Here is a 138,663-nt window from a genome sequence, read left to right on the forward strand (position 1 = left end):
TCGAATAATTTGTACACATTGATTGAGTTAAGGGCATCCCCTTGAGCCCCTGGACTGATGAGGAAGATTCAGCCTACTCTTAGCCTTCTGTAACAATGTGTTCAGCGTTTCGCCTTGGGTCATATAAGATTGATTCGACGCCCATTTAAGTGCGGTAAGCATCTCAGCCCGTGTAGGCTCTTCAATCTCTGGTGCAATGTTGCAGATGAGAGCCAAGGCGCGAATTTGAATAATCCGTCTCTCAAAATACAAAAGCTGGATTAATTGCATAGCCCCTCCAACACGTACTATTTGCTTGGAAAAATCATGGGGAAAATAGTCGTTTGGACGTAAGAATTTTGTGAGGGCAATGCAAGCCTCGAACATCTCATCTTCTGTTTCTTGTGGAAATCCGACCAATGCGTCCATCATCCTTGTTTCTGTTGCCACAAAGGCCCATGCCAAACTCCCAACAGCTTTGATGCATATGATTACGAGCTCTGGATCTGCCTTATCGGTGATCTTTATTAGTAATTGATCACCGACATATTTCCAAGCCGGAGAATTTGAACTCAAGGCTGATCTCCTCAACTCGGCATTATTCTCTGCCGCTGCGGCGATCTCCATTAATGCCTTGGCAGAGTAGAATCAAACATCTTCAGAACCCGTTTCCAATAGCATTGCGAAATATAATAGCGCTCCTGAGTTCGAGAGGCTATGGCAAATGACTGAGTTCCCCGTGGCTAGTTTCCAAAGTGCTGTTGCTGCCATTGCTTTCATTTCTGCCATGGTGGCATGGTCGTCATTGGCATTGACGTCACTATCAGTTTCAGGTGCGTGATGGCTAACGAGCAAGGGGACAGCATCGTGCTGCGCAAAACCATGTTGGCATTCGGGGTGTTCATCCGCGAGCATAGACACGGCCCAGGCCACAACAACCTGAACTTTCATGGGGGCTTCTCTAAGGATTTTTGCAAACACTTTAAACACGCCCGCATGTATCATGCGTTCGACACCTTGCCGAACAAGTGCCAGCAGCCCAAGGGTCCTGGCAGCATTCTCTTGTTCTTCCATTGTACCCTCTTGGACTAACTTCAATAAGGGTTCGACTCCACCTTCCTCAACAATGAACTCCGCAATTCGACAGTCGTCCCGGACAAAAGATCTGAGAGCAGATGCTGCATCAGATCGACATTCAAGTGAAACAGGCTAGCGGCGAAGAATAGCAATCTGCTCCCAAATAATGAACAGAATCAACTCGTTAGATGCGATTGGAGGCAGCGTCGAGTACTCGTACCCACAGTTCCAAATGAGATGTAGAATCCACGAGACATCTTGGATTGAATTGTCGAGTAACCTAGAGATAATGCGGAAGTCAGATAAGGGGGTGGTGGTGGTGAAGCAAAGCTTGATCTTGTCAATGACAGTGCAACTGACAGGACAACGCTTGAGCAGCTTGGACAGAAACCGGCTGAGGATTTGTTCGACGCCGTTGAGTACGAGCCGTTGTAGGCGACCGTAGGAACCGAGGACGGAGAGGTCACGGCTGAGGAACTGGCGGAGCAGCCCCGCCAACATTCGAGTCTTGGATTTGAGCTTGGTCGGCAAGTTCGAGCGTCTTGGCCAATATTTGCTTCACCAGTATTCTTGCTCTGCAATGTCAATCAAATGAATTCAGATTCAACACTAAAAAGAAAGAAAAGAAATGGGAATCACAAAGAGCAGAAATGTGGGGAATTTTTCTTCACAAAGCCGCGAATATAAAGCCAAACGGTTTTAATCTGTTAGGCTTTGACCGGGCTTTTTCCTGCGTTTAGTATCATCCACTTTGTTATGGACACGTCTCAATTTCGTACTTTAGAGTAGGAATTTTTAAGAGTTGAATTTTAATTTTTGTATATTTAATACCGATATTGCGACAAGTCTCGATTCTGATATTCCCCGAATACCAAGGTAGGTACATGCTAACCGAAATCCAAAGGTGACGAAGCCATATTATAATGCATGAGAAGAAGAAATAAATAAGACTTGTAAATTTAAATATAAATTAATATGCGTGTTCAGAGCATACAACTAATTCTATACACTAGAAAAGAAATAATATAAAATTGAATGAGCAAAGGAATGAGTCCTACACCGAGAGGACTTGAAGATGCCGATGCGAAAGTGCCTTGACGCATGGATTGTATGCCTCGAATTTAAATCCTGAGAGGGCGCAAAACAAATATGAGTGGACCAAATTGATATATATATATATACTAAAATAATTATCAACATACTAACCTCCAGAGTTTATAAAAACATCAATAGCATAATACGTAATAGATATTCCGAAAACTCTAGCATGCCATAGAACCTTCATGGAATATATCTCGTATATAGTGTGCTAACTAGTGCTATCAGTGTCGCCCAAAGGCATACAGAACTCTTCCTTCAGAACACTTCCGTCATAAGTATCAATCGCTCGTAGGCTCCTACAACACCTAACCCAAAGGTCAATATATAGTATCATCGCCCGTAGGCTTCAATAGCACCCGACCTGAAGGTCAATATATAGTATCATCGCCTGTAGGCTCCTACAGCACCCAACCCGAAGCTCAATAATAATGATCACTAGGTACACACAAAACATTGAACATAGTCTTTCCAAACATAGGTACATATATCTCAAAATTCATAATATAAAGTTATCCATCATTTATACTATAAAGAAGTGTGTAAAAGCATATTCATAAGCAGTATAAAGGCATCCATCATCTATACTACAAAGAACTTGAGTTCGATAAAATATGGTATTCCAAAATATTCTTAGTAAGCAACCTAGTTGTTAGAATGAAACCTTATTTGTTTAAATAGTTTGATCAATGTCCCTAGCATCATTTAAGTGAATAACTATTGATATATTTTAAAACATAAAATAAACATATATAATTAGCATGGGTACGTATAAAAAAAAAATATTGGTACAAATTAAATTAAAAATATGGGTACATATTAAAATTCCAAACCACGGGTACAAATTAAATTGAAAATATGGGTACATATTAAAATTCAAAATTATGGGTACAAATTAAAATTAAAAATAATATTAGTATAAATTAAAATTAAAAACAATATTAGTATAAATTAAAAAAAAAGATACAAATTATAAATAGAAATATATGGAAAAAAAAATACTAAAAAAACTATATTTGAAAATGATTAATAATTTTTTTATTTTTAAATTGACATATAATGACTTGTAAATAATTTAATATTCAAATAATGAGATGAAGAAAAGTCAAGGGACCTTGATCAAAAATGAAAAAATAATAAGGTTTTAATTAATGAGAATGAGAAATGAGGGATGAGAACCTAATTTATCATTATATATAACTATTTTTGGATTAGTTTCTTACGAAAATTAATGAAAAGTTCAAAAAAAACTTCCCTTTTAATGAAAAATCTTTTTTAAAGGTATAGTGAATTGCACCAGGAAAAGATATAAATGTGATTTTTTGTTAAAAGTGAATAGTGCTGGGAATGTTTTGTTAAACCTCCCTAGTTTCTTTCAAATATTAATAAAAAATAAAAGGTCACACGCATGACGCAACAAAACCAACTGTGGTCTTTTTTGGTTCACTACACAACCTGTGATGGATGCTCAGAATTAGGCCTGATAATTCCTGATACTACCCGATAACCTGACACGAAATTAACAAATGTTCGGATCGACACAATAACGAATCAAGTCGTTATCGGATAACTCGATAAGCACATATTAAGATAACGGGTTGGTTCGGGTATACACGTGGGTAACACAATACGCGATAAGCAAAATATTAATTTTATAATTTTATAACCCTGAAAAAATACTATAATAATTATATATATTAATTTAACAATTTTATACCCCTAAAAACTATAATAATTATATATATATAGGGGTGTGATATTCACACACCATTTTTTACTTCTCCCACACCTGTTTAGTTTTCAACCATCAGATCAAATGAATTGAAGAATATTAACGGACATAAACTAACAAAAAGTGTGTGAGAAGTAAAAATGGGTGTGTGGATAGCACACCCCTATATATTAAATTAAATTTAAAAAATTAGTGACCATTGGATCGGCTGAGATTTAATCTCAGTTGTCCATTGTCCATTAGATTGGAGGATATCCTTTTCTTCTCTTTCATTCACTCTGATATCTCTAGTTCATACTTACTCCCACGCCGTCTCCTTAATCCGCATCTTTTTCGCATCCTCCTCTGTTGGCAAGGTTTAAATTTTTTAGAAATGTTTCACAACTTTGAAAACAAAAATTCTTTCATTTTGCATATCCTTGCTAGGGATAGACAACGGTTATGGTAGACGGGTAACTGTGGTTATTTACCCATAACCATTTAAGTTTTTACCAACATAATCGTTTACACGTTGGGCTTTTACATAAACGGGTATACCCATACCCATAACCGTTTATAAACGGTTAACCATACTCATAACCGCATACCCATTTACCCATAACCGCGTACCCTTTTACTTTTTTTTTACCTGTCTACCTATTTTTTTAACTTGAAAATTAAAAAGAAATTTGTCATAATTTTCTTTTTTTTCTAACTATTAAATACCGTTATAAGTACATTTAACATGTATTTTTATATTAACGGCAATATTATTTATGAATATATGCGATGTCTCCCAATTATTTGACGGCCAATCTATTACAAGAATCATGCATGGTTGTAGGTTAATTAATATTCTTGTATACATACATACATATATATATATATATATATATGTAAGTACGCATCAGTATGCTAATAGGCTAATTTGATAAATATTTGGATTTTTATTTAGAAACATATGTTCATCGATCCAAGCCATTTAATCGATTTCTAATTTTGGGGTCAAATATTTACTGAAAACTCGAGACCAATTAAATATATATATATATAGGTACACATCATCTAATAATAACATGTTTCTAAATGCTCAAGGTAATCATTATCTTGAATTGGTCAAAACTCCAAAACACTCCAAAACAAAACTGTCGAACACTAATACTTTAGCTCATTCAATCACATATATTAAACATTAACCCATTCTATCAACTATATTTTTCTCTCAAGTGAGGCATATATATATATATATATATATATTATATGACCCTTTATAACCAAATATATCTCGGGATACTAAACTTAGTTAGAAACTAATTTTTTTTATTTTTAGTTTTACATATATTAAAATAAACGATTAAATGGATACCCATTTATAACAGCAGGTAGTATCCATAACCGTCCATTTAAATTTCACGGGTAAACGGTTACACCCATAACGATTTATTTATCTAAATGGTTACCCATAACCGTAACTGTCAAATTTAAATGAGCGGATAACCTCGGTTACCCATAACCAATGAGTATTTGCCCATCCCCAGTGAGGATCCTCCTGACCAAGCCCATCGGGCCGTTCAAATTTTATCCAACGGCTACAATTATTATAACTTTTAGAGGGGCCCCCTGTTTGTAGCCGTTGGATAAAATTTCAACGGCTCGATGGGCTTGGTTAGGAGGATCCTGATCCGCATGTTTTGATATGGGTCTAATGTATTTCATAGTCATAGGTAAGGTCTAATAAGTAGAGCAATTAAAGTGTCCATAATTTGAAAACAAAATTACACCTACTGTCGTTGAATGTTTTATCATGACTCTTCCAGAATTAACATGGAACTTTAAGTTACACATCAAATCTCATCATTTCATAAAAAAAACTCTCATATTTTTTAGTGTAAAATATATCGTTATATTAAAAAAAACAAAAAAAAAAGAAAAAAGGCTATTCATCAAATCTCGTCGTTTTATCAAAAACTCTATCCTACTCCTGTTTTGAATTTTCCTTGCAATGCCTATAGATTAGTATCCAAATTTGAATTTGAATTCGCATGAAGTTATGAGAACTACAAGAAATTTTACATGTTTTCGTTGAGTCGTTTACAATAGTAAGCTTCATTTTTGCTAGTATTTGTTACATGATTCGCAAGCATTATACATTGATTGTTTTATGTAAGTAATTGCTTAAGAGGCTTTTGACATTGATTATGTTAGCTTCGAGGGCTTTTAACATTACCAAGATGAAGGACTACATCTTACTGTTAAAATCATGTAAAATTACTTATTCCACCATGATAGGTAGTTACAATATGATAGGTAGTTTAGCTTGTACAAGTACTTATATGGCTGGTAGTTCAGACTGTAAAAGTACTTATATAATAGGTAGTTTAGATTATAAAAGATCAGTTGAAATCTAAGTTTATGCCGGACCCGCTTCCACCACCGTAGCACGATATTGTCCGCTTTGGGCTTACCATTCCCTCACGGTTTTGTTTTTGGGAACTCACGAGCAACTTCCCAGTGGGTCACCCATCATGGGATTGCTCTAGCCCCCTTCTCGCTTAACTTCGGAGTTCCTACGGAACCCGAAGCCAGTGAGCTTCCAAAAGGCCTCGTGCTAGGTAGGAATGAGAATATACATATAAGGATCAGTCCCCTGGGCGATGTGGGATATCACATAGTTTAGCTTGTACAAGTACTTATATGACATGTAGTTTAGACTGTAAAAATACTTATATGATAGGTAGTTTAGATTGTAAAAGATTAGCTGAAATCTGGGTTTATGTCGACTACTAGGGTACCTGAGTTGAAAAAAAAAAAATAAAATAATATAGGTGTCCGAAATTTTGGAAATGTCCTAAATTAATTTTAGGAAATATGTGGTGCGAATAGAATGACTCTAACTTTGGCTTATAGCACACAGTTTTTTGTGAAAAAAAAAATTTGTAATTTTTAGCTTTAACAAATATTTTGCGCTAGAGTTAAGGAAAATATTGCAAAACCTTTGTATGTGATCCTACCGATTATTAGATCCTGAAACTATTTTTTATTGATTCTTAAAGTGAGAAAATAGAAAAATATCTTTAAATTTAGGTTTTAAATCATTGATTACAAGTGTTTAAAAATAAATTATAATATATTTTGCATGGAAAAAATATATTTTGAAAAACACGAATATGATAATTTGTTGTTATGGTAAGAGAAATAAAAGAAACATTAACAAAATAAAAAATAAAAATAAAACACTGAAAAAAAAAATTGAAAAGGGATGGATCGGTATGAAAATAGCGACTTTTTTGGGAATCAGTCGCTAACTTTATAGCGATTATCCTCAAAGAGAATACATAGTAAAGTACCGATCGTATCATTTTCTATATATATATATATATATATATATATCTAATTTCAACACGCAATGTTATTCAATGATTGGTCGTTCAATTTCAAGTCATTAAACAAAAGGTCAAATTTGCAAAAAAAAAAAAAAAGAAAAAAACCAAATAAAAAGTTCTCTAGTCATTTGTTCAACACCGTGATAATTTTAGTGACAAACTCAATATTCATTCATTTATTTGATAAACTAGCCGTTTAATCATTTTCTAATCTTTACCTAAAAAACGATTAAATAAAAAATAGATGATTTTGATAATCAAATTAGATAGCAGAACAAACGAAACAAAATGAAGAAGGTAGATTGCATTCTTTAAAATTACGATGTCCATTTGTACAAAGTACTTATGGTGTGTAGTAATACACTTGTATGGTATGTGACCAAAGTCACAATCATCTTTTGACAGGGGTCTCAGCCTATACAGCAAAACTTGGGTGTTGCACTGTTTGTGAATCAAAAAAATCAAAGAAAAATTAACGAAAAATTCATAAAAAACTTCATTTTTAATGAAAAGTTATTTTTAAAAGTACAGTGAATAGTATCAAAAAAATGTATAAATATGATTTTTCGTTAAAAGTAAACAGTACCGGGCTGTTTTGTTAAACCTCCCAAAAATCAAAGGTTGGGTGAGAGTCATACATTACACAAAAGACTTATCCTCTCATCTGCCACTGCATTGGCCTTCAAATCTCTACCACCAATCTTTAATCCAAAACCCACCAAAAAGATCCCCCATTTCTTCAACAAATTTTCTCATCAATCATCAAACTTTTGCTTCTCTTTCATTTCTTCTCCCTCTTCTGCTTCCTCAGCATTCTAACTCCACAACCATGGCTGCAGCTGTAACTGCTGCTGTCTCCTTCCCCTCCTCCAAGTCTTCCTCCCTCCCCACCAGGACCTCCTTAATCTCACCTGACAGAATCACCCTCAAGAAGGTAAAAAATTTCACGTCCTGGTAAATCAATCACTTGGGGACCAAGTTCGAGTTCCGCTTCGTCTAATTTCGATGAAATTAGTGTAGAATACCGCTTGTACGAAACAAAATTATGTGACATGGGTTGTTGTTGGTTTCTTCAGGTTCCTTTGTACAACAGCAATGCTGGTGGGAGAGTGGTGTCCATCAGAGCCCAGGTGACCACCACCGAGACTGCGCCACCTGCCAAGGTTGTGAAGGAATCCAAGAAGCAAGATGAAGGGGTGGTTGTCAACAAGTACAAGCCCAAGAATCCGTACATTGCCAGAGTCCTCCTCAACACTAAGATCACTGGTGATGATGCGCCTGGTGAGACCTGGCACATGGTCTTCAGCACAGAGGGTATGTTCCAAGCCTAATAATTTCTTTTGGTAATATGCACAAATACCCCTTACAAATTTTTAATAAATAATAGAACTCAAGGGACACTAAAGTGGTTTATATTATCATGACCGCTTAAGTGCTTGTTGTGTGTTTATTATGTTTATTGTATCCCGGTTCTAATGTGCGGAAAAATGTGTAACCGGTTCTATTTGTGCATATTTCCCAATTCGTTTTCGTCTTGAACTAGTGACTTACAACAACTACCCTTACTTGTATTTGCTTGTAGGAGAGGTGCCCTACAGAGAAGGGCAGTCCATTGGAGTTATTCCAGAAGGTGTTGACAAAAATGGGAAGCCTCACAAGCTGAGGTTGTACTCAATTGCCAGCAGTGCTCTCGGTGACTTTGGAGACTCCAAGACTGTGAGTGTTTACATTTTTTCCTATCATATGTACAATCCATTGGATTTTCTGCTCATGTTGTTTACCAAAGTGATGTGAATATGCTGCCATTTTAACACGAAATGTTGCAACTTTAGGCAATTAGTAAACACGTTTCATTGATCCGAAATTTTCGATTGATACTTAAAATCTGATTGCCTCCGTCCAGGTTTCTCTGTGTGTGAAACGTCTCGTGTACACCAATGACGCAGGCGAAATTGTTAAAGGAGTGTGTTCAAACTTTTTGTGTGAGCACACAGATCTCTACTTCTACGAAGTTATTATTCCATTGAGGCACTAAGAAAAACCAATTTGTTCTTTACCACAAAATCAGAACATCTTGTTATAAATTTTCCTGTTTCAGGTGACTTGAAGCCCGCAAGTGAAGTGACGATCACCGGGCCAGTTGGAAAAGAAATGCTTATGCCAAAAGACCCTAATGCAACCGTCATCATGGTATAAGTACTTGCCATATTACGTATTTAGGAAGACAACTCCATCATCAAATGTTTTACCCCGTGTAAGTAGTGTTGGTTTTCTGAAATTTCTTTACTAATGCAGCTTGCAACTGGAACTGGAATTGCTCCTTTTAGAGCATTCTTGTGGAAAATGTTCTTCGAGAAGCACGAAGACTACAAGGTAAGCATTACCGCTAGGTTTTTTCCTTTAGACACTTTCGGACATAGAACACTCCAGCCCGCTGCACATGAAAATTACACACTCATAAAACGTTACTCAAGTGCATACATGACCAATGAATTCTCATTTGTTCTTTGATTGGCTCTTCGTCTAACGAACGATCAAATTTTGACATTGCGTGTAGTTCAATGGTTTGGCATGGCTCTTCTTGGGTGTTCCTACAAGTAGCTCACTGCTCTACAAGGAGGTAAGATATGCCAAGACACAAGATTTTCTTAATTCCAAGTCAATCCTTTTCAATTCGCCGAAAATTTGACTTAAAAGGAAATACTTGTGGGATACAGGAATTCGAGAAGATGAAGGAGAAGGCCCCCGAAAACTTCAGGCTTGACTTCGCCGTCAGCAGAGAGCAAACCAACGAGAAGGGTGAGAAGATGTACATCCAAACCAGAATGGCTCAGTATGCAGAAGAGCTATGGGAGTTGCTCAAGAAAGACAACACCTACGTCTACATGTGTGGTCTCAAGGGAATGGAGAAGGGTATCGATGATATCATGGTCTCGTTGGCTGCCAAAGACGGTAAGAACTATGGATTGCATTGCTCGCTTTTGTTGAAAAATGTAAAATCCCATGTCGAAAATTTGACAAAACAAAGTATAATATATAACGAATGGTTCTAATACCAATTGCACATAGGCGTTTTGTGATAAAAAGTTAAAAAACCTTACGTATGTTGTGCTAGTAAGTGATAATATGCAAGTTGGGGACATTATTAATGTGATCAGTGGTGGGGGTTGCCGGTCCGTCTCTCTGAAATCTTGACAAAATTTTGATAGAAGATTTTTGTGCTCTGATAAATTTTGCAGGCATTGACTGGATAGACTACAAGAAGCAGTTGAAGAAATCAGAGCAATGGAATGTGGAAGTCTACTAATTTCTGGTCATCTTGTACAAATCTCTCTATCTCTCTCTCTCTCTCTCTCTCTCTCTCTGCGCGATAAAACAAGGAAATCTTAAAAGATTACCACTGCAGTATGTAGATAGGTGAAAGTCTTTGCATCTCTATTTTTTTTTTTTTTTTTTTTGCCTTCTATTTTAATGAAGCTTTTGTATTATACTATTAAAAAATGGCGACAATAATTTTATTTATGAGGGTGCAAATTTAGTGGAAACCTTGTAGGCTCGATGTTCCTCTTCTCTCGTTTCAAGAAAGTGAACATGTTGTAAGTTTTTCTTGTTTTAAAATGTTAGTTTAATTGTCTACAAAAAACAGTGATTGCGTTAAATTCATAACATTGTTGATGTCGTTCTTTTGAAGTAAACATTCGGTAGGGTGGAGGCCTGATAAAACCAAAATGTAAAGAGTTCATATGTTTTTGTGAGAGGAATGCTAGCTACCTTGCCTTTTTCTATTTGTCTTTCTTACTTATTACTTGATTTCACTAACAAATTAAATTGCATAATTAATGCATTAGAATTATAAATTCTATATGATACAATGGTTTAAACATAATCATCATTAGTGAATTCTAATAATGAATTTAGTAGAATATCAACATTAGGGATTAATTGCACGAGAATAGTCTCTTTTTGTAGTTGAGAAGAGTTGCACACTTACGTCTGCGATCGATGTAGAACTTTAGGAGTTTTATTATGATGTTGACACGTGTTGCATTGTGATTGACCTCCTAGTTGGATAGAAACTGTTGTGCTTCAACACAAAGGTGCCTCAACACGAATCATTTAGTGAGGCCTTGAAGTTATGAAGTTAACAGGTGCTCGGTAGTTTCGGAATTGGTAAAGTATGGTGTAAACACTAATTTTCCACCTCAAAAGTATGAATTATGTAGTTTAATTTGTTAGTGAAATACACGTGTCAAGTGATAAATGAAAAAAGTAAATAAAAAAAGGCAATTGACGAGATAACTGGCATTCTTCCGATAGTATCTTACGAATGAGGTGACCAGAGCATCTTATAGACATTTTCCTTCGTCCTCCGACGGTTGATAGATCCACGTGTATCCATGTCCTGATTAAAGTACAACCATAATTTTGTTAAACTACAAAGTAGATTCCCATTGATTGTGTAAACGTGCTTATCCAACCTAAATTTCATTCCTATTCCAACATAAAATCTTGGCCGCAAATGATAGATCTTGAAAGGCAAATCGAATTTTTTATTTAATTAAATAATAATAAAACTAGAATATTTTACAGGAAATAATTAATTAGAGGTTGCAGGATTTGTTACAATACATCGAGAAGCAGGAGATCGAATCATTAGAAAAAGCGTAAAGTAAAAGAAGCCCAAAGGTAATTAAGAAGCGGGCCTCAGACGGATTAGGGCTGTCTTAGGGTTTTGCTTAAAGAAAATTTTTTATTTAAACCCATTAATTTTAAGAATTTTAACGAAAAACTTTTACTATTGTTTAGTTTAACGAAAAACTATATTTTTACAGTAGAAATTCAATTATGGTACTATTCACTTTACCCTTTATTTTATCCTTATTGTTAAAATTCAAAGTTTTCAAACTATTTTCATTAGTTTTCCTTTAATTCTATTTTCTAACCCAATTTTTTTTTTTTGAATAAACGATATTATCTATATTAAATGAGAGATATGAGTTTAGTCTCATAATGGCTTAGCAATAATATGGTTCAAACTCGCATTTGGCGAGAACCGAACGTAACGTCTCTCATTTGTAAATAAAGGAGAATATCACTAAATTGTAATAGTAAGTAGCAACCAAACTTAATTTTTTAATCGCATGAAGACACTGATTGGGTTTGAATAAAATTTATCATTAATAAAATACTAATCATCCTTAGATTTGCCTTTGCCCTGCAACTCTCCCTCTCTCATATATATAATCAGTCTCACTCTCTCTCTCTCGCCTTCAAACCCTGCGCATAAATCCATATCGGTAACCTTTTACGATGGCTGAGGAGAGATCGACCGGGAAGGTGCGGTGGTTCAACGACGTCAAGGGCTACGGCTTCATCACCCCCGACGCCGGAGGCGAGGACCTCTTCGTCCACCAGTCCTCGATCAGATCCGACGGATTCCGCACCGTCGCGGAGGGCGAGTCCGTCGAGTTCCTCATCGACTTCGGCGATGACGGCAAGACCAAGGCCGTCGATGTGACAGGGCCTGACGGTGCGCCGTTGATCGGTAACAAGAAAGAGAGCTTCGGTCGCTCTGGTGGCCGCGGCGGAGGTGGTGGTGGTTCTGGATTTGGCGGTGGATCGAGAGGCGGTGATCGGAGGAATGGAGGTGGTTCCGGTGGTGATGGGTGCTATAGTTGCGGCGAGCCTGGGCACATGGCTAGAGATTGCCGTCAGGGCAGTGGAGGTGGCGGAGCCGGTGGAGGTGGCGGAGCCGGTGGTGGTGGCTGTTTTACTTGCGGTGGGTATGGCCACGTAGCAAGGGCTTGCCCTAATGGGACAATGGGTGGTGGTGGAGGTGGAGGTGGCGGCGGCGGCGGTGGTGGCGGTGGCTGCTACAAGTGTGGTGCATTTGGGCATTTGGCTAGGGACTGTGCTACTGGTGGGGGCGGCGGCGGCGGCGGCGGCGGCGGCGGCGGCGCTGGAGCTTGCTATAGCTGTGGGGCATATGGCCACATGGCCAGGGATTGCAGCAGCGGTGGTGGCGATGGCGGTGCTCGTGGAGGAGGACGATATGGATTCAGCTCTGGATCAGGTTGTTATAACTGTGGGGAAGCAGGGCATTTTGCTAAGGAGTGTTCTAATCCTCCTAATGCCAAGGCTTGAAGATAATAAGAGAGAAGAGAGAGAGTAATAGTAAATATTCTCTTCAAGAATCCTTAATCTGTTTTTGCTAAAGCATTAGTCCTTTAGTAATTGGGTCTCTTAATTTTGCGTTTTGGTGGGATATACATATGATGGTTTTTGCAAAAGGGTTTTGATACCTCTGATGGATGATAAGTGTTGTCGTTTGGCGAACAAGTTTTCCCCTTTTACATACATATATGTGCCGGTTCGGCTATAGAACTAGGTGCCCTTTTCATATTAATCCTTGTTATCGATGACTCTCGGAGCTATTAAATTGAAAGCCTTATATTTCAAGTGTTAACCTTGGTCTCTACTTTCGATAATCGAACAATGTGTGTGGTTTGATGATGTTCTTTTTGTTGGAAGTTGAATTAGATATTTTCAACTGTTGTGGCAGTACACGGCTGCATGCACTTGATTTTCTTGTCAAGTGTGAATTTATGTTATCTCTAATGCATTGATGTGGTGGTTTGACTGTGTTCTATTATTTTTGGTTTGGCGGAAGTTGAATTGAACGTCTTCAATTGTCTTCAACTTTAGGCAATAGAGTTGATTATCATCTTGTTTGCAGCTAGGTATTGCCACTTGCTTTTGTCATTGTTGTTGATACTGCATTGCTTATCGGGATCCTGTTTAAATTTGCTATTGTTACATCTTGTTGATGTTGAGAGATCGAGATCATGTGCAGTCTAGAAAAACTTTGTGGTGTTTCGATCATTAGGAGAAAAGGAGATGAACCACTTGCTTTTGTGTTATTAGTTAATAAGGGATATGATTTGAGATTATGCTTGATTAGTGAACTTGTGATAATCTTTGTCATAATCGATTGTTGCATATAGTATGGCTGCTGCCCTGGTGCTGCATTCACTTGAAACCTACTGTTGTGTTTGCTCCACAAAGCCCTGAATTCACATTTACACTGTCTTGATTTGGGTTTAGGTTGTATTATAGCATAAGCTGGGGTTTTGATTGTCGTTTTTTGCGTTAGGTGGACATTGGATTTGAAGTTTTAAATGACATTTAGCATTAGGATTTGACGAACAGATTGTAATAGGGTATGTGTGTGTCAGTTCATATCTACTGTTGCTTAAGTGATGGTGGGTGGGGGTAGGGCTGCAAATGACTTAAGCAGCTTGTCACTCCCATCTGCGCCTGTTTGGTTCTACCCAAGAAAAGCCTTTTAAGCCTTCCCAGCAAAGTGTTAGTATATACCGAGCTCAGTTTTCAAACTAGCATAAGCTTTAATAGGACCTGTCAAACTTGTGAATCCTTTCACGTGGATTGTTTACCTTGGAATGTTGATGGATAGATTGGAGTGTTGGTTCTATAAATCTTTTGTTGATCCCTGTCTGCCTTTGTGTGGTTTCCTTCCTGTTTAGCCCTGTGTTTCAAAGGTTACGATATAACTTTCCTCGTAGCTGTAAGCCTTTTACTTAGCTCTGGACATTAAACGCTTGGAGTGAATCGTTGTCCTACTTCCCTGTCGGTCCCTGCTCATTGTGCTGTATGAATAGTTGATAGGTTAGGAAATAGGGATAGTTTCTAACTGAACAATAATCCATACTGTCTTACCTAATTTTATTTCAATTATTCACATTCATACTATAGCCATTTGGCCATCGGTTGGAGATGATTTTTTGTGACATGGCTAAAATGAGCCATCTGGCCCATTGGCCCTTGGTTGGAGATGATGGCTAATATGGTTTTGTACTATTTTTTAAAATATTAATATCTTAGAGGACCGAAGAATTAAAACGAACCTTCGGTTGGAGATGATCTAAGTGTGTCAAATAGTTGACGATGATACCACATATGATTGAACAAATATACATGCACAGAATTGAAAAGGTCATCCCAACTCTTTTATGGTTCCAAACTTCCAATCAACACCTGCATGTCCCAACTCTTCTGTGGTTCCAACCATAAATCAAAATCTCACATTTCTTTTGTGGTTCCCACCACAGCTCTTTTAGAATTTCAGTGAAAGCTCTGCTTATCTATTTATTAGGCGGACCAAGATTGTCTGCCCTCCTATTTTTCATCCCGTTCCATCCCTTCTATTTTTCTAGCTATTGATTTCATGTTGAGTGAATTTAATGTTTCAGATTTTGTCACCTCACACATTTTCACTCTCCTTTCTTCCTCCTTGCTTCTGCTGCTGCATTCACAAACCATGGCTTCTTGTCACCTCTCTCTCCCACTTGTCATAAGCCCCAGAAGCATCATTTCGAATGGGGTGGCTTTAGAATCTTTAAAATTGAAAGCTTTAGAAGTGTCACCTGACTCACCTCTCTGTGGGACAACCGGAAGCACGCGCATATCTACTCGCAGTGGAAGATGCCTTAGTGGGACCCGCTGGATGCACCCGGATAGCCATTGAATGACGTTTCTTGGTATGTCAGCAGAAGCGATAAGAAAGAAAAGAAAATGAAAATGTGTGAGGTGGTAAAATCTAAATCATTAAATTAACTTAATATAAAATCAATGATTATAAAAATAGAAGGGCAAACAATTGGTAGGAACTATGTCAGATCAATGATTATCAGGAAAGTCCGATGAAAAATACCTTTTTTTTTTTGTAAGTTTGGTCAAATTAAATATCCACCTTACACGTGTAATGTCGAAACTATGTCAGCTTGTCACATATCTTCCTATCACCGCCTTTGCCTCGCACATGATTATTACAATGCCGTCTCTGCACAAGTTCCACTATAAAGGGACGCAAAAAAACACGTACCAGAAGAAGCCACACGACTCCGAACTCCCAACTCTCTCGCCCCTTCCCTGTAGAACAGCCATCTCCCACACGATCTACTGAAACAAAAAAAAAAACATTTCCCAATGGCTTCCCATCAAGTTTTTTCATCCTTCCTCTTCCTTCTCTGTCTCCTTCAATCCATTCGAGTCGGCTACCCGGCGACGTTCACCATCGCAAACAAGTGCACCGCCACCATATGGCCGGCCATTCTATCTAATGCCGGGATTGACCAGCGACCGGCCACCACTGGATTCGCTTTGCCTCCTGGAGCGTCCAACACGTTTTCCGTCCCCACCTCGTGGTCCGGTAGGTTATGGGGGCGAACGCTCTGCTCCCGGGACTCAACCACGGGCAACTTCTCTTGCTTGACAGGCGACTGCGGATCTTCTGCAGTCGAATGTGCTGGCGGTGGGGCCGCGCCGCCGGCTACTCTGGCAAAGTTCACGCTGAACGGTACGGGCGGGCTTGATTTCTACAACGTGAGCTTGGTCGATGGGTATAACCTTCCCATGTTGGTGGTGGCCGAGGGCGGGACCGGAGGGAACTGCACGACCACCGGGTGCGTTGTGGACTTGAACAACGGGTGCCCCTCGGAGCTGAAGGTGACGGCGAGTGACGAGGGAGTGGCGTGTAAAAGCGCGTGCGAGGTGTTTGGGGAGCCTCAGTACTGCTGTAGCGGGCCCTACGCGACGCCGGACACATGCATGCCGAGTTCCTATTCGCAGTTTTTTTAAAATGCGTGCCCGAAAGCTTACAGTTATGCGTATGACGCCGGCACCGGCACCGGCACCTGTGTTTCCGCCAATTACATCATCACTTTCTGCCCTGCTCCTTTGATCAGGTAACCATTTTCACTATTGATGAATTTTAGACTAAAATCAGAGATTAAAATCTAATTTTAATTCCTTGATACATTAATCATCATGTTTATTAATTTTTTTTATTTTTATGTTTTAATTGTTTATCTTTTCTTCCTAGTTTTAATGTATTAATTTTATTCATTATAATTTTCATTTTCATTTCCTTCATTGTAATATATTTTGTTGTAAACATTTAGATAAATTAATTTTTGTTATATAATATTTTTTGATATACTTTGTTTTCTACATTTAGGTATATTAAATTCATTATAATACATTTTGGTGCATACAATTAGATACACATATTTCAGTACATTCATTTCGTTATATACATTTCGACACAAACAATAAACATTAGGTACACTAATTCACTATAATACATTTCGGTAAATAAAATTAAGTATATATATTACGGTGCATATATTTCGGTATATTTAGTGATTGCAGGCAACTGGCACAACATGTAACACTTTTCTAATTATTTAATTTCAGATTTTAATTTATTATATAGTTTTAAAAAATGTATTTCGGATTTTTGAGTGAAATATTGACAATGGGTTTTGCAGCGTGAAGTCGTCGAATGGGACAGTCCCTGGTGCAGTCGGTGTCTCAGCTAGTTTACGTACTACAACGCCCAACATCGTTGTTTTCGCCGTCACTGTTATGGCGGCGGCTTGGCGGGGCTGCCGCTATTTCGAATCTCTGTAGCAGATTTCACACTACAAATAGATTTGACTAGGGTTTGAATAACAGACAATTGGATGAATGATTTTCTGATTACTCTCATTACAAGGTGTATATTGACACCCGACTCGTTATACGTTTATATGCTCTTGATGTGAATTTATGGTATCTCTAATGCATTGATGTGGTGGTTTGAGTGTGTTTTATAATTTTCGGTTTGGCGGAAGTTGAATTGAATGTCTTCAATTGTCATCAACTTTAGGCAATAGAGTTGATTATCATCTTGTTTGCAGCTAGGTACTGCCACTTGCTTTTGTCATTGTTGTTGATACTGCTTGCTTATCGGGATCCTGTTTAAATTTGCTAATTGTTACATCTTGTTTAACTTTGAGGTGTCCCGATCATAGGAGAAAAGGAGATGAACCACTTGCTTTTGTGCTATTAGTTAATAAGGGATATGATTTGAGATTATGCTTGATTAGTGAACTTGTGATAATCTTTGTCATAATCGATTGTTACATATAGTATAGCTGCCGCCCTGGTGCTGCATTCACTTGAAACCTACCGTTGTGTTTGCTCCACAAAGCCCTGAATTCACATTTACACTGTCTTGATTTGGGTTTAGGTTGTATTATAGCATCAGCTTGGGTTTTGATTGTTGTTTTTTGTGTTAGTTGGACATTGGATTTGAAGTTTTAAATCACATTTAGCATTAGGATTTGACGAACAGATTGTAATAGGGTATGTGTGTGTCAGTTCATATCTGTTGTTGCTTAAGTGATGGTGGCTGGGGGTAGGGCTGCAAGTGACTTATGCAGCTTGTCACTCCCATCTGAGTCTGTTTTGTTCTACCCAAGAAAAGCTTCCCAGCAAAGTGTTAGTAGATCCCGAGCTCAGTTTTCAAACTGGCATAAGCTTTAATAGGACTTGTCAAGCTTGCGAATTCTTTCATGTGGATTGTTTACCTTCGAATGTTGATGGATAGATTGGAGGGTTGCTTCTATAAATCTTTTGTTGATCCCTGTCTGCCTTTGTGTTGTTTCCTTCCTGTTTAGCCCTGTGTTTCAAGGTTACGGTATAACTTTCCTCGTAGCTGTAAGCCTTTTACTTAGCTCTGGACATTAAACGCTTGGAATGAATCGTTCTCCTACTTCTCTGTCGGTCCCTGCTCTTTGTGCTGTATGGATGGTTGATCGGTTAGGCAATAGGGATAGTTTCTAACTGAACATTTGGAAATCTGTGATGGTCTTAAATGAAGAGAACCTTCAGGCGGATGTCATGTTCTTGTATATTTCGACATTGAAGGTGCTCTAATTCGGCTCGTGATAACATTGGTGGAAACCTATTGTATGCATTGCTTGGTTCTTATTTTTGGTAATGCATACAATAGGTTTCCACCGTTGTTATATGATATAAGATATAATCTGTATTTTGGCTCTGTGATAACAGTGGCGGGAACCTATTGTATGATATAAGATATAATTTCCTCTACAGTGCAGCTTTAATAGGTGACGGTAAAAACTCTTGTATCTACATTTATGACGAAAAATATAGATGCAAGAGTTTTTACTGTCACCTATTGAAGCTGCACTGTACAGTAAATTATATCTTATATCATATATACTAAAACTCAGTTTATTCCGGAACTGTTCATAAACAGTGAAAAAGCGAAATTGCCCTCGGTTTCTTCTCTGTTTCATGTTCCCTAGCCTCCTTGGTACAGCTAAATGACCATATTGTCCATCTTGGCCACGCGTCTATCATCGCTGAAATCTCTGCTTAGATGGTATCTTTTCAATTTTTCTTTCGATTTCCACTTCTGTCTCACAAATCTCTTCTTCTATCACTCTCGCTCTCAAATCCCGAGTTTTTTCTCTCACAAAATACCGATGAAGGAGACCCTGTTTTTGTATGTTGGGGATTTTGTTTGCAGCCACCATCTTCAGAGGAGGTGCCGATCCCTTGAAACCTAGCTTCCTCAACGTTTTCTCAAAACCTATAAAGTTGGTTTCGACCGTTCGATCCCGATCCCACAATCGTTGCCCCAAAACTTTTAGAATAGAGAAGTGTTATTGACACTTCAAAAATCTCATTTTACACCCCTCAGAAGTGTATTTTTCTTTCCAAATATAGAAAATTTGAAGTATAGAAATGCTAATAACAATTCCCTTAGAATGTTGCCTCTTTTATGCGTCTATCCTTTCCAAGGTACAACTTCAACAATCCCATGTTTTAAGGGGTGTATTTAATTGAGAATTTTGAGAGATTTTAAATGATTTATAAATCCATGTATTTTTATGGTTTTTAATTGATTTGGAGAGATTTCATATAAAATTTTGATTCAATTCTCTCGAAATTTCATGGGGAGAGGTGAGATTTATGGATACTTAAAATACACTAGGAAATCTCTCCAACTCCCTATAATTCCTCAACTTTCTCAAATTTTTTAAAATCAATATCTAATTGAATACACCTGAAATGTTATAAATTTCTTTATAATCTTAATTGAATACATTCAGATTTCTAAGAATTTTAATAATCTATTTTAAAATTTTAATTGAATACATCTTCAATTTAAGAGAATCACATAAAATCCTAATTGAATACCCTAGACTTATTAAAAGAATCAAAATCACTCAAAATCTCGATTGAATACATCCCGCTTAATTTGTTTCTAATTTTATTTTTTATTTTTGAAGTTTTGGATTTGTAATTTTTTGTTTGGTGCCTAACAATATCTGGTCCTATGTTTTAATTTGGATGTTTTTGTGATTTTGGGTTCGTAAGTTTAATTCACTCCCCTCAAGCCCACTTCTGCTCCTTGATTCGCTACCCAGAAGATCAAGTTCTCAAGGTTCGGTTGTAGACATCAAAATTTCGGTGAAATGAATGTTGACCAATAATTAAAATTTCAACGTTCACGTGTCACATAAATTTTACATGTAGCGTGTGATTCAACGAAAAATCGAAATAAATTGGAAAAGTCATCAAATATGACACGTGTCAATACCTGGCAGAAATGATTTATTTCATCTGATTATTTAAATCCAAAAATCAAGTTTTGGAATTCTATAAATAGGAGGCCAAGGCATTCATTTTGGAAGGAAGGAAGAAAGAAAAAAAGAAGGAAGGAAGAAAGAAAAAAAAGAAGGAAGAAAGGAAGAAGCCTTGAAACTCTAAAGCTCTCAAGCAAATCCCGAAGGATCAAGAAAGTACTCTTCGTTCATCGTTCATCATCCGTTCATCCTAAGATCAAGCCCCAATGGCCCTTTGGATCAACAACCTCAACAAATCCACACATCCAATCGTTCTTCAAGATTAAGCCCAAAAGCCCTTGAAGATCCGCTCATCCGTTCATCCTTCAAGATCAAGCCCCAACGGCCCTTGAAGAACTTCCACCAACTCAAGATCAAGCCCCGACGGCCCTTGAGGAAAGTGTTCATCATTCATCATCCGTTCATCCTAAGATCAAGCCCCAACGGCCCTTTGGATCAACAACCTCAACAAATCCACACATCCAATCGTTCTTCAAGATTAAGCCCAAAAGCCCTTGAAGATCCGCTCATCCGTTCATCCTTCAAGATCAAGCCCCAACGGCCCTTGAAGAACTTCCACCAACTCAAGATCAAGCCCCGACGGCCCTTGAGGAAAGTGTTCATCATTCATCATCCGTTCATCCTAAGATCAAGCCCCAACGGCCCTTTGGATCAACAACCTCAACAAATCCACACATCCATTCATCCTAAGATCAAGTCCAACGCCCCTTGAAGATCCATTCATCAACTGTTCATCCTTAGATCAAGCCCCGACGGCCCTTTGGATCAACAACTCATCCACAAACCTACACCCTACGAAGATAGAATCAGAGGATCAAATTACAAAGAGATTGTAACCCCAAAATCATTAATACAAAAATATATTTTGTACACGTATTCTTGTCTCTTGTTTCAGGAATTTTTCGTGTTTACATCGGTCTTTCCTCCTCAACTTCTTCCTTCCTGCTCGATTTAGATTGGAACGAAAAAGCTCCAACATGGGATCAATTTCTTCTCCCTCACTGATTATTTATTTCGGTATTTCATGCATATTGGTATTTTTTTTTTCATTAATTTTGGTTATGTGATTAGTGATTTTTGTTCTTCAATTTATATTGAGTTTTTCTTTCCGTTGTTTTTAGGGTTTTTTGCTCTGCAAATTTCGATCAAATTGCCTGCATTTGAGTTATTTTGTAATTATCGTAATTTAAATTGGGTGGAATTGACCTTTCCATTCTCCAAAATCTTTGTTAGGGATTACATTTTGCTTAAATTTTGTGAGTTTAAAAAAAGATTAGGACTTTTTCTGATTTTATATTATTTATACAGTTCCAAAGCACTGTGTGTTAAACAGTGGAATTTTGATTCAGATTGTAGTAATTGCCGTACAAGTTTACACTTATGTGTGGATTGGTGCAACTTTTGGGGTTTGTGCGACGTTATTTTGATCAGTTGTTGGCTAAAATTTGGTTAGTTTGATTTGGGTTTGTTGAAATTGTTTCAACGGTGGGCAGGATTGGTGCTTTTGATAGCGTTGTCTTAAATGGAGGATGTTAATGAAGTTAATGAACATGCTTATCTTTGTAGGCTTGACTTCTGAACATAAAACCTACTCTTTTCAATTGTTGGGAAGGGTTTCTTAATTTTTATTTCTACTTGTGTGTGTTGAATTTTGGGTTATTTTGTGGATGTTATTCAATTGAATGAAAAATTGATGTTTTTTGTACTTTTTGGTTTTGTAGGATTTTAGCTAAATAGGCAATTGGCTGCGAGGTAGGAGGAGAGGAAGGTGAGGTATACGGATGAGCTGGAGAGGAAGGTGCAGACGTTTCGGATCAAGGCAACCACCCTATCAGCACAGGTCACTCTATAATATGTATAATATCTGTTATTGATTGTTTTTCCTTCTTGGTTAATTGAATAAAATTGTTTTTTATGATATTCAATCAATGGAAAATGTGACTTTCACAAGCTCCAAGCCTTTCTCAATTATAGAGATCTCAACTTGTATCTAAAATTTGCTTAAGACACTGGTGGAAAAATGTATTTAACGTTTTACGTTCATATGCATAGGCTCGACTTCTAAAAATGTATCCTGCAAAGCTATGCTTCACAAGTTTACAATGCCTGTCAAGTGCAGCACATACATTTGTGTTCCATAATTGTATTCGATAAGGATAATACTATCACTGCACCTTATTCCTTGACTCTTTGGGCCTTTTTGAGTCTTCGTTGGAGCAGTGCAAATCAGTTTTCCGACTCAATATCCTGGTGTTCAGTAACTCGGCTGGTAATTTTTGACATAATCCATTTGAAAATTTTAGTTGTTTTTGTTGTTGGTTATATTTATTTGTCAAAGTAATGATTTTGGTTTAATGGTCAGGGCATTATGAGTATGATCATGATGCATGAAAAGCTAGGGAGCTTGACGTGCCAATTAGAATTAAAATGCTAATACATAGTAAGTGTTTGGGCTTATTTTTTTATTTTTTTATTTTTTTTAATTTCTGGAGCAAAGTTTTTGAATTTCTCATTTTTCATACACCAAATTCAATTTGAAAAGAGTAGGTAGCTTAAATACAAGTTTTTCATAGGAACTATAGAACTTATGTAGTATTGATGTAGGTATTTTTGTCTTATGTAATAGGAGTGAAGAAACCAGCTGGATTAATCATCATCTTATTTTTATCAAATTTTGCAGTATAAATCACAATTGCATATTTTTGTTCGTATAATTTGTTATTACTTACTAGATTTTTTTAATTGAAAACTACTCATTAGATTTAGAATAATCATCATGACATTGGAATTCAAGTTTTTGTTTGTATCAGTGCATGCTATTGCTAATCACCAACTTAAAATTACACTCACTTTACATGTAAAATTACACTCAACTCAGATAACTTTAGCAATCTTGCTGGTTTTGACCGTGCTATTTTATGGATCTGCAGAATAGCTTTCTTCTTTACACTTCTTCATTATCTCATGCCAAATGTCTAACACTGACTCTTTTCTCTGCAGAAAATTTTAGGGCATTGTGCACAGGTAATTGGAGCTACTGCAATAATTGGAGCTACTGCAACATTTTATCACTGACATGGTTGGAATGTGTAGAAATTTAACGGAGAGGGAGTAAATTGGCTAATTAAAATAGTTTGAGTGACAGTGATCATAAAGTTCAGTGGCAAATTGATAAAGTAGTCTTGAGCTAAATTAACCATCTACTTAGAGATACATTAACAAACATCTGCGTGCACATTTATTCCTAATATTGTGGACACTATGTAATGATTGCCTACGATATTATTGTTTACAAACTTGCATTCCAAATTTGAAAGATCATCTATTACCATATGGTGCACTTCTACTGAGAATGTAACGTTTATTGTGATTAATTGTTTAGTTTACATGTTTTTGTGGTGCACATATGGTGATGCAGAAGCTTGAGAGGTCCTCTGGATTTTGGTAGTTGCAAATTTGCAATGATCAAGAAACATGGGACATGATACTAGAAAATGTGTTTGTAGATTCAAAAGTTAACTGTTGTTAATGTTATTATAGTAGAATTTCATTTCATTTTGATGTTGGGATACGATGAATCATGATCGGGTTATGATTAATGCTAATTAATGATATGAATCAAATGCTTGCAATGTGTAATTATGATTGGATTAAAGGAGTTTGAGTTTTTTCTCTAATGAAAGTTATAAAACAAATTGTACTTTTAGGTACTTCACAAGTCAGAGGCCAAGTCTTAAAATATCTTTTGTAATGTTTTCAGAAAAACATTTTCAATTTTTGCAGTGGGATACTGAGATTTGAACCAGTCCAGGGTAAAAAAAGTTTGATAACATTGCACAAGATTGGAACTTGCATAGTAGTTTTATATTCAGTTTGTGGAGCGAGTAATTTGTTATCGGTACAATTGGTTTCTCTTTACATGCCTATACTCGCAGGAGATAAATTCAGGTATTACATGTTTGATTTTAGTTGTTTTTAAAGTTAATCATCCACTGCTTCTTTTTTTATTCATGTTTGTTTCTCTCAACCAAAAACCAGAACCAACCTTCTCCAACTCTCTAGCAGTAGAACCACATCTACCACCAGGCACCTCATGCGTGTCAAAAGCAGGCCCTTTGAGCTTCAGTCCGGGGGTAAGCTTCTCTCTTTTGATTGGATTCAAGCTCAAGTCCTCAGGTAAAACCCATCTTCCATTCTTCCTTGGTTTTTTTTCTTATCAGCATCTAACAGTACTATTCTCTTTATGTTTGGGTGAAATTCTGTAAATTTTGTATATTTTTTTTATGAAATTTGATTCTTAATTGTGGAAATGCATGGTATTAATTTTGCATACAAAGATTGAAGGGTTTGTTTTTATGCTTTCAAGCTTGGTTATTGAGAGGTTGTTGGTCAGGGAATTTATTTTAGTTCCTATCCCCTTGCTGTTTGCAAAGCAAAACACAGATGATTAATGTATTATTTAAGGTTTTATTTAGTTTTTGTGTTGGGTTCCGCATACTTTCGAAAATATAAGAATTTCTACGTTTGTGGATATGAAAATCAGGGCTGCAGACCCTCATCTTCACATTTTAGTTTCTCTTTTTGCTTCTCCCTTTTGGGATTTTGTGGAACCAAATTTGTAATTTTTGTGTATTATGAAAGTTGAATACGTGGGAATCAATCAGTTCTTCATTTTTCATGTATATGGAGAATGTTGTTTTCTGCTCTTTTATGGGTTTGGGTTTTTTTTATAGAACTTATGGTTTTTTTTCTCTTTCAGTTTTTATAACAGGTGTGAACTCTAAGGGTTAAAATTTTCAGAGTTGTGGTACTTTTTTGGTGAGGGGTTTCGAATTTCTGGGTTTAAAGCGGATCGATTTTTATATTTAGGTTTAATATCAGGAAGAATTGAAAACGAATTTTGCCTTTTTCGATTATTTCATAAGTGCTAGCTTGCTATATTTATTATTTTGTAGGTGTAAATATAGTTCCCAAAGCAAGCTCGCTTATTTTTCAACTCTTTAACTGATGTGTGACTTCCAACTGTAATTTTTTGTATTTCTTCTATCATGTTCTGATTATTGAATTTGAAATCACTTAATGAAATGAAATTGCCAAACCATGTTAGAGTGTAATTTTACGCGCTCCATTTGAGTTTACAAACAACATTTACATTCATATGTATCTTTTGTTCAGTGCCCATCACCTGTCTGATAAAATGTACCAGAGAAACATGCACGCCTGCACACACGGTTTTCTCGGTTTTTTGTTCTCTGTTTTTAGATGTTTATGGATTTAGAATTTTATGGGTGAAATGCCTCTGCGCATTGGGTCTAAATTGCAGGTGAGAAAAACAGAGAGCCAGCAAAGCTTTGTAGAGAGGAGGCATGAGTTTCCTGTGATGGTAAGTCTATTCCTTCATTTGGGTAAAGCATCTTCACTGTCTTGGACCAAGCATGAATTCCTAAGCACTGTATCACCACAACCTGAGCAAGCAGAAAATCATTCTAAAAATCCCATTTTGCAGAAGCATTTAACATCCATAATTGGAATCTTTATTTTAACATTTATTTTTTCCAAAACTGTGATGAGCAATATGTGTTTCTTTTTTTTTTTTTTAACAAATTTTTTCCTTCAGTTTTGCTGACGTAATAATTTGATTAACACCTACTTTTGAATATAGAATTTGGGTTATAATTATCTGCAATTGTGGTGTGTTCGGCAAAACTCAAGACCCTTTTATGCATCTTTTGTTGTGATTGGTTTGTCGGATGTCAACATGTGGTACACTTTTTGAGTTTGAGTACCTTTGTCTGTTCCTATATGATAATGAGATGTTAATTTAGGCTATAATGATGAATCTTTGTATTTAAGAATTTTTTTTATTTTTTCATGACAGATGTGTTTGGCATTAGCCATGATTTCATCTGGGTAATTACGAAATATCAAAATGTATGCTTTCTGCTAAGGATAACACACTCTTGCGGGAACTTGGACACCCCAATATTTTGCATTCTGATTACAAAGTATCTACCAAAAGTACATACCGCTATCAATTATATGATATTTTCAGATTGTTAGTGGCTTTGTTCTATTTTATATATTGACACACAACATTAAAATCCGATCATAGTCCACTAAAAAGTATTGAATGTGTTATGAATAGAAACGCATTCTAACATGGTTTTCTTTTTACAGTTGAATTATCTACAGAAAAGTTCTCTAAAGATGGTTACAGTGGAGACCAATATTCAGAACACAGTGGACAAGTCTTTACGAGCTAATCCTACTGGTAATAGAAACCACATCCTTTGTCTCTCTGCTTACATGCTTTTTAACATGGAGAGAAATTTAATCTGTATTTCAGAATTAGTGGTCTTCTTGATGTTCAATTGTACGAAAATGGTTCTTGAAATTGTATTTTTGGAATTAGTGATCTTGATTCAGAACAAAAGGACTGTGATTTCCTTCCTACATTCCACATGTATGGAAATAGTATCGCTATCATATATATATTTACAAATCCTACATGTTCTATATAGTTTTGAAACTCACAGCATAGGAGACCTCTGTTTTCTATATAGTTTTGAAACCCGCAGCATAGGAGACCTCTGTTTTGTATTAGTGATATATTTCGCTCAGGCATCAGTGCTAGCATATACAAGAAGAGAAAATTGCCTAAAACACTGTTCATTCGACAGGGTCATGCCGTTTTTACCCCTTCTTTGTTTCTGCGGTCACTGTTTATTCTACAGTGTGATTCCATTTTTAACCCTGTTTTAGTGAGGTGATGGTGGACGTGAGTTGCTGATGGTGGACGCGTGTTCTCTCTCAGATTTCTCGACCTCGCTCTCTTGAAGATTCCGGTGAACCTTTCCGTTTCTTTCCTGTGCAGACTTCTCGAGTTCTCTCTCTAAAATTTCATCTCTCTTCTCCTTTAAACCACTTTCTCTCTCTAGAACTCCCTGGCCGCTGCCTTTTCTCTAATGGTTGAATATGGGCCTGCATAAACCCTATGACGAGTAAGTACCTTCGATCTGTTATTTTCAGTGTTTTGAAAAAGGGTTAGCTGAAGCTCATTTGAGTAGAAAATATTGAGAATTTGAGAAATTCGAGTTTCGGATTACTGCTGTGATGTCGGAGTTCGTTACTGCAATGCAGGGTTGTGCATGATTTTTGGGATATATTTCTTGATTAGTGTATGTTTTATTAGCTATTGAGAATTGTAATAGAATCTTACCCTCATTTGTGGTTGAATTTGGTAGATGATTTCCTTGGCACAAGAACATGAACGAAGCCCAGACATCCTCAAAACTGCAGGCAAGAATGTGTTTTTGACTCTCTTTTATGTGTTTTTGACTATTAGTTAATTTAGTTTATCCCAGGTATCTTTTTCCCTCTGTTTTATGTGTTTTTGACTATTAGTTTATTTCCTCCGGCTTCAATGAAAGGATGCGAAATTTACACTGCTCGATAATCTATAAACATTGAAAACAATAGAAGGTTTGCTGGTGAGATGAAGTGGTTAGCATGATTTGCTCTCCCTTCCTTTTACATGCAATCAGCTTTTCAAAAGTATGTGATCTCACATCCATGATTACTTGTCTCCATCTATGCAGAGTGGAGAAAAAACATAATATTATATTCTAATTTATATTGTTACTGACAGAAAATTCAACTTTAAAATAGTCGGTTTCATTCATCCTTATCCTAACAACTTTCTCATAGCAAGTTCTCACATCATCTTTCATTGCATTTTAAAAGTTCCTTTTTTCTTCTTATGTGCAGGTGTTTTCATTTCTCTATTACAAATTGAAAAAAAAAAAAAAATACAAGTTGATCAAGGAGTTGTATAGCTATTTTTGCTGCATAGATGGAGATGAGCAACCATGGATGTGAGATCACATGCTTCAGTACTCAAACCAATCTTTAAAAAGTTAATTGGCCAACCGTATAAAGATTGTTAAAATATTTTGGAAAATAAGCAATTAATGATGTAGATGAGAAAATTTAGATGTTATTTGAACCTATTATTTCCTTCATTTATTCAAAGATTCAAATATACTTTGGTTGACTTTTAGATCGATGTGCAACATAACTCTTTTGTGGTTCCCAACACAAATCAAAATCTCACATTTCTTTTGTGGTTCCCACCGCAACTCTGTTGGAATGAACTCTTTTGTCGTCCCAACTTCCTTCATTTATTCAAAGGTTCACCTTGATATTGATGTTCCAGATTACGTTCGATTTATAATCGAACTATTAATTGGAGGATTTGATACTACAATTGTTATTCCCTCTGGTCGTACAGCATCGAATTCATTCGAGTTGGATAAGAATGTTCCTGTTAGTTATTATAATAATATTAGAGCTGGAGAGCGTTTTTATAAAACTTGTTTTGTTAATTATACTCCTAGTATAATTAATATTCCTATTAATTACTATGTTAATGTAAATTTTAAATATTATCTAAAATCAGATAATATTAATAGGATAGATTTTAGTTTATCTAATATTAATTGAGATATTTATTATCTCAATTATAATAAAAGTTTGTAAGTTTTTTAAATTTAATATCAATAAAATAAGCAATTTCACTTGCATACTCAAGTATTCTTCCATAACAGTATATCAATATAATAATAATATAAATAATTGACTTTAGAATTAAGAAGCCAACAAAGGCTATTTATGTATCTTCAGTTCACAGTGCCGTCTCTGCACAAGTTACCTCCACTACACTATAAATAGAAGAAGCCACTCACCCAACTCTCCCAACTCTCACTTCCAATGGCTTCCCATCAAGTTTTTTCATCCTTCCTCTTCCTTCTCTGTCTCCTTCAATCCATTAAAGTCGGCTACCCGGCGACGTTCACCATCGCAAACAAGTGCACCACCACCATATGGCCGGCCATTCTGTCTAATGGCGGGACCGACCAGCGACCGGCCACCACTGGATTCGCTTTGCCTCCTGGAGAGTCCAACACGTTTTCCGTCCCCACCTCGTGGTCCGGTAGGTTATGGGGGCGAACGCTCTGCTCCCAGGACTCAACCACAGGCAACTTCTCTTGCTTGACGGGAGACTGCGGGTCTTCTGCAGTCGAATGTGCAGGCCGTGGAGCCGCGCCGCCGGCTACTTTCGCAGAGTTCACGCTGAACGGTACGGGCGGGCTTGATTTCTACGACGTGAGCTTGGTCGATGGGTATAACCTTCCCATGTTGGTGGTGGCCGAGGGCGGGACCGGAGGGAACTGCACGACCACCGGGTGCGTTGTGGACTTGAACAACGGGTGCCCCTCGGAGCTGAAGGTGACGGCTAGTGGCGAGGGAGTGGCGTGTAAAAGCGCATGCGAGACGTTTGGGGAGCCCCAGTACTGCTGTAGCGGGCCCTACGCTACGCCGGACACATGCATGCCGAGTTCCTATTCGCAATTTTTTAAAACTGGGTGCCCGAAGGCTTACAGTTATGCGTATGACGACGGCACCGGCACCATCACCTGTGCTTCCGCCAATTACATCATCACCTTCTGCCCTGCTCCTTCGATCAGGTAACCATTTTCACTATTGATCATTTTTAGACTAAAATCACGACTAAGATCAAAATCTAATTTTAGTGTTTTATGCATTAATCATTTTATTTATTGTTATTATTATTCTTTATGTTTTAATTACTTCTCTTTTCTTCCTAAGTTTAATGTATTAATTTTATTTCATTGATTGTAATATATTTTGTTGAAAATATTTAGATAAATTAATTTTTGTTATACAATATATTTTGATATACTTTGTCTTCTACATTTAGGTATTAAATTTATTATAATACATTTCGGTGCATACAATTAGATATACACATTTCGGTACATACATTTTGATACAAACATTAAGTACACTAATTCACTATAATACATTTCGGTAAATAAATTTAAGTATATATATTTCGGTACACATATTTAGGTACATTAATTTATTATAATACTTTTTGATGCATAAATTTTAATATTAATATTTAGGTACATTAATTAAGTCTCTTAAGTTTGAAGAATATTAAATAAAATTAATAAATTAATAAAAAAAAATTAAAACGTGCATATTATAGGTTCGACCACTTTTGAATAGTCAAATAAATAAGACATGGCTGGCACGTTATTGTTTAACAATTGACATGTATCGCCATCCATGCATTTGTGATTGCAGGCTACTGGCACAACGTGTAACACTTTTCTAATTATTTAATTACATATTTTAATTTATTATATAGTTTTAAAAAATGTATTTCTGATTTTTGAGTGAAATATTGACGGTGGGTTTTGCACTTTGCAGCGTGAAGTCATCGAATGGGACGGTCGCTGGTACAGTCGGTGTCTCAGCTAGTTTACGTTCTACAACGCCCAACATCGTCGTTTTCGCCGTCACTATTATGGCGGCGGCTTGGCTGGGCTGCCGCGATTTTGAATCTATGTAGCAGATTTCACGCTAAAAATAGATTTGACTAATAATAGATAATTGGGTGAATGATTTTCTAATTACTCTCACCCAATTTGTTTTATTGTCATGATTTCCTTGTTCTTCGTTCACTGAACTATCATCTTGTTTCTTAAAAAACTTACTAAGAGATCCAACCTGAGATTTTATTAATGCTTCTTCATTTGTCTTATTTCTTCTTTTTAGAGATCTAGAGAGATATTTTTTGTTTCTGTTAGTGGGCTTACTATTTCTAATAGGAGACATGATAACCAACTGCTTTTCAATCAAGAAATCACAATCCCACAATCAACTCAATATTATGTAAACAACAAATTGACAGAGAAACAAACTAAAATTCAAATTTCATCCACTACCCAACACAAAAATTTGATACAGATAACACAACACAAAACAAGGTGCATAAAAAATACGGTAAAATTCAACATTGAAACTTTGAATTATCTTGAACCAAAACTAGTTAGGAAGCAAAAGTAACCAACCTTGTTAAGTGCATCCACAAGTTCGAATTTTATAATTGCAATATAGACACTTGACAAGTGAACAAAAAAAAACAATTGTAAATAGTGTATGATGAGATTTTTGGAGTGTCAATAACATTTTTCTATATATAATATATATATATATATATATATATATTTGGGGGCCCTCCGAAGTGTGGGCCCTAGGCGGGGCACCTACTCAGACTACTCTGTATATATACAAATACAACATTCAATTACACCTATTTCTAAGGCTAGGAATTCATGATCCACCTTTGATGAGATTTGATCAAGACTAAATCAGGAAAGTAAATATTACAAAGATAATTCTTAACATACAACTTTGCATGTGGGTGTTAAACGGCGCCGTAACAAAGCTATGGCTTCATGTATGCAATTTTGGTGATACATACAAACACAAACACATTGTGATCCATGTCGTCTGATTTCAAAAGGACAAATCAGGGGCGTTGCCTTTGCTGCCAAGCACAAAGGGTTTTCCATTTCTTTTTTCTTAATTATTGTCATTTTCGGATTTTAGATTGAGATGTAAATAATTATATATAGTAGAAAGCAGAAAGAATTAGTATCTGGAAATGTAATTCTTTTGCTGCTAGATGTATGTTTTGGTCAGCATCATGAAAGTCTGAATAAAATGTGGTCATGTCATTGTTTCACTTTGAATTGCTGATTAAAACATGCAACAATGTTTCCTAGAAAAGCACAATAGGCAGAAGAAAAGCGAGAGTAAGAAAGAGAATGAGAAAGGGGATATCGAGTACCTGAAGAACAAAGCATCGAGGCAAAATGATTAGCTTGGTTGGACATGTGGTAGTCGCTATGCCATGCTGGAGGGTGTTTGGGATGAAGTGACTGACGTGGAGGTGGTATAGAGTGTGTGGGTTGAAGTGAGGGCTCTGAAGAGGATGAGAGATTTTTCAGTGTGACTGGTACATAGGGTGGTACATCACGTGTCACTATACAAATGATATGATATGTGTGCTAAAAAGTTAATAACTTAAAAAATAAAATTTTCCATTATTTCTATTCAAACATGTGTTGTACCATTTGTATTCCCGTCACAATGAAAAATGTCCTGAAGAGGATGGATGGAGATGAGTTGGGTTGACCTAAGTGTGAGGTGACGTCAAATGGTGCAGAAGAAGTGGATTTGGGGGACACAGGTGAATCGTGATGGGTTAACGTAGTTATGTTGGGAATATTTGGTAAGGTAGGGGTAGGGGTGGTAAGTTGGACTTGATCGGTCACTCCCAAATTCCCAATTAACTTCTTTCCTCTCTCATGTTGCAGACAAAGTTATAGACCTCAAAATATATAGACTTTTTCAGCTGGATAAGTCAGTTATGATCTCAACTGTAAGAAATAAATCGAATCGAAAATTGTGATGCTGTAGTTGTTTCGGTACAAAGTACTCCGATGATCAAATTAGTAAAACAAGAACGTGCATGTTAATTATAGAGAAATGGCAAAAATAAAAACACGGAGGAAGAGAGAGGGAGTGACCGGTGGGAGGAGTGAAATGACTATTTAGCACGAAACAAATTGAACAAGAATATCACTTTGAATTACTTTTAGAGTTCATTTTATAAGCACCATTATGTACATATTTCTTTCACTTTCCCGTCTCATTTTTCTCATACAATTTTTTTTTCTCTCTAACAAAAAAAACTCCAACCAAAATTAAAATAAAATCATCACCAATCGAATTCTAAACATTATATATCTCAAAATACTATAAAGTATTGGCCGATACTGCATCGGTGTCATTCAGTGCAAGATTTTTCAATTGAAGTTGATTCAGTGCAAGTTTCAACTATTTTCTAGATAAAAAGACATCTTTACTGCGACAACTTAGATATTTTTTAGTCATTTCACAACGCTAACCTCAAGTCTCATTGGATCAACTTCTTACTATTAAAATTAAATTCAGACGAAAATTAAATTTATGCATTAAATTAGTGACCCATCGAATCCATTTAATGAACAAATTTAATACAAAAATTTGGGTGCCTATTAGAAATTAAAAAAAAATTCTTCCCGTGATAGTAAGTCGGTGATAGCTGACACTCACATTTTTGTGCAATAATTCCTTATAAATAGACTCTCAGTTGATCATTCAGATCCTCCCACCACTCCCTCTACCACCCACCCCCACCACCATCAGGGACGGAGGGAGGTAAGGCCCAGTGGGGCACCCCTCTCATCTTTATCTAGATAAATTCCAGATGATTCAATTAATCATTTCTATTTTTTTTTTGCTTTACAGATTATTCAATTAATCATACTAAAATAGTGAAAATTCATTTTTAATTTTTAAATGCCTCTTCATCTTATATATTTTTCTCACGCATTAATGTTTAAACTTTGTTGAGTTGTATGTATTTGGTTAATTAGTACAAATAAGCATTAGATTGTCAATAATTAAAGACAAAATTAGACAATAGAGTAATAAAATTAGGCATTTTGTAATTAATGCTCAAATTTTTTAAGATGCCCCCTTAGTTAAATTTCTGGCTTCACTGACCACCACCACCTCCTCCTCCTCCTCCTCCTCCTCCTCCAGCCTCGCTTCATTTTCTCACACAGCATATGCCATTTGCAGACTCTGTTTCTGTGTGAGAAAAAAAACCCAACATTCTGTGCCATTCAAGATTTAATCCAATTTCTTACCACTTCACCGTCATTCTTCTAATCATTACCAAAGGTAAAAAAGACACAAAATTTCAATAATTCGAGCAATTTTACCACCTGGGTTGTTCTTCCATTTTCACATTTCAATTTGAATTATCACTAATTTACACATTTTTCTCTGTTTTTTAGGGGTGTTAGGGGCCACATTCACGTTCACAAACAAGTGACCTTACAGTACGGCCGCGAATTCTAGCCAGCACCGCCAGCGACAAGCTCGACAGCACCGGCTTCGAGCTTCCCAAAGGCAGTTCCCGCGTTTTCCAAGCCCCGACCGGCTGGTCCGGTCGCTTCTGGGGCCGAACTGGCTGCAGCTTTGACGGTTCAGGTCGCGATTCTTGTTCGACCGGAGACTGCGCCTCGGGCGAGCTCGAGTGCAACGGTGCTGGAGCCGCACCACCGGCCACCTTAGCCGAGTTCACACTTGGCTCGGGTTCTCAAGACTTCTATGACGTTAGCCTCGTTGACGGTTATAACTTACCAATGATCGTTGAGGGGAGTGGGGGAACCGGTGCGTGCCCGTCCACCGGGTGCGTTACGGACCTCAACCGTAGGTGCCCTGCCGAGCTCAAGGACGATATGGAGTGTTCTAATCCTCCTAATGCCAGGGCTTGAAGAAAATAAAAGAGAAGAGAGCGAGTAATAGTAAATATTCTCTTCAAGAATCTTTAATCTTTTTTTGCTAAAGCATTAGTCTTTTGGTAATTTGGTCTCGTAATTTTGCGTTCTGGTGGGATATACATATGGTGGTTGTTGCAAGAGGGTTTTAATTTCTCTGATGGATGATTAAGTGTTGTCGTTTGGCGAACAAGTTTTCCCCTTTTACATACGTATATGTGGCGGTTCGGCTATAGAACTAGGTGCCCTTTTCATATTAATCCTTGTTATCGATGACTCTCGGAGCTATTAAATTGGAAGCCTTGTATTTCAAGTGTTAACCTTGGTCTCTACTTTCGATAATCGAACAATGTGTGTGGTTTGATGATGTTCTTTTTGTTGGAAGTTGAATTAGATATTTTCAACTGTTGTGGCAGTACACGGCTACATGCTCTTGATTTTCTTGTCAAGTGTGAATTTATGGTATCTCTAATGCATTGATGTGGTGGTTTGACCGTGTTCTATTATTTTCGGTTTGGCGGAAGTTGAATTGAATGTCTTCAATTGTCATCAACTTTAGGCAATAGAGTTGATTATCATCTTGTTTGCAGCTAGGTATTGCCACTTGCTTTTGTCATTGTTGTTGATACTGCATTGCTTATCGGGATCCTGTTTAAATTTGCTAATTGTTACATCTTGTTGATGTTGAGAGATCGAGATCATGTGTAGTCTAGAAAAAGTTTGAGGTGTTCGATCATTTGGAGAAAAGGAGATGAACCACTTGCTTTTGTGTTATTAGTTAACAAGGGATAGGATTTGTAAGCGTATTGTTCTGATTGTGCTTGATTAGTGAACTTGTGATAATCTTTGTCAAAATCGATTGTTACATATAGTATAGCTGCCGCCCTGGTGCTGCATTAACTTGAAACCTACTGTTGTGTTTGCTCCACAAAGCCCTGAATTCACATTTACACTGTCTTGATTTGGGTTTAGGTTGTATTATAGCATAAGCTTGGGTTTTGATTGTTGTTTTTTGTGTTAAGTGGACATTGGATTTGAAGTTTTAAATCACATTTAGCATTAGGATTTGACAAACAGATTGTAATAGGGTATATGTGTGTCAGTTCATATCTGCTGTTGCTTAAGAGATGGTGGGTGGGGGTAGGGGCTGCAAATGACTTAAGCAACTTGTCACTCCCATCTGGGTCTGTTTGGTTCTACCCAAGAAAAGCCTTTTAAGCCTTCCCGGCAAAGTGTTGGTATATCCCGAGCTCAGTTTTCAAACTAGCATAAGCTTTAATAGGACCTGTCAAGCTTGCGAATCCTTTCACGTGGATTGTTTACCTTCGAATGTTGATGGATAGATTGGAATGTTGCTTCTATAAATCTTTTGTTGATCCCTGTCTGCCTTTGTGTGGTTTCCTTCTTGTTTAGCCCCGTGTTTCAAGGTTATGGTATGACTTTCCTCCTAGCTGTAAGCCTTTTACTTAGCTCTGGACATTAAACGCTTGGAGTGAATCGTTATCCTACTTCCTTGTCAGTCCCTGCTCGTTGTGCTGTATGTTCCTGCTCATTGTGCTGTATGGATAGTTGATAGGTTAGGCAATAGGGATAGTTTCTAACTGAACATGTGGAAATCTGTGATGGTCTAAATGAACGGAACCTTCAGGCGGATGTCATGTTCTTCTATATTTCGACATTGAAGGTGCTCTAATTCCCGCATCCATAAACCGGTATATGACTTCGGCTCGTGATAACAGCGGCCGAAACCTATTATTGTATGCATTGCTTGCTTCTGTAGGTACAAGAGTTTTTACTGTCACCTGTTGAAGCTGCACTGTACAAGAAATTCTATATATACTAAAACGCGGTGAAAAACACTGTTTACGAGCAGTGTAATGGCTTAAATGCCCCTTGGTGTCTACTTTGTTTCCCGTGGTCTTACCTGCTTGGTACAGTGAGATGACGGTTTTGCCCATGTTTGCCACGCGTCGGTCATCGTTCAATCGTATCCTTTGCCTGGGTGTTCTAGATATTTTCTTCTGTTTGGGCTCCTTTCCTTCGCAGATGTATGCTTTTGCTGCTCTCCATCGTGGTCTCTCTTGCTCTCGAATCTTTTGTCCTTTTTTTCTCGCAAAATCCAACCTTTTGCTTTTTTTTATTTTTTTATTTTTTATTAGATGTTTGCACCCTCCATCTTGCTTTTCCTTTTGCTACCTCCCAGACAAAATGATCCATGTCCTCTCCTTGGTGGCTTCCACGTCTTGCACCGAAAGGTTGTGGCATCCTGTTGTTTCCAGCTCACCACGTTTTGTTCTTATCGGACTCTGAGTGGAATATTTGTAGTTGGTAAAATTTGTTGCAAAAATTGGGGGATCAATTTGCATTTGGGGGAGTGTTATGCTTCCTTATTGATATACTGCATTGAAAAAAAAAAAACCAATGTATTCAGTGTAAGTTTGGTTTTCTTTCCCTTTATTTCTGTACCATGAAAGTGTGTCTATTTTTTTTTTTGTTGCAGTCGGGGTGTGTTTAATATTGGTGAGTTGCTGGCTTCGGTGTTCAATTCACTGTAAGTGTAGAAATTAGATAAATAAGGAGAGAATATCATGTTAATCAAAGAAAATCATAACATAATTACATATATGATTATCTGTAATCCATGTCCCATACACACTCTAATTGATGTGCAAAGCACACAAATAGGAGTAATTAAATTACCTAAAACAGGATAATTAAAATATATAATTATTTAATACACCAGATTTGTAAAATAGAACAAAGGTAATAGTGTATTAAAAAAAAAAATAATTCAGAAAACAAAGGTTAGAGTAAGTTGTCTAAAATGGTTTTCTAAAATAGCCCAAGGGTGATAGTTTCCTAAAGTAGCCTAAGAGTAATAGGATTATTGTGTGTTTTCTCTATCTTATATGTTTTAAACTGCCAAGACCTTCAGCTCTTTTTTCTTTCGTCTAAAACAAAGGATTAAAATATTATGTTCCTCCTTTTTCTTCCTGTACCTTTGCTGGCCAAAAGGTTATTTATCTTTCAATTTTTCTTTTTTTTTTATTGTTAGTTGAGAGCAAAAGGAAAAGTGCCTAATAATTTTGTTAGAAAGTTTAATATTAGGTATTTGAAACTGGAATATTGTATAAAGAAGTGACTGAACAAGACAATTTTTGCAAGACAAAAATACTTATTGGGGTTAAGGGATTTTAATGATCGTGTTTCCAGACTTTTGGTTGTGGATATATTGCATTGTTATGGTTTAAGGAGAATTAAAATGGGTTAGGTTGTTTGTTTCTTGACTTATTAATTGTTCCTTATAGTATTATTATTACTTTGTATATCTTATTTATAACTATGTTTTTTTTTTTTTATTGCAGATAATTATCGCAGTAATTTTTATAAGCTATAAAGTGTTTTTGCTCGAATTGGAAAAAATAAAATAAAAAAGGGTAAGTCAAGCTGACAAGTAGTGTAAAATTTAGGATTTACAAATTTTTATTAATCATATCAATAATTATTTTTTAATATATGTGTGTGTGTGTGTGTGTGTGTGTTTTGGTGTTTGCATTATGCTTCAAATTCTTTGCTGTATCATTTGTCATCCTCTGTTAAAACAGTATTTGGATTTATGTCTTTTGTAGTATAGTTAAATTATTTTTCTTTTTGTGTTAGAAATTAGAGACAGGTTAAAACATGTTTCATGGTGGCTAGATAATTTCGTTGGTTCACAATTTAATAAATTTTTTGTTCAATAATATTTATATTGGTTTTATTAAATAAGGCCTCTTGCTCTTATATTTATAATAATGTTAAAGCCAATTTAATTTTCTAAACTGATAACAAGGAATAATATTTTTTGTTACAGAGTTTAAAGAAGCTTGGGGTTTTTGTATTTTGCACAGTTTGTTTCTAGGTTGCAAAGCATTTTATGCTCAAGGTAAGGAATTTAAATTTTAATAATTATTTAATTCAAAGTTTTGATTACTACAAATATAGTGTTTAAAGACATGCTCCAAAATTTAGAATCAAGTTGCTAGCATTGTTAATGAATGGCTAAATTTTTTTGTATTCGTTATATACAATTGAAATCATGTACAATAGAAAAAAAAATCCTGCTGTATTTCTCTCCTTCAACAATTTCTACAACTCATTCCTCAAAAAAAAAAAATTTCCTCTTGGTTGTTCTAAAAAATAACAATTGATTTCAATTTATGGTTCTTTCTTTTTTTAAGTTTAAGTATCATACTATTATTAAATATTGAATACTTTATGTGGAAATACTTACATAATACTTTTTGTATATACTTTTTCTGGTGTACATCAACATTTACAGTGTGTTTTTTTTGTGTGTATACAGAGTAAACAGTATGTTATCCGCTAAGGCAAAAGGGAGTTGCAGTTTCCTTCATATGGCAAACAGAGGTTAACTTGATTCTAACTGTTTTATTTTGTTACTTGGATTAGAAATTGATAAGTTTCAGTTCAATTTGATAATTTCTTGCAGATTCTTGAATCATTGATTTTCTTAATCCTGATGACACGCATCAATCCTATTTAATAATGAAATAACTGTGTTATTTTAGTTATACGAAAGACTAAAAACTATAATATCATTCGGCATTCATTTAATAATCAAATATTATACATAACTTTAAAAGTCAACATATATCTCCAGGCTCGGTTGCCTATTCTACTCTCTCACATGTTTAGTACGTTGCATAGCCTGAGATATCCCCATGTTCATAATTTGTTTTCAATCCATAATTCCTTCTTTTGCAAAATTTAAGCTCGATTCTGTTGCTGAATTCTTATACTTGATGTACACCAAAATATATAATACTGTGTATTTGCTATATTCAAAATCAACACTCCATTCTTTGCAAAGACAAAACGAGAAACATGATTTGTGTCGTATGACAAACATGTGACTTTCATTCTGATCATTCTTTTAATTCACTTAAATTAAAGATTGGTCAACTTAAGTATAATTCATTTCTTTACCTACAGAGTCTCAAATTACTAATTTTATTTAATACTATTAACAGAAATCAATCCAAGTTTATTTTAAAAAAAAATGATAATTCTGTTATATTCACGGTCTATTGCTTTACATTTAATTTCGTGTTAATGTCAATTCACAAATTTTACATTTCCTCTAAATTTATGTAAGTTTTATTCTTTGATTATCAATTTGTTGATCCTAGGAATAATTTTGAGTTATACACTGGTTACAACATTTTTCCTGTTTGACTTGCAACTTCAACGTCATTGTACACATTTCTAGAACTGTTTGTTCGATCATTGTTGTTTTCATGTTTAATTGTATGTTGCATTCTCAAGACTAGAAGAGGACTAACTGGGAATAAAAAGTCAATTTTTTTTTCCAATTTTCGGTATCTACTTTTTTGGAGTATAAATCATATTTATCATTTCAAAATACATATTCTTCATGATAATATGCAATATTGATAAAATACTTTATCTTAAAGTCTAATTTTTTTTTTTTTTTTCCCTTTCCATTCACTGCAGCCCCAGCAAAAAATTCTTCCAAACTTGCAACAGATACAAACTCTCCACATAAGTAAAACTTTCTACTATAAGGTCTTTCTTAGTTGCTAATTTTGATATACCTGATTAATCTCAATCCATTGTCTACTTTGTGCTCTTGGGTTTATGCTTAATGCAGTCTATTTTATGTATGTACAATTTTCTCCTTCAGTTTCTACTATTTTTTATTCAGCTTTTTTAAGTTATCTATACTGTTGATGTTGTTTTTTTAGCTTTAGAAGCTAAGGAATATCAAATGCCAAACTGAGTCCAGCTAAACTTCATCAAAAAAGGCTGGCTACAGGTATACCAAAAATTAGTATACTAATTTTCTACTAATAGTGTATCGTGTTCTGATATCAAATTTTCACTATTTTCATATAGTTAAGTGTAGGCAAGTGATGAAATAGACATATGCTCATGGATATTATTTACCAGAGTGAACATGCCAAGAAACAATCATTTCAGCACTTGCAAGGTATATCATTTTCTCACGCTTGAACAGTAACAATACATAATTCAATAAATTGATTGTTCATTTAGCTGTAAATTTGATCTCAAAAAATTTTCAAGTTGTTCTGGACTTTAATTTCAATGATTACCCAGTATCAGTTGGTTGTTGGTTAGCATTTGTTTTCTCAAATTTGGACTCTGAACGGTTAAATCTCTATTCAGTTTCTTTTGCTCAGCTCTTGCTCACTCTTGAGGTACCTGTCGTAGGATTCCTTTTGTTGTTGCTGATCTGCAGGTAAAGCTTCAATTTCAATATAAAGTTTCTATTTTTCTTCATTTCTGGGGTTTAGGTTTATATTTCAGTAATTCCATTTTTCTGCATCATCCGTACCCCCTCTCTCCCTTCGTTGTGAAGTAATTTAATTTCAGTGATTACTCAGTATTAACTGGTTGTTGATTACCATTTTTTTTTTTTTTTTTTAAATTTGAACTCAAAACAACTCAATCTGTATTCGATTTCTTTTGTTTTGTGTAAAAAGGGTTTGGACAATGTGGAAGAAAGAAATGTGTATTCAAGTCCTTCGATAATGAGTATAACCTTCTATTCCGTTGGATTTTGGTTATTTCAGATCCTCCAAGATGAAGGCTTTCAATATAAAAAGATGGTTCAGAAACACCAAAACATTGCAGATATCACCGGAGGTATCACAAAAAGTATCTTCTCTATTACACTCCCATTGTTCAATTTTTGTTTCAATTTCTTCACTTAATATCTGTTTCAGCTTCTTATTTTCCAACTCAAATATTGTAAATCTAAATTAGCTTAATAATCTTAACATGCATCTGAAACTCATTTGTGCAGAAAAAGAAACATCTCATTTCAACCAACTCAAGCCAACAAACTTTTACGGCACTTAAAAACATTATCCAAACTCCCAACTCAAGTAAGTCCTCACTTTCCATATGCTTCTTATTTCTTGATATCTAAGCAGCTCACATAGTTTTTAACCATTAGATCACATGATTTACCATCCACAATTACATAGTTTTTTTATTGTTTATATAAATTCCTTTTTGTTCCCAGCAACATGATCTCACTGAATGCTTCAGCGATGTTCTACAACGATACAAATTGCTTCTTTGATATACTTATTTTGTGGGATTTCAATGCCGAAAACCACTTACTTTCAATCTTTTCAAACAAGTTAACTTTGTAAACTAACAACAAACGAAAGAAGTTGTTTACTCTCTTGATGTCAATCTGTTTAGATTGATCAATGTTATCCTCCACTTTGAAACCTATGTTATGGCTCTATTAGTCTCAGCTTAAACGCTGCTAGAAACTTAGAGATGCATTCATTAATTCAAATTTATCTATTGCTCAAAGCTTAGAAGTTTTCTGGTTATACTGGATTTAACTTTGGCAATCTTTCACTGACCGAAACCCTCGCTGCCTTTTTGTTTCGTTCACAGCCATTGCAAAACCCTCTCCCTCAAAATGTCACACCAGCAAATTCGATTTCCCAAGTTCTCACACCTAATCTAAACCCTCACACCCACTGCCATCGCAAAACCCCCATCAAATCCTACAACCAACAAATTCAATTTCACAACCTTTCACGCCTAATCTAAACCCTCACACCTATCCCTCGCGACTTCACTATCAAGTGTTCAAGGTATGGATTGAACTCTGAATCTTCCTGCACCACCGGTCTCCGCAACGTTTTCCAAATTGAAGGTAAGCTTATTTGGTATTCTGGATTATAGTGGAATTGAAATAGGTTCGCTTTCGTTAACTTTTTGGGTTATTAAATTTGTATGCTCTGTTTATTTTGGAATTTTAGTTTGGATTCGAATTTGATTTTTATTAACAAATTTCTGATAAAACCCCAACAAGAAATTTAGGAACGTGTAATTTTTGTTTTTTTTTTTTTTTGGGTCTTCTTTCTTCTGATTTTTTGGGGTTTTCATCTGCGTTATTTTGTGAACATGCTCCATTTCTTTTACTCTTGGTTTCGTATACTTACAGCAGTCAAAGAAATAACCTTGCAGAACCAGAAGCCACTCGCCATTTGAGTGGCATATATGTTTATTTCTATGTTTTCGAATTTGGGTTTTAGATAATTTTCTTCGTTTTGGTTAATTATGGAATTTTGGCTCCCTTTTTCTGAAAACTTTTGAAATTTGTTTGCTATTTAGCGTGAGAATATGGGTCCGAGATGGGATTCTTCCAATTCCTGAGCAGGGAAAACAGGGAGGGATGGTGACAGTAGAGAACCAACTTCTTTGTGGTGGAAATCATAGCTTCATTTTAGATTTTCTTTTGGGTTTATGAAATGGGTTGGAATGATGTCTCATGATTATTGAACGTTTTTTAATATACTTGTGAACCAAATAATCTATTCATGTCTCATGATTATGTGAATATTGATAAATTTAGTTGTGAACCAGAATCTGGATATCAACCAAGGACTCACTGCGAGAGGGTTCATGTTTTTTTTGTAATTTGATTATTTTGAGCTCATATTTTTTATACTTCTGTTTTTGAAAGAATTAATTGTTAATTGTTATGTTGCATTTCAAGGCACGAAGCCAGGACAGAGTTTTCGTCTGCACCAATAAGTAAAAGATTCAATATTTTCACTCTGGAGACTCTGGATGGCCTATGTGTAGCCATTAAAGGGTTCATAAACGGGCAGAGAATTTTCGAAAATGGGATTCCGTCTGAGGTAGTACACTCGATTTTGCTAATATTGCTCTTCTTTACTGATTTCGGTTGACATTGTGAATGTAATTTGCTTTTGAATGTTTTTGGGTACAAATTTAGTTTCCAATTTTGGGTTTGCCTGGAAATTTTGATCGTTGGCCGACACCCGGACTGCAACATCATCTTGGCTTTGCAAATTCCACCTCCAAATCCTTTCTAACCCTTTTTTTCCCAAAAGCTTTCTCACCGATTTGTGATCAGGTAAGATTTTGGGGTTTTTATTTGGCATTTCATTCAAGTATTCTTTGCTTCAAATTAGAAAACAAACTCAAGCCCTCAAACCCTGAAAAAAAAAAAAAAAAAAAAAAAAAAAAAGCTTGATTCCTATGCATTCTATGTTGCTACTGAGGTATACAATTTTTTTAATTTTTGGTTTTTATTTTTCCTCCTCGGTTGTTATTTCCTTTTACTGTTTATTGTATCTTCTGTTTGGGAATGCCTCTGTTTTTTTACTTGCTGAGAATGCCTCTGTCAAATCCAATTATGAAGCATCTTTGGATTTTTATTGATACAAAGACCTTTTCTTTATCCAATTATGCCTGTGTCAACTCTTTTTAGTTTAAATGCACTCATTTAGTACTCACATTTATCTAATATATAGTTTTTTTTTTTTTTTTTTTTTTTTTTTGGCTATTTAGTGTGAGAAATTGGCTTCAAAATTGGATTTTCCAATGTCTGGGCAAAGGAAAACAGGAAGAGAACACCAATGGTGGTGACGATGGAGAATCCCTTCTTTGCGGTGGAAATTGACGGTCCATGTGCAGCATTCAGCCCACTTTATAAGGGCAGGGGTCAATATGAAGAACCAATGACACGGGGATTTGTTTAATTTTATTGTACTGAGGTAAAACTCTCCCCATTTAACATAGTTTTAAATGCTGATTAGTATATGTGTAAATAGTATTGTGAGTATGGTTGTATATATGTAGTAGTAGAATTGAAAACATTGTTTGTAATTATGTGTAACTAGAGTGTAAACCCGCGGGCTTTTTTGCTTGTAGTAATTAAACGTGCAAATCTGGTCTTAGTTTGGTTTTGTAAATCTGATGGAGCGGATGTTTCTCATCTTTTTGGACTTTCTGGGGTGACTTGAATTTGTGTTTTGAACTGACCCAATGAGCATGGGCTGCAGCAATACGCAAATGTTTTGGGTCTCTATCGGTCTGGCCCTTCAGGTTTTCACAGGACACTGCCCCTGTTCCCCTTCTGTTTTTGCACCAAACCCTTCCCCTGGGCTAGTTGTCAAGTTGCTTACTTGTAAGCAACGTTTGCGCACTCGTCTTCGTTGAAATTTAAGGTTGCCTTCCCTAGGTTGATGTCAAGTTGTTTGCTTGTAACAAAAGCAACGTCTGCGCACTCGTCATTGAAATTTAAGGTTGAATTTCATTCTCTAATTGATAAGCTCATGCTAGCCACTTTTTTTAATATTTGCTGAAGACCAATCCACCTCTCTCGCCTGCTAAAATTAAATATTAGAGAATCGTATTGGCACTTGAAAATGAGATGATTGTTGAATAACTATTTCGGAATGCTGGTAGAAACTCTATATTAGTATTACAAGTTTCCAAGTTGAGATTGGCTTTCCAAGTTGGTGTACGTACATATCAAAATACAACTGTGTTTGAGAGGGATTGTTTACCATTTTCCACAACTTGAAGCCTTTAACTTGTTCAATCTTGTTCTGCAAAAGAGTAAGTGAAAGCTAGGTTAGAATCTTGAGAGCAAGGCACTTGATCAGGTCACGTCAAATTTGTACTCGATCGAAATGTGTTTTGTGTACAGTTAGTTATTTAAGAGCGGTTTGGCTATACAATCGGAAGTATATCTTTATATTTTTTGTACATGTATAAAATTTATGTACATTAACACTAAATAATACATTACATATATTAACGGCTGACAATCACTTACAAACTTCAAGAGTATGATATTTGATTCCGATTACCTAACCGTGTTGCCTAGACCTAGGGAGGAAGACCATGTCAGGATTTATTAAATACGTGGCAGTTTCTTAATGCATGACTCATGTTGCTTCTGACACAATAGTGTTGAAATTCCACGTGTAAAGTGGATATTTGGTACCATCATTGACTGGTCTGATATTTTCAACTGACACGCTGAGAGTTCACGGGTCTGGCTTCTACAGGATCACTTCCGAAAATCAAATCCAAATCCAAATCCAAACATGTAAGTTTGGAGCCACACTTTCTGAGCTCTGGAATAAGCTCACGTTAATACAAGAAACTTTGGGCGTCCCGATAGCAAGCAAGTTTTATAAACTTCTCCAAACGCATAAGTCGTTTAGCAGAGAAACTTATCCACAACGGAAATATAATAGTGTTATTGTCTCAAATTAACCAACTTAATATAGTTGATTATTTAACTTTTGATGGTTTATAAATAGTTTCTAGTAATAATGCTACAACAATATTCACGTTGCTCGAAAGTTTTTCTAGTAAATCGGCCAAATTATTTAGAGTAATGCATCGTTATGTTCACTCAAATTCAAAACTAGTTTTCGAAGATTAGAATAATTTAAAACATCGCATTAGTCGAAAAAATTAGTCATCCTTCACAAGCTTCCAAAAGTTGTCTTCTCCCAAATGTTATTTTCTTTAAGAGCAATGTCAGAGAAACCAACTATTTAGATCAAATTTTATAAATTATATGACGTAATTGTTAATGATTGAATTGTTAATTAAATGTAAATTAATGTGCTTAATTATTATTAATGACACATCATATAATTTGTTTATTTAGTTTTAAAAATGAGAAATGCAAAGGTGACTTTCAAAATTTCTGAAACTTTATAATTTAACGTTAATTTCTATGTTAATATTATAAAATATCTTAAAAAAATAAAACGACGAAAAATCTATAAAAAATTTCACTTAAAAAAAAAAAATCTGTAGCTTTTATCAAAAAAATTAATTTCTCTGAAGTAACTCATAACTTTTCAAACATATTATTACAATGCCTTCTCTGCACACGTTGCCGCCACTTAAGATAGAGACACAAAACCCGTCACATGATCTCTGCCATGGTGACTCGTGAGCCCCCCACCCCATATTCTCCCACACGACTCCCAACTCTCTCCCCTTCCCTATAAAAACCCCATCTCTCCCACACGACCTACTGAAACAAAAAAGCACAGAAAAAAGAGTCATTTCACTTCCAATGGCTTCCCATCAAGTTTTTTCATCGTTCCTATTCCTTCTCTGTCTCCTTCAATCCATTAGAGTCGGCTACTCGGCGACGTTCACCATCGCAAACAAGTGCACCACCACCATATGGCCGGGCATTCTGTCGAATGCCGGGACTGACCAGCTACCCACCACTGGATTCGCTTTGGGTCCTGGAGAGTCCAACACGTTTTCCGTCCCTACCTCGTGGTCCGGTAGGTTATGGGGGCGGACGCTCTGCTCCCAGGACTCAACCACAGGCAAGTTCTCTTGCTTGACAGGCGACTGCGGATCCTCTGCAGTCGAATGTGCTGGCGGTGGAGCCGCGCCGCCTGCTACTCTCGCAGAGTTCACGCTGAACGGTGCGGGCGGGCTTGATTTCTACGACGTGAGCTTGGTCGATGGGTATAACCTTCCCATGTTGGTGGTGCCCGAGGGCGGGACCGGGGGGAACTGCACGACCACCGGGTGCGTGGTGGACTTGAACAGCGGGTGCCCCTCGGAGCTGAAGGTGACGGCGAGTGACGAGGGCGTGGCGTGTAAAAGCGCGTGCGAGGCGTTTGGGGAGCCGCAGTACTGCTGTAGCGGGGCCTACGCTACGCCGGACACATGCAAGCCGAGTTCTTATTCGCAGTTCTTTAAAAATGCGTGCCCGAAAGCTTACAGCTATGCGTATGACGATGGCACCAGCACCTTCACCTGTGCTTCCGCCAATTACATCATCACTGTCTGCCCTGCTCCTTCGACCAGGTAACCATTTTCACTAATTTTTTTAAGGATGATAGATGACCTGAAACTTAAAAAATAGACGATTCGAATTGAAGTAAATACAAAAAATAATTTATGTTTAAAAAAAAATGGAGATCCTTCCCTTCTTGGTTAACTAGTCTTGAATAACCCACTAAACGATTGTATCTCATGATCACGTTCGTTTGTCTGAGTTGCATTGTGTTTAGCTATAACGTTGCATGACATGTTAAGCATGAGTTGGTTCTATTACAGTATGATCATTGTCCAGGGTAACAGTGCTAGTCTTAGGTTCGAATCTGCTTGATAAAAAATTTGAAATATATTATTGAGGTCGCTTTAAACCTATTACGTGTGATTAAAGTCTTATCGAAGAACTACGAAAGTAAAACACAATTAAGATCCAATGTTGCGAAATTGTATGAGTATTTGGTGAAATTGTTGTTTTTACTTTACAAGATCGGTTGAGATTCGACCATTTTTGGATTGTCAAACATGTTAAGACATGGCTGTCACGTTTTTGTTTTAATAATTGACACGCATCGCCACAAGCACCGTCCATGCTTTATGATTGCAGGCAACTGGCACAACATGTAACATTTTTTGAATTATTTAATTACATTATTTTAATTTATTTATCGTTTTAAAAATTTATTTCTGATTTTTGAGTGAAATATTGACGGTGGGTTTTGCACTTTGCAGCGTGAAGTCGTCGAATGGGACTGTCCCTGGTGCGGCCGATGTCTCAGCTAGTTTACGTAATACAACGCCCAACATCGTCGTTTTCGCCATCACTGTTATGGCGGCGGCTTGGCGGTGGCCGCCGCTATTTTGAATCTCTGCAGCAGATTTCACACTAGAGATATCTCATCGGAGATCTGACGTAATAGGCTAACAGTTTGATTTCGAAATACGGTGGGGGCCCAAACATATTGACTTTTCTGAAAGCGGACGTAGGAGAAAATGGGGCCCACGATTCGATCGGAGGTTACAACTTTGCATGTGGGTGTGAAACGGAGCCGTAACAAAGCTATGGCCCCATGTATGCGACTTTGGTGACACATACAAACACATACACACTGTGATCCACGTCGTCTGATTTCAAAAGGACAAATCAGGAGCGTTGCCCTTGCTGCCATAAGCACATAGGGTTTTCCACTTCTTTTTTTTCTTAATTATTGTCAATTTTCGGATTTTAGATTGAGATGTAAATAATTATATATATTATAGTAGAAAGCAGATAGAATCAGTAGCTGGAAATGTAAATCTTTTGCTGCTAGATGTATGTTTTGGTCAGCATCATGAAAGTCCGAACAAAATGCGGACATATCGTTGTTTCACACTTCAAATTGTTGATTAAAACGTGCAACAACAAAGAGCATGTTATCGAATTAATTAACATTTCGTCTTTCTAATTAGTGTGATAATTGAATTGAATTTACCTTTTGACGAAGAACAACACAAAGTGAGTAGATACAACTGCTTTTTCAACAATTTCTTGTAGATAAAACGATCAGTTAAGTAGCTTTTACACCTAGACATTGCTACATGCATGTGCATGGAAAGCAATCCAAATTGGCTATGCACTTTTCCATTTCTCATTCATATTTTTTTATTTTTTTAGAAACTTTAATTCCACAAGTTGTACGTAGAATATAACCTGTAAAGCTTTACATTCTTTCTAGCTAATTTCCTAACTTTTTTTTCCTAATATAAAAGACCAATTATGACAAACCAAGCTAGATCCCATCTTAGTGCTAATTTGAAAGTGATTTTAAAATGACAGAAAACGTTTTTAGAAAGAAAAAAAAAATTTGGTTCCAAAAACACTTCCAAAATTCACCTGCATTTTTACTAAAAACTAGTTCCAAAAACATTTTCACCAAAAGCTATTTCAGTCATTTTGAAAGTATTTCCAAACCAACCCCCTTAATCAGTTTAAATGTTTGATAATTAAGTTAAGATTCTAAATATCGTAGTCACCTTAATTAATATAATCAAGATTTTGTTGAACAAGTTACAGAAGATTCTTTACTCGTGATCAAATAACGAAAATGTTTGCACTGACTTCCTGGCAGGACCATTCATACATATATACACTGTAGAGCAAGTAAAACGTGGAATTTTCATACAAACTATCCCTGGAGGAAGGTGAAAATTCATATCTAAGAGCCTGTTTTTAGTTTTTTATTTTTATATTTTGTGCTTGAAATATGAGGAAATTTATACGAAAGAAACGAGAGTGTGAAGAGGAATGGTGATGGGAGAGAGGAAATAAATAAGCAAAAATGAATGAAAACAAAGTTTCGAAAAGCGAAACAACTTAAAATAATTTTTGATTTTCATTTGCAGGAGAAAAAGTCAAATTTGCCTACGACTATATATATAATTATTAATTGTTTTCTAATGTGCATTTATGCTGAACTTAGCAACAGAAATTATCGTTTCACACTTAATTTTCTTAGCCTTTGCTAATATTTTTCCAACATAATCACTCTCAATCTGACTAAGAAATTTGCCTAATGGCATGCCACGAAAAACAAGTTGAAAATTCTGGTGGCTGTGAGAGTGTGAGTAGAAGAAATTCAAAAGCAAATTCTACCTTTGGAATGGTGATTGAGAAGATGATGGGGTTTTAGCATCCAATTTAGTGCGCTTGGTTGGAAAAAGTCCAATGCCACCTCAGAAGGATGCCTAAATTGTTGAAGAATCATACACGTTTTGCCAAAGTTGATGGAAAAAGTCCAATATGTTACCATCTCGAAATTCGAATTGGTATGCATGCATGCAAGTTCAATTAATGAAGCAGGAAACAGATGATTTATGTCTTAACTTTGAACTATATATGTTACAATATTGTCGGAAATAATTTTTTTCTCCTCCCAAGAAGGGGAGGTGCCCTCGCGATTAAACGAATATAAAGTAAGGAAAAATCACTATTGAATCGGCAAAATTGTAAATAACAAGATAGCATGGAAACCCTGTTTTGCATTAGTTTAGTTTTATGACTCTGGGAGCAGAGAAGAAAAAAAAACTCTATTTACCCAAACCATTTGAATCGGCATCTCAATTTGTGACTATAATGTACTTCAATATATGGCGAGAACGGAAAATTCTGAATTACTTGTTTATTGACGAAGAGCTAATCCCATCAAATCCTCTTCTATTTTCTCTAGAAAAACAAAATAAGACCATCAGGAAATCAACTAGTTTTCAACACAATCGTTTCACGATACTAGCAACCAAAGTATTGTTCTCGTGATTGGGCGACCTTACTTTTAAGTGCTTATACCTACAAATCCCTCATTCTAATATAGTTGTAACTCGCCAGTCATCCATGCACGACTCACACCTGTCGATTTAACTATAACAAAGTTATAAAGCATAGATAAAAAGCACTTTTGATTACCATATTTTGATAAGCAAAACTAATTAAAGCACCTCTTTTTATCATGACTTATTGCCTCCTCCATGTTCACTGCCCCTTCACACCCCCTCCCCTTCCATGCAACTTGTATCGTTCCTGTTAGGATATCAATTATTTTACTTTTCTTGTGTCAAAAGGCATCTAATTCTTCTTCGTATAGTTATCATGTTTAATTGTCTAATTAAGCCAACTTTACTGTGAACAACCTTTTTCCTTTTCACCATTAATCATAATAAAACCATGCATTTCTTTTCTTTTAAACAACAACTAAGCCTTATCCTAATAAGTAGGATTGGCTATGTGAATCATGGAACGCCATTGCGCTTGGTTTTTCATCAAGCATTCCGTTAGCTCCAAGTACTCCATATATTTTCTTATAGTTTCTTTTAGAGTCTTCATAGATCTTTCTCTATTCCTTTTGCTCTGACCTCTGTCTCATAGTCGTATCTTTTAATCGGAGCATTTGTAGGTCTTCAATTCACATATCCAAACAAACAATTTTATAGGTAAAGGGATGGAAATTAAGACTTAAAAAACAAAGGATTCCCGATTACATAAACCTTTTCAGAAGTGCCACGGTGGGTTGGGTGTCGTACTTCTCTTTACTAAAACAAAACATGGGGATGATCGATCGATCGGATCGATCGAATCGATCAATCCATGATGCTGATGAAAAGGAAAAAAGTTGAAATCTTATCCAGATATGTACTTTACACGGCATATTACCTATCACTTGGAGGCTTAAAGAAGTTGACAGAATCATCCGATTTAAATATCACATAACATTACATTTCTTCCCCCACAAGGAACGATATTCGATTCTATATAGCAAGCCCTAGAGTCGTTATGGATCCTGATCGGAATTCGGAGCTCAAATGCATGTTGGATTTATAGTTAGTATCAACTTAGTACAATCTTCTACAACAATTTTGTTACATAAACATTCAATAGAAGGTCGGGTGGGATCGTTTTAGGGATATATTGATCTTGGGGTAAATTACATAAAACTACTTTAATTATTGGGTTTGTTAAAGTTTCATACCTCGTTGTTAAAAAATTTCAATGTCATACCTTATCTACGAATTTTTTACAATTTCATACCTTCCGTTAAATTTCTGTTAATTCTTCCGTTAAATAGTGGCGTGGCATGAGACGAGACCTATTATCTATTAAAAAAATAATTAAATATTAAAAAAATAAAAAAATAAAAAAATAAAAAAAATAAAATCATTTTTATTATTATTTTTTGGCATGGGGACCCAACCCTTCCCTCACCCATTCTTCCCTCGCCCCCTTTACCCCATCCAAACCCAAATCCCGTCTGCTCCAAACAGCAGCACCCACCCATCCCGTCTTCCCCAAACCCAGATCCCACCTATCGCTCGACTCCCTCCCCCTCCCTCCGTCCACACCTCCATCGACCGACTCCCTCTCTGATTCCGACTCCGCCTTCACTAAATCGGGTCAACCAACCCTCTCTCTGCTCCAGTACCACTTCTACCCTCTTCCCCTGCCCCTCAAAACCCTCAAATCTCTTTGCTCCAGTACGACGCGAATGGACTCCACGACCGTGATTGCGCAAGTGGCTGGGTATAAGGAGAGCGAGGAAGCGTTTCAGAGGGTTTCCAGGGTAAGGGTTTTGGCGGATTTGCTAGATATGGCAGAGAGTGGTAGCGGGAAAGAAGGGGTGGAGTGGTATCTTGTTGGTTTTGGATTTGGGTGGGATAAGGGGGTGGGGGAAGGGGTGGGTCCCCATGCCAAAAAAAAATAATAAAAATGATTTTATTTTTTTAATAGATAATGGGGTCTCGTCTCATGCCATGTCACTATTTAATAGAATAATTGATAGAAATTTAACGGAATGTATGGAATTGTAAAAAATTTGTAGATGAGGTATGACATTGAATTTTTTTAAAGATGAGGTATGAAATTATGACTGACCCAATAATTAAGGTAGTTTTATGTAATTTACCCTTGATCTTGATTAGTACGCTAAGGTTCGTTTGACAACCATTTTGATTTTAGTTTTATCTTTTTGTGTAGAATATGAGGAAAGCATATTGAGAAAATATGTGATCATTAAGAAGGGCGACGAGAGGGAGAGGGAAAGAAATAAAGAAGAATGAAAAGAAAAATCTTGAAAGTGAAAATAACTTAGACATGTTTTTTGTTTTGGTTTCTATTTTTCATTTTGCATGCCTTTTTTTTGTACATTTTATCTACATCTCTTCCGCGCCATCGTTTCTCGAACTCTTTTAAACCTCTCAAGCATTATCTCTTATATATTTCTCCCACATCTAAAATATAAAAATGAAAACTAAACGAAATTGAATTGTTTTTATGAATTTATATATCTATAGTCAAAATGGAATATGAGAATTGAAAATTTGAAAGGGAAGAACCAAATTAGAGTAGCATTTAACTAACTCCTAACGTGTACCGAGAATATAGCCAAAAAGGATCAATCTCTAGTTTAGTGAGGAGTGATAAAATAATGATCACTATGTACTCCTGTCACATTCACATTTTTCACTTTTCTTCTTTCTTGAGCATTGTCACATTTGGCGTTTTGCACACATTAATCCTAATTACAGAGTCAGATAACAACTTAGGGCGACAACTTGCATGCATACTCCCATTTATTTAGGTCATCGAGTTTTAAAAAGCATGCATTCGCGTCACCAACAAAACCTAGATGTGGACTAACGAGAAAGTTTTATGTAGTGGTGTATTATTTTACGTATTATGATATAGGTGGATTGTAAGTTTGATTAAAAATTATTGGTCATTGTATATATGCTATCTACGTAGTTATTAAAATTTTGAAAATAAATTTACAATAACAGAAAATGTATCAATGGTTCTGGTCGTTTAATCTTTTTAATGACAACTTTTAAACGATTTTTTGTCTCTGATGAACCTTCTTATATCTTTAGTGATTGTTTCTAGGTAACTATTTTGTCACCAAAATTTTATTTTATTCGGTAGAAAAAAAGTGGAAGAGAGAGGAAAATGGGAGGAAAAATGGGGATAATTGATGTGGTTACCTGGCTGTGATGGGAGGGAAAAAAAACAGTAAAATTATTTTGTGTTTAATTTACTATATTGTCCATAACTTTTCTTTTGATTTTTTTTCTTTAGTTTTGTTGCTACAGTTAATTTGATCTTTTCATTCGTTATATGTTAACAAATGAATTTTGTTCCTAAATGATATATATATATATATATATATATCTATAAATATTAGTTTGAAAGGAATATTAATAATATGTGGTGGCGTTTCAAGTACACTAAAAAATCTATCCTAAGGACATCACCAGTGAGTAGCTCTATATGAGGCTGGAAAAGTGGTGGATATAGTCAATTTTAGAGCTCCGAAGAATCTTTCGGGCTTTGTAAAAGAATATTTCCCAATAAGGGGCTATATCTTTCGGGCTCTATGTGGGGCTATATATATTTATTTATCTAGTAATTTGATTAAGCGATGATTTTTTTTATTTTTTTTGTGTTAGCTTTTCTTAAGTTGATTTTTGGACGTGTTATCTTAAAAAAAATTTATGAACCCTTCAACCTAAAAAGTTCAAATTGTGACAAAGTTAGATTTGATCACTTATGAATTGTTCGTTGGATTAGATTCCCTTATCTTAATCTCTTCTGTTGAAAGAAACAAACTCCCACTTCGTCCTTTGAAATAATTTGATTTTCACGTATAACACAACAATTTACTTAGCACCAATTGATAAATTAGTATCATACAATTTTGAAAAAAAGTTATTTGAAAATTTCACCCATCAATGCCCATGGACGTGAAATCAATTTGAAATTTTAATCTTATGGAATTTAAAACAATAATTAATTAGTCAAATTGCAAGAAAAATAAGTAAGAAAAAAGAATTAAAAAATAATAAGAGTAGAGTATAAGTGTATTCGCAATTGTAGGGAGAATGATAGAATTTTGCTCACATGGGTTGCTATTTTTTTTGTGGGATCTACTGTTTTTTAGAGCTAGATGTAGCCTGATTTTATGCTATCCAATAAATTAAAGGAAGTTGCTAGCTCCAGTTATGGATATAGCCCCATTTTCCAACTTATTGGAGATGAAATTTCTCGCTAAGACTAGAATTATAGTAGTATCATGAAGGATAAAGCTCTCATTAGGATGCTCTAACTTAAAAAAGTGTAACATGGCATTGCTACACAGAAAGCTAGACAGATGCTGTCCCACTGAAAAAGCTAGAAAAGATTCAAGCATAAAGATTGGGTGAAACGACGAACGAACCTGGGCACAAGTTGTTATGTGACCCCTTTCATAAGGTTCTGAATTTGTGCATCATACATGTGAACTTGTTAGACTTGGTCGGTCACTCCCAAATTCCCAATTAACTTCTTTCCTCTCTCATGTTGCAGACAAAGTTACAGACCTCAAAATATATGTACTTTTTCAGCTGGATAAGTCAGTTATGATCTCAACTGTAAGAAATAAATTGAATATTGCGATGCCGTAGTTGTTTCGGTATAATTACTTTGATGATCAAGTCAGTAAAATAAGAACGCGTATGTTAATTATAGAGAAATGATATATATAAAAATACGGAGGAAGAGAGTGGGAGGAACCGGTGGGAGGAGTGAACTGGCTATTTAGCAAGAAACAAATTTAACAAGAATATCACTTCGAATTACTTTTGGTGTTCATTTTATAAGTACCATTATGTACATATTTCTTTCACTTTCACGTATTATTTTTCTCATACAATTTTCTCTCTCTCTAACCAAAATTAAAATAAAATCATCAACAAACGAATTCTAAACAGAATATATCTCAAAATACTCTGAAGTATTGGCCGACACCACATCGGTGTCATTCAGTGCAAGGATTTTCAATTGAAGTTGATTTAAAGCATCAATCCCATGAAACCAAGTACCTCATTTGGGTAGCAGAATAAAGCTCTTCCACAATAATACCAATTAAACCATGTGGCTTGCTTAAACCAAACCCCGCGATGTAACCAACTAATTAACTAACGCAACGGTGTTCTTTCTTTTGTTCTTCAGACAAAGGTCATTGTCCCTTTGAATTTTGCAATAGTGCATGTAATTCCTATTCTCTATTTGTACCAATATAATCAGGTGAAGGAGAACCTTATTAGCGAACAAATTAAATCCGCAATAATATGAGTGTACACATGGTGTCTCGTACTGCCTTTGACTCCACTAATATGCTTCTACATGGCAAGAAATTTTTTAGTGTGGCCGAGATATGGAACAGTACATCACATGTCATTTAACACTTGGAGAGAAATTCTTCTTTTTGGAGTATCCCTCTAATTGTGTAACAAAATATGGCATAATATCCCAAGTTACAGACACACTAAAAAATCTTTACTACATGGCCCTTTGCATGCCTTTGTCTTGTGATTTTCGTTTCTTTATAGGCAATGATATTGAGAGTTATAGGTAGGGCTGAGTCATACAGTAGGAAAATAATAATTTGACATTGATTTTGCAGTTCTTGAAAGTTGAGTCTAAGACTTTCCACTTACAACTGAATACAAGTGAAATGGAATTTCAATAAAATGTAGTGCTAATGTCATGATACGATTTGAGATTGTGGCTTATCAGTTCGGATGGATAACATACAATTGGACTCATTTGTCACTTAATAAGATAAGAGTGAAACCACAGGTACCCGTTAAATGTTAAAAATAAGAGAGGAAGGCTGGTGTTATAGCAGAAATCAAGCACTTTTATGGCCATTCTCACCCGAGTTCTGAGATTTGAGATTTGGAACATAATCACATTCTCAAATGTGCGAGAACATTTTGGTGCATTCCACCTTTGCAGTCATCTTCTCCTTCAAGAGGTTGATGTAAGGTTATTTTGTTTTGTAGTGTTTCCCCCCCCCCCCCCCCCCCCGATAATTAGGGGAAAAATCACCCGGCAATGATGAGATGAAATGACACTAAATTAACTAAATTGTGAGAAATTAGACAACTGCAAAAGAAAAATATGCGCCAATCATACGATGCCACTGGAGCAAAGTTCCAGCTATTTTCCTAATAAAAAGACATCTTTGCCGTGTTATGGACACACTAAAAAATCTTTACTGCATGGCCCTTTGCATACCTTTGTCTTGTGATTTTCGTTTTTTATATACAACGATATTGAGAGTTATATGCAGGATTGAGTCATACAATAGGTAAATAATAATTTGATATTGATTTTGCAGTTCATGGGAGTTGAGTAGAAGACTTTCCACTTATAACTGAATACAAGTGAAATGAAATTTCAATAAAATGTAGTGCTAGTGTCAAGATACGATTTGAGATTGTGGCTTATCAATTTGGATAAATAACGTACAATTTGACTCGTTCGCCACTTAATAAGATAAGAGGAAACCACAAGTACCTGTTAAATGTTAAGAATAAGAGAGGAAGGCTGGTGTTATAGCGGAAATCGAGCACTTTTATGGCTATTCTCACCTGAGTTCCGAGATTTGAGATTTGGGACATAATCACATTCTCAAACGTGCGAGAATGTTTTGGTGCATTCTAGCTTTGCAGTCATCTTCTCCTTCAAGAGGTTGATGTTAGGTTATTTTGTTTGTGGTGTTTTTTCCCCCGATAATTAGGGGAAAAACCATCCGGGGATGATGAGATGAAATGAAACTAAATTAACTGAAATTGTGAGAAATTTGACAACTGCAAAAGAAAAATGTGTGCCAATCATACGCTGCCACTGCAACAAAGTTCCAGCTATTTTCCAGATAAAAAGACATCTTTGCTCAACAACTTAGACATTTTTAGTCATTTCACAACACTAACCTCATATCTAATCGGATCAACTTCTCACTATTAAAATTAACTTAAGATTAATGTTACGGAAACTAAATTTATGCATTAAATTTGTGCTATAAATGATGTGATGCTTATTAACCAAATTCCATGTGAATCAAATTTAACTGACACATCAAATCCATTTGACGCACAGCTTTAATACAAAAATTTGGGTGCCTAATCTTATTCGTAAAATTAGAAATTAAAAAAAAAAAAATTTCTTCCCGTGATAGTGTGAGTCAGTGATAGCTGACGCTCACATTGCTTTGTCTCTTTTTTGTGCATGAATTCCTCATAAATAGACCCTCAGCTGATCATTTGGATCCTCCCACCTCTCCCTCCACCGCCACCACCACCACCTCCTCCACCCTCACTTCATTTTCTCACACAGCATTTGCCATTTGCAGACTCTGTTTCCGTGTGAGAAAAAAAAACCCAACATTCTCTGCCATTCAAGATTCAAAACCTTTTCAACAAAATCCTTATGGCTACTCCAATTTCTTACCACTTCACCTTCATTCTTCTAATCGTTACCGAAGGTAAAAAAAGACACAAACTTTTAATAAATCGAGCAATTTTACCACCTGGGTTGTTTTTCCATTTTCTCAATTCAATAGAATTATCACTAATCTATACATTTGTCTCTGTTTTTTTAGGGGTGTTAGGGGCCACATTCACGTTCACAAATAAGTGTGACTTCACAGTATGGCCGGGAATTCTAGCCAGCGCCGGCAGCAACAAGCTCGACAGCACCGGGTTCGAGCTTCCCAAAGGCAGTTCCCGCGTTTTCCAAGCCCCGACCGGCTGGTCCGGTCGCTTCTGGGGCCGAACCGGCTGCACCTTCGACGGTTCGGGTCAGGGTTCTTGTTCGACCGGGGACTGCGGCTCGGGAGAGCTCGAGTGCAACGGTGCCGGAGCCGTGCCACCGGCCACCTTAGCCGAGTTCACACTCGGCTCGGGTTCTCAAGACTTCTATGACGTCAGCCTCGTTGACGGTTATAACTTACCAATGACCGTTGAGGGGAGTGGGGGATCGGGTGCGTGCGCGTCCACCGGGTGCGTTACGGACCTCAACCGTAGGTGCCCTGCCGAGCTCAAAGTCAAGGGTGGCGGCGCGTGCAAGAGCGCGTGTGACGCATTTGGAAGTCCAGAGTATTGTTGCAACGGCGCGTACGGTTCACCGTCCACATGCAAGCCGTCCATGTACTCGCAGTTGTTTAAGTCAGCGTGTCCGAAATCATATAGCTACGCTTACGATGACGCTTCGAGTACATTTACGTGTATAGGTGCTGATTATACGATTACATTTTGTGATTCTCTTACGTCAAGGTAAGTACTTTAATTTTTTTTAACAATGTTACATGTTATGTTGTTCAATTATTAGTTTTCAATCCACAGTAATCAATTTTAACAATTTGCAAAATATGCTTGTAATTGACATTGATTTGATTCCGGAATATGTTTTTTGGCAGCCTAAAATCTTCAAGAGATTCGGGGTCGAGGTCGGGGTCGGATTCCGGGTCGAACCCAATAGGTTCTTCATTGCTAGCTGATTTGGCCAGCGGAGATTCAACCAAAACCCAACCTTCCATTTCCATAGCTCTTCAAAGTATGTTGATTTTGGTCATCACTTTGGCTCTCACATTTCGACAGTTACATTAGCCAATCATGCTCCAAATGGCCCAGTGGTTCGCATCCTCGAGAGAGAAACTTACATACAACCGAGAGACGCCAAGGTGGCGGTAGTCATGAAGAAAGTCGACATAATCAAGGATTGTAAACCACCCACATCCAAACCCCACAATATTGATGTTCGATACACATACACGTATTAATTTATAAAGCAAAAGCAAAAGCATTTGTTTAGAATTAAAAATGTGCTTCATTTCCTCTATGGAAAAAAATTCTTTACCACGACCGCCTTTCTTGTTGTAGGGGTCTACAAATATTTTTAGGTCCAAACGTTCTTTTTTGTGATAGTACGACGGTCACATAGAAGAATTACTCGTAACCTACCACCACATAACCCAATTACGCAAACACTTTTCAGTGTGAACATTTAGCACGACGAATAGGCGTGTGCGATGAGCATTGATGAATTGACAGCAAAAGAGGTGGGTGTAGGGGTCTACCATTCTGATCATCATACCTGAAGCCAAAAAGAAGATAATGTGATTTCAATCAGTAATGGCAATTCTGAATGATTCATCTTCTCTCTCGTTACGATTACCAACAAGATAAGCAAACAAGCCGAAAAATGCCAATGTAAGTAGGTTCCATATTGCCGCCCTATGACGGTGATTTCCTTCGAGTTTCACATCCTGGATGTATATGTATACAAAAAGATGATTCTTCAATAATTTCTGTGGGGAAACCCCCCAGAGCAAGCAATACAAAGACAGAAAAGAACCACTTTTTCCCTAAGATAAGACGATTGATACCTGATCATGACTGCGGTCCATTTTCAAAGATGATTCGTAATCCATCTTTTTCGACATTTCTCCAATTCAAAAAGTTGTGTGAACGAATACACTACAAAAGAACAGACATAAAAGGGAGCGAGGAGGGCAAATGGATAAAACGGGAATGCAAAAATCACCATCCGCAGAAATGCAAATTTGTTACTGGTGGGATGATGAAGCTAGCAATGAAATATATTTTACTCAAGTACCATATATTGGGATCACCATCTTAAGGGACACCCCTCCCAGTGACGCCTATACCTATTGAGAACAATATATATTTTGCCATCTAATGTATTTTATCAGTTCTTGCATTAATCAGTGTTGAAAGTTAAGGCAGTTAGGAACTAACAGAAGGAAAACATTAATTCGTTATAAAATTTAAGCGATCAAACTAACAAGAGGAAAACAGTTCAAGGTAGAGCAAGAGTATGAGAACCACGGTATTATTCAAAATAAAATGCTAATATATCGTTCCCAAAATTGCACCCTATTGCCGAATCATGCATTATAATCAATCAATGGCAATGCTCACGAATTTTTTATTACTTGTTCGGAGAAGTTGTGCACTGCAAACTTGAGTATACTTTTCGAGCTAACAAGTAAAATTTCAGATAAACAAGTGGCACTCGGAACCAACCAGCGTAAAGCAATAGTGAAAGGAGAATAGAGATAGACTTATCTTTAGAAAAGCTTTGGATTTGATCCAGGACATGTCATCTTTACACTCTTCAGACAAGCCTTCCTCCTTTCTGTGAGCCTGCAGTGACATATAACTTCAAAGCAAACAAGTAATCTCCCACACCTAATATATGTTAGTTTAACCGATCCAAAGAGCATATCGCTTTTGACATTGTTCAGCTGCGTCCCTTACTGTCCATGTCGTTGTTTAGCCATGGACGGCTATATTTTAAATCTGATAATGTGACTAGATGCTCAAATAAAGATAAGGAATCTTCAGACAAAAGTTTCGAACTTTCAGACCTTGAGAATGGGAAATCAACAATATATAATATGAATCATGAAAAGAAATCTCATTCTTCCATTACAATTGGTAAACTATAAATCTGGCAGGAAACATAGACTTTAAAAGGAAATCACAATTATTTTACATCAACCAACAACGGTAATGCTGTTCTTTCCATTCCAATTGGTAACTACAAGTCAGGGAGGATCAACACAATGATAAGGAAGGAATACGCCGTTTAAGTGCCTACGGATCTGTATCCACCACCATTTTCAGGGGCCAAACTTTGGCTGTACATTGCATTTCCCATTCCTAATGATAACAAAAACAATTCACACACGCAATCCACGCTGCCAGAAAAAACTGACACCCTACAGGCAAAATCTATATTGCCTGAAATATGTGCAGCTGGTGAAGGAATATGGGTTCAAAAGTTCATACTGTAATCCTGATCAATAAGGGATAGCAGTGATCCTTTTGATAGCTGGGCCAGGAACCATCGCCATCCAAAAACTCCTCATGATGCTTCCAAATTTCTGCATCATAATTCTCTGTTATGCTAAAGTGCAAACCACATTCTTTGATTGCTTCTAAGAACTTGTCTAAGGAGTCACCCCTTTTAGGACTGAAGAATATAGCTTCCGAGGATTTCACTTTTCCCAGCAGGAATTTGAGAATTTGAGCAAGTCCATTGTGGAATTCCTTAAAGAAAGTGCTGTGAATATGACATATCAAGTTAATGAATATAAACAAGATAGAGCATAAAGATTTAACAACGTGTTAGGGTGCATTTATGTTACATAATTATTACAAGTGCCTCTTGTCATTTAGTGAAGAAAACCAAGAGGTTAAGTTTCCCCAGGTCAACCAAAATTGCAACCAACAAACAACTTTTCCCCACCAATAACCTCCCAGACTCATTAAAAAGTATTACTTAAAAATAACCAAAGAGGAATCAACAATATCCATTCAAGAATAATGGGTGGTCTGCTGCAAAGTTGGGCCTATCATGACAACACCATAGCACCAAATCTAAATTTCATGTCTTTCAGATGGAAAGAAGAGATCCTTGGGCAGTGCATAGAACTTGGCACATAAGTTGAGGTAACTATGGCACATAATCTCCATCCAGATTCAATGATTCTCTCCCTTCATTTAATGAAAAGGGCAGAAAATGATGTGGGATTGCACATGTTAATGAAGAAACTTCAACGAAAGAGGAACATACCAGTCACTAGCAACAATGAGATCAAATTCGCTAGAGATGGTAGAAATTTCGTTCTGATTCCAATGCAACATCATGGACTTCACTTTTGTACCACCAAATGCTTTAGAGTTTGCATCAATATTGTGCTGAATATCTAAACATTAAGGAATCTGTACATAATGTTTACAATTGACCAAGAAATAATCTGGTTTCAAATTATCACAATAAGAGAAATAAAAAAGTACGTACTTCCAAATGTTCTTAAAAGAAGGAGGGGGGGGAGTCTATTTACAATTAATGGTTCTTTGATGACATAACACAAATACAGAACCAAAAACTAAAAATAAAGGACGTGTTCATGTTTGAAAACATTCCAAGACAGACCATGTTCATAGTTCAATGATGCAATTAGGATACAATTTACTACTTGTGGATTCCCATCTGAAATTACAACTTCTGATGCCTCAGTAACAGCTGCAATAACGAAGCCGCCTAAGCCATAGCCTGACCCGAGCTCAAGTACTCTTTTCGACCTAGAAAAATGCAAGGCAAATGCAAATATATCACACAGAAGAAAAATGAACACTGAAAGTTGCACCAAAATGTTGAAACAGCCAATACAGAAACTTCAAGACCAAACGAAAATTTCCAAAAGAGCAGTGCAAGGCATAATTTGTAAACCTGAACATGTCCGTGTGAGTCAAGCAAAAATAAGCAAGAACCTCTTCCGACGGCCACTGACCTGCACAACAACATGAACAACATATATTAAGCCAAAAGCTTGCTCAAAATTACAGAACCAATAAAATGTGCAGTCAAATTGCACAAAGAGGAACTTACAAACAAGCCCAGTGTTGTCAATATTGTACTCATTACAAATCTCAAAGTCACTGAGCTCAGCTCGGTCAACCACTCTTTGACTGCTCCAAAAAGTAACGAAATTCAATCAAAGCCCACAAAAATTCAATAAAAATTTTCAAACTTTCGCATCACTGTATCAAATTTCAAAAATCCCACATCGAGAAAATCAAAGATCTATCTCGGTTTTGCAAATGTAATTTCGAGCATCATATACTGACACGAAAGATTCGAGCTTGGTGCAGCATTTGAAACAAAGATTGAAAGCTAACTCACGTGAGGTGAAGCTTGGGGGCAGAGTCGTCGGGCAAGGTGTAGCAGACGGTGACGTCGCCGGAGCGAGATGATGGGTCGTTGGCGATGTGGGATGGGATCAAGTTGAAGCCCTGCGTCGTCTTCCTCGTGATTTTCTTGACGCCGATTTCGGATTGCGAATCTTCTCCTGCATTTCACAGTATTAAATAAAAACTCCATTTGATCAGAAGAGAGAGAGAGAGAGAGATAGAGGCACCGGTGGGTTTGCGGAGGAGAGCTTGACGGAGAATTTTCCACCGGAGAGAGGAAGCTTTGACGGTTGTTTCCATTGGATTCAGTCTCTGCAGCTCTGTCTGCGGGCACTTCAGCCAGGCGGTTTGGTACGGATTAACGGAAGATTGTGCGCAATATTTGGCGCTCTCTACGGCGCCGTTTCGGTTGCCTTGAGATTGGATCCATAGATTGGGCTGTGGTTCAGGTGGGCCCAATTCTAAGTATGGCCCATATACAAGCCCACACCACCCAAAAGTTTTTGTTAGTAGTATATTTCACTGATCCGAATCGTCTAATTTTTTTGTACTTTCATTTCATTGACTACTATGAAATTTTATGATTAGAATCAAATGGGCAAATAGTTTTCGATCGAGCTAATTTCTTCCAAGAATAAATTATGAACTGAGACTTATAAAAAAGATAGCTTAGATTGTTGTATGGAAAGCGAAGTGGATTCGCATAACAATTCTCATTTCTTGAAAAGTCTTTCTGAGTGCAGTGCAAATACTCTTAACCACTTTAATTACAAAGACACTCGCTGTTATAGTGTCGCTTCAACTCATTTATCTCCAAATCACAAAAACAAAACAAAAAAACATAAATGTTTGTTGCAAAACTAAAAATTGAGGGTTCAAAATCTGTACAACGAAATCAACATTTACAAAAAATAAAGGGGAGTTTGAAGCTACTGTGGTTTCTTGCTCTCACAAATCTTGGCATAAACATGCTTTGTCCTAAACGCCAGCAAAACGTCCATTGCAAGCCCAAACATGCAAGCAACTGCCATCACAACAAACACAAGCATGTAGCAGTGGGACCCAACGCAAGTGGTCCCACCTCCACTAGGGCTAACTGTGGCTTGAGAATCGTAGACAATGCCAGCAAGCAAGCCAGAGAAGAGGAAGGAGCCCAAGGGAAGGTTGAGGATGAGAATGTTGTACAAGAGGCCATAGTATTTGAGACCAAATAGCTCCGAGGCAACTGGAACTGTTATGGTGAGGAGGACTCCGTAACCCATTCCGACTAGACTCGAGCCGATATGGAAGGAAGCCGGCAAGGCCGACGCCATGGATATGAACCCGAGGGCCATTAGAATCTCGGAAGCTGCATTCCAAAGTGGCCTAGGGGCGGCTGATTTCCTGAAAATAGTGAAATTAGGGTTAGCACATTTTCGGAACCCTAATCGAGTATGTTACTCTTTAACTTGATTACATAAGTACGGAAAAAGTGTTTAGTAATGGCTACTAGTCTATAGTATTAGGTAAACTGTTATTATGTGGTTGATAGTTGATAGTTGATACTATGCTAATAATATCGACAATGTATCAGGTACTGTAGATTGGTATCCGGTACCAGTTAAGTACATCAAACTATCTTTATATTATTGAAACAGTTACTTTAATAACGCTTTAAAATTAGAAGAAACATACCCGATATAGTATTCTGAGACTAGGCCGGAGACTATGCGTCCAAAGAACCCCCAAATGCTAGTAAGTGACACAAAAATGGAGACATCATAGTAGCCAAGAGCAAGTCCCATTTGAGCCATGTTGTTCATGACACACATTCCAGTCCCTACACCACAAAGAAACGACACAAAAAGTATCCAAAACTCAAGTGTTTTTATCATTTCAAAAATGGTATGGTCTTCCCCAATCAAAGGTTGTCTCTTCACCGCAACATCATCCACCTTAATGCCTGCACCATTAGAGTTCTGCATCTCTGGCTTCACAATCGGTCCGACTTGAGCAAGCAAAGGTTCCTTAATTTCTTGTTCTAAATCGTGATGAGAATTGGGTTTGAAAAGCAAAGTGTACATAGGTACACACAAGGGAAAAGCTAGCAGGAAAAGAAGTCCAACAGAAAATATCAAAGAGAGATCATGGCCGTGCTTTCCAGACATGTCAAAGGCCAAGAGATAGATAGCCACGAAAACCGCAATTAAATCAAAGACATGGAAGAACTTGGCTTCTTGTTTTATCTCCGGTAGAGTGGAAGCCGGCGGGGTTTCCTTGAGGAAAAGGGTAGCTATGAGGCAGATAACAGCAGGGACTACGGCAAGCATGAAGAGAAATTTGGAGGGATTGGATGAGAAGAGAGCTGTGCATAAATCTGTGAAGATTGCTGTGCTTAGCCCTACATACCCTTTGAGGATTCCTGAGACCGGACCGCGGTTTTTCGTGAAATTTCTCATGCATGTCACTAGCACTGCTGTGTTCATCCATGTTGTACTGTTTCCTCCCATGCACATAAATATGCACATCTGCAGCCAGAGTAGAAAATCATTTCAAGAACCCGTAAATAATATATACGAAAATAAAAAGCAGTTCAAATGAATGTAAATGTTCTTGCATATAACCAATCTCGAGTTTAAGATGTTGAAATTGACAATTTGACAATGCAAACACGACAGATTGCGCAATAAAATTGAAATTAATAGTATGACAACATAACATAACATATTACATGATAAGAGAACATAAAACCTAAATGTCGAATTGACAATACCTGCCAGTAGGGAAGAGGGCTGATTCTCTGACTAACAACCAGCCATTGAACTCCATATCCAATGAGGCCCTCCAATGCTCCGACAATGAGGATGGCGGAAGTCGGCAAACGATCGGAAGCAAGGCCGGATAACAACCCGAATGCCTTGCCAACATCTTTAGCAACGGATAGAGTGTTGAGTTGAGTCTGGGAGAGTTCCATCAAAGATTTTAGGGCACCAGAATAGTTGGAAAATGTGTAGTTGTTGCCGCTGATGGCTTGAACCCAAATGGCTGTCACAAATCCCAGCCATTTTCCGGCAGGGGAAGCGAGAAATCGCGACGGAAAAAGCATGGTTAAAAGTAATCAAGGGAAAGAAAACTCCGATTAGATTTTTCAGACCAAATGTGTTTGTTTTGGTTAGTTTTGTCCGAGGATTCTGGTTCTGCTTGACGAAGTTATTTATAAGTTTGTTTTGCCTTCATTAATTGGCTTTATTAAATTATTAATAACTAAAACAAATGTTTAAACATATCTGTTTGGGTTTTTAGTCCATGGTTTTACAATTCCGGGACTGATTAATATTAATGATATATGATTAAATAAAATAATACCAAATTTAATCATGTAATGTCGGATTCATCAAGTGGATGGAGAGGACAAAAAGGACATTTCAAAATCCACGGGAGAGATTAGAGCTAAAACCATCACATAAACTAGGTGAACCCCTGGATCAAAACCGCCTGTTTTTTCTGTAATCCTTATTTGGCCCAGGCGGCAATAATGTATTTGGACTTCCAAACCAATCTCATTTTGGATACGACTAATCGGATAAACGTAGTTGGACTTCCAAACCAATTTCATTTTGGATAGGACCATAAACGGTCATCATGGTGATAAAATAATCGTGAGATAGTCTCCGTACTAAAAAAATAAATAAATTAGGATTTAAACTCTGATGGTGTAGTCCGTTAGCAACTTTAATCTAAAAGTTTTTTTTTTTTTTCATTAATTGTCTGTTAAATGTAGGGATAAATGTCTTTTAAGTGTGTACCTTTTTTTTCGTCGTTGAATCCACTTTAGAACTTATTATTCAAATAAAATAAAAAATTTCCGCATCAGTTGGTAACTTAAAAGTCATGTCTCTAGTTTTATTAAACTTGTAAATGGCAAGTCAATATCACTATTTCTAAGCAAAATGCTCTCATTCATGCATAGCAAAATGCAGCTTAAATTAGAATTATCGCTTGCAATAAAACATGAATTGACTTTTTAACAAATGATATTATCTACACTAAGGGTCTCACAATTGATTAGCAATAATATGGTTCAAATTCACCTTGAGGGGAATCGAACCAAAGCCTCACAATAGATTAAGCAAAAATGAATTGATATATGCTATCAAATAATCAATAAACAATAGTTATTACACAAGTTATTTACAGTTCTACCCTAAGCGCACAATTATGCATATCAAGCATACAACTTTTCTTGCAGCAGGGGGCATGTTTTAGCTACAACTCATTAGGCTGTTGAGGAAGAAGCCAAAGGGCAACCATCTGGGCTGCTTCCCCACCATTTGAAGCTAACATGTTCCATCCCCAGACACAAGTACAAAAGTACCCCCATAAACGCTAATCCGGCATCCAGAGCTCCAGATAGCACGTAGTTGTGGCGACTCCACAAGGCGCGATAATACCTGTAAGCGATAAACCCTGAGGCGAATCCAATGAGAATCCAGCTGGTGTAGTTGACAGCAGTAGCCGGAGGCATGTTAACTGTTGCCCCAAAGAGCACCGGCATGGTGATAAGTTTAATCCAATGTTTGCTTGGGAAGGCCTTGTGAGCAAGCCAAACTGGGACAGGAGCTATAGCACCAGCTAAGAAAAACCAGTTGATGGCGGAATAATGGCCAAGATTACCAAAGATTCTGCGAGGCCCGACAAGACCCCAAATAACAGAAGCATCATAGAAGACATGGTCGCCCGGGCAAGTCCATGGACTATCTGATGGTAGTAACGCCCTATCACATATGTCTGGGACTGTGCTCATAAGCCACCAGGCAGTTCCTAGATGGACAATCGCTGCTATAATAGTACCAACTACCTGAAAAGAAATTTGATGAAACTTGGTGAGTATTTTTTGTTCCCGAACATGTTTGAGAAGAGAAAAACACAGGATGCTAACCTGTGCCATGAACATTGCTCTGGGAGGAATTTTCATATAGTGCCCAAGCTTGAAGTCTTCCAGGAATGCGATGGCCTGCTTCATGCTTATGTATCCATAAACTTTGAACAATATGTTGGCAACTGGATATCCTGGATACAGATACCCGATGATGTACTCTGTGATCACATTCAACGCTGGCGCCTGTTCGGAAATGAAAAGATTGTTAATGCTAGAGAAATAACAATGCAAAGCTAGAAAGAAGTGTGCGACAAAATATTGGATGACATAAGTGGATAGAAAGGTAAATAACATCCTAACTCAAAACAAAAAAAGCAGAATATGAGGAGCGCGATACTACACCTGATTTGTTGTGGCATTGATGACTCCGATAGGAAGAGTGAAAAACAAGGCAAGACCACAAGCAAGCAAGACACCCCACCATTGCAGTTGTAGTTGATAATTGTAATAATGGCAAGTAAATAGGGTTGCGGTTATGTTAGCCAAAAGGATGCACATGAACCACCATCCAGGAACTTGCTTATATTTTCTCATGAGCTTTGTGTGCACATCCATCTTGTTCTCGTTGATGGCAGACTTGCTTAGCTGCCAGATGTCTCTGCACGCTCGATACAATAAGGCTTTGTGAGCAAAATGTATAACAATATATAAGCTATTTCACCGTAGGATTGATATCACTGCACATTTATTGATGCAGAACCCGAGCTTAAGTGAAGAATTCTAATACAACTTATGGAAAATTTGCTTTAGAAAATATTGAAAAGACAGCAGCAGTTGAATGTGAAAAGTGTCACTTACCTCCCATTAAAGAGGAGAACATGAACAATAGTGGCAGTAAGGCAGGCAAAATTGATGCCATAATAGATAGCAAAGAAGGTGCTCATATAGAGGGGGCCCTCTCGCTCGTATGCATTAATGTCAAGGCGGAAGTTGGAATCTATAATAGCTGATATATTGTAGCTTTGGCCAGTAGATGTGAACAGATCATCCGAGAATATGGGAAAAGTTTTGGCATTATACACATTGAGCCAATAAGTCACAGGAGTAATGACATACATCACAAGGAAAAAACCAGCAGCAATATTGGCAGTAGCAAACCACGGACTGGCAAGTGGGCTCCCGAGGTAAGAGGATATACTTGACCAATCGAGGCCAATAGCACCGATGCCAAGACCGTGCAGTCCTGAACCGAGCTGATGAGCCAGGATGGAAGTAGGGAAAATCCAGCAGATCCAGGAAAGGGAAGTTAGCATTGGGAATAAGTAACCGGGAAGGACATAGTAAGCGAAGCTGCAAGTGAAGGCAATGAGGAAGAACTGGTTTCTTGTTAATCCACCCTTTGGCCTCTCTTCTTTCTCATGCAGTGCCCTGTAAATACATAACATGCACACAAACCACATAGACCAGTCATGATTCATGACTTCCTCAACATTCTCGTTTATACTACTTAAGTGAGAGGCTGATGGTCTTATAGTATTACACTAAAAACCAACTGCAAAGAAAAATAGGCAGCAAGAATTACACAATCTCGGATCTTGAAAAAGCACCTTCTTTAATTTCTCGATTCCATTCTGAAAATATTCTCTGAAAACGTTACCAGGCAAACTCCGGCCCGTACATTTTCCTTACTATAGTAACTTCTATTGTAATTTTTCCTCTAATTACTTAAACCAGCATGTTTTGATACTTCTAGTATCAATCATCACAACTAATAGGTAATTAACAATAGCTTGTTAATTATAGACGGAAGCATAGCTGTGAATGAAGGATTACTCGAAAAGTTAAGGATTAGTAATCTTTTTTAGAAATCGAATGGATATATTGGATAGAGCGGATAAAGACTTATATGCATTTCAGTTTAAGCTTGTATTAAATAAATAAATACAAGAGTTATAAATTCATGGAAACCCTAAGCTACTATAAAAGATTTTAAAAGAGTTATAAATTCATGAAGTTCAATGGATTTCTTAATTGATGGAGTTTAATGGCGTTCCATAGACTCTATGTTAATTTTGGGTGAAATTATTAAAAATCTTAAGATGCGTAAAGCCTAAAAAACACTATAAAATCCCTAAAGATCTATTAAAATCATGTATTTTTAAAATGCTTCAAATCAAATCCTAATTTAATACATAACAAGTTTTATTACCTACTTCAAAATTAAGAATTAATACACTCAAATTTGTATACAGTTTTATAAACTCTTTTAAAATTTTGATTAATACCCATGACTTCCATAAATTCATTTAAGATCTTAATAAACTCTTAATTGAAAACACCCCTACCTAAAGGCCCAAGACAAGGCGTACTACTATGAATAGGATAATGCTATTCACACGTTCATTTTTACTTCCAATATACTTTTGTTAATTTTTTATCATTGATTTTCTTTAATGCATCCGATTCAACAATCAAGAATTGAAAATAGATACGAAAAATATGTCTACGAATAATAAGCAAGTTGGTTACGTAGACTAACAATTACATGCGCCATTAATGAAACGACACGTGGATAAAGAAATCAGGCGAGTTTACCTGAAGAGCGAAACCTGAACGAGATTTTGAGGCCACCACATTGCGGCGGGCTCCACCAAGTACCGCCGGAACAGCCCGGCCCACCCGAACCCCAGCACTTGAGTAGTCAAAACTACAAGCAGCGCAACGAAAAACGACAGGTTCTTCTTGTAAAAGATCTTAACCGCGCTCACGATATGGATGGCGTAGACGTTCCCAGCTCCGGAGTTGGCGAAGATGGTGATGAGCACGTGCTCCTTCACATTGAAGGGTCCCGGATTGAACGTGAATTCCCATTTTCGCCCCTTGAAGAAAACTCGATCCGTGATCAGCGACGCCATGAGGTGGCCGAGCGGGACCACCGCAATCTGAGCGGAGATCGAGGTGAGCGAGAGGGGCTCGCGGCGGTACCAGAAGAACTGGTTGAGGAAGGAGAGTAGAACGCACGCGAGGGCCCCCAGCGTCCACGTCCGGAACGTGACGGTAGAGAGGGAAGGATCGTCGGTGACCGGAACGGTGAGGGCGACTTGCTCGATCGGAGAGTTTTCGTCCGCCGGCGGCGGAGATGAGGCGGAGGCATCGGATTGAGTCTTCGGAACTGCGGCGATAACAAAATGGAGGGAAATTAGTGGAATTAGAAATGTAATTTGGGCGAAAAAGAAGGAGAAACTTGTAATTTGAGCGTTTGCTTACTGAGAGGAGCTGCGATTTCGTGGCCGCTGCTGCCGGTCATCTGCTCCTCCTAGCGCTAAAGGAGAATATGAAACGTGGACGTTTTGATTTCCGAGAAGCAAGGATTTGAGGCTTTTTGATCGGAGCTTGTGTGTGGGTCTGTGTAGCGATATTCTGGGTTTGACTAGCAATTCTTGAGAGACGTCAGCGGTGACCTGGATTTACCGACGAGTTTGTCCTGAAGCTTTTTGGAGGCTTGCTAATGATGCAACGTTATAAAACGACAGCGTGTTGGTTTTGGATACTGAAGTATGCATATGTAATTACGTCGGATGAATCTGTACAGATTTCCGGCGCAGTACATTTTCTGATTCAGATTCAGTCTTTATTAGTTTATATAACAAATAAACACGTACCAATTAGTTGTTTGTGGGGGTGGGTGGTACATTCCACTTGTTATATATTAATTAACGCACGCAGTGTACGTATCTAAATGCGCCCTCCAAACATTATTGGTAGGAACGAAATTTTTTTTAATATGATTGTCATACGAGGTGGTACATTACATGTTTTTATATATTAATTAATGCATGCAATGTATGTATCTAAACGTGCCCTCCAAACATTATTGGTAGAAATGAAGAAATTTTTCAATGTGACCATCACACAAGAGGTGGTATATCACGTATCTATATATAAATTGTGGGTTATGTGTGTTAAAATGTTAATAAATTAAAAATTTCCACCACTTGTATAAAAACATATGGTATACCATCCGTGTTCCCGTTACAACTAAAAATTTCTCATAGGAATGGGCTTGAACTAATCTGGTTTGATTTAAAGAACTTTAACGAAAAGTTTCCGATGCTGTTTACTTTAACGAAAAATCATATTTTTATACTAAAAAATCAATCATATATTATTTCACTTTATCATTTATTTTATCCTTATTGTTAAAGCTCAAAGTTTTCAAGTCATTTTCATTAGTTTTCTTTTGATTTTTAATCCTCAAATAGCAATCAAGTTAATATTAACATTACATTTTGGCTTCGTATAGTTTTGGAAGTCTTCAATAGTCCAGACTATTAGATAATCCAATTTTATAACCATTAGATTGACAAGTAAGCAAAAATAGAGTGTATTTTTTTTTTATTTCAATTATGATCATTCATTTTCCGTGATTATTCATTTTCCGTATTGAGTAGTCTACACTGTTAAAAAAAATTGTCATTTAGGTCTTAAACTAGTAACATAACAAAGCCTTACCGATTATCGTCTGGCAGGATCTAGTAGTATCTTGACAAGCCTGACCGATTTGGTATAGTTCTTCTACACTATCCGGGAAAAATACATCAACAAAAATTTTAATTGCACAAAAAGAGATGAGTTTCGTGACTAATGAACTAGCTAACTTAAGTTTGTCGTATTCTCTTGGTCCAGTTTATTTTGATCAAGCTCTTGCATATTGTCATAATATATTTGTGTCAGACGCTGATGGAATCTCTAGATCTCGTGATGTTTTGCTTTTTTTTTTTTTTTTTTTTTAAAGAAGATTCGATAGTTGGCTGTTTTGGTATTGCTGTGCTTTGAAAAAAAAAAAAACTGCTTGAGCTATGCTATAAGAATAAGCTCATTTTTACTATTTCACGTTTTCAGTTTTTTTTCACCTAAAACTGAGATAGGGTGGTTCCTCGAACCAATTTCATGATGTTTTGCTTTAGTTTCTCTTTGTTGGGCATGGAGCCACATTTATTTACCAAAAAAAGGAGGGGAAGAAAACTGAAATGCCATTTGCCTTGCTAGAACGAAATGTTCACTGCTTTTTTGTGATTTCTTTCCACTGGAAAGAAATATAAAGAATACAGCATATATGTTGGTCGTAATTGTGATCCTCTCCCAATGGTTGTCTGAACTATTCAGCAGTGCAAAGAAACGAAAAGAAAATGCAGTACAACTAAAACTTGATCAAATGGTCAATTTCGAGAACTTTGCGACAAACAGTCCGCTCGTTTTTGAAGTCACGGGATCGAAGCGCAGGGTATTTGGTACTCGCCCGTTCTTGCACGGCCAATTTTCAGCAGCATCTATCGCCTGCAACTCTGCGGAATAAGAAGGAACCGATGAACCACAAGGATATAAGCGTATAAAATGATACGATTATACTCTGATGTAATGATAAATTGTTCATAGAGTACGAACTAGAGATGCAAGAGCTACTCGAGCAAGAAAAAGTCGTAGAAACAACTTCAGCTCGTAATGTAGATAGTATGGGATTAACAACTGATTATGAGTCTGTCTAGATTAGCTATTGTTATCTGGTTTCTTTATGACGTTAAAAATGTAACGAAAAAACAAAGTACTTAAACCATCACGTCAGGTAAACTAATTTTGATTAGCCGTTCTGCTACAGGTAAAATGATACTTAATCGTTTAATACAGTCACCATACCCATAAGTTGCAGGCTGTAAAGTACTTAAACCATCACTAATGATATTACAAAGCACAAAGGACTTTACCTGCACAAGGATTTCCCTCTAGAAACTGCTTTACCACTTCTTCATTCTGAGCAACTGTCAAACTAATCAATAGAAAACGAAAATTAGCAAAATACAAGCGGATATCCTTTATGCGTAATGTCCTAAAGGTTAAAGGAGCAAACAACAGAAGGCACCTGCAAGTGCTATAAACAAGAATCCCCCCAGATTTTAGCAATCGAAAACCATTGGTTAGGAGCTTCAACTGCAAACCAAGGACACATATTTTCATCACTTTACTAAGCATTTTTATAACAGGGGACGATGCACAAGGAAGCTAGAATTCTGCCATTAAATGCACAAGGGAAAAATTACAATAGAGAAGTAATAATCATATATGAAGTAGCATAGTTCGCAAATACATTTGAGAGAAACTGAAATCAGATACCTGAAGCACGGTGAGGCTATCACTTCTTTCTGCATCCAGTACGCGACGTTGAAGAGTTTCCCATCCCCACTGTTCGAATTTCTGGACATGTTTAATTGATCCATCATGAGTGCACTCTGCATCCACTAGTACCTGAATAAACATCCCGCTTAACTTAGCAAACTTCAATGAAACTATAAATGACGTACAAAGAAATAACATAAAAGATATTGAAATGGTGTTAGTGATCGTCCACAAAAATACGGAAATAGAAAGAGTGTGAAGAGACCTGTAAAGGCGGGTTTAAATAACAAACCAAAATGCAGCATTACCTTGTCATAGCCGCAGCTCAAATATTCGCTGTCACGAAAAGTTTGGTACAATTCACTTTTAGTCAGTCCAACCACACCAGAGTGGCGGCCATAATAAATGAGCTCTGGAAGTTGATTCCCTGACCGAACGGCACCATTTTTTCTTACCCTAGCTGCTTCTTTCCTTTCTTTCCATGGTCTCCTAGATGTCCACTCCTTGAATGTCACATTTTCTTCCAAAATAGATTCACCTGCATAATTCTAGATGGAATGATAACATATTAAAAACAGAAACATGCTTGCAAATAGTATTCTTAAGATTTTCACTCTTTCACATATGATATGAAGCTTCAGGTATATGAGGATTCAGATCAGTTACATGATTTTGGATCTGAAAGAACTCTCGTGGGTACGAGGGAAAAAGTTGTCCCATCAGCAACAAATAGTCGGCAGAGATTGCCCAATGCATATTTCTGTAACATTGTCCTGCAGGCCGCTAAACGATGGCTTGAAACGTCAACACCAGTTATAGAACCCGAATTGCCAAGAAGGTCTGATATCATACAAAGCTTAGCACCTGACGATAGAACATACACGAGAAGAAAGCAAGGTGAGCCATTTGCAAAAAATAAGAGTCGTCATTGTAACAACCGAATCAGATTTCGCATATGAACATTGTCAAATACATCTCACACGGATTTAGTTGCGTTTACTCATAATCATAAACTGGTGTAAAGAGCTGATAAGTTTACACATCGTTACACATTAAGCATTGCATTTTACGAAATCAATTTACTCCCATTCGACGCAATCTACGATAGTAACAAACAGAAACAAGAAAACAACTTACCAGGAGCAGCACAAAGGTCAAGAACATGATCTCCAGATGAGATGTTCAATGCTGAAACAGCAGCACCAGACGCCGCGTCAATTCCATATATCTAAAACCCAAAATCCAACAAACAACAAACTCATAATCTTGCAATAAAAAATCGCAAAAATTGAGACTTTCTTGCCAGGAAAAGTAAACCCAACTGCTCAATTTCTCCCTCACCTTTCCCTCCCGGTATGCATTTGAGTTAGCAATCTGAACAGCCGGCGGAAGAGCATAAAATCCAGGCAACCATTCCACTTCTTCAAGCTTGCACTTGATCTCAGCTTCAATCTCTTCGATTCGATCTTCGAAACCGGGCTTCAGCCTTTCAATAATAACAAACAAAACCCAATTCTTTCATTACAAAAACACATGCAAAAAACAGCAGGGGCAAACATGCACAAATCAACAAAGGTCCAAACTTTTAATCAAAAATCGAACCGAATCACTAAACATACAATGAAAAAATCCAAAACGATACACACACGATTTATTGTCTATTTAATATCGTTTGTAATTAAATGTTTTATTAAAAGTTCGTAACCAGTTTTATTAACGTATATTTACCGAATAATAAATTTACGAAGAGAATTAGTACCTTATGTAACGTGGGGTCGATTGGCTCTCGTAATAAATCGAAGGGTCCAGCCCGTTCTCCTTCAGAAAATCGAGGAAGGCGTCCGGCAGCGCCGGCTTCGAAGCTGCTTCTTCTTCTTCTTCCATGAAATTCGCAGACAGATTCGAAAGCTGCAACTGAAAAATCAAGTCAGTGTTAAAAACCGAAGCTTTTTAACTCTGGCGGCTAATGGTTACTGATCAAAACGCAGCGATTTAGGTCAAACCCTAAACGACAGCGTATAGCTCGAATACAGTAGAAAAATACTGTTGAAAAGTTGGAAACTTGGCAATTATGCTCTCCATCTTCTGGGGTTTTTCAGTCTCGCTAATCTTACAAGCTCGCTGAATCGGTATGCCCCTTTATTTATTTTCAATTTCTGCTTTCGATTTTCGGTTTATTTAGTCACTAATTGCTTGAATTCATGAATTTCAATAAATTTTGATTATTTTTTTGTTAATTTTGTGTTTAATTTAGGTAATTTGGAGCTGAGAGAGAAAGAGGAAGATGAGGGAAGCCGTAGTGGGATTCTTTGTGGTTGTTTATTTTCAGCTTCTCCAACTTAGCTCAGCTAACATTGTTCTCCAACCATCTGAAATTCTTATCTCCGACCTTCCCGCCAAATATGGTAACTTTCCATCTTTTGCTGTTTGGTTGCTGAGAAAATGTGGGAAAACTAGTCTAATGAATTTCCTTCCTTGTGTCTCTTCAGTTAGCATCAGCTTTCGATTTTAGTTGAACACGTTTCGAAATTTTTCAGGTTTTCGTTAAGCTAAGGAGTCATTGATAACCGTTTCGAATATTTATTTTTCTTTTGGAAAGAAATGAGAAGTGAAAATCAAAACCAAACCAAATACCAAAAACTGAAATGGTTATCAAACGACCCTTTACTTAACGTAAAAAGTCGAAATGGGTTCAACCCAAATCAAATATGTTCGAAATGGGTTCAATTCAAATGCCCTTGAACAAGATTATATTTGGATGATCACTTTTAGTTTTAGACTAAGTACTTTTACTAATCATTGAAATCTGAATATTGTGATAGCTGTTGCTGTCGATGGCTCTGAAATATGTGGAGCTTTGCTTGTAGCAGACCCTTTGGATGCCTGCTTGCCTCTGCGCTATGGTTTTCGATCAAATGAAACTGATATAACAAGGTTTGCTTTAGTAGAAAGAGGTGAATGTACTTTTGAGGATAAAGTGCAACACGCTCAAAATGCTGGATTTCGTGCTGTGATTGTTTACGATAATAGAAGAGAAAAATTGGTTCACAGTGAGTCACCACGTCCCTTGAAATTTCCCTTGAAATTTCTGTTTACTTCTGTTATATTTGTGTTGCTCGATTTCATTTTGGGCTCCTCTTATGTTGTTGAAGATTGTATTGAGTCTACGTTGAGCTGTTATAATTTATAATGATTTCTGTCCTCTTTTATCAGTGACGATAAACAGCAAGAATGTCACAATTCGTGCCGTATTTGTTTCCAAAGCATCTGGTGAAATGCTAAAGGAACGTGCTCGTGGGGAAGAAGGGGAATGCTGCATCTTCGTATTACCAAATGAAAAGGCCTGGTCGGTGTTTGCTGTATCTTTCATCTCATTTCTAACTGTATTGGGTCTCCTTGTGATTGCCATCTGTGCTCAGAGAAACTGGGGCTGGTCCTACTCTCAAGGAAGAAACCAACTTCCTAAAAGTGCGGATACCAAGATTGTGGATGCTCTACCTTGCTTCACATTTAGTTCTGCTGGTTTGGATGAATGCCACACTGAAGAAACTTGTGCCATCTGCCTTGAGAATTACAAAGATTCCGAAATTCTTAAAGTTCTCCCCTGCCAACATGGTAAGTTATAAGATGTTCCCTCACATTAATATTCCTTGTATTTTCGTCATATTTGCGATGTCAGTTCCATCAAGCCACAAATGTTACTTTTGGACATCATAGTAGATGTTTGCCTCCTATCTTGATGATACCACAGAAGACTTTCAACTGGTCATAAATTACATTGTAGAAGAACTTGGGTTTGTAACGTGCTGAACTTTCGTACTGTGGACATGTGCAAGTTCTCATCAGAAGTATTAGAAAATGTGTCCAGTCTAAGAAGAAAGAACTTGGAGAAGCTGCTATTATCACCATGCTGTTAAATCCTAATGTTGGTCATAACTTTATAGGGTTAGGGACATGAAATGCCCATCATCATATTAGACAATTGACTTTGGCCTTAATCGAAAGGTTAATTGTTGTTTACATCTACTTCCTCACCTTGTCATTTGAAGTCTGTTGATATCTGTTAATCAGCTTGAGAGCTACTTGCAGAATTTCATTCAAGCTGTGTGGATTCATGGCTGAAAAAATGGGGGAGAAACTGCCCTGTGTGCAAGAACGATATAAGAAAGAAAATTGCGAATGCTGAGGTAAGAGAATTGGGCCCGTCCTCGCTATTTAGTGTTTGATGGATGATTCTTTTTTAGTGTTCGAATTGTTCAGGTTGTGGGGTTACTTTTATTATATACTGAAAATTTGGTTATTTCTTCTTGCAGATCAAGAGAAAAACCTGGTTATACAATTAGCGAATGGAAAATATGACTCCCAAGGTATTAAGGTTAGTTTGAAAGTTTTTCCCTCGTACTCCAACAAAAGGATGAATAACCTTTTTATGGACGAGATTCGCTGGACATGTTGAGGTCCTTTGATAGAGTGACTCTGTTGGCATTTGGACCGTTGCGTCGGCCATTTTGATGCAAATGAAAGCCAAATCATTTTACAAATCTCTATCATTTGACTTATAAAAGTGACAGCAATCCCTTTTGGTTTCCAAATGCTTTTCAGTTGTAATCCACGCCTAAGGCGCGTTCCTACTTTCTAGCAACCATGAGGCTTCTTCTGTCATCACCATTGTCACATCCAACATTGTGTCTGTTATTTCTTCTCAGGGTTGCTCCTGTTTTTTGTGGACATCCATACAAACGCCACTCGAATGTGTTCCATTGCGTGGATTGAAGAGACATAAGGATGATATTTGTCTACACTGCCATGGAAATATCAGTAACAGCTGCTGCTTAATGTTTCCGTGAAAGCGTACATCTTGAATGCAACTTGAATAAACCTGCGCTCTCGACGCAGATCCGTTCATATGAATCACCACAAATTTGATGACCCTCTGCAATCTGCCGCATGTGTTGCATGAAGCTCAGGTGGTGTCACGAATCCGTCTCAAATATATATATATATATATATATATATATATATATTTAGATATATATATTTACATATTTAGATATATATATATTTATATATTTAGATATATATAATAATTAGGTGTAAAGGTATCTAGTATGTTAGTCGGCTTCGATACAATACAAAGCATGTAATCCAAGAGTTTAGAAATATTAATTTCAAGATCTACTTGAATAAAAAAGCATTTTGAGCAATTTGCCCTATCAAGAGATTGATTAGTGGATTTTGATGGATATGGATTCCACAAAGTCCAAATCCATTGTTATACTATTAAATTATTAATCAAGTCACATTAAAATATTGAAGGTTCTCCGACGTGTTGGTTGAATGATTGTATAATTATATTACAAATAACTGCAAGTTTGAAGAAAAAATAATAATTTATGCGAATCACAGTTTGATGCACAGAAATAACTCATTAAAAACATAAAAAAAATGTTTTTAGACACTTTGAATGTGACTAGTAGGAAAGTGTAATGCTGTAACAATTTTTCAAACCCGGATTTCATTTGACTAATCTTCTATTAGATTTTAGAGTTTAATTTCTCTTTAAGAAACGACGGACGTTCTTCGCAGAGAATTTCTTATAAAGTCATAACATACATAACCCATGATTGTACACATGCTATGGATTTGTTTGAACTTCACATCAAAGGTGGGTTCTCATTAGGTGGCACGATATTATGTGGCCCCATGATTGAAACTGCAAGTAGCTTTAGCTCCCCATCTATAAGGAACTCTTCCGGTCTTTCCCACAGAAAAACAAAACACCGCAGCAGCAGTAAGGTTCCTCAGCCCACCTTTTCCATCCTCAGCTGGTTTTTCCCAAAAAATCAACCAAACAGCCAATAGATCTCACAAAAACCAGAGCTACTTATATAACACCAGTTCTTCCTCATGGGTTCTATTGGAAGGTGGCCTTTTTCTATCCAAATTTTCAGAAAATTAATTTCTTGAGTTCTGTATTGCAAATTGTGATATGGGTTATTTTTGGATTGCCGGGTTGCTTTCTGGATTTGTTTATGTCGTTGTTCTGTTATGCTGCAGCTCGGAATCGGGGGTTGTCACCGTTGATGTTCAAGAAGCAAAACATCTGCTCGAATCTGGCTATGGTTTTTTGGAAGTTAGGTAAAGAGCTCTCTTTCCCATTTCGTTTTTCCTTATTCTTTCTCAAATTAGGGAACTTTACGAGGGTAACGGCCTGTTATGGACTGTTCTAAAAGAGTTAAAAGCGTTCTGACAACTAGAAAATTAGAAGTGTTTTTGGGGTCGTATGAGCGCCTTCTCTATAAGTACTTCCAATTGTTTTTTCAGGATTACTTATGGTATAAGCGCTTATAAGTGGAAGGGCTTTCTACACAAGCAATCACAAACAGCCCTAGGTTTCAAACTTTTCAATGGGTATTAAGGGAGTGGGGATGAGTTTAGCCTCACAATGGGTTAGTAATGATGTGGTACAAACTCGCCTTTGACGAGAATTGAACCTAAGATCTCTTATTTACAAGTAAGTATAGAAAAATACCACTAGACTGTAGTACGAAGTGACAATTTTTCAACGGGGTATTTAATTATTGGTATTTATAATAGGACGGAGGAGGAGTACAAGAAAGGGCATGTGGATACAAAGAAGATTCTGAACATTCCTTACATGTTCAATACACCTAAAGGTGGCTGTAACTTCTGTTATTTATTAGCGTTTTTACTAGTTTTTATTTCTATTTACCATCAATTTCGTGTTTTCTTCTACCTCAGGTAGGGTGAAAAATCCCCAGTTTTTGGAAGAGGTTTCATCTGCTTGCAACAAAGATGACCTTATTGTTGTGGTAATTTTTTTACTGTTTACTTTCATGGGTTATCTTGTAGCTTTTTACTAAGAATCAAGAGCATATATTTACTGGTAAATTTCTGAATGTGAAATAATAATATTTACAGGGTTGTCAAAGTGGTGTTAGATCCCTTTATGCAACTGCTGATCTTCTGGCTGCTGTAAGTATTCTCAAATCCGTATCCATTTTTTGCATATTTTATTGAAATACGTACAAATAGAACCGATTACAGATGTTTAATCAGAATTAAAACCACGGTTTATTGTCCCTTTAGTTTATCTTTTATTAGAAGTTTGAAACCGATTTTATTTGTGCATATACTCCCACCTTTCACTGTGCTCATCTTTGTTCTTTCATTTCTATCAAATTCTTAGAACATTGTCAATGAAATGATAGGGTTTCAAGAATGTGAGCAACATGGGAGGAGGCTATCTCGCTTGGGTCGAGCATGATTTTCCGGTTACTAAGCCGGAAGACACTGACTGGAAAAAGCCAGAAGATGTTGTGCAACCGAAAAAGGCAGAAGATGTAGCCCAGCAGAAGAAAGCAAAAGAAGAGCTCTAGTTTCTTACATGGCAAGCAACATCTGTATCTGTAATCTGAATTTCTGTGTATATTTATAGTGGATGATATTTAAGAATGTATCACTTCCCAAGTATGAGAAAGGGGAATAAAATCTTGGTTACATTATTGCAAATATTGAAAAGAGTTCGACTCTCATCCTCTTTTTCAAGCGGTCTTGTTTAAATTATTTAAACTCGAAAAGAACACACCAAAGTCTCTAAAATATCAGAACTGGCCACGATTAGATTGAATTTAGCCTTACTAGATTAAAGGAGTGAATTCACAAGTATTCAAACATTCTGTTGACTCAACCAAAGGTATGAATTCACAAGTATGCAAACATTCTGTTGACTCAACCACAAGGTGTGGTGCGATTGGCAAATTGCCACCTTCAGTTGGCAGATTTTTTGGTACTATGTTGGCAGGGGTTTGAAACCAGCTAAGAGCACTTTATGGCCGGAGGCAAGCCGAACTTCGAGTGGAGATTAATCTCACCCTTCAGGTGTGGGGATACTTCGTGGTCTTTATCATAAAAAAAATATTATGTTGACTCCAACTACAATTAGTTTTAATGAAGTAAGAATTCTCGGAGCATAATAAAATTTTCGTTATTTGATATACATTTGTAATTGAATTCAATATCCCACAATTTTAATTGAGCTGTCTAACCAATAAGAGATTTTTCCAAGTGCCCAGTTTTCAAAGCGTACTTCATAAGTCATAATACAAATGGAGGAAATAATATATGTTTCCATGTCCCTCCACTCGTATTATAACCGTTTGAAAACCCCGGATACTTTGAAAAATTTCTCCTAATGAAAGACAAAAATTTTCACGTACTCAACGTGTTATAATACATGTAGGAGTTTCTGGGCTTTTATTTACGAGAGATGCTAAGGAGACTCAAAATTGAGACTTTTCATGGACTATCCGCCACCTCATGTTTTTTGCACAATTATCGTGCCAACATAATAAAAAATTAGGAAAAATTAGGTTCCAATCCCATATTTCATATTACATTGATTAAAACCTTGTTGTTTTTCTATTTTAGATCAAGGTCCTTTGACTTAATCCATGTCATCATTTTAGTATACATATCATCATAAATGAAATCTCATCCGCTTCTGCATTTAAGGCAAAATAAACTATATGAGTATGTTTAAAACAAGGAAAATCCATTTGAACTCCTCCATTATTCTTCTTCCCTTATGCACATCCGGAATCCACAACACCCCAAACCCAATTTTCTCCATTTTTTCTCCATTCTTGAATTGATCCAATGGATATATGTTGATAAACCTATTGTGATTAAAATACAAATTAGCATCAATGGTTTTATCGGCTTGTGAGATTTGTCGGAATCTGGTTGATTCAAACATGCAGAGACTGTAGAGTGAGTAGGCTATGTGAAAATTGTACCATTCTGAAGTCATCTTCGTTTGTTCTTTATATTTTTTTTTTCCTTTTATTATTATATATTAGTCTTGATTATTCAATGTCTTGTTGGCTACACTTATATCCATGGGTACATTTTTAATCTACATGTTTCGTTGTAATATATCTATTGCTATAATATGTTTTGGTTGGTTCAAATTCGTTTTACATAAATATATGGGTACAAAGTTTTTGGAGAATATTATGTAAAATGGTTTTTAAGGTTGCTGCATTTTATGTACCCACATGTGCATGTCTATAAAACAATGTGGTATGATGTACGTTCTTTTCCTTGAGTTTTTAAATATACCTATGAGTTTTCTTGTAAATTCGGTATGTACCCATATGCTATTAATGTATATCCACATACATTATTTTTGGTCTAAGTTCGTGGGTACATTGCTTTTGTATGTATGAATTCATGAGGTACATTATTTCCCTTAATACTACTCAATAAAATTCACAAAAATATGTGCAGTGTGCATGAATTTTTATTGTATAAATTGTTTTTATTTTTAAGTCTCATAATTCGTGAGATTTGTACATATATGATCCCATAAATTTTTGAATTTATAAAATTTTAAATCTCTTTTAGACTTGATTGATTGATTGAATCTCATAATACTAGGATTTTGAATTACATAAATTCTTGGATTTAAATCCCTTAAATGTTGGACTGCAATCAATATTTTAAATTACAGTTTTTTATTTAAGATTTCAAAAAGATGATATGGAAATATAGTAATATTAAAATGCTGAAATGTACAAAGTCAAAAGACTTTGATCAAAAAATAAAAAACAATAAGATTTCAATCTAACAATTGAGTTGACTAGGGACTGGAACTAAAATGACAGGGCAGAGAGTCCAACTTTGAGATAGTCTTCTTAACATTTCTCTTATATTATATAAGATCCATGAAATCGCTTCCCATACAGTATTGATTGTTATAATCTTCTCAACAACCATGGCAGATACTAGACATACCACAGTTATTACAGTTAGGTGGTCGGCAACTCATTATTTACACACCCAAAATTAACAAATAAGTTGCCACTCTAAATTATAATAAAAGTGAGTGTCTCAGCAAGCGTGTTAGTTTTATGTGTTCAAATAACATTGTTCTTGTAATGTTGGCATTCAATTCAAAACTAATGTGTCGAGATGTGCGGGTTATTTTCAGACTATCACGCCAAACTTTTATTACTTAACATAGAGTACTCTTAACACGTCATCTTACATGTTACAGCTTTCTACTATGACACTATATTAAAATATAAATATTCAACCCAAAACCAATTTACAATCAGAGAAGTGACGCTTACAAGATTCAATATTCAACATGCAATCTCTAAAAAATATAAAGTGCATTTATCATGCCTTAGTCTGCCATATATCCTATACACCAACTATGATTAATATTTCAATCAATTAACTTTATTTTAATTTAAAATAAAATATAAGGGTAGAAAAATGCACCAAAAGAATACGATCCTAAAGTTGCCATGACAATATCCTTTATTAATTTTCTTAATCAATGTGACATGTTTTTATTTATTTTTTAATCAGACAATAAATTTTGTTAAATTAATCACTCATAAAAGTTTAAATTCATTCATACGGTAGTAAATGATCACTTACATTCAATGCGACATGCTAGGCAGAGACACGCTCAAAGCCCTAGAGATGCTGTGGTCAAAGGACTACTTCAAAACATGCAAACTGCTAGTGTCAGCTAGTGGGGCCCATTTCTGTGGCCACCCACTATGCTGAAAGGGGGTCCGTGAGATCAAGGTCCTTTGATTTAATCCATGTCATCATTTTAATATTTAAAATATTATACGTCATCATAAATGATCATAAATGAAATCTTCTGCATTTAAGGCAAAATAAACTATATTAGTAAGTTTAGAACAAGGAAAATCCACTTGAACTCCTCCATTATTCTTCTTCCCTTATGCACATCCGGAATCTACAACACCCCAAACCCAATTTTCTCCATTTTTTCTCCATTCCTGAATTGATCCAATGCATATATGTTGATAAACTTATTGTGATTAAAATACAAATTAGTATCAATGGTTTTATCGGCTTGTGAGATTTGTAGGAATCTGGTTGATTCAAACATGCAGAGACTGTAGAGTGAGAAGGCTATGTGAAAATTGTACCATTCTGAAGTAATCTTCTTTTGTTCTTTATGTTTTTTTTTCCTTTTATTATTATATATTAGTCTTGATTATTCAATTCTTGTTGGCTACACTTATATCCATGGGTACATTTTTAATCTACATGTTTCGTTCTAATATATCTATTGCTATAATATGTTTTGGTTGGTTCAAATTCGTTTTACATAAATATATGGGTACAAAGTTTTTGAAGAATATTATGTAAAATGGTTTTTAAGGTTGCTGCATTTTATGTACCCACATATGCATGTCTATAAAACAATGTGGTATGATGTACATTCTTTTCCTTGAGTTTTTAAATGTACACATGAGTTTTCTTGTAAATTTGGTATGTACCCATATGCTATTAATCTATGGGTACATACATTATTTTTGGTCTAAGTTCGTGGGTACATTGATTTTGTATGTATGAATTCATGGGTACATTATTTCCCTTAATACTACTCAATAAAAATATGTGCAGTGTGCATGAATTTTTATTGTAGAAATTTTTTTTTTTAAGTCTCATAATTCGTGAGATTTGTACATATATATATGATCCAATAAATTTTGAATTTATAAAATTTTAAATCTCTTTTAGACTTGATCGATTGATTGAATCTCATAATACTAGGATTTTGAATTACATAAATTCTTGGATTTAAATCCCTTAAATATTGGACTTCAATCAATATTTTAAATTACAGTTTTTTATTTAAGATTTCAAAAAGATGACATGGAAATATAGTAATATTAGAATGCTGAAGTGTACAAAGTCAAAGGATTTTGATCAAAAAATAAAAAACAATAAGATTTCAATCTAACAATTGAGTTGACTAGGGACCAGAACCAAAATGACCCATGTCATAAACATAAGGGGCAGAGAGTCAAACTTTGAGAGAGTTTTCTTAACATTTCTCTTATATTATATAAGATCCATGAAATCGCTTCCCATACAATATTGATTGTTATAATCTTCTCAACAACCATGGCAGATACTAGATATACCACAGTTATTATAGTTAGGTGGTCGGCAACTCATTATTTACACACCCAAAATTAACAAATTAGTTGCCACTCTAAATTCTAATAAAAGTGGGTGTCTCAGTAAGCGTGTTAGTTTTATGTGTTCAAATAACATTGTTCTTGTAAGGTTGGCATTCAATTCAAAACTAATGTGTAGAGATGTGCCTGTTATTTCTAGACTATCACGCCAAACTTTCATTATTTAGCATAGAATAATCTTAACACGTCATCTTATATGTCACAACTTTCCGCTCCTCCTCACATGTGGACTTGTCTTAACAAGGAAGCACGTAAGACTGCTTGTGACATGAATAATCTCCTATGACACCATATTAAAATATAAACATTCAACCCAAAACCAATTTAGAATCAAAGAAGTGACGCTTACAAGATTCAATATTCAACATGCAATCTCTAGAAAAATGAAGTGCATTTATCATGCCTTAGACTGCCAGATATCCTATACACCAACTATGATTAATTTTTCAATTAATTAACTTTATTTTAATTAAAATATATATATATATATATATATATGGGTAGAAAAATGCACCAAAAGAATACGATCCTAAATTTGCCATGACTATATCCTTTATTAATTTTCTTAATCAATGTGACATGCTTTTTTTTTTTTTTTTTTTTTTGCCAAATAATAGGTTTTGTTAAATTAACCACTTACGAAATTAAAATCTACGCACTATTGTAGTAAATGACCACTTGCATTTAATGTGACATGCCAACTAATGCTGACTAAACAGTATCATATGAAACGGTCAGCATGGAAGACAGAGACACGCTCAAAGCCCCAGAGATGCTGTGCTCAAAGGACAACTTCAAAACATGCAAACTGCTAGTGTCAGCTAGTGGGGCCCATTTCTGTGGCCGCCTACCATACTGAAAGTGGGTCAGTGAATAATTTCGTGACAATAATCCATGCATGTTTCCTTAAATTTTCTGCTGGTGCACTTCTCATTTTGGGCATGGAAACCCCACAAACCCAGCAACCCACCACCTAATCGGAGCCCATTAATGGCCTGAAATCAACCCATGTAACAACCAGTCGTACCATTTTTAATGTTGAATGTTCTGGTTCATCAGACAAGCGGAAGCAGATAGCTTTTGAAAAAAGCAGAAGTTGTTCTTCTGGGTTTTTCTGCTTTTGGGTTTGGTAAAAAATGGAGGAGAGGGAAGGAAGATCCTTGGCTGAAACCCCAACGTGGACAGTTGCTTGTGTGACTTGTGTCATGGTTGTTCTTGGGTTCTTCTTCAATGGCTCTTTGGAACGGGTTGGAAAGGTAATTTTGATCTTAAATCTTCAATGTTTGTCTTTGTTTTGGTGTTTGTTTACCTTTCCCTTAATCGTGTGCCTCTTCTTAGCGAGTTTAGCCAATTAGTCACACCCCTTTTATCTAAGTTCAATCTGTAGATTATATTGTCCTTATTTCAAGAAAAACTTCAGGTGTGTCCGCCCCGTTTCATCAATTTTGATCCTCGATGATGTAGATTAGAGTAGTTTAGAATATCGTATTATCTCAGAGTCTTATATTATTCCCCTACTTTGTGACAGTGGTTGGATAAGACTAAAAGGAAGTCTCTAATTGCTGCTCTGCAGAAGATTAAAGAAGGTAATAATTTTAGGAATCGGTTTTTTGTTCTTCATTCAATTTGTATTAATCTTGGTTCGGATGATTTCAACTCATCCTTTTGCCTGTCAATGTTGTTGAAGCAGAGCTCATGCTTTTTGGGGTTATGTCATTGTTGATGAGTCACTTCATTATTATTGTGGCCAAGATTTGCGTTAAATCGTCGGTTATGAGCAGCCGGTTCTTTCCATGTGCATCAGAGAGTGAATTTGTGAATGCTGTTGAACATGTTCTTGTTCCGAGTTCAGGCAATTTGAATAGTTCAGTCTCCAGTGTACAGGTGAAGGCTGGTTCTCAACAGGGCTATTGTCCTGAGGTAATTTCACTTGCTCATGGCATAATGAATTCCTTTTAATGCAATTGTAGTCGGAAATACTTTAAGCCTGTATATATTCTCCCACGCGAATCTCAGCAATCACTTGTTCTGAGTCTGCGTGTTGATCATTTGGAAAAATCTTGATGACAGAGTTTATGGTTCTTTCACATGTGACAACATTCGCTTGGTTGTTAGTTGAAAAGTTTCTTGTCACATGGTACTCAGTCAAATAAAAGTTTCTTGTTTCATATCTTGTTATATGGTTGCTAGGGTCATGAATCCTTTGCTTCTCAACAAAGTCTTGAACAGCTTCACCGTTTGATGTTTGTGCTCGGCATCACCCATGTTTTTTACAGCTTCGTAGCCATTGTCCTGGCCATGATTAAGGTAACTATATCATATCATCGATCAAACTTCTCTAATGGTCCCTGGGGCCGTGCCGTCCTAATTACAGAAAAACTAAGCGCATTTTCCTAATCTTCTGCAGATTTACAGCTGGAGAGTATGGGAAAATGAAGCCAAAGCTATAGCAAGTCAGACCTTAGAAGGTGAAAAACTGTTTGTATTGATTTCCAGAGTTGTCCATCTGTTGTTTACCAGACGTAACTTTGGATATGCTTTACAAATTGTAGATGTCATGCATGCCCTATTATTTTTGCTTCCTTTATCCAGATACCGCAGAAGGTAGACCAGGTATTCAAAGAATGAGGAGATTGTCTACTTTCATTTTTCACCATGCATCACATCCATGGAGCCAGCACAGAGTTCTTGTTTGGCTGGTATTCTCACATCCTAATTTCTTATTCAGATATATCAGTACACTCGAAATTTATCACCTTTTTGTTATTTATATGCTGGATGGTAATTCTGTTTCATCATCTTGACTGAGAAATGTATCTTTAAATTTTAACTTGAGGTCTCGGCCCCCACATTTGCACGCATTTGGGCATTATCACTATCTCTACAGATGCTACAACATTGCTTAAAACTTACCTCGTCGTTCATTTACACGTAGGACAATCAATTTCAATCAATGATATTCTATTTGGCTATTTGCAATGTATGCTTGTGCTATGTTAACGGCAGTTTCCTGAACTTTTGTCTCGCAGAGTCGCTTTATCTGCTGTTATGATTTTATTTACCATCAACTTTGTTCAACCCAACTTGCAGCTTTGTTTCAGCCGCCAGTTCTGGAGTTCTATAAACCGGTCTTCTTACATGGCTTTGCGCTTCGGCTTCATCACTGTACGTTCTTTTCTAGTCTCAATGTTTTTTTGTCTTTCTTGAGCATTTACGGTACTTGTATAATTCATATTCATATCTGCATGCTTTTTCACACGGTGAGTCCGGCTATAGTAGAAAAGTTGGCTTTGCCATGGCATCTGGAATATTAGTTTCTTTTTACGACTGTTACATTTATGGAAAATAAGTCATATCCACGGTATTATAGCTTGCTTTATGTTCTCTATTTTTTTTAATTACATATTGAGTCGTTCAGAGTGCAAAAGAATGTGCAAGTAAAGATCACAGGACTAGCTTTGCATTGCTGACTCTGCTGTGTTTCACCTCCTTCATGTAGACTCATCAACTTCCCTTGTCGTATGATTTCCATAATTATATGATTCGCAGCATGGAGGAAGAATTTCGGGATATTGTTGGTATCAGGTAAACTTTTTACTTATTACTCTTCTTCAGAAACTGGTTTTTTTTTTTTTTTTTTTTTCTTGTAAAAGTTTATTTCTGTGACGAATTTAGTAATTTATTCATCTCAACATAGATTCTGGTGAACGTAATTACATTTTTTGCACTTATTTTGCAGTTTGCCTCTTTGGATTTACACCATCTGTTGTGCTGTTCTAGATTTTCATGGTAATTTTCTTTGTCTCGAAAAGCTTATACCAATGCTTAACTACGGTCTCAAAGGACAACAATTGTCACCCAAGTTAAAATTTATGCAGTTAAAATTCCTGGAAAAAAATTGATACATTTTAGCTGTCAAGCTAATCTTACCACGCGCTTTAACTTTGTTACTGACATTCAGGAAGCAACCTTTACTTTTGGCTTTCCTTCCTTCCAGCCATTGTAAGTCACTGATGTTCAAATTTCCTGGAGCTTCTCTAAAGTTCAACATTTTTCGAAGTAACACTGCATAATTTCTCTTTTTGTTTCCCTTCTTTCATGACTCCCACATCAGTTGATCCTGCTTATTGGTACAAAACTGCACCGAATAGTGGTAAAGCTGGCTGTCGAAATCATGGAAGAAAGTCCGTATATGGAAAATCATCAGTTTAAACTAAGAGATGAGCTCTTCTGGTTGAAGAAGCCCTGGCTTCTTTTACGTGCAATACAATTGATATCCTTCCAGGTGAGTACTAGATCACTTGCATCCATTTCAATTCTTAAAATTAATGACGTTTAATTCCCACCATCCTAATATTTTACCGGCATTTGTTTTTCAGAATGCCCTCGAGATGGCAACTTTCATCTGGTCCCTGGTATGAATGTAATGACTTGTTAAGGGCCCATTTGATAACCATTTTAGTTTTTAGTTTTCATCTTACACGGGCCTCTGAAATAAAAAAGTTCAAAGCTTCCTTATCTTAGTTCCTTGTGATGCTGAATCGCTGATTCAAATGTTTTGTTTCCAGTGGGAAATTAAGGAACCTTCGTGTTTCATGGACAACCGTACTTTCCTTGTGATTCGCTTGACATTTGGGTATGTAATGTACATTTTTCGCTCTTTCCATTGCAACTGATGTGTTTCGGGTCTAGTTCATTGTCTGCAAATTGTGCCAATGTGGTTCGATATCGTAGATATAAATGCTGATTACTTATCGATCACTCACCGCAGGGTTGTCACGCAGTTCTGGTGTAGCTTTATAACATTCCCACTCTATGTTATCATCACACAGATGGGTTCAAGGTTCAAGAAATCTGTAGTATCTGAAAATGTAAGAAATTCGCTACATGGATGGACAAGGAGAGTGAAGGCCAGACAAAGTACTTCATCCACTGCTACTACACACTTGTTGAAGACATCAACATCATCCGATTCTATTGTGGATGAAACTCGCAAACTCGAAAGTTCTGCCTCAAACTCTTCGGAGAGAAGTTCCTTCAAGAAACAGAATACATCTTTCCGACATCTGCAGGGCGGCGATGAGAAGTTAGAAACTCCGCTCTCTGTTGGTCCGGTTTACGACAGTTATAGCGATGACAACGAGGGTGATTACCATCACGATGATCATAGTAACATAAAAGATGAATTGGCTCTCCTTCCGCCATAAGCTTTTCTTTTTTGGAGTATCACTAGGGATGTAGACTACTTGCATACACTTTGATACATTAATTAATCATTTAGCGTCCAAATGTTTCAACCACTGCGCCTCTCTGAAGCAGTGGTATTAGTAGATCCCACTTGCTGCAGCTCAAAGCTAAGCTTCAAAATTTGAAGAAAGGAGCCCTATCCGTGTCTGGCTATCTTCAGCTTGTTAAGCAGACCTCTGATGCCCTTGCTGCAGCTGGTGATTCACTTGATGACCTCGATATTGTAGCACATACCCTCAATGGCCTTCCTAGTGACTACAATGCCTTTGCTACTTCGACTAGTACATGTTTTTCTAATTTTTTTTTTTTTAACAAACTATATTATCTGTAAAGGGGAGGGTGTGGTTTAGTTTCACAATAGGCTAACAATAATATGGTTCAAATATTTTTCCGCTCTTTGAGTTTCTAACTTTCTTTAATATCATGATTAAAGATGCATCTTTACATCATGTGGCGTTTACGTCTAGTAATACATTGTTATGTGTGAATTTTTTCTTCATATGATAATGCACTACAGAGAATCTGCATGTTGTAACCGAGAAGAAGATCCGCAACTGCTCATCCCGAAGAAAAAGACTGATGCCTAGCTGCGCCTTAGGGCGTGCATGCTTTGTTGTTCGCCCAGTTGTGATTAACAAATCTGCTATATTCAAATGTCAATCATAGTTGTCACGGTTCAATAGGATAATGTTAGGAAGATTAAATTTGTAAACAAAATTTTGTAAATTAAATGACATGAAAATTGATGATTGGATTGGTAATTAAGTGTTGATAAATGTGTTCATTCATACTATTTACACATCATTTAGTCTACAAATATAGTTTCTTTAGCATTATCCTGATTCAATAACTTACAAGTTACACCAATCTTCATATGGTAATTGAAAATCGACAAGAAACCATCTTCTAATTAGAATCTGTAATATTAATCGAGTCCCAAACTATATACTTTTGGAAGCATATCTACCTCCACTTTCTTCTTTGCAGCTGGCCATGCTAATATGAAAACCTTTAATTCATATATGTTCTAATTTCGTGTATGAACAAAGGCTACAAAGTGCATCCCAAAGTTTAATTTAGTAACTCACACATTTGTTGTCAAAATATCATCACTTTTGTAAATTTAATTTAATTTCTCCACTAAATTGGTGATAAGAACCACATATACGGTAACCCTAAAATTGCAATCTCTCAGTGTGTCACATCTCAATGTCTTAGAATGTATATGTTCACGTGCAACTTCTTCCACTGGCAGAAATGGTTACACCTAACGCCACTACACATATCATTTCGAAGATCCGTTTCTTGAGAGATTTTTTAGTGTGATTGGCACACGAGATGGTAAACCACATGTCAGTATACAAATGGTATAATATGTGTGTTAAAATATTAATAACTTAAAAAATAAAATTTTCCACTACTTATATAAAACACGTGATGTACCACTCGTGTTCCCGTCACAATTAAAAATTTCTCCCGTTTCTTGTGCATTTTGTATTTGTTTTTTTTTTTCCATTGATTTATCGTTGAGTTAAAAACAAAAAAACAAGGGAAAACTTGATATAAGTCCATTTTTTTGAGCCGATGGTAAGAATATTTCAGTTTATTAAAATAAGTCCAATTTGTTATATTTAATTGTTTAATTATCAATAGTTATACGTTGAATGATAAGATTTATTACAAAAACAAAATTTCTTCCCAATTATCTCTTTGCTTATTTCTTTTTATTTATCTTTTTGTTATTTCTCATTCTTCCTCCTATTTTAAACCCCATTTATAGATTTAATTTTTAATTTTTATATGTGACATCCCACATCGCCCAGGGGAGTGATCCTCAAATGTATATTCCCATCCCTACCTAGCACGAGGCCTTTTGGGAGCTCACTGGCTTCGGATTCCGTAGGAACTCCGAAGTTAAGCGAGAAGGGGGCTAGAGCACTCCCAGGATGGGTGACCCTCTGGGAAGTTGCTCGTGAGTTCCCAAAAACAAAACCGTGAGGGAATGGTAAGCCCAAAGCGGACAATATCGTGCTACGGTGGTGGAGCGGGCTCGGGAAGTGGTCCCACCCGGGCCGGGATGTGACAAATTGGTATCAGAGCCTATCCCTGGCCGCGTGTGTGCCGACGAGGACGTCGGGCCCCTAAGGGGGGTGGATTGTGACATCCCACATCGCCCAGGGGAGTGATCCTTAAATGTATATTCCCATCCCTACCTAGCACGAGGCCTTTTGGGAGCTCACTGGCTTCGGATTCCGTAGGAACTCCGAAGTTAAGCGAGAAGGGGGCTAGAGCACTCCCAGGATGGGTGACCCTCTGGGAAGTTCTCGTGTGAGTTCCCAGAAACAAAACCGTAAGGGCGTGGTCGGGGCCCAAAGCGGACAATATCGTGCTACGGTGGTGGAGCGGGCCCGGGAAGTGGTGCCACCCGGGCCAACACAGCTCGATTCAGGGTCCAAGTGGACTTTCTGGGTCGGGGTGTGTCAGTTTGGTATCAGAGCCTATCCCTGGCCACGTGTGTGCCGACGAGGACGTCGGGCCCCTAAGGGGGGTGGATTGTGACATCCCACATCGCCCAGGGGAGTGATCCTTAAATGTATATTCTCATCCCTACCTAGCACGAGGCCTTTTGGGAGCTCACTGGCTTCGGATTCCGTAGGAACTCCGAAGTTAAGCGAGAAGGGGGCTAGAGCACTCCCAGGATGGGTGACCCTCTGGGAAGTTGCTCGTGAATTCCCAAAAACAAAACCGTGAGGGAATGGTAAGCCCAAAGCGGACAATATCGTGCTACGGTGGTGGAGCGGGCCCGGGAAGTGGTCCCACCAGGGCCGGGATGTGACATTATAATCAACCTATATAACAGGTTAATTATATTTATCTACTTATATGACAGATTCTTTTTTTATAATCAAAATGTCACAGATTAATGTGTCTTGCTTGTAGGTATGTTATATTTTTCTACCTTTTAATTAGGTTTCATATCTCACGTATAGTTATTATTTACGTTCATATATTTGTTACTTGAGTTTGGGTAGAATGTTTTTAAAATTTATGTTAGTATATTAGTTTTTTTGTTATAAGATATTAAATATATTCTTTTGGAGTTGGAAAATGCATGATATTAGAAGATTTTAATTGATTTTTAATATTTTTAGAAAATATAAAATGAGTCAAAAGAAATAAAAACATATAATTAGATAACTGGACTCCCTCCTAAAAACACTCTACATTTTTGGACCTGGATCTAAAAGCCCCTAAAAACAAACAGGAGAGTGAAAAGAATAAAAGAGTGAAAATCATACTTCCGAACAACAATTTTATCACATCTTTACTAATTAATAAAATCCTTTTTGTCAACCAAAAAATGATGAAAAGACAAATTAGTTTTCTATCACACAAAAAAAATAATGGACAATAATGTAATTTCATAGGGCCAAATTTTACTGTGTTTTATTGAAACTTCACCTATAAGTAATGTTAAAATACCTCCAATATTTAAAAAAAAAAAAAAAACCAAAAACAAAAACCTCCCACTCCCCTCAGGTTCTCTCCCTCTCCATCTCTCCTCATTTTCTAAAAATATGTGTTCATTCACACAAAATGTATAGGCAAATACTAGTTTTTCATATTATAAATAGCACTCTGGAGTCCACACTTTAAATCACAATACAATAGATATCATCAGATCAGCCAAAACCATGAGCCTCATGAGAAAAATGTCTCATAACATTCTAATTTTCTCTCTTGTTCTAGTAGCCTTCCTCATGTTTGCAGCAAGCATGGGAGGCAAGGCACAAGGTTTCAGCATCAAGATGTTCACCACCCTTTCACCAAACCTCACCTTAGTTGAAAAACACCAAAAACTAATCCAAATCTCGAAAGCCCATCGATTTCAACCGATCACGAACCCTAATTCATCATCACCAGTACTGGTCCCAAACACCATAAGATCTTACGTTAGACATGCATTCAGTGACTTCTTTTACACAGTGATCACCATCGGCACACCTCCACAGGTAACCAACCTGGCAATCGACACCGGTAGTGCTTTTACCTGGGTTCAGTCTGCAGAATGCAGAAAGTGTATCGTCACGCCATTGCCAGGCTTCGACCTCAGGAAATCATCCTCGTCAAGAGTCCTGCCTTATAATCACCCGCTTTGTGTTCCTCCATTCCTCAGCCCTCGCGGCCGTGGCTGTTCCTATCTTTTAGAGTATGCTGACCGTACTACCACTGAGGGTTTGGTCGGATTCGAGAAATTTACATTCTTATCCGAGCAAGGGCAACAAGATGTCCCATTGGCGTTTGGGTTAGGACTAGTGAACAATATAATCTTCAGCGTCCGTGATGACGATCATCCGAATCCAATAATCGGGATTATGGGGTTAGGGAGGGATCACCCCACAAGTATTATAAGACAACTAAAACCAATCACCCTTCTAAGATTTTCCTATTGCCTTGCGCCACAATTTGAGGCCACCCCATCATTGTTACATTTTGGTGACGACGCACAAATTATAGGTGCCACAAATGTTCGTAGCACACCAATTTTGGGCGGTCCAGACGACCATTATTACGTGAGATTAAATGGTATAAGCCTCAACGGACAGCTTCTCCCCATCGATCCGAACTTATTCACGCGAGGGGGAGGAGGGGTGGTTGTTGATACCGGGGCTCCGTACAGTCTTATCGTCGACGAAGCGTTCCAGATCTTGAGGCAGGCTGTGGTGGACTACTTTTACAACAAGTACCAATGGCAACCAATTCCGAAAACTGCGAGAGATGACTTTGACCTTTGCTACGACTTCCATACAGTATTCACTGCACCGTCAGTGATGCTTCACTTCGAAGGCGGCGATATGGAGGTGCATAAGCCGTCACTCTTCACAGTAGTTGAAAAAAAGAGTGAGTTATGCATGACGATATTGTCACTGGGTACTAGTGAAAACTTGCCAAGCATCGTGGGCGCGGTTCAGCAGGTTAATTATAAGTTTTTGTTTGACGTCGGTGCAAGGATGTTGCACTTTACTGAAGAAGATTGTTGAAGATTGACAGTATAATTAGGGTTTAATAATTGGTATGTATATGTGCCGATCATGAAAATCTAGCAGAATAATAACAATAATAACACTTAAAGACATTTGTATGTTCGGTTTATTGCCTAGTTATTCTTAAATTCTGACATTTATCATAGAATCAAACTGAAAGAAGCTGAAGCTAGCAGTTCCTTTATTTGACTAGTGGTGCTTACAAACACAAGATCTCCAACAAAGCAAAGCAATTCAGTGCGATCGGTCTTCGTACCTTCCTTATCCCTGCAACAGAAAAAAGGGAGAGCAAACTCATGTTGCGGTAAAGAGTTGCCATATTTCGTGTCATACATCGATGCCCCGATAAAGTATTTGATATCTAAAATTTAAATCTTGCATACATAATGTGCATCTTTGACGTAGCACGACAAACTGAAGGTATCCAGCGATAATCCTTGAAGCATAAGAGAACTAGAATCGGCACCCGAGAATGTGAGAAAGCCTCAAAGTATATTTAATTGAATAATATGAAAAATAACCCTAAAGGATGCTAGCTTATATAGAAATTACCGTACTTGGGGACTAGTATAGAAATATGACCATAATTGAAGGGAGTTCCATGCATGCAAACTATGTAGAATTGTTGCAATGACAGGTTAAGATCCAACTTAATCATTGGCACCAAAAACGATTCCGATGATACGACTTCGAAAAAGATTGACGTCTAAGAGAAGATTATCAGTTGGGGTGACTCTCGATCGAACGGGATACAAAACGAGAAGATAATATAGAGACAGTATCATTCACCACAATTCATTTTAAATACTAGATCAAACAAAGTTAAGTTCAAATACGACGGAAGGTGGTACTGACAGGAGTCATATAAATCCACAATTGAGCCAGCATTGTTAGACAAATAAGGAATATGATTGGAATCCTTGTGTAATTGTATATAATATTATTCACTAGCCGTCCTACAGCCGTCAAGCCGTCCTACAGCCGTCCTACCTTGTCCTACCTACACACTAGCCGTCCTACAGCCGTCCTACCTTGTCCTACTTACACACTAGCCGTCCTACAGCCGTCAAGTCGTCCTACAGCCGTCCTACCTTGTCCTACCTACACACTAGGATGGCTACCTTGTCCTACCTACACACTTGTATCATGTATATATATCCTTGTAATCTTGTAGAGAAAGATAATGAGAAAAAAAGCATTCTCTTCCATTTTTTCCACATTCACGTATCAATAACAAATATATTTTTTAGCCTACATACCTTTTTCTACATGGTATACAGAGCAGGTTTATAACCCTAGCCCTAATTTTTTTTTTCGGCAGCTTTCTTTGCCGTTCCCATGGCTGACTCTTCTTCTTCCGATGGTGTTTTTTCCCTTCATCGTTCCGACCACCCGAATCTTGTCCTTGTATCCAAGAAGTTGAATGGTGATAACTACACATCCTGGGCCCGTGGCATGCAGCTTTCCTTGAGTGCCAAGAATAAACTTGGTTTCATCACTGGCGATATCCAAGAACCTTCTTCCTCCGACGACCCTGATGCTCACGCGGCTTGGCGTCGTTGCAATGACATGATTCTCTCTTGGCTTCTGCATTCCTTGGAACTTGACCTTCAAGAATCTGTGCTTTTTTCCACCTCTGTCCAAGCTGTATGGGATGATCTTCGCGAACGCTTCTCTCAGAGTAATGCTCCACGCATCTTCCAACTCAACCGGGAACTTGCTACAATTTCTTAAGGTTCTTCTTCTATCTCCGCCTATTTTACTCGCCTGAAAGCTTTCTGGGATGAGTTTGCATCTTATAATGATGGCTGCACGTGCTCTTGCAACGCCAAGCATGACCGTCAACAACTCATGCAATTTTTAATGGGCCTCAACGAATCCTTTGCTGCTGTTCGTGACCAGATTCTTTTAATGAATCCCCTTCCCACTGTTCGTCAGGCCTGTTCCTCGGTGTCTCAAGCTGAAAAACAACGCTCCCTGGACGTCTTCCGCTCTGTCGATCAACCTGCTGCCATGGCTGTTCGTGGCTCGTCCCATCCCTCCTCTGCTCGTCCTTCCCTCCACTGCACCTATTGCAATTTTGATTATCATACCCGAGACACCTGCCATAAACTTCATGGCTATCCCGTTGGCCATCCCCTCCATGGCCAACCGTGGCGACCACCACGCCGTGCCACTGCTTCCAGTTCTTCCCGCAGCCATGCACCTTCCAGTCCTCCCCGGCAGCCACAGTTTTCTGCTTCCCGGCCCCATAATTTCACCCAGGCCCATCACGTGCAAGGCACCCAGGCCCCCGCCTCCTCTTCTACTCCAGCGACCCACCAAGTGCACGGGGCCCAGCCCACTTTGCATGACTTGCAGCATGCCATGCTTGACCTCTCTGCCGAGCAGCACTCCCGTGTTCTAGCTGCTCTACGTGACACCACCACCCCTCCTCAGGCCAATGCCGTGCTCACTACTGATTTTGCCCAAGGTTTGTTACCTGTTACCTCTCGTCATGGTCAATGGATTATTGACAGTGGTGCTACGGATCATATTACTTCTTCCGCCTCATGTTTGGTTAATCGTTCTCCTTCACATTTGCCGCCTGTTTCTTTGCCTAGTGGTGCTTCCACTCCCATTACTTTTACCGGCACTCTTCCTTTAAATTCATCAGTTACTTTGAAGGATGTTTTATGTGTCCCTAATTTTCGAGTGGACCTTTTATCGGTTGGTAAACTTACAGATGGATTATCGTGTTCCATAACCTTCTTTCCTTCTTGGTGTGTTTTGCAGGACTTGGTTTCGAAGGCGATGATTGGTGTGGGTAAGCGACGTGGCGATCTGTATTACCTTGTGGCCCTTACCTCTTCTCTCCCCACCCGTCAACCTCTCTGCAACATCATTACCATCTCTTCCTCCCTCTGGCATAGGCGTCTTGGTCACCCCTCCTCCACTCGTTTGCAAGCTTTAGCATCTAGCTCTCTTAATTGTACTTTTGATTCTAGTCATATTTGTGATGTTTGTCCGTTGGCAAAACAAACTCATCAACCTTTTCTTTTGAGTTCAATTTCATCAACTTTCCCTTTTGCTTTAATTCATTGTGATATTTGGGGCCCAAATTGTCAATCTTCTCTTTCTGGTGCTCATTATTTCTTAACCATTGTGGATGATTTTTCTCGCTTTACGTGGGTCTTCCTCATGAAACATAAATCCGACACTCAACAATTAATTAAGGATTTTTTTGCTTATGTCACTACCCAATTCCGCACTACCATCCAATGCATTCGTACTGACAATGGTGGTGAATTTTTATATCTTCGTAGTTTTTTCTCTGATCATGGGGTGCTTTTACAAACTTCTTGTGTTTATACCCCCCAACAAAATGGCGTTGTTGAAAGAAAACATCGTCATCTTCTTGAAACCTCTCGCGCCCTTCGTTTTCAATCCCATCTTCCTATCAAGTTTTGGGGGGAATGTGTTCTTACCGCTACTTATCTCATCAATCGTCTCCCTACCCGTCTTCTCCATCATAAATCCCCATTTGAGGTTCTCTTTTCGAAAACCCCATCTTATGACCACTTCCGCGTCTTTGGTTGTCTGGCATATGCCACCTCTGTCACTCCCACCACCAAATTTTCCACTCGGGCTCATCGTTGCATTTTTCTCGGTTATCCTCATGGACAAAAGGCCTATACCCTTTACGATCTCGACAATCACCGCATTTTCACTAGTCGAGACGTGATCTTTCACGAAACTACTTTCCCTTATGCCGTTTCTCACCCTCCTATCCCATCCTCTTCGCCTACCCTACCCATCCCACCTCCTCTGGACTTTACATATAACCCACCCCTTCTTGCCCTGACGCCTCACCCTCCTCCACCTTCCTCCCCTTCCACGCCTCCCACAGATTCCCTTGCTGCCCCATTACCCGTTCCTCCCCATGCCCCTTTACCCACGGACATCCCTACCCCCCCACTACCTACCAATCCTCCCCTTCCCCGCACCTCTTCCCGTGCCCATAAACCTCCATCCTATTTAAAAGACTACGTTTGCTCGCAGGTGATTCTGCCATCCCACCCATCTTCGACTTCGCAACCCGGTTCTACACAAGGTACGCGATATCCACTTTGTAATTTTCTCTCTTATCACCGTTACTCTCCCAGACATTTTTCTTACATTAACTCTGTCAGTCAGACTGTGGAGCCTTCCTCCTTTACCGAGGTTGCCACTGACCCCAATTGGCAACGTGCTATGACTGAGGAGCTTCAAGCTTTACATGCTAATGGTACTTGGACTTTAACTTCCTTGCCTCCTGGCAAAATTCCCATTGGTTGTAAGTGGGTGTACAAACTCAAGCACAATTCCGACGGCTCTATTGACCGCTACAAAGCTCGTTTGGTTGCTAAAGGCTTCACTCAGGCTGAAGGTATTGATTATCATGACACTTTTTCTCCTACTGCTAAGATGATTACGGTGCGTAGTCTTCTTGCTCTTGCTGCTAGTCAGTCTTGGTCTCTTCATCAGCTTGATGTTAATAATGCTTTCTTACATGGTGACTTACATGAAGAAATCTATGTCTCCTCCTCCTGGTCTTCGGCGACAGGGGGAGAATCTTGTGTGTCGCCTTCACAAGTCACTTTATGGTCTTAAGCAGGCTTTTCGCCAATGGTTTGCCAAATTCACTAGTGCCATCATTTTCGCCGGTTTTCAACAATCCAAAGCTGACTATTCATTGTTCACTAAAAAGTTTGGTATTTCTTTTATAGCTTTGCTCATTTATGTGGATGATATTGTGATTACAGGCAATGATGCTAGTGCCATTAATTCTCTGAAGTATTTTCTCCGTGATCATTTTCGGATAAAAGACCTTGGTGATTTAAAAATATTTTTTGGGTATTGAGGTTTCTCGTTCCAAACAAGGGATTTATATTTCTCAACGCAAGTATGCATTAGAGATTCTCAAGGGCTATGGTTTTTTGGGAGCACGACCCATTGCTTTTCCTATGGATGACACAAAATTATCTGATAAAGGAGAACTTCTCAAGGATCCTGAAAAGTATCGACGATTAGTAGGTCGGTTAATATATCTCACTATCACTCGGCCGGATATCACCTATTCTGTGCATGTTCTAAGCCGTTTTATGCACGAGCCAAGGATATCTCATATGGATGCTGCGCTTCGTATTGTTCGTTATTTGAAGGCTACTCCAGGTCAAGGTTTATTATTTTGTTCTGACAACCAGACCAAGTTAACTACGTTTTGTGATTCTGATTGGGCAAGTTGCCCTATCACTCGCCGTTCGACTACTGGGTGTTGTGTATTCTTGGGCGGTTCTTTGATTTCTTGGCGGACGAAACGACAGAAAACCGTTTCGCTCTCTTCAGCAGAGGCGGAATATAGGGCCATGGCAGGTGCTTGTTGCGAGATAGTTTGGCTTCGTTTTTTGTTGAAGGATTTGAACATTCCTTTGGATGGTCCTTCCATTTTATTTTGTGATAATCAAGCAGCGTTACATATAGCTGCCAATCCTGTTTTTCATGAACGAACTCGTCACATTGAGATGGATTGTCACTTTATACGAGATAAGATTGTAGATGGCACAATAGAGACCAAGCATGTGGGTACGGCACAACAGTTGGCAGACTTGTTTACCAAACCTCTTGGGAAAGAAAAGTTTTCGGGTATGTTACGCAAGTTGGGAGTTCTTGACATCCACTCTCCAACTTGAGGGGGAGTGTTAGACAAATAAGGAATATGGTTGGAGTCCTTGTGTAATTGTATATAATATTATTATTGGAAGAATAAGCCGTCCTACAGCCGTCAAGCCGTCCTACCTTGTCATACCTACACACTAGGACGGCTACCTTGTCCTCTACAGCCGTCCTACCTTGTCCTACCTACACACTAGGACGGCTACCTTGTCCTACCTACACATTTGTATCATGTATATATATCCTTGTAATCTTGTAGAGAAAGATAATGAAAAAATAAGCATTCTCTTCCATTTGCATTCTCTTCCATAAGCATTCTCTTCCATTTTTCCACATTCATGTATCAATAACAAATATAATTTTTAGCCTACATACCTTTTTCTACACCTTCACCTGTGCTTCCGCCAATTACATCATCACTTTCTGCCCTGCTCCTTCGACCAGGTAACCATTTTCACTAATTTTTTTAAGGATGATAGATGACCTGAAACTTAAAAAATAGACAGTTCGAATTGAAGTAAATATAAAAAATAATTTATGTTAAAAAAAAAAAGAGGAGATCCTTCCCTTCTTGGTTAACTAGTCTTGAATAACCCACTAAATGATTGTATCTCATGATCACGTTCGTTTGTCTGAGTTGCATTGTGTTTAGCTGTAACGTTGCATGACATGTTAAGCATGAGTTGGTTCTATTACAGTATGATCATTGTCTAGGGTAATAGAGCTAGTCTTAGGTTCGAATCTGCTTGATAAAAAATTTGAAATATATTATTTAAGTCACTTTAAACCTATTACGTGTGATTAAAGTCTTATCGAAGAACTACGAAAGTAAAACACAATTAAGATCCAATGTTGCGAAATTGTATGAGTATTTGGTGAAATTTTTGTTTTTACTTTACAAGATCGGTTGAGATTCGACCATTTTTGGATTGTCAAACATGTTAAGACATGGCTGTCACGTTTTTGTTTTAATAATTGACATGCATCGCCACAAGCACCGTCCATGCTTTATGATTGCAGGCAACTGGCACAACATGTAACATTTTTTGAATTATTTAATTACATTATTTTAATTTATTTATCGTTTTAAAAATTTATTTCTGATTTTTGAGTGAAATATTGACGGTGGGTTTTGCACTTTGCAGCGTGAAGTCGTCGAATGGGACTGTCCCTGGTGCGGCCGATGTCTCAGCTAGTTTACGTAATACAACGCCCAACATCGTCGTTTTCGCCGTCACTGTTATGGCGGTGGCTTGGCGGTGGCTGCCGCTATTTTGAATCTCTGCAGCAGATTTCACACTAGAGATATCTCATCGGAGATCTGACGTAATAGGCTAACAGTTTGATTTCGAAATACGTTGGGGGCCCAAACATATTGACTTTTCTGAAAGCGGACGTAGGAGAAAATGGGGCCCACGATTCGATCGGAGGTTACAACTTTGCATGTGGGTGTGAAACGGAGCCGTAACAAAGCTATGGCCCCATGTATGCAACTTTGGTGACACATACAAACACATACACACTGTGATCCACGTCGTCTGATTTCAAAAGGACAAATCAGGAGCGTTGCCCTTGCTGCCATAAGCACATAGGGTTTTCCACTTCTTTTTTTCTTAATTATTGTCAATTTTCGGATTTTAGATTGAGATGTAAATAATTATATATATTATAGTAGAAAGCAGATAGAATCAGTAGCTGGAAATGTAAATCTTTTGCTGCTAGATGTATGTTTTGGTCAGCATCATGAAAGTCCGAACAAAATGCGGACATATCGTTGTTTCACACTTCAAATTGTTGATTAAAACGTGCAACAACAAAGAGCATGTTATCGAATTAATTAACATTTCGTCTTTCTAATTAGTGTGATAATTGAATTGAATTTACCTTTTGACGAAGAACAACACAAAGTGAGTAGATACAACTGCTTTTTCAACAATTTCTTGTAGATAAAACGATCAGTTAAGTAGCTTTTACACCTAGACATTGCTACATGCATGTGCATGGAAAGCAATCCAAATTGGCTATGCACTTTTCCATTTCTCATTCATATTTTTTTTATTTTTTTAGAAACTTTAATTCCACAAGTTGTACGTAGAATATAACCTGTAAAGCTTTATATTCTTTCTAGCTAATTTCCTAACTTTTTTTTTCTAATATAAAAGACCAATTATGACAAACCAAGCTAGATCCCATCTTAGTGCTAATTTGAAAGTGATTTTAAAATGACAGAAAACCTTTTTAGAAAGAAAAAAAAAAATTGGTTCCAAAAACACTTCCAAAATTCACCTGCATTTTTACTAAAAACTAGTTCTAAAAACATTTTCACCAAAAGCTATTTCAGTCATTTTGAAAGTATTTCCAAACCAGCCCCCTTAATCAGTTTAAATGTTTGATAATTAAGTTAAGATTCTAAATATCGTAGTCACCTTAATTAATATAATCAAGATTTTGTTGAACAAGTTACAGAAGATTCTTTACTCGTGATCAAATAACGAAAATGTTTGCATTGACTTCCTGGCAGGACCATTCATACATATATATGATAGGAGCATTTTTATGCGACTTAATTGGCTTGTTCTCATGCATTTATGTTGTTTTTCCTTAGTTAGTTTAGTGTTTAAAGTCATTTTCATGCAATTTCAGGTTTTAGTGTCAAAGTATGCAAAAAGAAGCAATTTGGAGCATTCTAGAGCATTTTTGGGCCAAGATTGGATAGTGCAAGCATGGAGGCATGAGGATGGACGAATTTGAAGGCTTGAATTCAGTTAGGGAGCTGCAAGGGGGCCTAAAAACCTTATTTCTAGAAGGCTTTATCTATTCACACATGGTGCCTAATTTCTGTATTGGAAGAACAAGCCGTCCTAGCTTGTCACTAGCCGTCCTACCTTGTCTCCTAGCCGTCCTAGCTTGTCACTAGCCATACTACCTTGTCTCCTAGCCGTCCTACCTTGTCACTAGCCGTCCTACCTTGTCTTCTAGCCGTCCTATCTTGTCCAAGCCGTCCTACCTTGTCCAAGCTACACACATATATCCTTTAAGTGTTTCATGTATAGAATTTCTGGTACAAAACCTTTTGGTTTCAACTAAGTTCTAAACCTTTCCTAGCCCTATAAATAAGGCTTTGCAGCAAGGCACTAAGGGGATCACTCATTCACCCAATTTTCGTCCATTCATCTAGCCACACCACTCTACACATCCTAAAATCCTAGAAACACAATTCCAACCAAACACTACACCTTGCCGTGCCTATCCTCCATCCAATTCCATAATCCCTGATCCTAAAACACATCCCAACCATCCCATCCACCTTTGTGCCGTAGCAAGGAGAAAGAAGGAAGGACTCTTGGATGCTCAAGCTTCGTCGTTGGTGCATTCTAGGTGTAATTCGTTTTATGATTTCAATGTTTAATTTATTTTCCTTTCATTTTGCTATGAACATGAGTGGCTAAACCCCTATTGGTTAGGGGTGATTTCGAAGCCATAACTATGTGTGCAAGATGATTTGATAAATTCCAGTTAAGAGTTCTTGAATCGTGAATGCAATTGGCTTAACTGTGCGAGTAATAACATATTTGTGTTTGTTAATTAGGGGTCGACACTTAATTGGCTTGCATGAATATGATGCTAGAATATAAGTTTGTTTCACATAATTGTCACACACTTATATTCACAAGTAGTGAAGGTTGCTAGTCACAATCGCGTTAAGTTCAATTCTTAGCATAAGTGTCATGATGTCATAGTCACAAGTGCTTTGTCAATGCTTATAGTTTTCATTGAACGTAATGATCTTTGATTGTATCTTTATTATGATGTCATGTAAGGAACTTTTGAAGAATGCTTTGGGTTGTCGTATGATGTCATCCAATTCAATAACACAAGGAAAACTTGAGAATTAACTAGTGATGTCACGGTTAATTTGGGGCATTGTCATTCATAATTCTATGAAGGAATAACTGGAAATCGAGTCATTTGCATACTTGTCATGTGTGGAGAAAGAACCCCTAATTAGTCCATCATCCATTAAAAACCCCAAAAACGTTTCAAAATCAGTTTTACTTTGCAATCTGTTTTCTCAACTTTAATTTCGTCCAAATCAAATCCCCCTTTACTTTGAAGTCTCAATTTAGTTAGAAATTGTTTTGGTTCATTTTTTTAAGTGTTTTGAGTCAAGTTTTCAACCAATTTCGTCCAAATTAGTGTAGGTGCTCAAAACTGCCCAGAAAGTGGTTTTTAGGCAGTTTTGAGTTTTCTAGTTGCTGTTTTGAGTTTTTGTTTTGTTTTAGTGTTTTAACTTTGGTTTTTCATTCTTTGAGTCCAAATTAGTGTTTTTAACTTTGTTTTGGAGTTCTTAGGTCAGTTTTCAAGAGTTTAGCAATCCCTCCTAATCCTCGGTTTTGAACGATCCCTACTTACATACTTTGCTACAATTGTCAGAAGAGGGTTTAATTTGTGTGCTTAATATATTTCGCATCAAATTTTTGGCGCCGTTGCCGGGGATTAGCAACTTTGCTAATCCCTTGTATTGTTTTTGTTTCATTTATTTCACTTTGTTTCTGATTTTGTTTTAGTTTCTGACCTATTTTTGTTTCTTGTTTTTTAGGTACTAGTGCATGACGCGGAGTTCTCAAACTGTGCATGCACATATCTTAGACTTTAACGACGATTTTGAACATGATTTGAGAAGAAAGAGGAGGCATCCCGAACGTAGTGAACCTAGTTCAAGTTCAGAGGCCGAATCTGAGTTTGAAGAAGTGGAAGAAGAAGTTATGGCAGCGGACAATCGGACCATTAAAGAGCTTTCGGCCTCAGGATTGGCCAATGCCGCACCATTATGCATTCAATACCCCGCGGCTGCCCAAGGCAAGACCGATGAATTCGAGTTGAAGTCAAGCTTGTTGCACCACATTCCTAAATACCATGGGTTTTCCATGGAAGATCCAAACAAGCATCTTAAAGAGTTTGAAGTAGTTTGTTCAAGCATGACTCCCGTCAATGTTGACGGAAGTATTTTGAAGATGAAAGCTTTTCCGTTCTCTTTAATGGATAAAGCTAAGGATTGGTTATACGAGTTGGCTCCTGGCACTGTCACTTCATGGGAGAGTATTAAAAGAGCGTTTTTGGAGAAGTTTTTCCCAACTTCTCGCATCATTCTTCTTCGTAAAAAAATAAGTGGAATTCAACAAGATGAAGGTGAGTCTTTTCCTGCATACTATGAACGTTTTAAATCACTTGTTGCTTATTGTCCACAGCATCAGATGAAGGAGGAGCTACTTTTGCAATACTTCTACGAGGGCCTCCTACCATTAGAACGTCAAATGCTCGATGCCTCGGCAGGTGGAGCATTAGTGGACAAAACACCTATGGCTGCCAAGACCTTGATTTCTAATCGAGCGTTGAATGCTCAACAATACGAATGAGTAGGCCAAAGAGGACCCCCACGGCAACATGTTCATGAGGTAAGTTCTACTTCCGACATTAATTCACAATTGGCTAATCTTACTTCTATTGTGTCTCAATTGGCCGAAGGCATGAAGACGCAAGGACCAATTGTATGTGGCGTATGTTCTATGCATGGACATGCCTCTGAAAAATGTCCACAGTTGATTGAAAATGGTGGATGGGAAAGCGCCAATGCAATTGGGTTTCAAGGCCAAAACCAACCAAGGAACGATCCTTATTCCAACACATATAATCCCGGTTGGAGAGACCACCCAAATTTCAAATGGAGGGAGCCCCAACAATCTCAAAACCAAGGAGGCTTTAGGCAACAACCCCCTGGGTTCTTTCCCAAAACCTACGGCCCACCCCAAAATCAAGCCCAATCCGGCCCAAGTGCCTCAGGTACGTCTCTTGACAATGATGCACTTCTTAAGATACTAACTAAGTTGTCTAATGGGCAGGACGATCAAGCTAAGGCTATGCAAAACCAAGACAAAAGGGTGGATCAATTGGAGAAACAAATGGGGCAAATTGCCGAGTTTATGGGGCAGTTTCGTGAACAAGGAAAGCTCCCTAGTTCCACCGTTCCAAATCCAAAGGGAGGTTTCGAAAGTGCAAAGGCCATAACCTTGAGAATTGGAAAAGAGATTGGGGTAGATCCTACACCATCACAATCAGGTCCCAAAGGTGATGAAAACTTGCAAATTGAAGAGGAAGAATCAAGCAAACCCACGGCAAAGGTGGGAGAGTCTTTGCCACAAGTTCCTAGTGCCCCAAAACTGTCTAATTCGGCTAAAAAGGGTAAGAATGTGTCAAATTCAGTTTCTACTAATGCTTTTCCTTCGAATGCTCCTTTTCCTAGTAGGTTTATGCAAACAAGGAAAAAAGAAGCTGAAAAGGACATCCTTGAGACATTTAGGAAAGTTCAAGTGAACATACCCTTGTTGGATGCAATCAAGCAAGTCCCTAGATACGCCAAGTTTTTGAAGGAGTTGTGCACCACTAGGAAGAGGATGTCGACCAAGGAAGTGGTAAAAGTAGGTGAGAATGTGTCCGCCATCTTGCAACGCAAACTACCTCCCAAATGCAAAGATCCGGGTAGTTTCACCATTCCTTGTGTCATAGGTAACACTAGATTTGAATCTGCCATGCTTGACTTAGGTGCCTCTATAAATGTTATGCCATATTCCATATATGCATCTATGAACCTAGGAGCATTGAAAAAGGATGGTGTTATCATACAATTGGCCGATAGATCTAATGCCTATCCAAAGGGAGTTTTGGAAGATGTTTTGGTGCAGGTTAATCATTTGATCTTTCCGGCGGATTTCTATATCCTTGAGATGGATGAATCGGATCATGCACCCTCGCTGCCCATTCTACTTGGAAGGCCATTCATGAAAACGGCCCGGACTAAGATTGACGTGTTTAATGGAACTTTGTCCATGGAATTTGATGGGGAAGTTGTTAATTTCAATCTTTCCGATTCTATTAAGTATCCTAGTGAAGATCATTCATGTTTCTCTATTGATACTGTTGACTCTTTGGCGCAGGGATACCTTGAAGATTTGAATGATGATATGCTTGAAAAAGTCATTACAAGTGGTGTAGAAGTCAAAACCAAGGGAGCAACATCCATGCAACCCCACGGCACAAATACACTATCCTATGCCGTGCATCCTAGTGAGGATTTTCTTGAAGTAGTTGCTGCCCTTGAGTCATCACCAATACATGATGGTAAGTTTCCTAACAAAGAGTCCATTCTCATTTTGACTAACAAGTTGCTTCCATCCATAATTCAGGCACCTATCCTTGAACTCAAACCTTTGCCAAGCCATTTGAAGTACATTTTCTTGGGAGAAAATGAGACACTGCCTGCCATCATATCATCATCCCTCACGGCACAAGAGGAGGAAAAACTCATGCATGTGTTGAAGGAGTACAAATCTGCCCTAGGATGGACATTGGCCGATATCAAAGGTATAAGCCCCACAACTTGTATGCATCACATATTTCTTGAGGAGGGGACCAAACCAACTAGAGAGGCTCAACGCCGTCTTAACCCTCCAATGATGGAAGTTGTGAAAAAGGAGATAATCAAACTTCTTGATTGTGGAGTCATTTATCCTATCTCCGATAGTCGTTGGGTTTCACCTATCCAATGTGTGCCTAAGAAATCCGGAGTGACGGTTGTGGAGAATGCCGAGAATGAGCTTGTACCCATGAGAATCCAAACCGGTTGGCGTGTATGAATCGATTATAGGAAGATAAATGCCACCACAAGGAAAGACCACTTCCCATTGCCGTTCCTAGATCAAATGTTGGAAAGGTTAGCGGGTCATTCTTTTTATTGCTTTCTTGATGGATATTCAGGTTATAATCAAATTGTCATTGCCCCGGATGATCAAGAAAAGACCACTTTTACTTGTCCCTTTGGAACATTTGTATATCGACGCATGCCATTTGGTTTGTGCAATGCCCCTGCCACGTTTCAAAGGTGTATGGTAAGCATATTTTCTGATTATGTTGAAAGGATTATTGAGATATTCATGGATGACTTTAGTGTTTTTGGTGATTCTTTTGATAAATGCTTGGATAATCTCACTTTAATCTTGAAACGTTGTGTTGAAACAAACCTTGTTTTAAATTGGGAAAAATGCCATTTTATGGTTAAACAAGGTATTGTTTTGGGTCATATAATCTCTGAAAAAGGAATTGAAGTTGATAAGTCTAAAGTAGATCTTGTACGCTACTTACCCTCTCCTACTTCGGTTAGAGAGGTTCGTTCTTTTCTTGGTCATGCAGGATTCTATAGACGATTTATCAAAGACTTTTCCAAGATTGCACAACCCCTATGCCGCCTCCTCCAAAAAGATGTGTCTTTTGAGTTCAACGAGGCATGCAAGAAGTCATTCAAGCATCTCAAAGAGCTCCTAACCACGGCACCCATCATAACTCCCCCGGATTGGTCCATTCCATTTGAATTGATGTGTGATGCCTCGGATTATGCACTTGGGGCTGTTTTGGATCAAAGGAAAAATAAACAGTCACATGTTATTTATTATGCTTCCCGCACTTTAAATGATGCTCAATTGAATTATTCTACAACCGAAAAAGAACTCTTGGCGGTTGTATTTGCTTTAGATAAGTTTAGATCATATCTTATTGGCACTAAAGTAATTGTTTTCACTGACCATGCAGCCTTGAAGTATCTTTTCACCAAAAAGGAGGCCAAACCAAGGCTCATTCGTTGGATGCTCCTACTTCAAGAGTTCGATATTGAAATTAGGGACAAGAAAGGTTGTGAAAACATGGTGGCTGACCACTTGAGTAGATTGGTGCGTGAAGAAGAGTCCCTCCCCATTTCTGAGACGTTTCCGGATGAACAACTTTTGTCCATTGAGGTAAGTACCCCTTGGTATGCCGATTTGGTCAATTTCTTGGTGACTAAGCAAGTTCCTAACACCCTAAGCAAGGTCCAACGTGATAAATTGATACATGATGCAAGATTTTATGTGTGGGATGATCCATATCTATGGAAATATTGCCCAGATCAGATTATTAGAAGATGTGTGCCAACTTCTGATTTTAACTCAATTCTAGCATTTTGTCATTCTTATGCATGTGGAGGCCATTTTGGTACCCAAAGGACAACTCGTAAAGTGTTAGAATCTGGTTTTTATTGGCCTACATTGTTCAAAGATGCTAGAATGTTTTGCTTAACATGTGATAGATGTCAAAGAACAGGTTATATTGGTGCAAAAGACCAAATGCCGCAAACACCCATCTTCAATGTTGAAATCTTTGATGTTTGGGGTATTGATTTCATGGGTCCTTTTCCTTCTTCATTTGGTTTCACTTATATTTTGCTTGCGGTTGATTATGTTTCTAAATGGGTAGAAGCAAAAGCTACCCGTAGTAACGATTCTAGAGTGGTTTCAGATTTCATCAAGACTAACATTTTCTCTAGATTTGGGATGCCGCGGGTATTTATAAGTGATGGAGGTTCACATTTCTGCAATAGGACCATTGAGGCACTCTTCAAGAAGTACAATGTCAAGCATAAGGTTTCAACACCTTATCACCCACAAACAAGTGGCCAAGCCGAAGTATCAAATAGAGAGGTCAAGCAAATCTTGGAGAAGACCGTGGGGCCTAACCGGAAGGATTGGAGCATGCGTTTAGACGATGCACTATGGGCATATCGCACTGCCTACAAAACACCCCTAGGGATGTCTCCATTTCGGCTAGTTTATGGAAAACCTTGTCACTTACCCGTGGAGCTAGAGCATAAGGCACATTGGGCCATCAAAACGTTCAATTTGGACTTAGATGCTGCTGGAATGCATCGGAAGCTCCAATTGAATGAGCTTGAGGAACTAAGGAATGAAGCCTACGAGAATGCCCGCATTTACAAGGAAAAGACGAAGGCGTTTCATGACAAGATGATTAGGGGCAAAACCTTCACAATTGGGCAGAAAGTTTTACTTTTTAATTCTCGTTTACGTTTATTTCCTGGAAAGTTACGTTCTAAATGGATTGGACCTTTTGTTGTTACTAATGTTTTTCCACATGGAGCAGTTCAAGTCCAAAGCTTAAGGAATGGGGTGGAATTCAAGGTCAACGGACATAGATTGAAGCCATACTATGAGAATGCCGTGGGGCAGGTTATGGCGGAGATCTCACTCCATGTCGTGGGCATCAATGGTGCCTGAACGTGTTCTTCGTTCGGCTGCAAGACGTTAAAGAAAGCGCTACTTGGGAGGCAACCCATGCCATTCAACAAAGGAAGACCTAGAAAGCACTCCAATTCCAGATTTGCGTTCCTAAACCCTTCTCTTTGTTGATTCTTTCTAATCTGCCTATTTAGTTGTTTTACTTGCTGTTTGTGTGTTTCTTTGTGTGATTCTATGCTTAAAACATTGAGGACAATGTTTGATTTAAGTGTGGGGGGGGGGGGGTAACTAAGTGTTTTTCATGCAAATTCGTGGGATTTTATCACCCATTATTTCAAAACTTGTTCCTTGCTGTTTTTAAGTGTTTTTAAGCAGTTTTGGTGTGTTTTAGTATGTTTTGAAGTAAAAATCCGAAAATCAAAAAAAAATTTGAAAAATTTGTTTTAAAAAAAAAAAACCCAAAAAAGAGTTGTTTTTGTGTGTTTGTTTGTGTCTTAGGGTACCTTCCAACACAATGATGAGGATTTGGTTTTTAAATACATGGCTGTTAAAGAGAGTGATTAACATGGATGAAAGTTTGATTTACTCTATGTTTATGCTTGGTTGTGGTTATAACTTATGAATTCACATGCAATCATAAAAGAAAAAAAATCAGTTTTTGTAACATGCTTGAAGGAAGGAACTCAAATTAACGCTACAACCTTGTGAGACTTGAGCATAAACGTTTATTTGGAGAGTTAAAATCTGTGCATTCTTTGTTTTCTAAAATCGTTGCATGATCTCATTATTCTTTGCTTGGTTGCTACTTAGAAGGCGTTTCATCATTTAGTTCCAAACACTAGAAGTCATGCCCATTTCATTCAAAGCATGGTATTGATTAGCATAACACATATTCAAGATGAAGTTGTGTAGTGACCACCACTTTAGCCAAAAAGCCGTGTGCCCTACTCCATTATATGTTTAGGTGTTAACCCCATTGAGCCTTGTTTAGCCTTTTCTTTGTTAACCCACATTACCCTCACCTAGCCTAGATTAGGACTATCCATACCCTCGTTCTTAAAGTATAGTAAGCATGATTCAAATGGAATTCCTTTATGGCAGAAACCAAGTGTGGGGGAAGTTTTTATTTTGATAATTATGTGCCATAAGCACGGGTAGAAAGTATGAAAAGAGTTGAACAACATGAGAAAAAGAGTTCCAAGGTGTTGTTTGTTGAAGAAAGGGTCCAAAAAGTTGAATTCGGCCCCAAGAAGTTGTTTAAAGTCTTCCCCTTGTGTTTTTAAGTTAATTTCTGCAAACTAAGTGAATTCTAAGTCTTAATTTCATTACTTTGCTTACTAATGCTTGAAGAACGTTTGTTTTCCCTATCCTTTCTTTGTTAACCAATACCCCAAGCCCCGTTGCAACCCTTAAACTTCTATCTTGAGTGTTATGTGTTTCAATTTGTTGAGTTTGAATTTGGTATGAGCATATGGTGTCACTGGTTCTCGCATCTAAGTAGTAGCATTCCATTCATGAGATCATATCTAAACATGCCTATTAACTCCGGAAATTGCGTTCTTTGTGATACATATATGTGAGCATTCGTTTTTATATCTACATCAATTCTCTCACATATAACTAGTATAGGGTGTGTAGTTAGAAAATCTGAGTGAAAATAGAGTGCAAATCTATTAAGGATTGAGGGAATTCTCTAAGGCATGTTACTACATTCAAAACATTGTTTTAATTGGTTAATTGTGAACTAGTAAGTAGTGACTATGATTAAGCATGTGCTTAAATGTTAAATTGACTCAAATCTGTGGGAATGATAATCTTTAACATGTCATGTGCATTGGAAATCCCTGAGGCAAACGTTGGAAGGTTTAGATTATGTTTGTTTGTTTTGTCTTGTTTTATTTCTTTGTTTTGCTCGAGGACTAGCAAAAGCTAAGTGTGGGGGAATTTGATAGGAGCATTTTTATGCGACTTAATTGGCTTGTTCTCATGCATTTATGTTGTTTTTCCTTAGTTAGTTTAGTGTTTAAAGTCATTTTCGTGCAATTTCAGGTTTTAGTGTCAAAGTATGCAAAAAGAAGCAATTTGGAGCATTCTAGAGCATTTTTGGGCCAAGATTGGATAGTGCAAGCATGGAGGCATGAGGATGGACGAATTTGAAGGCTTGAATTCAGTTAGGGAGCTGCAAGGGGGCCTAAAAACCTTATTTCTAGAAGGCTTTATCTATTCACACATGGTGCCTAATTTCTGTATTGGAAGAACAAGCCGTCCTAGCTTGTCACTAGCCGTCCTACCTTGTCTCCTAGCCGTCCTAGCTTGTCACTAGCCATACTACCTTGTCTCCTAGCCGTCCTAGCTTGTCTCCTAGCCGTCCTAGCTTGTCACTAGCCGTCCTACCTTGTCTCCTAGCCGTCCTAGCTTGTCACTAGCCGTCCTACCTTGTCTCCTAGCCGTCCTATCTTGTCTCCTACCTTGTCCAAGCTGTCCTACCTTGTCCAAGCTACACACATATATCCTTTAAGTGTTTCATGTATAGAATTTCTGGTACAAAACCTTTTGGTTTCAACTAAGTTCTAAACCTTTCCTAGCCTTATAAATAAGGCTTTGCAGCAAGGCACTAAGGGGATCACTCATTCACCCAATTTTCGTCCATTCATCTAGCCACACCACTCTACACATCCTAAAATCCTAGAAACACAATTCCAACCAAACACTACACCTTGTCGTGCCTATCCTCCATCCAATTCCATAATCCCTGATCCTAAAACACATCCCAACCATCCCATCCACCTTTGTGCCGTAGCAAGGAGAAAGAAGGAAGGACTCTTGGATGCTCAAGCTTCGTCGTTGGTGCATTCTAGGTGTAATTCGTTTTATGATTTCAATGTTTAATTTATTTTCCTTTCATTTTGCTATGAACATGAGTGGCTAAACCCCTATTGGTTAGGGGTGATTTCGAAGCCATAACTATGTGTGCAAGATGATTTGATAAATTCCAGTTAAGAGTTCTTGAATCGTGAATGCAATTGGCTTAACTGTGCGAGTAATAACATATTTGTGTTTGTTAATTAGGGGTCGACACTTAATTGGCTTGCATGAATATGATGCTAGAATATAAGTTTGTTTCACATAATTGTCACACACTTATATTCACAAGTAGTGAAGGTTGCTAGTCACAATCGCGTTAAGTTCAATTCCTAGCATAAGTGTCATGATGTCATAGTCACAAGTGCTTTGTCAATGCTTATAGTTTTCATTGAACGTAATGATCTTTGATTGTATCTTTATTATGATGTCATGTAAGACACTTTTGAAGAATGCTTTGGGTTGTCGTATGATGTCATCCAATTCAATAACACAAGGAAAACTTGAGAATTAACTAGTGATGTCACGGTTAATTTGGGGCATTGTCATTCATAATTCTATGAAGGAATAACTGGAAATCGAGTCATTTGCATACTTGTCATGTGTGGAGAAAGAACCCCTAATTAGTCCATCATCCATTAAAAACCCCAAAAACGTTTCAAAATCAGTTTTACTTTGCAATCTGTTTTCTCAACTTTAATTTCGTCCAAATCAAATCCCCCTTTACTTTGAAGTCTCAATTTAGTTAGAAATTGTTTTGGTTCATTTTTTTAAGTGTTTTGAGTCAAGTTTTCAACCAATTTCGTCCAAATTAGTGTAGGTGCTCAAAACTGCCCAGAAAGTGGTTTTTAGACAGTTTTGAGTCTTCTAGTTACTGTTTTGAGTTTTTGTTTTGTTTTAGTGTTTTAACTTTGGTTTTTCATTCTTTGAGTCCAAATTAGTGTTTTTAACTTTGTTTTGGAGTTCTTAGGTCAGTTTTCAAGAGTTTAGCAATCCCTCCTAATCCCCGGTTTTGAACGATCCCTACTTACATACTTTGCTACAATTGTCAGAAGAGGGTTTAATTTGTGTGCTTAATATATTTCACATCAATATACACTGTAGAGCAAGTAAAACGTGGAATTTTCATACAAACTATCCCTGGAGGAAGATGAAAATTCATATCTAAGAGCCTGTTTTTAGTTTTTTATTTTTATATTTTGTGCTTGAGATATGAGGAAATTTATACGAAAGAAACAAGAGTGTGGAGAGGAATAGTGATGGGAGAGAGGAAATAAATAAGCAAAAATGAATGAAAACAAAGTCTCAAAAAGCGAAACAACTTAAAATAATTTTTGATCTTCTTTTGCAGGAGAGAAAGTCAAATTTGCCTACGACTATATATATATATATATATATATATATATATCTAATCTCCGTTATTAATTGTTTTCTAATGTGCATTTATGCTGAACTTAGCAACAGAAATTATCGTTTCACAATTAATTTTCTTAGCCTTTGCTAATATTTTTCCAACATAATCACTCTCAATCTGACTAAGAAATTTGCCTAATGGCATGCCACGAAAAACAAGTTGAAAATTCTGGTGGCTGTGAGAGTGTGAATAGAAGAAATTCAAAAGCAAATTCTACCTTTGGAATGGTGATTGAGAAGATGATGGGGTTTTAGCATCCAATTTAGTGCGCTTGGTTGGAAAAAGTCCAATGCCACCTCAGAAGGATGCCTAAATTGTTGAAGAATCATACACGTTTTGCCAAAGTTGATGGAAAAAGTCCAATATGTTACCATCTCGAAATTTGAATTGGTATGCATGCATGCATGTTCAATTAATGAAGCAGGAAACAGATGATTTATGTCTTAACTTTGAACTATATATGTTACAATATTGTCGGAAATAATTTTTTTCTCCTCCCAAGAAGGGGAGGTGCCCTCGCGATTAAACGAATATAAAGTAAGGAAAAATCACTGTTGAATCGCCAAAATTGTAAATAACAAGATAGCATGGAAACCCTATTTTGCATTAGTTTAGTTTTATGACTCTGGGAGCAGAGAAGATAAAAAAACTCTATTTACCCAAACCATTTGAATCGGCATCTCAATTTGTGAACATACGACTATAATGTACTTCAATATATGGTGAGAACGGAAAATTCTGAATTACTTGTTTATTGACGAAGAGCTAATCCCATCAAATCCTCTTCTATTTTCTCTAGAAAAACAAAATAAGACCATTAGGGAATCAACTAGTTTTCAACACAATCGTTTCACGATACTAGCAACCAAAGTATTGTTCTCGTGATTGGGCGACCTTACTTTTAAGTGCTTATACCTACAAATCCCTCATTCTAATATAGTTGTAACTCGCCAGTCATCCATGCACGACTCACACCTGTCGATTTAACTATAACAAAGTTATAAAGCATAGATAAAAAGCACTTTTGATTACCATATTTTGATAAGCAAAACTAATTAAAGCACCTCTTTTTATCATGACTTATTGCCTCCTTCATGTTCACTGCCCCTTCACACCCCCTCCCCTTCCATGCAACTTGTATCGTTCCTGTTAGGATATCAATTATTTTACTTTTCTTGTGTCAAAAGGCATCTAATTCTTCTTCGTATAGTTATCATGTTTAATTGTCTAATTAAGCCAACTTTACTGTGAACAACCTTTTTCCTTTTCACCATTAATCATAATAAAACCATGCATTTCTTTTCTTTTAAACAACAACAACTAAGCCTTATCCCAATAAGTAGGATTGGCTATGTGAATCATGGAACGCCATTGCGCTCGATTTTTCATCAAGCATTCCGTTAGCTCCAAGTACTCCATATCTTTTCTTATAGTTTCTTTTAGAGTCTTCATAGATCTTTCTCTATTCCTTTTGCTCTGACCTCTGTCTCACAATCGTATCTTTTAACCGGAGCATTTGTAGGTCTTCAATTTACATGTCCAAACAAACAATTTTATAGGTAAAGGGATGGAAATTAAGACTTAAAAAACAAAGGATTCCCGATTACATAAACCTTTTCAGAAGTGCCACGGTGGGTTGGGTGTCGTACTTCTCTTTACTAAAACAAAACATGGGGATGATCGATCGATCGAATCGATCAATCCATGATGCTGATGAAAAGGAAAAAAGTTGAAAATCTTATCCAGATATGTACTTTACACGGCATATTACCTATCACTTGGAGGCTTAAAGAAGTTGACAGAATCATCCGATTTAAATATCACATAACATTACATTTCTTCCCCCACAAGGAACGATATTCGATTCTATATAGCAAGCCCTAGAGTCGTTATGGATCCTGATCGGAATTCGGAGCTCAAATGCATGTTGGATTTATAGTTAGTATCAACTTAGTACAATCTTCTACAACAATTTTGTTACATAAACACTCAATAGAAGGTCGGGTGGGATCGTTTTAGGGATATATTGGTCTTGGGGTAAATTACATAAAACTACCTTAATTATTGGGTTTGTTAAAGTTTCATACCTCGTTGTTAAAAAATTTCAATGTCATACCTTATCTACGAATTTTTTACAATTTCATACCTTCCGTTAAATTTCTGTCAATTCTTCCGTTAAATAGTGACGTGGTATGAGACGGGACCCATTATCTATTAAAAAAATAATTAAATATTAAAAAAATAATTAAATAAAAAAAATAAAATCATTTTTATTATTATTTTTTGGCATGGGGACCCAACCCTTCCTAAAGGATGCTAGCTTATATGGAAATTACCGTACTTGGGGACTAGTATAGAAATATGACCATAATTGAAGGGAGTTCCATGCATGCAAACTATATATATGTAGACTTGTTGCAATGACAGGTTAAGATCCAACTTAATCATTGGCACCAAAAACGATTCCGATGATACGACTTCGAAAAAGATTGACGTCTAAGAGAAGATTATCAGTTGGGGTGACTCTCGATCGAACGGGATACAAAACGAGAAGATAATATGGAGACAGTATCATTCACCACAATTCATTTTAAATACTAGATCAAACAAAGTTAAGTTCAAATACGACGCAAGGTGGTACTGACAGGAGTCATATAAATCCACAATTGAGCCAGCATCCAACTAATCAAGCACATAACATCTTATATTCATGTTATTCTCAACTCGTAGTTGTCGTCGAAACTCTGGATAATCTGCTTCATGCCTCACTTATTACTGTGCTTTCCTATACGCTACCTCGTATGAATCCTCGAACAACTACGACTTAAGCCCAAATGAAACTCGAACGGAGTCTCTCGAGACTTTCAACCAAGTAAAATTAAACTCATAAACTTATATCCAGAGTTTATCAGAACCATATATATTTTGTGAAACATCTAGTAGGCGAACATATGCATGCATATATGATCATCATAAAAAAAAAATTTAAATAAAAAAAACAAAAAGTATAGAAGAGAAAGAACCAAATTCAGTCATTTCAACAATCAACACATGGAATTCAAACTTTTACTACACACAATATAATTGGATTTAACACTGCGACACTCACAATGCTATATATGTTGGAGAATAAACGTTTTCACAAGACCCGTCAGTAATGACATCTTCAGCTTCTCTAGAAATCCGAAGCCCTAAGTTCACCCTCGATGTCATCCACAACCTGCGGTTGCAGCTGTGGTTGCTGCTGTGGTTGCGGCAGAGGTTGCTGCTGTGGCTGCGGCTGAGGTTGCGGCTTTGGTGATATCTGTGTGTTCCATCTGCTCTTTCTTACAACACATCTTACTACAGAGATGGATAACCAGTGTAACAAATAGTGAGATGCCGATTGCAATCACGATGTTAACAACCACGCCAGTAATTTTTTTTTCCGGTGACTTCTGGCCCCGTGCTCTTATAGTTAGAGGTTTTCTGGAGTGCAGATTCTCTATGTTGAGCTCGTGGATAAGAGGAACTCCATCCGGTACAGCTGCGCCTACTTGCCATACCTGCAAAAACAAAGAGCACCTTATGTGAGTCGGTACGATTGCATCTAACTCATCGCTACATACCGAACACCCTTTTCAGAAAGAAAAAAAAAAAAAAAAAAAACAAGATAAAACTCACATAAAACCAAAAAGGTTATAATGTAAAGTAACAAAAGCAAATGATGAAGGGAAAATGTTCAAAGTGATTATCATCACCACATACGTGGGGTCACCATCAGCACACAACCCTAAACCTTCGATCGGGGTTAATAAAACTATGGTGTTTTCCCACCCCAATAGGTGGTAACAAATCACTAGCAATCCTCAGGTTTATTAATCAAGGGATCTGGGTGATGATGGTTGAAAAATTATTTTAATTACAGTGCCAATATATAACATATTCTTTTCTAAGAAGCTAAAAAATATATGATCAGACTTTTCCCTTACCATGTTCAAAGTTTGAATATTTTCTGGCATCCTTATCGTAACAAATATGGTGATGAATCCCAACGCCGTGGATGCCTCGGCACTCATCTGCCATACCTCAAAATCAATTGGAGCCTCTACTAGGATGGTATACGAGGTTAAATGGAACGTCTTCACCGTTATGCTGCCGATGGGTTGTCTAAAGGCAACCAACACTTGTGCCCCGAGCATGCCTGTGCTGATTGGGTTTATCCCCCATGCAATCCAGCCCTCTGGTTCGGCAGGCGGAGCAGTGAAGGCGATCGACAAGGAGGAGATAGACGGGTCGAACAACCAGTAAAGGCGAGAGTTGAGTGTAGGGAGGTCGTCACATTCGTTGTAACTTGTATTTGGGAAAATCTGGCTTGGGCAGTTGGAGTGGACCGATGATACTGAGAATATTAAGATCAAAGCTATAAACCCTAGAAAGTTTACCATGTCATATCAACTTTTTGTTCACAACCCAAAACTGCAAATGGAATCCTTTTTATGGTACTCACCAAAGTCAGACGTATTTGCAGGGAACCTTCACGAGGCTCAAGATGACGTCGATTTTTCTTTTTTGGTCATAGCTCAAGAAGACGTCGTTGATATATAGGAATGGAACAAGAAAGTACTCATTCATCGCGTACTGCATACACATTAGATTAGACTACTAGAGAATTCTAGAGAATTCTTAAATTTAAAAAAATAAAAATTAAAAAAAATAAAAAAACTAAGAAAATCATTTTTAAAACATATTTTGTAAATGACACGGTTGATGGTTGAATTTCATATAAAGAAAGAATTCAGCTATCAACCGTCATATCATGCGGTATATAAATTATGGTCTAAAAAGATGATCTATCTAGCATAAAAAAAACACTTCTAAGGACACAAACATGCAAATAGTGAATTGATCTTTTGGTTTTTTTTGTTTTTTTTGTTCAATCCACTACTGAGTTCAAACCATTAATTCCTCTTCATCATAGCAGTGATATTATTTATAATTAAAATATATATATATATATATATGCAGCCCATAAACTGAAACCCAAAACATATAGGTTTCAGCAGCCCATAAACTGAAACCCAAATCATATAGGTTTTGGAACACCGTCATCATAATGTTTCATGTTAATGGTAAATGTAGTGTAAAAAATATTTCACGCTGTATTATTGACCTAAAATGCTACATTGTATCCGAGAATATGGCCTGGTATACCAAGTGTCCTAATACAAATAATAAAAAAAATTAATTTTTAAAGTACTCAACCATTAATTATAATATTTGGTGTGTCAGATAGTGTTTCCGACACAGAAAAATTAAAGTGTTAAACTCCAATAACCAAAGCTAGCTCTACAAAAATAAATAAACGAAAAGAAATAGACAGATGGATTTATATTTTCCGAGTTCGCCACGCGCACACGGTGATTCCAATACTTATCAAACAAGATTCTTGTGTTCAGACCATAAAAGGAAGAATACTGGCTTTTTGTAAAAACAAAGGAACTTTCATAAAATAAACATAAAAACCTAGAAGAACTATATATCACTATCAGACGCGGCGTACAGAATGGAGATAGACCAAGTAAAAATAAAAAACGCTAAGCCTTATAGCGTGAGTTTGTAAGTGAAAAATATTAAAGAGATCATTTGTACGAAAGATAAGTTAAAACAACGAGAGATCCATTATCATCTCACGTTCATGTTACATTAAACATGACCTTGAATCCTTGTGGGGATTGTAATTAGTAGCTCGGATGCAACCCAACACCAATAGGCAGGTACAAAATCATTGATGATTCTTAATTGGGTAATGCTAGAGACTAAATTTGTAGACAAAATTTACAAACTAGATGATCTGTTACCAATATGATTGAGCACGTTTGTTAACGCTTAAGTCATAATCCAATCATCAACTTCTATATCATTTAATTTACAAAATTTGGTTTACAAATTTAATCTCTTTAGTATTACCCATCTTAATTAGTTAAGGAAAAGAAAGAAATCAAGAGATTGTAGATACAATATTTCCCTTTTACTTGGTAAATCAGCATTTTATATGCATAGTATATCTATTTGTTTCCTTGAGAAACAACTTGGATACTTCACTGGTTGGACCATTCAAACTTGGTTGCCCATTTCTTTTTTAACATTAAACCATATAATACGTTTCAAATAAGCGATTAAGGGGGAGTTGGGATCTTTCCTAGAAAAAGCATATAAACAATGATGTATGCATTATACACAATAGTACAAGATTAATTTGCATTTGTTCGCCAAGAAACATAACTTTTAAATCTTTTTATTTAATGAAAACCAACTTTTAATCGAGCGTGAATTGCTTGAAAATTAGTTTATTGAGTGATTTTTACTCATCATCTTGTTTATTGTAGTTAGATAAATTTAATTTTGAGATTTGTATTCATCCACTACATAAATCAAAATTTAAACTTATCTAACCATAATAAATAGAAAGGAAAAATAATGAAAATGACTTGAAATTTTTGAGTTTTAACGATAAGGACAAAATAAAGGACAAAGTGAATAGTACCGGGATTGATTTTTTAGTGTAAAAATGTGGTTTTTCGTTAAAGTGAACAGTACCAGTAACTTTTCGTTAAAGTTCCCTAAATAGAATGATAAGCATAGCTAAGCAAAAGAAGATACAAATCCATTCATAACAGACTAATCAAATAACAAGATATTAAAATTTAGGTCATGTTACTAAGATCACTTCCTTAATCGAATTTCTAGCTTCGTTGCTGCATACATAAATCGCCCCCATGAAGGTCTGCGTAAGTGATATTATTTTATGTATAAATTTTTCTCTACAAGGCGCAAATGGGGGCACCCGTGCGACGGGATTCAAACTATGCAAACCCTAACTGGTCTGAATTCTGGCAAAATGATCCAGTTAGAGAAGCACGAGGCCCAGAATCATGGTCGGTAATAGGTGGGCTTGGGCTACTACAATCCAAGCAAGTCATTTTGGGCCGGGCCGAGGACTCAAGCCATACGTGGCGACAACGCACTGGTTGAATTCTTGGTACAGTTTTCACTCAAAAGTCCTGGTCCGCACCTGATAATTGCAAATTACAAAATTATAATTAGAACGCACAGGAAGGCAGCCTGCCTCCTCTGCAAGTAAAGTAGTCCTCAATTCTCTACTTTTATGTTCTTCTCGATCAATCTCTCACGATCTTTCTTCACAATCTGCAACCATGGTGCTCGAGGTAAGAAGAGTTCCGAAACCCTAATCTCCCCTTCACGCCCTCGGTTAATTTCCGCACTGCAAGTTCGAATTCCCCAAGTTCTTGGATTTTCTCGCGAATTAGGGTTTAAATTTAGGGAAGTTTTGTTTGTTTAATTGTTCGGTTCGGTTTGTTTGACAGGCGACAATGATCTGCATTGATAATTCGGAATGGATGCGGAACGGCGATTACTCGCCGTCGAGGTTTCAAGCTCAGGCTGATGCTGTCAATCTGATCTGCGGAGCTAAAACCCAGGTAAAGATTTCTAATTTCTGATTCTTTATTGTTATTTGGTCCCGTTATTCTTTGCTTGATTGTTGGGTAGTTTGAGATAGGATAGGAAAACTTCGATTGCCTTGGTGGGTTGAACTCAGCTTAACTTTTGCATTAGTTGATTACAGATAATCTCCCACTAAGCATTGCTTCATTGGAATTATGTAACTTTTGGGATTTGAATTGCGTTCTGTTGTTTACCATATTGTAGATTGTTGTTTGATTGTGTTCTGGTGCGTTCATTGCATCGAGAAAGGGAAGGAGACGAGCTTTTTGTGGTTTGTTTTTGGTTGCTGGGTCAGATATATGATCCTAATGGTTCCTTTTGGTTTTCCAATTGCACTCATATTGATATGGGTTTTTGTAAACAGTCTAATCCGGAGAATACAGTAGGAGTTCTCACAATGGCAGGAAAAGGTGTTCGCGTTTTGGTCACTCCAACCAGTGATCTAGGCAAGATTCTTGCATGCATGCATGGTAACTACTTTTACTTTAATATCTCACACATATGATTCTTGACTACATTCTCATTCCCATTGTTATCGAGTCTTGCTTGTTGTCTGTAATAGAATGCATTCATTGATATTTTGACCCCTTTTGAATATCTAGGTTTAGAAATCGGTGGTGAGATGAACCTGGCTGCTGGCATTCAGGTGGCTCAATTGGCTCTCAAGCATCGCCAAAATAAGAAACAGCAACAGAGGATTATCGTGTTTGCTGGAAGGTTCATAATTCCAAGCCATGCTTTTTTTTTTTTTTTCATTTTTTTATTTGCTGTTTTATTGCATATTGAGGACTTTGACTTATGTGTATTTCAGTCCTGTCAAACATGAGAAAAAGCTTTTAGAGATGATTGGAAGGAAGTTAAAGAAGAACAGTGTAGCCCTTGATATTGTCAATTTTGGTGAAGAAGATGAAGATAAGTCAGAGAAGCTAGAAGCACTACTTGCTGCTGTGAACAATAATGATACCAGTCACATTGTTCATGTACCAGCAGGTCCAAGTGCTCTTTCTGATGTACTTATAAGGTCAGTGTTTTGATTGCTTCCTTAATTTCTTTAAATTTTAATGTTTCAAAGTTGAGGGAATACCCGACTCCCTGAATTTAACTTGGGTCTCAGCACCCTGAACTTTAAAGAGATACTCTTTTATATGAAAAAAACTTGAAATATGGCACTTTTTTATATGAAAATCCATAAATGTAACACTTAATCCCCTAATTAACAAACTTTTTGTTTATTTGTTCCAAATCTTAAGTTTTGTTGATGATTTATAACAAAGTGGTCAAGTCAGTGGTACCTCAACACTTATGAGCCACGTTGGTTCAAAAGTTAGGATTTGGATGAATTAAAACATCAATGTCATTAAGGGTTTGTTTGTCAGAATTTTGAACTTCAAAACTAGTACAGGATACAAAGGACAGCTCATGGAGGATTGATGAAATTTACCCTTGGAATTTTTTATTTATGTTTCCTTTTCTACTATGGCAGTACACCCATCTTCACTGGGGATGGGGAGGGTGGGAGTGGTTTTGCAGCGGCAGCTGCTGCTGCTGCTGCAGGTGGTGTCTCTGGTTTTGATTTTGGCGTGGATCCAAACCTGGATCCTGAGCTTGCCCTTGCTCTTAGAGTTTCAATGGAAGAGGAGAGGGCCAGACAAGAAGCAGCTGCTAAGAAAGCAGCTGAGGATGCTGGCAAACAGGAAAAAGGAGGGGAGGGGCAATCCAGCTCACAAGATGCAATGATGACAGAGCGGGCCAGTGTTGGGACTTCTGAAGCTGAGAATAAGAGTAGTGATTTCATGGTGGGTGTCATTTCCTTATTTCCTTTTTTCTTTTTCTTTTTTATTTTATGAATAAGGAGTTGAGGGAGGGTGTAGCATTACAAGAATATACATTCTCATGTCCTGACATACCATGAAGTTTGCTAGCACCCTCGAGTTCTAATTGATCTTTTTCTTGGGTTGTTTTAAATGTCGTTAATTCTTCATTATGCCTTTTCTTTTATCGGTTACATAGCCTTATCTTTTGTGTTGTGTTGTGTTGTCCTTAGCATGAAAGAAAAACCATTATGTGTAAACTGACCATAAACTGACAACAGGATGATGAGAATGCTCTGCTACAACAGGCCCTTGCGATGTCGATGGATGAACCTGCTTCCAGCCATGATATTCGAGACATGGATATGTCTGAGGCAACTGATCCAGAGTTGGCTCTAGGTGAGTTTTTACACTTTACCATACTCCTGTCTTGCATGGATGCATAGGTTGAAGAACATGTTAGGCCCTATTTGGTATCCATCTTGGATCCAATTTTTTTGTTTTACAAAATGATGAATGTAACTAAATTACTTAATATTCATTAGTTTCAAAAACCAAAAATAGGATCTGAGAAGGATACAAAACAACCCCTTAGGTTTTTGCTATTTCTCATTGGTTGGACTAGGAATTAAGAGACCAAGTGTAAGATGCTGTTGCAAAAAATGTGAAGCCTCAACCATTTAGTATGTGTTGCTCATTTTGAGTCATTTCACTTCAGAAAATGTGTTGTCTAAGCTTTGTGCTTATCATTTGGTTCTGTCCATTTACTAATTGGCAGAAACACTGAAATTCTTAGCATTGAATATAACTGCTTTGGTGAATTTAATTAATATGGTTCTCCTTGGTCATATATTCTGTAATTTCCCAATATCATAATGACTGTTATGTAAGTAAGTATTAAGCTTTAATTCCTCATATTTGGTGCTTGCAGCTCTTCAATTGTCTGTTCAGGAAGGTGAAAAAGATTCTGGTAGCGAGAAAGATATGAGTAAATTATTAGCCGACCAGTCTTTCGTGTCTTCCATCCTTGCCTCGGTATGTCTACAACATTCTCTTTTTCTTCCTTCCCTCCCCAGTGGAGAAGTGCAGTATAAACCATCTCCTCTGGTAAATTAATCACATGACATTTAAATGTTTCTGCAGCTTCCAGGGGTTGACCCAAATGATCCTTCAGTTAAAGATTTGCTTGCTTCCATGCAAAACCAGTCAGAGGTGAGATTATCAAACTTCTGAGTATGTTTTATGAACAAAAGAAATTAGAGTGCTAATACAATGTGTGCTGACCTGTTGCTCCGGACAAAATGAATTCTAAATGCGTGTCATTGACAGTTATTGATGTGACATTGAATCGGTCATCCCTCTAGGATAGGAACATTAAGATCAGTAGTACTTTTGTGTGTTATCTGTGTTTCAAACTGAGTGCTTATGCTTTAGTGGAATTTGTGAACCAGTTATGTCAGCTACAGGCTTTATCCATAACAAGAGCTTTAACATCATCCCAGCTTCTTTGAACCCCGCTAGGAGCCACATCTAGCTTTATACCATAGTGCTTCTTCTTTAGTCCTCGTATTGCCTTAATAGGTTCTAAGTGGGGTCTCTACACAACATTTGTCGAAGATGTTCAACTAGAGCACCTAGGTGTGGGGGCTAGGCGGAAAAACCAATTAGCACCTCTTGTACCTATGAGTGAGAGTAAGTCACTCAGGCAATTGCTTCTAACACTTGGAAAACCTACTAATTTTGCATACCCAACACATACTTGCTTATTGTGTAAATGAAACCGCATACTTCGGTATCCTTTCCTAACATTATACGATTTTTATTTCTGGATTTACTTGTTTGATTAAATTACACTCGTCTATATTGTTTACTGACATTATTTTATTTGTTCTCTATCTAAGCCTGATCAGAAGAACGAAGACAAACCACCAAAAGAGGAGGAGAAATGATGCACGTCTGGAGTTATCTTTTCAAATACAGGTTTCGTTTGCTGAATTCACCCAGTTCATGTCCGTTGCCAACTTGCGCTGAAAGATGTTTCCAATTGGCTGCAAATCTCTCCACCCTTTAGTGATCGTCTCTCTAATCGGGTTCTGACCTTTAAGCTTGTAGATTGAAATTTGGATCAACGTTCGTTCTCCAGGTCAGGAAGCTCCGTTTCTACAACAGTACATTGATCCTTTATCATATTCGCTTCATACGGCTTCAGATAAACTGATGGCGTTCTAGCAATAGGCTTGCAACATTGATGTGTATCTCTGCATTGAATTAATATTTAAATTGTTACCAACGACGATATTTTTACTGGGTGTTCCTTCTTGTTAGTGGTGATTACTTCGGTAACTACTAAGTGACATCCTTCTGACTTTGTTCATGATGGTGATGAATAATTGCGTGATGCCATAAGCTCGTGTTCAACTTCCCAGTAAGTCTAGCAGGTAAAAATATGTCTCCATTTATGTAGACCGTTGTTGCATTGTAGGTCTCATATGCATCAATGGTTGATAGTCACTCACTTGCATAAACATTCCTCCCGGTAATAAAACTACGCGACAAACACATTCAAACAGAACACAATTTTTAATACGGTCTCTGTTCGACAAGTATGATGTATTGGTGATTTGGTCTTCGTTTTGATTGTTGGGATGTCAAAATCGTATGCAAAACGAGGATTAATAGTCATATAAATATTAGGATGCTGTCTATTTTGGCGCACATATGGTCTTATATGTCACGTTGGATTCAAGCATCTCTCCAAATTTGAAGGGGACTAAAAAAATGAAACATTGGTATTAGTATCAAACAAGCATGTTACTATATTTGTTAAAGAAAATTAATGAAAATTGTTTGAAAATTTTGAGGTTTAACGACAAGGACAAAATAAAGGGTAAAGTGAATAGTATCAAGATTGATTTTTTAGTGTAAAAATGTGATTTTTCGTTAAAGTGAACAGTATTGGGAGCTTTTCGTTAAAGTTCCCTATTTTTAATGGATGTCCCCTCCTGTGAATTATTTGTCACATATGATGGTTTTTAGGTTAACAATTTTCTCAATTTCGTATTGATTTACTCTTGTACTACAAAAATTGACATGCTTGCTAAGAGTTTGAAAAACTTTAATACACGTGCCCCCCATACGATGATACGACTTACCTCAAATAGAATCAAATGTAAGAGAGTTGGATTCTCTTCCCTCCATATTCCCCTTCCTACCCTCTTCTCTCAATTTCGTCTTCTTCTTTCTCTTTCTGCAAAGAAAGTAAAACAAGATGATGTAGCGTAATATTGAGCGTTCAAATAGGAGAGGAGGAAGGGGAAAGAATCTAAATCTGTATGTAAGTGATTGTGTGAGTTTTGCATGTACAAACAATATAATTGTCATAAGATTCTGCTCTAGCTGTAATGAGTAAGATGGAACCAAATCTTTCCTAATAAAAATTGACGCAAAGGATGCTTCCAACATTAATCAAGGGCCTAACCTCTTCCCCTTTAATGTAAATAATATCGTTTATTCTAGAAAAAAAATAAAAAGAAAAGGTAATGAATATAATAGAGTTGTATAATCATTTGAAAAAGCTAACAAAAATAGAGACAAAAGTAATTTTCACACACAATCATTACATAAGTTTGAAAAGAAGAAAACTTGGTGCAAAAGTTTTATATTAACCGTCTTTGTCAACCAAAGATGCTCCCGCGGCTCATTTTCTAACTTTGGGTTCGAGAGTTGAACAGTTCTCCATATATGAAGAAAAAGGAGACAACGAGCCTATGAAATCGGTATCCCGATATGCAAGTTAAAAGTGAACAAACACAATGAATGACCCCCGATGAAACATTACGTGTAGACAAATGTCTCGCTTGGCACTGAGAATTGGATTGGAATAGATAAACCATTATATCGGATAAGTGGGATTGGGAACGATGCAACATGGAGGGAGAGAGGATGGGGCATGTATAAATGCGATTAATGTGTGTAAGCACGATCGCATATTCAAATCTACAATTTACAATTGTGTTTACATGTATTGCATGTTCGTATTATATCATGTTGTATGTGATTTTGTCAAGTTTAAACTTAGGGTATATTATCCACATACCTTTTTTTACTTCTCACACATTTCTTGTTAATTTCTATCATTTGATCTTCTTCAATTTATTTGATCTGACAGTCGGAAATAAAGAGGGGTGTGGAAAGTTAAAAGTGGTGTGTAGTTCACCGTTGAGAAATATCATTTAAATGTACAAATCTAACACACTTGTTGACACGCCATATTTAATATTAGAGCTGTAGGAAATCTTTAAGAGAAGAGATCCTCATATTTTTTTTAATAAAATGGAGATTAGTTGTGGGGTCCACACTACATTGAACTTTAACGATCCAAACCGTCTATTTTTCAAGTTGCAACTCATAGATCATCCTTGCAAAATATTAGCCAAATTGGAAATGTTTAATACATCTAATTGGGTTCAAAGAAATTAACAAATACTTTGTTATATAATAAACAATGGAATTTTATTTGATAATTAAATAGGCAAATGATTTTGGATTGAATTGAATTTTTGCAAGGATAATCTATGAATCGAGAATTACAAAATAGATATTTCTGATCGTTGAAGTTTGATGTGGAGTGGACCTCACATTGAATCCTCATTTTTTGAAAAAAATGAAGATCTCTTTACATAAAGGGCCTGTATCGTAGAGTATGAATGTGTCCGTTTCAATTTGTGGGTGACAAATATTATTGTAGTTTGCGATTATAAGCATTGGGATTAACCTAAGGACAATCTGTAGCCGTCAAATTCACCCCTAAAGGGCCAAAACCAAACTCAAATCCACATCTAACGGCCAAAAAAGTGGCGGTAAATTAACTAAGCCGTTTACAATTCACTCCCCATCGTTTGAAGAATTTAATAACGGCTCCTCTGTCACAGATGCCGCCATTAACTTTGATATCTCAAAAGGCCACAAGCTTTGCCAAGCTAACAAAAATGGAGCCCCATCCCCCCTACACGCCCTCGTACAGACTGCCCACCTTCACTATCCAGTCCCGTCTCACCCTCTATATATTTAGGCCGGCCATTTTATTCCAACGGAGAAACCGAGGCCTCTTTTGTCCTGTCCTACCTGAAATTGCCAATCACAAGGTTAACAATCGTGGCAACAGGTCACAGATTCGCGGAGTCTGTTTTTGATATAACTCGGCAGAGCGAAAACCTTTTTTCGGTCTTCGAAAATGGAGAAGGTGGAAACTTTGGAGTTGGGTTTTCGGCTTGTGGTTGTTTTAGTTGTGGGTTGTTTGTGTAGGGAGGCTGTTGGCGGCGGTTTTGTGAAGTATGAGACGGGGAGTGGCATGGTGGAGGGAAAACTGAATGTTCATTTGGTGGCGCATTCTCACGATGATGTCGGGTGGTTGAAGACGGTTGATCAGTACTATGTTGGATCAAACAACAGCATTCAGGTCATCCAATAAAAATGGACAATCAAATTTGTATACAATATATGAGTTCGTTTGATCCAGTTCATGTAGAAAACACTTCTGTTGATAAGCGTTTTTGCTAGAAATGCTTTTATCAGAGTCTCTCTGTTGATAAGCGTTTTTGCAAAAAATCCAAGTGCTTTCACTGAAAAGTGGTTTTATGATGCAAAACCACCTTATAAGGTTTTTGCCAAAAGTGCTTTTGATTGTCTTAATATGCTAGTTACTTTAATCATTAACTAGTTAATGAATTTGCTCATTTTGATTAGGGTGCTTGTGTTGAGAATACGTTGGATTCTGTTGTTGAATCGTTGGTTCGTGATCCGAACAGGAAGTTTGTGTTTGCTGAGATGGTAAGAGTAATTAAGCACCCCAACATGATCAAGTTTTTTAAATTTTTAATTCTTTTTGTTTTCTGATTTGTTTAGCATGAATATTAGGCATTCTTCCAAAGATGGTGGTTAACACAAAGTCCGGGAATTCAAGCTCTCGTGCGAAAACTAGTAGATGACGGGCAGTTAGAGTTTTGTGTATGCTTCTATCGACTTGAATCTTTGATTTGCGTAAGGAAATGTGTTTGGTTTGCATCTTTTAATCTGTTACAAGAATTTCTGTTGCATATATAGAAATGGTGGTTGGTGTATGCATGATGAAGCAACAACCCATTACATAGACATGATTGATCAAACGACGCTAGGTCACCGTGCAATAAAGGCGCAGTTCAACAAGACGCCTCGTGCTGGATGGCAGATTGATCCCTTTGGACACTCTGCCGTGCAAGCTTACTTACTCACAGCTGAGGTCAATTTGTTATGCTTCGTTATTTTTCTACGTTGATTTTGTCACGTGCTTGAATCCGAACTTTATTTTGTACTGTATAATTCTGATGGAGTTGATTCTTACAATGTTATTGCAGCTCGGGTTTGATTCTGTGCATTTTGCAAGGATTGATTATCAGGACAGAGCGAAGCGCAAGGAGGATAAGTCTCTCGAAGTTATATGGCGAGGATCCAAAACTTTCGGTTCTTCATCTCAGGTTTAGAACTACAACTCTTGCACTGTTACTATTTTAATTACAAAACTTTTTACTTTCATTTAGGTAAAAAATGTAATTTAATGCATACTATACAACTACCGGGCCTTCTGCAGATTTTTGCCAATGCATTTCCGGTTAACTATAATCCACCTCCCGGTTTCCATTTCGAAGTATTTGACGACGTCATCCCTGTCCAGGTTCTAGTTTCAACAGAGAGTAACTTTTCCCATCAAGTATTTGATGTTCTTTCAGGGTGGATGTAATGAGGTGTCAACTAATCTGTTGAATGATAAAACTGCAGGATAATCCTCTTCTGTTCAACTACAATGTTGAACAGCGTGTAAGCGATTTCATTAGCGCTTCAGTTACCCAAGTAATCACCTTATCCCTTGAGTACATAATGAAGTTTATGCGTTCTTAAGTGCTCCTTTAATTTTCTTATTTTCTTTTATCTCATGGCGAAAGCTGAAGCATGTATATGAGAAATGATTGAATGATCTTGGTGTGCAGGCAAATGTGACAAGGACGAATCACGTTATGTGGACGATGGGTGATGATTTCCAGTACCAATATGCAGAATCATGGTTCAAACAAATGGACAAGTTAATTCACTATGTTAATAAGGTAGAGTTTAATCACAAACCTCATACTATTGTGTGGATTTCAAGTTCAACGTTGCATCATTGAGCTTATTTTTGTTTTCAGGACGGTCGAGTTAATGCCTTGTATTCTACACCATCTATCTATGCCGATGCTAAAAATGCAGCAAACCAGTCATGGCCACTGAAAACTGAGGATTATTTTCCGTGAGTATTATTCTCTCATTTTCCCTCTTTTATCTGCAGAACAGGACTTACTGACTTAATCTATTGCATACCAATGATTGCCAACAGGTATGCAGATGCGGTAGATGCTTATTGGACTGGATTTTTCACTAGTCGCCCAGGTTTGAAGGGATATATCCGCTTGCTAAGCGGATATTATTTGGTATGAAATTAAATTAGTCCTTATGGTAATCATCTATAGCATCTGATGCGTTCTGTCAGTTTTAAGTGCAATCCAAGTGGTACTTTGGTGTGAACTTCTATTTTTGCAAAATAGGCGGCACGAGAACTAGAATTTCTGGCTGGACGGAGAGCAAATGGTTCCAATACTGATGGCCTGGCAGATGCTTTAGGAACCGCACAGCACCATGATGCAGTCACCGGCACTGCCAAACAACATACTACAAATGACTACGCAAAGCGCCTTTTCATCGGAGCTTCTGAGGTCTCCAGCTAGTATCTCCACACATTTTGATCCTTTGATTTTTTGCATTTGTCTCGGACACTGTTATTCATCGTCTGTGCTAAAATCTGCCCAAGATATCTTATGTAGCATAATGACATTTTATAGGCAGAAGCTGTTGTCAGTTCCGCTCTTTTGTGTCTAACTACAAATAAAACAGGAGATCAATGTACAAACTCAACACCGACTTTTGGCCAGGTGATACTTCAATTCAATGTCATCTGTTGCATTAATGCTAATATTCTGGATATACTTATAATTTGCTAATGTTGCATTGTTAAACAGTGTCAATCACTCAATATCAGTTACTGCCCTCCAACAGAGGAAGATATTCCACAAGGGAAGAGCTTGGTATTTTATCTCCTTTTCTTCTAATTTACTTGTGGATAATTCGTGGATGAAATTTTTTGTTTATCGTTTGTTCTCTTCAATTTCAGGTCGTTGTGGCGTATAATCCTCTTGGATGGAATCGGACTGAGATTGTTCGGATTCCTGTGAGCATATGTTATTCGCATTTAGTTTATGCTGTCATACAGTCATAGTGTAGGTTTGCTCACCTTTTCTGTTCAACCAGGTTAATGATGCAACTCTTTCTGTTCAAGATTCTTCGGGAAATATTCTTGAGGTACAATATGTAAGTTTGGACAATGTAACAGCGAATTTAAGAAACTTCTACGTAAAAGCCTACTTGGGACAGCCACCAGACCAAGTTCCAATGTACTGGCTAATCTTTCAAGTCTCCGTGCCGCCACTTGGTTGGAACACATACTTCGTTTCAAGAAGTGCTACCAAACGTAGATGTACGCATCTTTCCTCTTTCCTTCAGGACCTTGGGAATTCCCAGTTGTTATTCCTTGTGAAGCTCATGTGCTCAAAGTATACTAGAATAAATTATGTGCTATCTGCATTTCTTTGTGCCCCTTACTTCTGTAGTGAAGAGCAGAAATGGATTTCTTTCTGAGATGGACAGTCCACAGGATGGGACAATTGAAATCGGACCTGGAGATCTGAAAATGTCGTTTTCTTTAGCTTCGGGACAACTCAATCGGATGTATAATTCTAGAACAGGAGTAAGTTGTTTCACATGTGCAAGTGACATAGTTTAGATTTACAGCCCTCAAAACGAAGAGCCGATTTACTTTATTTATTTAGACTGGTGGAAGTTTAAAGCAATTTTAATTAACAATCATGTATCACCAGGTTGATGTACCGATACAGCAGAGCTACCTCTGGTATGGTTCAAGCAGAGGCGATGCCGATTCCCAGGTGTCGAATATTTCTGCTAGGACTTTGATTTACTTTAGCACGTAATTTCAGTCGATGAAGTGCCTGCTGAACTAATATGCAGTTTATGTTATCTATCCAGCAAGCTTCTGGTGCATACGTATTCCGGCCTAATGGTGCCCCTCCAACTGTTGTATCAAGATCAGTAAGCCTTATTTTGCGTATTATCATGCACTTTCCACGCTTTGAATTACATGGAATTTCACTTTATAAAATAAGGATTGAGGGGTAATATTTGGTTCTTCACTATAAATTCTGAAAGTTTCTTTTATTTTTTTATTCTACAGGTTCCTTTGAAGGTCTTTCGTGGACCGATAGTTGATGAGATTCACCAACAGTTCAGTCCATGGATCTATCAGGTTATTGGCACTTTGTCAAATTGCTTTCTCTGGTTGAAACGTCTTTTGTATCGGAAATGCTTAAATAGCTCACTGAATTTGTTTGTATGAGGTTCTACGTCCGTTAGCGAGCTATACACATCATTTTGGACCCTAATAAAACGTAATACAGAAGTGAAATTGAAGTTGACGTTGTCTTATGTTGTTACCAACTGCATTTTGCTAAACGAAAGATTTCATTTGCTATTAGGTCACTAGACTCTACAGAGACAAAGAGCATGCCGAAGTTGAATATACGGTGAGTCACGCGCCTTCCATTTATTTGGACAATGGAAGCATAATTGCCTTTACTTTGAATGTCCACCGTATTCATCCGGGCCGATGAATCCTCTCTTTACACAAAGCAGTAAAGTATTATCTTGCTAGACTCAAATCATGTAGTTCTGACATATTTTTGTTTTGAAGATCGGTCCTATTCCCACAGACGACAGTGTGGGAAAGGAGGTCATCACAAGAATGACAGCAAACATGGAAACAAACAAGGAGTTCCACACCGATTCTAACGGAAGGGATTTCATTAAACGGGTAACTCCACATACGAATTTCTCATACAAATTAGTATTCTACATGGAAAATTTTAAAGGATGAAGTTTGCTGGTTTATCATTGATTTGTCTTGTGAATTCTTAAATTTGGAAAAGTTAAGTAACACTTAAGTCATGGTTTTGCAGGTACGAGATTATAGACCAGACTGGCCCCTTGTGGTTAATCAACCTGTGGCAGGAAACTATTATCCAGTAATTTCTTCAATTTTCTTACGTGATATACGCACATACACCACAACTAGCTAATCTCATTATATATATGGTGTGATCAGTTAATAGTAATTTTGTTAACGGTAGTTATCTTCTTGTTTTCTCAGCTAAATCTTGGAATGTTTACTTCGGATAACAAATCTGAGTTCTCGGTCTTGGTTGATCGTGCCCTTGGAGGATCAAGCATTGAAGATGGACAAGTAGAGCTGATGCTTCATAGGTGTGATTCCGACAGACTAATTTTCGGTATCTAGGTCAAATAATTGCTTTATTGTGGATATGGATATGTTGACCTAATTCTCTGTGCTTGAAACACAAGGCGTCTACTTGAGGACGATCCGAGTGGACTGGGTGAAGCACTTGATGAAATAGTGTGCATCGAAGAAAATACATGCGAAGGACTAACGGTATCATGTTATACAACAATGGTAGTTTCTATTTCTATGCACTTAGAGTAAAAACGCTTATTTCTTGTACGTTTTATATTTTTTGTAGGTTCGAGGGAACTATTATATGAGCGTAAACCAGGCAGGGTCGGGTGCCCCCTGGCGCCGCACAACTGGCCAGGAAGTTTACTCTCCGCTTCTTCTAGCATTCGCCCATGAGGTATGACTTCACCATAATTACAGAAGACTTAGTAAAGCTTCATTGCTGTTGATCTTATAATATACGATTTTAATTTTCAGAAAATGGAGGATTGGACTGCATCACATTTGACAAAATCATCTACCATGGATTCTAATTACAGCTTGCCTCTCAATGTTGCTTTAATTACTCTTCAGGTAACTGTAAACCACTGAACAACGAGGCGAGTGCTCGTTAATATTCACTCTCTCTGTGGCTCTCTTTCTAACATTCTAGTTTTGCAGGAACTGGATGACGGTAGTGTGCTCCTTCGGTTAGCTCATCTATATGAGGTAAAAAGATACGCAAAAGAACGTGCTAGCGACATAATTGATTTGATAATGCAGTTAATTTAGTTTGTGTTCGCTTCTTTTACGCTGTTGATTCTACCAGGCAGACGAAGATCCTCAATATTCAACACTGGCCAAAGTTGAACTGAAGAAGATGCTTACAGGAAAAGCGGTACATTTTATTGTACATTGTTTTGCCCGACATACGTTTTACAGTACAATTGACGATTGCCATAATGTGCATGTTGGTGATTGTACTTTTCAGATAAAGGAGTTGAAGGAAATGAGCTTGTCTGCAAATCAAGAGAAGTCGGAGATGAAGAAGATGACATGGAAAGTCGAGGGTGACGGTGGAGATGTACCTACACCGGTTAGAGGGGGGCCCGTCGATGGCTCAACTCTTGTTGTTGAGCTTGGACCCATGGAGATACGCACCTTCGTGTTGAGATAACTTGCGGCGCAAGCAATAGGTATGGCATGAAAATTATGTCAGAACTATATACATGATATATAATTCGATTGGACTGAGGTAGCTCCGGTTGGGTGAGAGAGAGAAGCCTCATGTTTATCTATAGAGGAATGTTGAACACACCACCAATCAAGTTACTAAATCACCGACATGGCATGCTATTAGTGAATTATTTTTTGTATATGTGTTAGACTGTGATTGACAGGTACGAAGGACCATAGCTACTTAACTATAAGGAGCGAAACAGTGCCCGATTAGATGCGTTGACTTAAGTTTCTATTTCAGATAAAACAATGTATCATAGACTGAAACAACGCTATACTTACCTTTTTTCCTGTAAACATCTTCTTCAGTTCAACTTTGGCCAATGTCGAAAACTCAGGAACTTTGGCTGCCAAAACACACAACAAACATGGAGGAAGTGAGTGACACATTAGTACCCAGTTCATTCCGGAACAAACACGGAGGGGGAGTGTAAAAATTATTTTCTTACCTCA

At 37.3% G+C, this 138,663-nt stretch overlaps 16 protein-coding genes, 4 long non-coding RNA genes and 2 pseudogenes across 50 annotated transcripts; 15 read left to right on the forward strand and 7 right to left on the reverse strand.

Annotated features, from left to right (window-relative positions):
• Nucleotides 1-627: 627 nt before the first annotated feature.
• LOC103967828 lies at nt 628-1,557 on the reverse strand. Its single transcript, XM_018652450.1, has 2 exons — nt 1,229-1,557; nt 628-1,144 (listed from the first exon to the last, which is right to left on the reverse strand). Exons 1-2 carry the CDS (start codon nt 1,555-1,557, stop codon nt 628-630), a joined length of 846 nt encoding a protein of 281 aa, XP_018507966.1.
• A 6,446-nt stretch (nt 1,558-8,003) lies between these two features.
• LOC103967810 (ferredoxin--NADP reductase, leaf isozyme, chloroplastic) lies at nt 8,004-10,807 on the forward strand. Its single transcript, XM_009381124.2, has 9 exons — nt 8,004-8,182; nt 8,325-8,562; nt 8,831-8,964; nt 9,152-9,230; nt 9,347-9,438; nt 9,544-9,621; nt 9,806-9,868; nt 9,966-10,200; nt 10,488-10,807. Exons 1-9 carry the CDS (start codon nt 8,078-8,080, stop codon nt 10,553-10,555), a joined length of 1,092 nt encoding a protein of 363 aa, XP_009379399.1. The 5' UTR covers nt 8,004-8,077; the 3' UTR covers nt 10,556-10,807.
• Nucleotides 10,808-12,444: 1,637 nt separating this feature from the next.
• LOC103967809 (glycine-rich protein 2) lies at nt 12,445-13,714 on the forward strand. The gene has a single exon (XM_009381122.3). The coding sequence runs from the start codon at nt 12,559-12,561 to the stop codon at nt 13,390-13,392; it is 834 nt and encodes a 277-aa protein (XP_009379397.2). The 5' UTR covers nt 12,445-12,558; the 3' UTR covers nt 13,393-13,714.
• Nucleotides 13,715-16,039: 2,325 nt separating this feature from the next.
• On the forward strand, nt 16,040-17,900 carry LOC103967827 (annotated as a pseudogene).
• A 3,749-nt stretch (nt 17,901-21,649) lies between these two features.
• LOC125473079 lies at nt 21,650-28,219 on the forward strand. 5 transcript variants are annotated; one of them, XR_007254997.1, is made up of 10 exons: nt 21,650-21,788; nt 22,493-22,611; nt 22,824-23,040; nt 23,134-23,211; nt 23,772-24,719; nt 24,810-24,947; nt 26,095-26,154; nt 26,949-27,042; nt 27,534-27,772; nt 28,016-28,219. It is a non-coding gene; the product is annotated as an uncharacterized LOC125473079 (long non-coding RNA). The 5 variants fall into 5 exon arrangements; XR_007254999.1 differs by lacking the exons at nt 21,650-21,788; nt 22,493-22,611 and having other exon boundaries at nt 22,618-23,040; nt 27,452-27,772; XR_007254996.1 differs by lacking the exons at nt 21,650-21,788; nt 22,493-22,611 and having other exon boundaries at nt 22,618-23,040.
• Nucleotides 28,220-29,191: 972 nt separating this feature from the next.
• On the forward strand, nt 29,192-31,385 carry LOC103967804 (thaumatin-like protein 1). The gene is made up of 2 exons (XM_009381118.3): nt 29,192-30,298; nt 31,071-31,385. The coding sequence occupies exons 1-2, from the start codon at nt 29,541-29,543 to the stop codon at nt 31,210-31,212; spliced, it is 900 nt and encodes a 299-aa protein (XP_009379393.2). The 5' UTR covers nt 29,192-29,540; the 3' UTR covers nt 31,213-31,385.
• A 1,027-nt stretch (nt 31,386-32,412) lies between these two features.
• On the forward strand, nt 32,413-35,408 carry LOC108868745 (annotated as a pseudogene).
• A 1,493-nt stretch (nt 35,409-36,901) lies between these two features.
• LOC103967805 lies at nt 36,902-44,823 on the forward strand. Of its 22 annotated transcripts, XR_007255111.1 has the most exons (15): nt 36,912-37,473; nt 38,407-38,478; nt 38,895-38,966; nt 39,387-39,451; nt 40,559-40,610; nt 40,810-40,880; nt 40,961-41,054; nt 41,252-41,324; nt 41,659-41,743; nt 41,892-41,973; nt 42,503-42,767; nt 43,229-43,292; nt 43,614-43,758; nt 43,857-43,997; nt 44,435-44,823. It is a non-coding gene; the product is annotated as an uncharacterized LOC103967805 (long non-coding RNA). The 22 variants fall into 22 exon arrangements; XR_007255105.1 differs by having other exon boundaries at nt 36,907-37,473; nt 42,114-42,767; nt 43,229-43,758; XR_007255109.1 differs by having other exon boundaries at nt 36,907-37,473; nt 41,659-41,731; nt 42,114-42,767; nt 43,229-43,758.
• Nucleotides 44,824-46,603: 1,780 nt separating this feature from the next.
• LOC103967807 (thaumatin-like protein 1) lies at nt 46,604-49,143 on the forward strand. Its single transcript, XM_009381120.3, has 2 exons — nt 46,604-47,728; nt 48,428-49,143. The coding sequence occupies exons 1-2, from the start codon at nt 46,974-46,976 to the stop codon at nt 48,558-48,560; spliced, it is 888 nt and encodes a 295-aa protein (XP_009379395.2). The 5' UTR covers nt 46,604-46,973; the 3' UTR covers nt 48,561-49,143.
• A 9,137-nt stretch (nt 49,144-58,280) lies between these two features.
• LOC103967808 (thaumatin-like protein 1) lies at nt 58,281-59,879 on the forward strand. The gene is made up of 3 exons (XM_009381121.3): nt 58,281-58,524; nt 58,642-59,314; nt 59,458-59,879. Exons 1-3 carry the CDS (start codon nt 58,470-58,472, stop codon nt 59,645-59,647), a joined length of 918 nt encoding a protein of 305 aa, XP_009379396.1. The 5' UTR covers nt 58,281-58,469; the 3' UTR covers nt 59,648-59,879.
• Nucleotides 59,760-60,419, reverse strand: LOC125473102. Its single transcript, XR_007255014.1, has 2 exons — nt 60,220-60,419; nt 59,760-60,134 (listed from the first exon to the last, which is right to left on the reverse strand). It is a non-coding gene; the product is annotated as an uncharacterized LOC125473102 (long non-coding RNA).
• Nucleotides 60,420-61,439: 1,020 nt separating this feature from the next.
• LOC103967799 (calmodulin-lysine N-methyltransferase) lies at nt 61,440-64,150 on the reverse strand. Its single transcript, XM_048575424.1, has 7 exons — nt 63,991-64,150; nt 63,756-63,921; nt 63,462-63,541; nt 63,303-63,363; nt 63,039-63,154; nt 62,643-62,775; nt 61,440-62,129 (listed from the first exon to the last, which is right to left on the reverse strand). The coding sequence occupies exons 1-7, from the start codon at nt 64,061-64,063 to the stop codon at nt 61,850-61,852; spliced, it is 909 nt and encodes a 302-aa protein (XP_048431381.1). The 5' UTR covers nt 64,064-64,150; the 3' UTR covers nt 61,440-61,849.
• A 308-nt stretch (nt 64,151-64,458) lies between these two features.
• Nucleotides 64,459-66,917, reverse strand: LOC103967826 (protein NUCLEAR FUSION DEFECTIVE 4-like). The gene is made up of 3 exons (XM_009381135.3): nt 66,516-66,917; nt 65,438-66,270; nt 64,459-65,146 (listed from the first exon to the last, which is right to left on the reverse strand). The coding sequence occupies exons 1-3, from the start codon at nt 66,846-66,848 to the stop codon at nt 64,693-64,695; spliced, it is 1,620 nt and encodes a 539-aa protein (XP_009379410.1). The 5' UTR covers nt 66,849-66,917; the 3' UTR covers nt 64,459-64,692.
• Nucleotides 66,918-67,867: 950 nt separating this feature from the next.
• Nucleotides 67,868-72,249, reverse strand: LOC103967801 (oligopeptide transporter 7). Its single transcript, XM_009381111.3, has 6 exons — nt 71,889-72,249; nt 71,217-71,793; nt 69,480-70,049; nt 69,024-69,279; nt 68,682-68,864; nt 67,868-68,600 (listed from the first exon to the last, which is right to left on the reverse strand). The coding sequence occupies exons 1-6, from the start codon at nt 71,926-71,928 to the stop codon at nt 68,019-68,021; spliced, it is 2,208 nt and encodes a 735-aa protein (XP_009379386.1). The 5' UTR covers nt 71,929-72,249; the 3' UTR covers nt 67,868-68,018.
• A 1,388-nt stretch (nt 72,250-73,637) lies between these two features.
• LOC103967802 (rRNA (cytosine-C(5))-methyltransferase NOP2C) lies at nt 73,638-76,690 on the reverse strand. 2 transcript variants are annotated; one of them, XM_009381112.3, is made up of 9 exons: nt 76,552-76,690; nt 76,134-76,278; nt 75,930-76,020; nt 75,459-75,656; nt 75,101-75,330; nt 74,790-74,921; nt 74,539-74,606; nt 74,384-74,445; nt 73,638-73,966 (listed from the first exon to the last, which is right to left on the reverse strand). In XM_009381112.3, exons 1-9 carry the CDS (start codon nt 76,674-76,676, stop codon nt 73,833-73,835), a joined length of 1,185 nt encoding a protein of 394 aa, XP_009379387.1. In that variant the 5' UTR covers nt 76,677-76,690; the 3' UTR covers nt 73,638-73,832. The 2 variants fall into 2 exon arrangements, with proteins under 2 accessions (XP_009379387.1, XP_009379388.1); XM_009381113.3 differs by lacking the exons at nt 73,638-73,966; nt 74,384-74,445 and having other exon boundaries at nt 74,547-74,686.
• An 89-nt stretch (nt 76,691-76,779) lies between these two features.
• On the forward strand, nt 76,780-82,348 carry LOC103967803 (thiosulfate sulfurtransferase 18). Of its 5 annotated transcripts, XM_009381115.3 has the most exons (11): nt 76,780-76,921; nt 77,047-77,197; nt 77,615-77,842; nt 78,006-78,407; nt 78,882-78,979; nt 79,106-79,167; nt 79,499-79,759; nt 80,850-80,930; nt 81,117-81,306; nt 81,390-81,469; nt 81,555-81,616. In XM_009381115.3, exons 2-6 carry the CDS (start codon nt 77,077-77,079, stop codon nt 79,133-79,135), a joined length of 879 nt encoding a protein of 292 aa, XP_009379390.1. In that variant the 5' UTR covers nt 76,780-76,921; nt 77,047-77,076; the 3' UTR covers nt 79,136-79,167; nt 79,499-79,759; nt 80,850-80,930; nt 81,117-81,306; nt 81,390-81,469; nt 81,555-81,616. The 5 variants fall into 5 exon arrangements, with proteins under 5 accessions (XP_009379390.1, XP_009379392.1, XP_048431383.1 ...); XM_009381117.3 differs by lacking the exon at nt 81,555-81,616 and having other exon boundaries at nt 79,106-79,159; nt 81,390-81,471; XM_048575426.1 differs by lacking the exons at nt 76,780-76,921; nt 77,047-77,197; nt 77,615-77,842; ... (2 more) ...; nt 79,106-79,167; nt 81,117-81,306 and adding exons at nt 81,735-81,788; nt 82,025-82,348 and having other exon boundaries at nt 81,555-81,625.
• Nucleotides 82,349-87,737: 5,389 nt separating this feature from the next.
• On the forward strand, nt 87,738-92,567 carry LOC103967797 (MLO-like protein 4). Its single transcript, XM_009381107.3, has 14 exons — nt 87,738-88,110; nt 88,383-88,440; nt 88,545-88,774; nt 89,045-89,161; nt 89,262-89,322; nt 89,447-89,553; nt 89,945-90,019; nt 90,354-90,439; nt 90,594-90,643; nt 90,816-90,856; nt 90,969-91,139; nt 91,234-91,269; nt 91,423-91,490; nt 91,626-92,567. The coding sequence occupies exons 1-14, from the start codon at nt 87,991-87,993 to the stop codon at nt 92,059-92,061; spliced, it is 1,656 nt and encodes a 551-aa protein (XP_009379382.1). The 5' UTR covers nt 87,738-87,990; the 3' UTR covers nt 92,062-92,567.
• Nucleotides 92,568-95,814: 3,247 nt separating this feature from the next.
• LOC125473020 (aspartic proteinase nepenthesin-1-like) lies at nt 95,815-97,143 on the forward strand. Its single transcript, XM_048575235.1, has one exon. It carries the CDS (start codon nt 95,815-95,817, stop codon nt 97,141-97,143), a length of 1,329 nt encoding a protein of 442 aa, XP_048431192.1.
• Nucleotides 97,144-103,220: 6,077 nt separating this feature from the next.
• LOC125473103 lies at nt 103,221-104,700 on the forward strand. The gene is made up of 2 exons (XR_007255015.1): nt 103,221-103,284; nt 103,986-104,700. It is a non-coding gene; the product is annotated as an uncharacterized LOC125473103 (long non-coding RNA).
• A 15,539-nt stretch (nt 104,701-120,239) lies between these two features.
• On the reverse strand, nt 120,240-121,785 carry LOC103967825 (auxin-induced in root cultures protein 12). Its single transcript, XM_009381134.3, has 2 exons — nt 121,203-121,785; nt 120,240-120,776 (listed from the first exon to the last, which is right to left on the reverse strand). The coding sequence occupies exons 1-2, from the start codon at nt 121,656-121,658 to the stop codon at nt 120,441-120,443; spliced, it is 792 nt and encodes a 263-aa protein (XP_009379409.1). The 5' UTR covers nt 121,659-121,785; the 3' UTR covers nt 120,240-120,440.
• A 2,498-nt stretch (nt 121,786-124,283) lies between these two features.
• Nucleotides 124,284-128,872, forward strand: LOC103967795 (26S proteasome non-ATPase regulatory subunit 4 homolog). Its single transcript, XM_009381105.3, has 10 exons — nt 124,284-124,439; nt 124,599-124,712; nt 125,102-125,207; nt 125,340-125,454; nt 125,549-125,758; nt 126,221-126,533; nt 126,830-126,947; nt 127,480-127,583; nt 127,692-127,760; nt 128,450-128,872. The coding sequence occupies exons 1-10, from the start codon at nt 124,428-124,430 to the stop codon at nt 128,495-128,497; spliced, it is 1,209 nt and encodes a 402-aa protein (XP_009379380.1). The 5' UTR covers nt 124,284-124,427; the 3' UTR covers nt 128,498-128,872.
• Nucleotides 128,873-131,781: 2,909 nt separating this feature from the next.
• LOC103967793 (alpha-mannosidase-like) lies at nt 131,782-138,267 on the forward strand. The gene is made up of 29 exons (XM_048575236.1): nt 131,782-132,006; nt 132,294-132,377; nt 132,465-132,554; nt 132,631-132,825; nt 132,941-133,060; nt 133,174-133,257; nt 133,362-133,433; nt 133,571-133,684; nt 133,766-133,866; nt 133,954-134,047; nt 134,162-134,329; nt 134,456-134,545; nt 134,633-134,698; nt 134,785-134,841; nt 134,922-135,141; nt 135,281-135,417; nt 135,548-135,613; nt 135,714-135,776; nt 135,919-135,990; nt 136,220-136,267; nt 136,435-136,554; nt 136,700-136,765; nt 136,891-137,003; nt 137,103-137,190; nt 137,279-137,389; nt 137,470-137,565; nt 137,653-137,700; nt 137,801-137,869; nt 137,963-138,267. The coding sequence occupies exons 1-29, from the start codon at nt 131,782-131,784 to the stop codon at nt 138,146-138,148; spliced, it is 3,063 nt and encodes a 1,020-aa protein (XP_048431193.1). The 3' UTR covers nt 138,149-138,267.
• Nucleotides 138,268-138,663: the final 396 nt, after the last annotated feature.

The sequence above is a fragment of a genome, unplaced genomic scaffold, assembly GCF_019419815.1.
Source record: "Pyrus x bretschneideri cultivar Hongxiangsu unplaced genomic scaffold, Pyrus_bretschneideri_v1 Contig8, whole genome shotgun sequence".
NCBI lineage: Eukaryota > Viridiplantae > Streptophyta > Magnoliopsida > Rosales > Rosaceae > Pyrus > Pyrus x bretschneideri.

Coding starts and splice junctions, on each gene's coding strand:
- LOC103967828 (XM_018652450.1), bottom strand. CDS start 1,557: ATGTTGGCGGGGCTGCTCCGCCAGTTCCTCAGCCGTGACCTCTCCGTC. Junction 1,145..1,228: donor GCATCTAACGAGTTGATTCT/GTTCATTATTTG, acceptor ATCTGCTCTCAG/ATCTTTTGTCCGGGACGACT.
- LOC103967810 (XM_009381124.2), top strand. CDS start 8,078: ATGGCTGCAGCTGTAACTGCTGCTGTCTCCTTCCCCTCCTCCAAGTCT. Junction 9,231..9,346: donor AGTGTGTTCAAACTTTTTGT/GTGAGCACACAG, acceptor TTCCTGTTTCAG/GTGACTTGAAGCCCGCAAGT. Junction 9,622..9,805: donor AGAAGCACGAAGACTACAAG/GTAAGCATTACC, acceptor CATTGCGTGTAG/TTCAATGGTTTGGCATGGCT.
- LOC103967809 (XM_009381122.3), top strand. CDS start 12,559: ATGGCTGAGGAGAGATCGACCGGGAAGGTGCGGTGGTTCAACGACGTC.
- LOC103967804 (XM_009381118.3), top strand. CDS start 29,541: ATGGCTTCCCATCAAGTTTTTTCATCCTTCCTCTTCCTTCTCTGTCTC. Junction 30,299..31,070: donor TGCCCTGCTCCTTCGATCAG/GTAACCATTTTC, acceptor TGCACTTTGCAG/CGTGAAGTCATCGAATGGGA.
- LOC103967807 (XM_009381120.3), top strand. CDS start 46,974: ATGGCTTCCCATCAAGTTTTTTCATCGTTCCTATTCCTTCTCTGTCTC. Junction 47,729..48,427: donor TGCCCTGCTCCTTCGACCAG/GTAACCATTTTC, acceptor TGCACTTTGCAG/CGTGAAGTCGTCGAATGGGA.
- LOC103967808 (XM_009381121.3), top strand. CDS start 58,470: ATGGCTACTCCAATTTCTTACCACTTCACCTTCATTCTTCTAATCGTT. Junction 58,525..58,641: donor TCTTCTAATCGTTACCGAAG/GTAAAAAAAGAC, acceptor CTGTTTTTTTAG/GGGTGTTAGGGGCCACATTC. Junction 59,315..59,457: donor TGTGATTCTCTTACGTCAAG/GTAAGTACTTTA, acceptor GTTTTTTGGCAG/CCTAAAATCTTCAAGAGATT.
- LOC103967799 (XM_048575424.1), bottom strand. CDS start 64,063: ATGGAAACAACCGTCAAAGCTTCCTCTCTCCGGTGGAAAATTCTCCGT. Junction 63,155..63,302: donor ACTCACACGGACATGTTCAG/GTTTACAAATTA, acceptor GCATTTTTCTAG/GTCGAAAAGAGTACTTGAGC. Junction 62,776..63,038: donor GAATCCACAAGTAGTAAATT/GTATCCTAATTG, acceptor CTTAATGTTTAG/ATATTCAGCACAATATTGAT.
- LOC103967826 (XM_009381135.3), bottom strand. CDS start 66,848: ATGCTTTTTCCGTCGCGATTTCTCGCTTCCCCTGCCGGAAAATGGCTG. Junction 66,271..66,515: donor GCCCTCTTCCCTACTGGCAG/GTATTGTCAATT, acceptor CTCTGGCTGCAG/ATGTGCATATTTATGTGCAT. Junction 65,147..65,437: donor GTCTCAGAATACTATATCGG/GTATGTTTCTTC, acceptor CACTATTTTCAG/GAAATCAGCCGCCCCTAGGC.
- LOC103967801 (XM_009381111.3), bottom strand. CDS start 71,928: ATGACCGGCAGCAGCGGCCACGAAATCGCAGCTCCTCTCA. Junction 71,794..71,888: donor CGAAATCGCAGCTCCTCTCA/GTAAGCAAACGC, acceptor TTATCGCCGCAG/TTCCGAAGACTCAATCCGAT. Junction 68,865..69,023: donor TCAATGCCACAACAAATCAG/GTGTAGTATCGC, acceptor ATTTCCGAACAG/GCGCCAGCGTTGAATGTGAT.
- LOC103967802 (XM_009381112.3), bottom strand. CDS start 76,676: ATGGAAGAAGAAGAAGAAGCAGCTTCGAAGCCGGCGCTGCCGGACGCC. Junction 76,279..76,551: donor TCGACCCCACGTTACATAAG/GTACTAATTCTC, acceptor TATTATTGAAAG/GCTGAAGCCCGGTTTCGAAG. Junction 75,657..75,929: donor TGACCTTTGTGCTGCTCCTG/GTAAGTTGTTTT, acceptor TTCTATCGTCAG/GTGCTAAGCTTTGTATGATA.
- LOC103967803 (XM_009381115.3), top strand. CDS start 77,077: ATGAGGGAAGCCGTAGTGGGATTCTTTGTGGTTGTTTATTTTCAGCTT. Junction 77,843..78,005: donor AAGAGAAAAATTGGTTCACA/GTGAGTCACCAC, acceptor CTCTTTTATCAG/TGACGATAAACAGCAAGAAT. Junction 78,408..78,881: donor AGTTCTCCCCTGCCAACATG/GTAAGTTATAAG, acceptor AGCTACTTGCAG/AATTTCATTCAAGCTGTGTG.
- LOC103967797 (XM_009381107.3), top strand. CDS start 87,991: ATGGAGGAGAGGGAAGGAAGATCCTTGGCTGAAACCCCAACGTGGACA. Junction 90,020..90,353: donor TGCGCTTCGGCTTCATCACT/GTACGTTCTTTT, acceptor TCCTTCATGTAG/ACTCATCAACTTCCCTTGTC. Junction 90,857..90,968: donor TTTCCTTCCTTCCAGCCATT/GTAAGTCACTGA, acceptor CTCCCACATCAG/TTGATCCTGCTTATTGGTAC.
- LOC125473020 (XM_048575235.1), top strand. CDS start 95,815: ATGTCTCATAACATTCTAATTTTCTCTCTTGTTCTAGTAGCCTTCCTC.
- LOC103967825 (XM_009381134.3), bottom strand. CDS start 121,658: ATGGTAAACTTTCTAGGGTTTATAGCTTTGATCTTAATATTCTCAGTA. Junction 120,777..121,202: donor ATATTCAAACTTTGAACATG/GTAAGGGAAAAG, acceptor TTGTTTTTGCAG/GTATGGCAAGTAGGCGCAGC.
- LOC103967795 (XM_009381105.3), top strand. Junction 125,455..125,548: donor ATTATCGTGTTTGCTGGAAG/GTTCATAATTCC, acceptor TGTGTATTTCAG/TCCTGTCAAACATGAGAAAA. Junction 126,948..127,479: donor TGATCCAGAGTTGGCTCTAG/GTGAGTTTTTAC, acceptor TGGTGCTTGCAG/CTCTTCAATTGTCTGTTCAG.
- LOC103967793 (XM_048575236.1), top strand. CDS start 131,782: ATGGAGAAGGTGGAAACTTTGGAGTTGGGTTTTCGGCTTGTGGTTGTT. Junction 134,699..134,784: donor TTCCACAAGGGAAGAGCTTG/GTATTTTATCTC, acceptor CTTCAATTTCAG/GTCGTTGTGGCGTATAATCC. Junction 135,614..135,713: donor GAGGCGATGCCGATTCCCAG/GTGTCGAATATT, acceptor TTATCTATCCAG/CAAGCTTCTGGTGCATACGT.